Below are 144,179 nucleotides of genomic sequence, written 5' to 3'. Positions count from 1 at the left end.
CCATCATTTCCCCATTTATCTGCCATGAAGTGGCAGCTTCATTAGATTCTTCTTAAGATCTGAATGCTCTGGAGTTGACAGATATCTGTATATGCTACTACATATAAAATGGACTTCCCTGGTGGCTCAGACAGTAAAGAATCTTCCCGCAGTGTGGGAGACCTGGGTTTAATTCGTGGGTTGGGAAGATCCCCTGGAGAAGGGCATGGCAACCCACTCCAGTATCTTGCCTGGAGAATCCCCATGGACAGAGAAGCCTGGTGGGCTACAATCTATGGGATCACAAAGAGTCAGAAAAGACTGAGCAACTAGGCACAGCACATATAAAATAGACGGCGAATGAGAATCTACTGCACAGCCCAGAGGACTTTACTCGGTGCTCTGTGGTGACCTAAATGGGAAGGTAATCCGAAAAAAGAGGGGATATATGTATCCATATAGCTGATTCACTTTGCTGTACACCAGAGACTAACACAAGACTGTCAAGCAACTATACTCCAATATGTTTTTTAAAACTAATAAAAACAAAATAAAATCTTACCAATATAAAAAAAATGATTTAAAAAAAATCTGAATACTTCCAAGAAAGGTCAATCATCTGTCTGTGGGAGGAAGCATGCATGCTGTTGTTCCACCCTCAGCTCCTTCTCTTATATCTGACCAGATACCCGCCCTCCAGGGGGCCCAGCCCAACCACAGGCCGACTGTCAAGGCCCATTGCTCAGCTACTAGGTTCTCTCAGGCACAGAGCATGCGTACCGAGGCCTGTGCAGCCTCAGCAGACGTGGAGGGCAGAGGCAATGCACAGGCTTAGCTATCCACCATCTGTGCTGGTCTAAGAAAGGAAAATTGTTCACTCAACCCCCATTTGCTTCAAATGTTATTAAAAGTCTTCAAGAGGAGAAATTGGTGTAGCAAAACTGGACCATTGTAGAGACAGAATGTTGCTATAAACATCTGCAGAAAAGAAGTAACATACCAGTCTCCCTAGGCAAGACACAGCCGTGAAAATGGCTTTAGCAGGAGGTGAATCTATGAAGTCACATCCTCAGAAAGTGGCAGCTCAGCTTCCAGATATCCTAAAGGGAGGAGGATGATTTGTGCCTCTCCTGGCCATGCTCAAACCTGGGCATTTCCAGTGAATCAACTCTACTTGTGTTCTGTCTCCTCAGTATCTTGGAAAATTAAAAATTAACATCGGGATCTAGGAAACTCATTCTCTCAGAGAAGTTCAAAGTATTCCTTGAAGTCCCCTGGATTAATCATCATTTCTGAACCTAGCTTGCGTCTCCAGAGTTTTGCAGAGCAGTGGAGCCATTCAGTATTCCTGCCCTCGGGGTGCTATTTCCTCCTTATTAACCAGTTAGGGTTCCTGAGCATAGTCTTCAAAATCTGGTTTGGTCTCTACTGAGTTCAAGTCATTCTCCATTTTCTCAATTAAAGTGGGCCAAGAGCTTCTTTTCCTCACAGAGGTATTATGACTTTTAATTGCTCTCCCAAGGGACCCCAACGTCCCTTTAGAGCCACCTCTATCAGCTGTCGCTCTGCGTCCCACAGCCTGCTCTGCTCTGCATGGGACGTGGACCAAAACTGACTTTGTCTGAGGAGCCCATGGGGCATCTTTCCAGGTGTCAGACTGTTTACCCCCTCGTTTAAATCTGTGAACTTCCCAGAATAAGCTGACCTCACCAGCCCTTCTTGAAAAGTCTTAATGACAGCTTCTCTAAACTGGTTCAACAGGAATAAATCCTCCCGCTCCTCCTGAATATCACTTTATTACTACCTGAGCCTCTGCTCTGAGCTCTGAGAGGAAGATTTTGACCATCAGGCTTGTTTGGCAAGTGTTTCTCAGAGTGGGTTCTGTGGAACACTCCTTTCACAGAATATTAATAGGTGTCACGGGCTACGAACCTCTCCTCCTTCACGTGTACATACCTACACCTATACACTGTGCTGTGCTTAGTCGATCAGTCATGTCCAACTCTTTGCAACCCCATGGACTATAGACCCCCGGCCTCCTCTCTCCATGGAATTCCCCAGGCAAGAATACTGGGGAGGGTTGCAATGCACTCCTCCAGACACATACACTATACACATGTAAGCATCATGCAGCTGTGCAGGCTGCATGCAATACACGAACACATCCCTTATTGTTCACACTTATACCCCATACACTGCCTGTGTGGTGATCGATTTAGTATAGAAAACCCAAATCAACATAAACCAATACAATGCATCAACTCATCAGATCCTTCATATAACAAGGTGCATTGTAAACATTTAACATAGTGTTTCAGTATTATTTCCCAACTTATTCAAACAGTTGTTTCTTTGTGGAGAACACCTAAAATGGATGAGTGTACCATGGAAAGCAGTTTGCAAAAAATTCTATTAGAAGAATAAGAAGACCACTAACACATCTAAAACTGGAATGGTAGCAACGATCAGTATTAATAATATTAAAAGCAAAGATTTTCAAAAACACTGAGAGATTAGGTCAGAGGTGGGCAAACTATGGACCACAAGCTAAATATATCCTGTGATCTGCTTTGTACAACCATCCAGTTAAGAATGCTTTAGATTTTTAAAGGGTTGTGAAAAGAAAGGAAATTAAAACAAGTCAAAATAAAACAAACCAGAAAAAAAAAACCCAAAGAACACACAAAAAGGATCATATGTGGCCCACAGAAAAAATTTGCCGTAGCTGTTAGCTACCTGTTATTTAAATTTAATTAAAATTATGGAAAATTAAAAACTAAGTTTCTCAGTTCCATTAGCAGCTATATTTCAAGTGTTCAGTTTCTACATGTAGTTGAAAGCTGCCACGTTGAAAAATGCAGATAGAGAACATTCTTACTGCAGAAAGATCTACAGCATTGTACTGTCAAGGTTTGAGGGACCATTGTGCTTATTTCTAGAGTAAAGTTTCTTTTGTGTTGCTTTGGTTAAGGAATTTGACTAAAGTGGTGTGGAGTATGAGTCTTGCAAAAACGAGTCAGCTGATTTCTGATGGGATTTCCAATTAAGTGATTTTGCCACTTGTATATTGATTACCTTCAGCTCCCAGAAACTATATCTGTGGCAAGCTCACCATGATCCCAGGCCCAAAGGCAAGCTAGTGGTTGATAGGAAGATTCTCCCCAGCCACTCTTTGCATGGTGTCCAGCCTGGATTTTATTTTGGCTTGCCTCCTGTTAGCCTCTCTATGTTCCTTTGTTTCTTGGATTTCCCTTCCTTCTTTCTTTCCGCTAAAATATAGTACTTTTCACTTTTTTATTCAGACCAATTTTGCTCCTCACATCTTCCTTGGCTGCGGGCCTGTATTTACATATCTGCTGCTGCTGCTAAGTCGCTTCATTTGTGTCCGACTCTGTGCGACCCCATAGATGGCAGCCCGCCAGGCTCCCCCGTCCCTGGGATTCTCCAGGCAAGAACACTGGAGTGGGTTGCCATTTCCTTCTCCAATGTACATATCTAAAGACTCATAAATATACTCTGTTAAACAAAGTGTCATCTACTGAATTACTCTTTAGCAATATGGAAGAATAGGCAAAAGCCTTGAAATCTCCTTTCTTTTCCTTTTTCCAACCAATATCTGTAACTGGATGGGGTAGTACCACCATTTAGTTCCTTATAGATATATGTTATGTTTCACTCACTAGAAGGTTAAGGGCAGAGTTTTTGTTTAAATGGCATTTCTCCTTGCTATACTACAAGAGTGTGTGCTTAGCAGGGGCAAGGAAAGCATGAGGAGAGGGAAGATGGTCAGCACCACCAAATGCCATGGAAATAAAAGACAAAGACTATATCAGACCATATTATGGGGCCACTGAGAATTTCTTTAATAAGCTATTTTAGTACAGTGCTGACTGTTGAAAAATGGGTAGGTGTGAGTATAAACTATAATTTTAAGGGACTTTAAGGATGAAAGAAGATAAAAGGGCAGAATACTCAAGTAAATCTTATTGTTTTAAGATAAGAACAGATTGAAATATGTAGACTTCAGGGGAGAAATCAGTTGTATGAAGGAGAAAAAAACTACACTGTGAGAAGTCAAATATGGGCAGATGTAGGGTCAGAATTTATACCACATACATGATTCGGTGAACACTAACCAGGTCACTAAGACAAAAATCCTATCCCAAAACCAAGGAATACCTGGGGATTCTGCAGAAGAAATATAAAATTGTCCTATAGGGACACATCTATATAGATGTGTATGTAGATGTGTATATCTATAACTATATAGACACTTCTATAACCATAGATAGCAACTCTTCCAATTTGCAAAGGACAAAATTAGAAAAAATAAAAAATACAGACTAATAGTCAAAATAAAAAATTAAAGCACGTGAAGGCATAAATAACCACAAGAGATAATTTACAGATACAATTATGGTGAGTATTGGTACTCTACAATCTAGAAATGATAGAAAACCTTTCTGAAAATCTTTATAATATTAATAAAATAGGTCTGTTTAAAATGAATTTAAAAAAAAGATTATAATAGAAGCAATAGAAACCATGAAAAATAAAGGATACCTAAAAATGAAATATATAGCTATTGAACCCAAAATTCATTGAAGAGATTAAATAGACAAATAAGCATAGCTTTTTAAAAAAAGAATTTTAAACTGAAAGATCAATTTGAAAAGCGCAGGCAGAATATAAAATGGAGTCATAAAAAGTGAGGAATATCAAAAAGAGAGGTTAAAAGACATTGAAGTGATTTCTGCTTCCAGCCAAGATGGGATACCAGGAACCAGAGTGACTCTCCCAACTGAAAAAGTTTTTTAAAAAAAAGGACAAAATATAGAAAATCTGAAATACATGAAATGACAGATTTCAACACACTTGATTGACATCAGGCAACGAAGAAGAGGGATTCCTAAAATTATGAAAACAAATGAAGTGAGTTCTTCTTTGATCCAACTGACTGCTTTCAGAGAGTCCCCAGATCACGGCACAAGCAAGGGAACCTGTGTATAGCATAGTGGAATCCCTTACTGGGGAAAAAAAGTGGACAGAATATAGAGGACAGAGTACTAAGAGAAGAGGGTATCATGGAGAGAGGATTTTGGAGATATGTAAAGGGTACCCCCACCTCCCCACAAGTATTCGTCTGAGTGCTGATCAACTTGTGCATGTAAGAGAAATACCCAAGGCCAGGGAAAGAACACCTGGAAAGAGCAGAGGTAACAATTACCTGACCAGGGAAAATGCTTAGTCTAGTCTAGACTGACTAGCTAATTTCATTATTCATGGCACATTGGATAGAGTGCCTGAAAGACCTTGCATCACTAATGGGAAAAAAACTGGACTTAAATGAAGGGCTCCTCTGATCCTGCCTAAGAAATCTTAAAAGCAAGACCCCAAAGAAGTTGTTTTCCAATAAATTGCTTTCCACCCTCCCAAAAGCTCAAGAATATATATTTCTAGAAATACAAAGACAACCTACATCCATCAAGATAAAATTCATAATTTCTGGAATCTAATAAAAATAACCAAACATACAAAGAAACAGGAAAATCCAGTACTTAATGAGGTGATAAGTCAATCAGTTAAAACCAACCCAGAATTGGCAGAAATGTGAAAATTAGCACACACAAAAAAGACATTGAAATAACTGTAATTCACATGTTCAAAAGATAAGTGGAGAAGTAGAAGGTATATAAAAAGTTAACTTCTATAGATGAAAATAGCAATGAGATAAAAATACATGATAGGGATTATTGACAACTAGACATTGCAGAATAAAGTGATTGAAAACATAAAAAAAGTAAAATTGAAAACATAGTAATAAAAACTATTCAAATCAAATACAGAGAAAACGAGAATTTAAAAAATTTACAGAACTTTAATGGTAGTGGAAGTAGAAAAACTTCAAGCAGGTAACTGAAGTCCTGGTAGAAGAAGGAAATGTGAAGGAAAAAGAACATTTGGCTCAAGTTTTTCAAAAATGATGAAAACTATAAACCCATAGTTCCGAGAAGTTTAAAAGCCTAAGCTTAAGAAAAATGAAGAAAACTATACCAAGGCACATCATAATTAATTTGCTCAAAAGCAGTGAAAAAAAGAGAAAAATCTTTAAAGCGGGCAGAGGAAATAATGATGGATTGAATACACAAGGAACAGAAACAGATGACAGCTGATTTCTTGTTAGGAACAACGCAAACAAGTAGTCATAACAGATACATCTTTAAAACACTAAAAAATAGAGTTTCCAACTGAGAACCATATAAATAATGGAACAACCAGAAAGAAGGTAAGAAGGAAACAGAGAAATTAATACAATAAGCCAATTAGATCTAACAGTTATATAGAAGTCTGCCTAACAACAATAGCACATACATTCTTCTCAAATGTACATGGGACATTATCCAGGATAGATCATCTGAGAGGCCATCATTTAAAACTCAGTAGATTTTGAAACTGAAATAGCATATAAAGGATCTTCTTTGACCACAGCATAATAAAGTTAGGAATCAACAACAGAAGTAAAACTGGAAAATTAACTAATTTGTTGAAAAGGAAACAACAGACTCTTAACAGCCAATTAATCAAACAAGAAATCACAAGGAAAATTAGAAATACTTAAAGGTAAATGGAAACAAAATCACAGCATATCAGGACTTAGAAATTTATAGCTATAAATGCTTACTACAAAAAATAAGATCTCAAACCAACAATCAAACTTTACAACTGAGGACCTAGAAAAAGAAAAACAAACTAAACTCAAGGCTAGATTATTCTTCTAGTTGAAATAATAAAGGAAATAATAAAAATTAGAGCAGAAGTAAATGAAATAGAATAGAAAGTAATAGAGAAAATCAATAAAAACAAAAGCTGTTTCCTTGAAAAGAAAAACAAAATTTACAAACCTTTAGCTAGATAGGCTAATTAAAAAAGAGTCTACTCAAATTACTAAAATTAAAGAAAACTGAAATGCGGGCATGGTTACTAATTTTTCAGAAATAAAAAGGATTATAACAGAGATTGAATCAGTAATCAAAAATCTTCTGACAAAGAAAAGCTCTGGACCTGATCACTTCACTGTTAAATGCTACAAGACATTTAAAGCAGAACTAACAACAAAATTTCTCAAACTTCTGCAAAAAAATTGAAGAGGAGGGAGCTCTTCATAACTTCTTTCGTGAGACCAGCATTACCCTGGTTCCAAAGCTAGACAGAGACACTACAGGAAAGAAAAGCACAGAATAATTTCACTAATAACCACTGATGCCACAAATCCACAACAAACTACTCACAGACCAAATTTAGCAGCATGGCTTATATACCATGAACAAATGGGATTTATTTCTGGAATGCAAAAGTGTTTAACCATTCAAAAAAAGGTTATCAATGCAATACACCACATTAACAAAACAAAGGGGGGGAAATATGGTCATCTTAATTGATGCAAAAAAGGCATTTAACAAAATTTAACAGCCTTTTGTGATTAAAAACACTCAGCAAACTAGGAATAGAAGGAAAATACCTCAACATAATAAAAGTCATATATGAAAGCCCCACAATGAACATCATACTCAAAGGTCAAATACTGAAAGCTTTCCTTCTAAGATCAAGAACAAGACAGGGTGCCTACTTTCACCACTCAGAAGTAAAACTGTCTGCAAATGACATAATATTGTATATAGAAAACAGTAAAGATTATACACACACACAACTGTTAGAACCAATAAATGAGTTCAGCAAAATAGCAGGATACGAAGTCAACACTCAAAAATCAGTTGCATTTATACACAGGAAAACTGAACATTCTGAAAGGAAATTAGAAAAACAACTGACAATTTCATCAAAAGAATAATATACTTAAGAATTAATTTAACCAAGAACATGAATACTTGTATAAAGAAAATTACAAAACACTGCTGAAAGAAATTTTAAAAGGCATACATAATTGGAAACACAACACATTGGAAGACTTTAGTATTGTTAAGTTGTTAACACGGCCCAAAATAATCTGTAGATTCAATGCAATCTCTATCAAAACCCCAATGATGTTTTGGCAAAAATACCAAAACCCATTCCAAAATTCACATGTAATTTCAAGGGACCACCTCCCAACAAAAAGCCAAAACAACCTTGGAAAAGAATAAACCTGGAGATCTCACTATTCTTGTCAAACTTACTATAAACCTGCAGTACTCAAAACAGTGTAGTACTGGCTTACAGGCAGATGTATGGACCAATTAAATAGAACACAAAGCCCAGAAATAAGGCCTTACACATGTAGCCCAATGGTTTTTGACAAGCGTGCCAAGACCTTTCAGTGGAGAAAGGAGAGTTTTTAAACAAACAGTGCTGGGAAAATATACTCGTGTGTGAAAGAATGGATTTGGACCCACTTACTGAACACCATATATAAAAATTAACTTAGAAGTAGACTTAAAAAAAAAACATACATGTAAAACCTACCATTATAAAATTCTTAGAAGAAAACACAGAGTAAATCCTTTATGACACTGGATTTGGCAGTGGTTTTTTTAAACAAGACATCAAAAGCATAGGCAATAAATCAGATTTCAGGAAAATTGTTAAGTTTTGTGTATCATAAGATAATGTCAATAAAGTAAAAGTGTGACATTCTGTGATGGGAGATGTTTGCAAATCACATATTTGATAAAGGATTAACGTTCAGAATATTTAGAGAACTCCTAAACTCAGCAACAAAAAAATCAAACAAGCCAATTCAAAGTTGAGCAAAGGGCTTGAATACACTCTTCTTCAAAGAAGATATAGAAATGATTGATAAGTAAATATCAGTAAAAAGATGCCCAACTTCACTAATCATTAGGGAAATGGAAATAAAAGCTATAATGAGATATCCCCTCACAGCCATTAGGATGGCTATTGTCAAAAAACAAGCAGAAATAGCAATAACAAGGAAGTAGAGAAATTAGAACCTTTGTGCACTGTTGGTGGGAATGTAAAATAGTCCAGTTGCTGTGGAAAAGAGTATTGTGGTTCCTCAAAAAATTAATAATTAGCATATGATACAGCAATTTCACTTCTGTGTATGTATCCAAAGAATTGAAAGCAGAGTCTCTAAGAGATATTTTCATAAAGGTGTGTCATAGTAGCATTATTCTCAATAGCGAAAACACAGAAGCAATTCAAATGTCTATTGAAGGATGAATGGATAAGCAAAAGGTGGTATATATCTATAATATAATATTAGTTAGCCTTAAAAAATAAGGAAATTCTGCAAAATAGACAAACCTGAGGACATTTTGCTAAGTGAAATAAGCCAGGCACAAAAAGACAAATATTAAAAGATTCCACTTACATGAGCTACTTACAGTAGGTCAAATCATGGAGACAGAAAGTGCCAAAGAATGGTGGTTGCCAGAGGTCAGTGAAGGGGTATGAAAGGGGCCAGGAGGTTATTGCTTAATAAATATAGAGTTTCAGATTTATAAAATGACAAGAGTTGTGTAGATGGGTAGTGGTGATGGTTGCATACTATTAATGTATTTAATACCATGAACACTTAAAAATCATTAAGATAGTACATTTTATTTTCTCTGAACTTTACCACAATTTTATTTGCTTGCACTCCAAAATCACTGCAGATGATGACTGCAACCATGAAATTAAAAGACGCTTACTCCTCAGAAGAAAAGCTATGACAAACATAGACAGTATATTATAAAGCAGAGACATTACTTTGCCAACAAAGGTCTGTCTAGTCAAAGCTATTGTTTTTCCAGTAGTCATGTATGAATGTGAGAGTTGGACCATAAAGAAGGCTGAACACTGAAGAATTGATGCATTTGAACTGTGGTGTTGGAGAAGACTCTTGTGAGTCCCTTGGACTGCAAGGAGATCCATCCAGTCAATCCTAAAGGAAATCAGTCCTGAATATTCATTGGAAGAACTGAGGCTGAAGCTGAAGCTCCAATACTTTGACCATCTGATGTGTAGAACTGACTCATTGGAAAAGACCCTGATACTGGGAAAGATTGAAGAGAGGAGGAGAAGAGGACGACAGAGGATGAGATGATTGGATGGCATCACTGACTCGATGAACATGAGTTTGAGCAGGCTCCAGGAGTTGGTGAAGGACAGGGAAGGCTGGCATGCTGCAGTCTATGGGGTCACAAAGAGTCAGGCATGACTGAGTAGCTGAACAACAACTTTACCACAATTTAAAAGAAAAAAAATGAAAGGAAAATGAAAGTTCCAGTGGCTTCTTGTTACCTTCAAACTAATCTCCCAAATGTATAGCAAGGCTTTTCCTAATCTTGTCCCAAATTATCCTTTCCTGGCTCATATTCCACCACATCTGCCCACACACCAAAACCTCAATCAACAATTCACTGTAAGCATATTAAAACCCGCTGAGAATGTTCAAGTTCACATAGACTGTGCTTGTGCATTCGCCAATGGTAAAGGGCCTAGCCGCACATGCATGCATCTTTGCACATGCAATTTTTCCACCTGGGTTTCCTACCTTTGAGTTATCACTCTAACATTTACTGGTAGTTAAATTTGCTTTGATTCTTGGTAGTTACCAGATATCTGCCTGCAAAGAGAAAAACTTTGGGTTTTTCTTTCAAATATCTGCCACCACTTTCCAGAAAAACTTACTTAGAACTCTTTGACTATACTTTTACTTTAAGAGAGAGAAAATAAGTGAATTCACTATTTGTAGAAGTTTTGAGTTGGCAGTCCTGGAAGCTGTGGTCCTTATGCTTTCTTCTTCACTAAAGATGGAAGACTTCCCCCAAGGAGGGCTACCACCTCACTGCAGTGTGTCCAAACCTTGGCTGAGAACACAATCTAGCTAGCAGCTCCTTTATTCAGACAGTGTGGTTAAATGTTTTAAAACAAAACAAAACAAAATTGGTAATCATATCATGTAATCACTGAATGTGAATCTTGAATTGATTTTCATAAATGGCCTTAATTTGAAGCATTAGCTGAGAGTTATAAAGGGAACAGTTTTTTGATTCAGAGATGTAAGTTCAAACCCCAACTCTCCAATTTACTGAGTGATCTTGGCAATTTGCTTAACCCCACTTTACTTCTACTTTCTGAGAAATGAGGATGATTATAGTACTATCATATGGCTCTGCAGGAATTTTAAATTTTCTAACATATGTAAAATAAAATATTTGAACAAATAGAAAACTGCTGCTCATGCATTGAATACTCAAGAAATATTTCCCTCTTTTGCATTTATATTGACTAACTCACATACTGTTTAATCCACCTGGTTAAAGTATATACAATTAAATAGTTTTTAGTAAACTTAAATGAGCATCACAATAAATATTTCTAGTAGAATAATAATTACCTTGCAGAAATGCTGGTGATCAGTGGCTGCTCTGAATTATTAGTAGAGAGAAGGAGACAAAATGAGGCAGGGAATTAAGAATAGGAAATAGAAAGAATTAACAAAACTGAGGGGTATGCTACTGCTCTGTAAGCAGTTGACAAAAAAGGAAATCATGATACAAAGATATTATATAATTACTGACTTTATTCCCCACATTGTACATTTCACACCTGTGACTCCTTTATTTTGCAGTTGGACGTCTACCTTTTAATCTCCCCCACCTATTTATTGCCTTGCCCTACATCACTCCACCCTGGGCAATGACCAACGTTTGTTCTCTGTATCTATGATTCTATTACCGTTTAGTTATTCTCATTTTCTTCAGATAAATATCCGGAAGTGGAATTGCTGGATCATACAGTATTTCTATTTTTAGTTTTTTGAGGAATCCATAAGATTTTCTATAATTTGATAATTATATATCTTTATATCTTTGTAAGGTAACATAACTAAAATTATGGTGATCATTTTGAAATGCATAGAAATATCAAATTGCTATACTATATAACAGGAATTAATATAATATTATAGTTCAATTATACTTCAAAAACAAACAGAACACAAACTCACAGAAAAAGAGATCAGATTGTAGATACCAGAGGTGGGGTGAAAGAAGTGAAAACGTTACTCACTCAATCGTGTCTGACTCTTTGTGACCCCATTGGAGCCCGCCAGACTCCTCTGTCCATACGATTCTCCAGCCAAGAATACTGGAGTGGGTTGCCATTCTCTTCTCCAGGAGATCTTTCCAACCCAGGGATCGAACCCAGGTCTCCCACATTACAGGCAGATTCTTTACCATCTGAGCCACTCGGGAGGTGAGGGAGGGAAAATTGGATGAAGGCTGTCAAAAGGTACAAACTTTCAGTTATAAGATAAATAAGTACTAGGGGTGTAATGTACAACATGATAAATACAGTTAACACCTTTGCACATTATATATGTGAATATTGTTAAAAGAGTAAATCTTAAGAGTTATCATTACAAGGAAAATCTTTTTAATTTCTTTAATTTTGTATGAAAGGTATTCAATAAGCTTTATGTGTGTTCATCATTTCATGATGTAAGTCAGGCCTTATGATGTATACCTTATACTTAACCCTGCTTTATGTCAATCATATCTCAAGAAAATTAGAAGACAAAATAAAAAAGAAAATCACATTTGAGATCCTGAATTACCCAAATTAGCCAGTGGTGCTGATTCAAATCACTTCCCAGGTTTCCCCCTCAAACTGAACTGAGTCACGTAGAATTAATTGAGAATTAAAAGCAGCAATATATATGGGACTTCCCTGGTAATCCAGTGGTTAACAGTCCATACTTCCAGTGCAGGGGCCCAGGAACTAGATCGTAAATGCTACAACTAAGAGTTCACATGCCACAGCTAAAGGTACCATGTGCCAGGATTAAGACCTAGAACAGCCAAATAAATAAATAAAATTGTTTTTAAGGATATCTCTTATAAAAAACAAGGCAGGGATATACAAAACTTTTTGTATTTTCCATGGTGGGGAAATATGAACCTTTCAGAACTACTGCTCCCAAAAGTGACAGGAATTTGTAGCTCTGGGGAAAAAAATTTAAAAACCCAAACAAACAACATTAATAGTATTACCATATGGCAAATCCTCTTCTCAACTGGGTGCCCATTTCTCCAATCAAAGGAAGACTCTTTTTTTACTTCACCTCCTAGAATTTCCCTTCTGCTTACTTTCTTTTATTCTAATCATTTTCCTTCTCATTTCTGTTATTCATATTAAATGCTTTTCTCATGTCATTTAGGATATGAAATAGCCCTATTTCAGTAGCTGAAATTCATGGCCCCTAATACCCTTATATTCACCCTTCTCCCACATCTAAAGACTCAGGATCAATGATTTTAGAAGGCAAACTCAGAAGAAAGAGAAAGTATCTGGGGGTCCAGAAAAAACTCTCTCTTCAGCATGTCACTCTGATGCACAGCCAAGATCCAGAGCTTTCCCATTCCCAAAGCTGGGACTGGGGGATGCTATCTGGAGACCCAGCTGGGCCAGTACTGATGCCCTGACTTCAAAATGAGGCAGTGTGTCTTTTTTGAGGTTATTTTTCAATACCTCCTATTCTCTTAATTTTTTCCCTTGCTAAAATACAGTTTGGAGACATCGAGCTGCATCTGGAGTGGCGGGGAGGGCTGTTCACTAATTTGCTCCTAGTCTATCTCATCTTGAGTTCACCATTTAGCACTGAAATTACTGTGGTCTGGCTAACCCTGAGAAACCTACCACCAGAACTTTGCCTGTCAGCGAAAGAGGAGACAGTTCAACATGAAAACCATAGACACTTTTGTCTCTTGAGGGAAGTCAAGACCATCTCTCTCCTCTAATTCATTTTGCTTCAGCCTCAAGGCGGGGAGTTGATGATCTGGTTTGGTCAAGTTCAAAGACCTGACATCAGGCCATGTTTCTAGCGGTGGAGCTAACAGTGGTTTCCGACCAAATGTTGGGTGGGGGCTTTCTTCTTCAGTTAGAAAAGCTCAGTTTCTCTGAGGGCTGCCCCTGCTGCACACAAGACCTGCCCCAGGACCAGAGGCACAAGAGGGCTCCACCCAGAGGTTGCTTGGTGATTCCTCATCCGAAGTGTGGCAGGAAGAGGAAGGAAATATTCACACGCTTCCCTGTTTCTTGTATCTCAGACCAATGACTGGAGAGAATCATAAGGTATGTCAGGCAGGATGCCATCAGAGAAACAAGAGCCTTGCCTGGTAAACCTATCTTATAATTTATCAGTCAATCTGGAACATTTTGAGAGCAAAGTGGGCTGTTATTACCAACTAATTGGGAAAAACAGGTATAAATGGGACCATCCCAGGTAAGCCAGATGTCTGAGCACTACAACTATAGATATTTCAGGTGGGGAGGGCTTTTGGACAAGGAAGGATGGCTTTACCTCCACCAGAGTCACTGGGGGAGCAACGGTCAGAGATAGGGCTCCTGGAGCCAGACCCAAAGCTGCAGTGAATCTTAGAAATTGCAGGACCAACAGCTACCAGTGATCTCAGCTGCCAAAGAAGGTGGCTGCCAAGATCTTCCTCTGGCCATGCAACTACTGCATCTCCTCCAGAATGATGGCTTCTTCTGGCTTGCCTTCCAGATCTTACATGAGAAACAGTCGCTGGCAAACTAAGCTGGACCTTGCAAAGTGGCCACGGAAGATCCAGACAGAGATGCCAGGCTGACGTCAGCTGAGCCAGCACTGATGAAGAGATGTTAAATTTCTGAAGGAATTTACATGGGGAAGAGCCAAATAGTCCATCTGGAGAGATACAAGAGAAGGATAAAGAACTTTAAGCCATTGTAGGTTGGCTTTGAGGTTCTGAGGGAAAGCAAAACTAAATGGGAAGAAAAGAGAGATTAGGGTGGCTAACCCTCTGGGAACTCTGCATTCAAATGGGAATATATTTTCTTTTCTCCTTTGCTTCTCACTTCTCTTCTTTTCACAGCTATTTGCAAGGTCTCCTCAGAAAACCATATTGCCTTTTTGCATTTCTTTTCCATGGGGATGATCCCTGTCTCCTGTACAATGTCACAAACTGCCATCCACAGTGCATCAGGCACACTGTATATCAGATGTAGTCCCTTAAATCTATTTCTTACTTCCACTATATAGTCATAAGGGGTTTGATTTAGGTCATACCTGAATGGTCTAGTGGTTTTTCCCACTTTCTTGAATTTAAGTCTGAATTTGGCAATAAGGAGTTCATGATCTGAGCCACAGTCAGCTCCTGGTCTTGTTTTTGCTGACTGTATAGGGCTTCTCCATCTTTGGCTGCAAAGAATAGAATCAATCTGATTTCGGTGTTGACCATCTATCTGGTGTTGTCCACGTGTAGAGTCTTCTCTTGTGTTGTTAGAAGAGGGTCTTTGTTATGACCAATGCGTTCTCTTGGCAAAACTCTATTAGCCTTTGTCCTGCTTCATTCCGTACTCCAAGGCCAAATTTGCCTGTTACTCCAGGTGTTTCTTGACTTGCTACTTTTGCATTCCAGTCCCCTATAATGAAAAGGACGTCTTTATTGGGTGTTAGTTCTAAAAGGTCTTGTGAATGCAGAGTTCCAGAGAATAGCAAGGAGAGATAAGAAAGCCTTCCTCAGTGATCAATGCAAAGAAATAGAGGAATACAACAGAATGGGAAAGACTAGAGATCTCTTCAAGAAAATTAGAGACACCAAGGGAACATTCCATGCAAAGATGGGTTCAATAAAGGACAGAAAAGGTATGGACCTAACAGAAGCAGAAGATATTAAGAAGAGGTGGCAAGAATACACAGAAGAACTGTACAAAAAAGATCTTCACGACCCAGATAATCACAATGGTGTGATCACTCACCTAGAGCCAGACATCCTGGAATGTGAAATCAAGTGGGCCTTAGAAAGCATCACTACGAACAAAGCTAGTGGAGGTGATGGAATTCCAGTTGAGCTATTTTAAATCCTGAAAGATGATGCTGTCAAGGTGCTGCACTCAATATGCCAGCAAATTTGGAAAACTCAGCAGTGGCCACAGGAGGAAAATGTCAGTTTTCATTCCAATCCCAAAGAAACGCAATCCCAAAGAATGCTCAAGTTCATTTTGGTTCAGTCACTCAGTCGTGTCCGACTCTGCAACCCCGTGATTCGCAGCACGCCAGGCCTCCGTGTCCATCACCAACTCCCAGGGTTTACTCAAACTCATGTCCATCGAGTCGGTGATGCCATCCAGCCATCTCAGCCCCTGTCAACCCGTTCTCCTCCTACCCTCAATCTCATCAGGGTCTTTCCCAATGAGTCACCTCTTGCATCAGGTGGCCAAAGTATTGGAGTTTCAGCCTCAGCATCAGTCCTTCCAATGAACACCCAGGACTGATCTCCTTTAGGATGGATTGGTTGGATCTCCTTGCAGTCCAAGGGACTCTCAAGAGTCTTATCCAACACCACACTTCAAAAGCATCAATTTTTCGGCGCTCAGCTTTCTTCACAGACCAACTCTCACATCTACACATGACCACTGGAAAAACCATAGCCTTGACTAGATGGACCTTTGTTGGCAAAGTAATGTCTCTGTGTTTTAGTAGACTATCTAGGTTGGGCATAAGAATGCTCAAACTACTGCACAATTGCACTCATCTCACACCCTAGTAAACTAATGTTCAAAATTCTCCCACCCAGGCTTCAGCAATACGTGAACCGTGAACTTCCAGATGTTCAAGCTGGTTTTAGGAAAGGCAGAGGAACCAGAGATCAAATGGCCAACATCCAATGGATCATCAAAAAAGCAAGAGAGTTCCAGAAAAAACATCTATTTCTGCTTTATTGACTATGCCAAAGCCTTTGACTGTGTGGATCACAATAAACTGTTGAAAATTCTGAAGGAGATGGGAATACCAGACCTCCTGACCTGCCTCTTGAGAAACCTATATGCAGGTCAGGAAGCAACAGTTAGAACTGGACATGGAACAACAGACTGGTTCCAAATAGGAAAAGCAGTGCATCAAGGCTGTATATTGTCACCTTGCTTGTTTAGCTTATATGCAGAGTACATCATGAGAAACACTGGGCTGGAGGAAGCACAAGCTGGGATCAAGATTGCCGGGAGAAATATCAATAACCTCAGATATGCAGATGACACCACCCTTATGGCAGAGAGTGACAAAGAACTAAAGAGCCTCTTGATGAAAGTGAAAGAGGAGAGGGGGAAAGTTGGCTTAAAGCTCAACATTCAGAAAAGTAAGATCATGGCATCTGGTCCCATCACTTCATGGCAAATAGATGGGGAAACAGTGGAAACAGTGTCAGACTTCATTTGGGGGGGCTTCAAAGTCACTGCACATGGTGATTGCAGCCATGAAATTAAAAGAAACTTACTCCTTGGAAGGAAAGTTATGACCAACCTACATAGCATTTTAAAAAGCAGAGACATTACGTTGCCAAAAAAGGTCCATCTAGTCAAGGCTATGGTTTTTCCAGTGGTCATGTATGGATGTGAGAGTTGGACTGTGAAGAAAGCTGAGCACCGAAAAATTGATACTTTTGAACTGTGATGTTGGAGAAGACTCTTGAGAGTCCCTTGGACTGCAAGGAGATCCAACCAGTCCATCCTAAAGGAGATCAGTCCTGGGTGTTCATTGGAAGGACTGATGCTGAGGCTGAAACTCCAATACTTTGGCCACCTGATGCAAAGAGTTGACTCATTGGAAAAGACCCTAATGCTGGGAGGGATTGGGGGCAGAGGGAGAAGGGGACAACAGAGGATGAGATGGCTGGATGGCGTCACCGACTCGATGGACATGAGTTTGAGTAAACGCCGGGAGTTGGTGATGGACAGGGAGGCCTGGTGTGCTGCGGTTCATGGGGTTGCAGAGTCAGACATGACAGAGCGATGGAACTGAACTGAACCCTCCGGGAAGACTTGAGGGAGATAGAAATGTGAAGAAGTATTTAAACTTCCAACATTTTTACCAAGTTTAAAAAAAAAAAAGAGTTTTAAGACACTATACATGTTGAAGTAATTCAGTCTTTTACTATGTCTTCTAGAACATCAGTAAAGGTTTACATTACTTTCAAGAGTTTTTGAATCAGTGTTTTTTTAATGTGATGCAAAACCCAGTCATCCCCCAGCTCACGCAGGTTTAAGCACGGGAGGGTGACTCGTGGTTTAGGCAAGTAGAGCTCTACACTATGGTTTGGGGTCAGAGTGTCCCAGCTGAAAAGTAAAGTTTCTCCTTGTGCTACTTGCTGGTCATTTTGCCTCAAGGTCACAGGGATGGACATTTTTGGTATGGGGCAGGATTGGAGTAATACTTGGCACACATACCTGCACTAAACATGACCCTCAGTTTAACAACACTGTTGTGCAAACTGGGAAGAAAAACCCCACATGAGACTGAAAAAGAGTTTGATAAACAAATGAAAAGCTGAAGAATTTAGAAAGATACAGGAGAGGAAAAGAAGGTGACATTTCTTCCTAGCACTTAAACTGCTGTCTCAATGTAGTGGTTTGTTTGTTTGTCTTACTAACCAGGGTACAATCTCTGCTTTCCTCACTTTTCATACCTCAGTTGCCTAACAAGGTGTTGAGACTGGCCAGGATATGTCTGATAGCTATTTGTTAAATAATTGTTCAAAGTGCAAAGACCACTAATTTCCTCCCAGTATCAATCCCCACATTCCAGTATAGACTCACATGAAAGGAAGATGATATTTCCCAGCTTTCTTCCCCTAATTTTTGCTTATAGGTATGGACACTCACTAAGTCCCATTTGGAATGTGAATTAACTTATCCAGCTTTGCAGTGCTACACCAGTCAGCTCTCCAACAATCTCCTAAATGACATGTTGGTTAACATATGTTTATGGGAAAGAGATCCTATGGGAAGGGTCTGACTCAGTTCAATCTCCTGACTCCAAGAAATGTGAGCACTCACCTGAGCTTCCGTGGCATCTTATGACATGCCTGCCAGGAAGGAGAGGGATTCCTGGAGTGAGGGATCACAGTCACATCTGCAGGAGGGCATTGGTGAGTCCTCCTATGCTACATGGACAGAGAACAATCTATATCCCAACCTCCTTTTTGAAAAGGAAAACCAGGGACCACAAAAAATACAAAATTGGATTACAAATATTTCAGAATGCCTCTATATTTACTGAGTTTTTTTTTTCCCTCCTGCATTAAAAAAGATAAGCCTACCTTCAGAGGCAGGGATGAAAAGGAGTGCCTGAGGAATTTTCCACTCCAGAGCCAATCTTGGGGAGGGAGACCTATGACTCCCATCCACAGGATAGAGTAGGAGTGACTGCCATCGAGTCAAGACATGTGGGTGAGTGCATGGGGTCTGCTCTGAAGCAGAAGGAACAGAGTGGGGGTGGTCTGGGCCTGACAGTAGAAAGGCCTATATCTGACTCCCCTGTGAGGCTGTTCCAATCTAGCGAGCTGTGGAAGCAGTACTAGCAGAATCAGAATTATCAAACATGTAAATATTGCCTCCTCTATTTTAAATTTCTTTGATATAAGTTGATTTTGGGTTTCTTAACTGGTTTCCTACTATCCAGCTCCAAAACAGCTTCCTGAAGATTGCAGGTGTAGACTGATATATTCCTCCTAGCTCCCAGTTAAATCCTCTAGCATTACCATACAATTCTACTCCATAAAAAATGTATCACACTAGGACTGAACATATAACTTAATTTTATGGTATGCAAACGTTGAACTAAGTGAATGCCAATTACTCCAACACCACACTATAGATAACCATAGAGCAATGCCTGGGTCTTCATTAACTTAAGTTAGAGGCCTGCTACTGGTCTCAAATGTTTTTGTCATTGGCTACTTGGAAATATACTTTTTTGAACTGCTTCTGGAAATAATACCAACTAGTTGTTTTCAAAAGTGCCCCTAACACTGGATAAATTACCATGAACATATTTTTAAAGTAATTGTGGAGCTACCAAGGCGATAAGGGAAATCCCCAAAGCTTTCTCTTAATCCCCAGTCCCCAAAGAGAAAAAGTAGTGAATGGAGAAACAAAGTCATAAGTAATAAATGACTATAAAAATAAAGAGCTCCCTGAGCCAAATACTGATATTAAGAACATTGAATTTAGGAAATTAACATTTATGTGCCACAGATAGATTAAGCTATAGGATTCTACAAGGTTGTGCTAAGTCACTTCAGCCATGTCTGACTCTTTGCAACCCTATGGATGGTAATGCCCCCAGGCTCCTCTGTCCCTGGGGATTCTCCAGGCAAGAATATTGGAGTGGTTTTTCATGTCCTCCTCCAAAGGATTTTCCTGACCCAGGGATCAAATCTTGTATCTCTTACATCCCCTGCATTGACAGGCAGGTTCTTTATCCCTGGTGCCACCTGGGAATATTCTACAAGTTTAGGGAGCTAAATCTGAGTCTCCTGCATTAAGCTAGGACAATGTAAATAGATGAAAAAGAATTCAATGCCAATTAAAAGAGAGAGTGGTAGATATTAATAGTACGTGAAAGTGACACGTGTCATTTCATGTAGAACTCTTGGTGCTTAACTCCCCCAAGCTCTTTTCTACTGCTGTGGTAAATTCTGATGTATCATGCTAAGTTGGAAAAATCACAGAGTTAAACTAGTGTATGTGCTTTGTTTGTTTGTTTTTTAGTAGTATGTGTTCTAAACCACTTCATGGAAGACAACTTCCCTAAAGAGCTTTTTGGACCCAATCAGACTTTGTATAAGAAATTAACTCTTTTAGTCTAAGTCACTGAGAGTGTGGTGTAAATCACTTGGAATTATTTGTTACCCAGCATTATATAGCCCATTCTGACTGATATATAGTTGCCCACAAAGAAACATGTCTTTTTTCCCCCTGTTGCAAATGGGAAAAATAATAATGGTTATCATTAATAATTTGCAACCTTAAGTCTGTTCTCCTGAAGATTTAGAGTTCAAACACACACTGCCTGCATTTAGAAAGATCCAAGGTCACAAACTTCAATTAAAATGTTAACAGGTTACAAATATAAAATAATATTTTTCCTGAAAAAATTATCACCATTGCTTCCACAGCTCATGTTCAACCAGATACTGGCTTACAGTAATATATTTCCTTACCTTTAAGGAAATAGCCCTCCACAAGAAAAGTCAGCAGCTAAGACCAAAGATAAGAGACCCTAAAGGACTGTTAATATAAAAATGACAAAATACAGAATATAGTCAGTATATATAAATATTTCAAAATAAATACAGACTGTAAAACATTAGTAAGAAACATAAAATGAACAAAATGGTTGGGCATATCTGTTTAAAATCTTTTAGAAACAGAGACAGTTATTTTGTTAAAGGAAAATACCATCAATGGATTAAACAAATGAAACAATGGTAAACTGGAAGGTGGAACTGAATAAATTTACCTGATATGTGGCAGAGATGGAAAATATTAACAAAGAAGAGTAAGACATAGAAGATAGCAAGTTAAAAGTTATTCTTTGTAGAATCTTACCCAACTAAGAGAAAGAAACTGAAAAGACTGACTTCCAGGGAAATAGCAAGCTGGTACTATAGGTGATATTCTGTTGCTTAAGTTCACTTGTTTATTTGATCAACTAAATTGTTAAAAAACAAATACCTCATTATAATTTGGAAAATTTTCAAAGTCATTGCCACAGTCTTCAAGGATTTATTTATTTATTTCAGCCTTCTTCTACCTCTACAGTTTCATTTCCCGATTCTCTAACATTTATTTATCATTTTCCGAATACCTTGGCTTTCTTTTGTTTTCTCAAATGCTCCACATATTTCCCCACCTTAATATTTTTTCTGCTGTTTTTTCTGCCCAGAAATCTTAGTGATACAGGTTTGAGAAAAATGTGTCCCTGGAAAGTATAAAATGGCTCCTAAGAACAAGGTCAAACTCAGACAGTGAGCACACCGACCTTCAATGCTTAATCATCATGTGCCATCCGATTTAATGAGTTCAAGGGCCATACAAGTCCTGGGTATCTGCACAGGTACAAATTGGAGTCAAGTATAAGGTAGAGTCTCATGCCATGTTTTCTAGGAGATTCTTGGAAACCTTAGAACAGGAGGGTTTAATATAGAAAACCAAATCTCGATAGGTAAATAGAGTTCAACATATTATCTCTTTGGATGTTTCTTTCCTGTTTAGCTGCTAAGTTCAAGATGCAAGTCATGTGGATGACCAACCTTCCGCAAATGCACTGGGAGCTGTGCTGCACAAAAACCCCAGCTGTGGCTGGGTCAGAGGCTTCTAAGAGAAGCACTGTACTAATTAGGATGGAAAAGTTAAACAAAATGAAACTTGTGTATAGTGTTAACTGTGTGACCATGAACAGGTGAGAATGGGAAGTTTATCAAAGGAACTGAGCATGTACTGAGTGCCAATGCATACTAAGTGATTTACATGTTGCTTACTGGCTATTGGTTGGAGGCTGCCCTCAGCTCCCACAGGCTATCTGCAAATCCCACCACATGGTGCTTGCTTCATCCAGCCAGCAATGCAAGTCTCTAGACTCTCGTTTACCTTCCCTCTTACTCAATATGTAAATGAGCAACTGCTTTTGCTTTGTACCAGGTGTTTGATGTGTAGTCCTTGCTCTCAAGAGTTTACATAAGAGATTGGATACAGAAACACATACAAGTTAGACACTAAATCTATAAGGAAAGTGTTCTGGAATTGGTGACAATGGTTGACAGCTTTGTGAATATACTAAAAACCACTGAAGTGAATATCTTAAAAGGATGAATTTTATGTTATGTGAATTGTATTGAACAAGAGTCAAGAAGACAAACTATTCATGAAGTGTACATGCATAATATAAACAATTCAGACATGCAAGGATTTAGAAAATGTACCATTCAGGCACCCATTCTTAAAAATCTACTAAAGAACAAACACTGGGAAAATAAGAGATTTAACCAAAAAGAGGAGAACATGGAATCCAGGAAATACAGTAATCAGGTCCCAAGAATAAGAGCTGTGCAGCAGGCTCTGAGGCAGAAACACAAGTACAAATGCTGCCAAAAAAATTCCCCCAAAGGATGACTTGAATACTCTAGAGACACCCGGCCATAAATCTCAAGCAGTGGTGCGTATGGCATCTCTAATGCCTGGCCCTTCCCTGGCAAAAGCAACATCACTGAAAAGGACTGACATTATTTAGAAGCCTTCATAAAGTTAAACTGGGAAATAAAACACAGTAATTTGGCCTTCTGCCTATAACCTTGGGTCACTTGGGGATTCCAGTAAAAAAAAAATCCAAAACTTTACTCAATCATTATGTGGTAGTTTGGTAAATAAGCTGGTTTTATAACTCTCCTTTTACCTTTAGAAAATGAGGCATATTTGACTTTCAAAGGGACAATGAGAGAGATGCTTCCTACCATTTACAGTAAAGAGATGGTTGTTTAAATGTTAAGCTCCTAAAGTAATAAACAGAGTTAGAGTCACATTTGAAATACTTACATAGTTATTTGGGTTGAAGAAGAAGGAGGAGATAGCAAATAAGTAAACTGAATGCATGTATTTTAGGAGAAAGTAGAAAAGAAATATCTTCAGGTGATAGACAAAACCAGCATTTTATGAAGAAACTCCTGTTATATGGAGGCAACCATAAAAATCATGAAACAGAATTGGTTATACAATTGAGAATGTGAATGTCCTGAATGTCACTGAACTGTGCATGTAAAAATAGTTAAGATGGTGGCTATGATGTTTTGGGCATTTTGCCACCATCAAAAGTGTTTTTAAACAGAGAGAGAACAGGTTGCAATTGGTTGGCTCCAGGTTAGAAAGAAGTGGAATTTGAGACTATCACGTTTTATTAAAAGTTTCTCTGTACTATTTAGGTTTGTTAGCCATGAGCAGGAGAGAAATAACATTTGAGAAAGACTCAACTGAGGAAGGGAAGAGAGATGCATGAGAATGTGAAAAATCTGGAGACAGGAAGACCCACTAAATATATCTGTTTACAGGAAATCAGAACACATGGTTGAAAAGTACCTGACCATGGTTATGCAGGTGGCTGTGTTAGGAGAAGGATGTAAGGGACAAGTTTGGGGACTGATTAAGTACCAGAAATGCTTACAACAGGATGTAGAAGGGCTTTGCTCCCTGCTAAAATCAAGGCACGGTGGGTTTAAGAAGACACACCTGAGGGCTACCCTTCTTTTCCAATAGCAGCTCTTCAGTCATATTACCCGAGCAGTGCCCTCCAAAATGTTTCTCCATGGACTCAGCAGCGTTGGGCACATAGAATCATCAGACGATAACAGACAAGGTCAGGTGTCTGTTGAATATGCCTTATGATTAGATAGAAAGAGAATAAACAAATGAAGAAGTGGTAACTGAGCTCTCTTGCCCTGCCCAAAGGGCAGTCCTCCTTCAACAACCAGCACTATATTCAATTTTGGAACACAGGACGGCAGCACCAGCTTCCAGAGTAAATTGTCTTTTTAGTCTCCTGGAGCAGAACAAACACCTGAATGCTCCTGCCTGGCAAGAGGCTCCCACTCTCCCAAATCCTGACTCACCCTGGACCACTTCCAAATGTGGAGTCAGAGGCAATTAAAGGATATTCCAGTGGAGCAGTGGCACCAGACTGACATATTTCTGGGGAGCCTAAGCCAGGCTTTCCAACCGTCCTCCATCGTGCTCCAGAAAGCTCCCTTGTGGTTCCCAGCCTGACTGCTTCCAAGCGGTACCAGGCAAGGCCCCTGGAACTTTTCTCAGCTATTCTCTACAGCTGTGAAGACAGCTCCTTGGGTGAAATCCAGCCTGCTGAATCACTCATTTCCTGTTCTTGATCTCAGAAATTTCTGTTTGATGTTCCTCTCTCAAAAAAATCCATAATTTTTAGAGGAAAAAAATTAAATATATATATAGTTTTATGAGCTTGAATACTAAACCAGTTAATTTTGAAGAAGTCTTACCAGATGATCATCTTCCTACAAAAAGTTATGGCTGTTGAGTAAAATTCTAGGATGGTTCTCCTGGGACATGAGTATGTTGAATGTGGTAGGCAGGACTCCTGACCATGTTTACACCCTAAAGTTGAAGACATCAGTCAATTGGTTCAGCAGAAAGTCAGGAGAAGCTGCCATTTCTAAAATCATTAGATGAATTACTAGCGCAACCCAAGAATCAGCTGTACGGGTGTTTCCAAGTCCTCCATCCTATGAAAGCACCCTTCTCTTCGACATTGAAATAAAAACTAAAAAGGCGTTTCACCACCAACCCTCTGTTAGCTGTATTTCCCAGGAATCCTAGGGACTTTCCACTTCTCATAGTGGCTCCCTCTCCTAATATCTTCCTTCTGTTCAATTATCTGTTTCATTTAGATTCTCAACTTTTGCATCTGCTTCCTCAGTCTACTCCGCATCAAACCAAATGTGGAAATGTGCGTGTTTTTCCATAATTTTTCCACACAAGGTATTACCCACAATAAGATAGTGGGTATCTGACTCAGAAAGAGTCAGAATTAAGACAGAACTCACATAGTCATATAGCAGATGGCTGGAGCCTGCCTGTATAGGAGATGTTTCTGTTCCTGGAAGTTTCCTGGCCATTTCCCCCACAGGAAGCAGCTCTGTGGCTGAACCTCACCTTTGACTTCTTTCCACGCCACTGGCCCCCATCTTTCCTTATTCCTCATTCATCCATAAGCCCTCACTCTGCCTTCCTTTTAAGTTGCCATGACAATTTTGAGTTCTGCTTATTTTATTAGGCATGCAAGTGCTTGTGGGTGCTCACTCAGTCGTGTCCAACTCTGCAACCCCACGGACTGTAGCCCACCAGGCTTCTCTGCCCATGGGATTTCCCAGGCAAGAATACTGAGTTGGTTGCCATTTCCTTCTCCAGGGGATCTACTCATCTCTTGCATCTCCTGCCTTGGCAGGCAGATTCTTTACCACTGAGTCACTTGGGAAGCCCATTTTTTACTGGACAAACCAATTTAATTTTGTCTCACTCCTCCTCCTCCAGACTAAGGTTTGGGGTCTATTTCCCTTGAAAATCAGCAACCATCAATCACACTGCCAGCTACACTTTGTTTCTCAGCTCCCATCCACAATATTAACTTTTAAATCAGTAAAAAAAAAAAGTTACCTAAATACTGTAATGTATCTATTAACATTAGAAATCAGAATTAGAAAACAGAATTAGAAAACAGAATACAGTAGGACTCAGTTGCAAAACTTGTCATTCCCATATTTGTTCTAAAAAATCCACTTGACTTGAAAAAAAATTATTTCTAATCTCAACAACAATGTTTAGGCTGAGTTTCTGGCTCCCCATGGAGGGTGATGACTGAAGGTAAGGGGCCATTGTCTGTGTACAAGAGTACACACACAAAAGAACAGTTCCCAGTGAAAACCAGTCCATCCTGCGTTTTTGCAGAAGCATGGAGAGCCTGAAAGGCTCCCTGCCCTCCCAATAGGTATGAGAGGAAGACAGGACAGTGCAATAAAGCATGTGACATATTAAAATATGCCCAATATAATACCGTCTGAGAAAGAAATGATTGCATCTTTCTCAGGAATTCAGTAATGTGAAAGTATTACTACAAGTGTATATGAAAAGGCTGTCAGTTTTTATCTTGGAGTCTTCCCTACTGTAATTGCAAAATGCTGATCCATGCACCAGTGCCAATTTGTGACAAAATTTTAACTGGTTTAAGACAAAATGCTAAAAATAGATAGTATTGTGTTTTGAAACTCATGTGTGTTAGGTTTTCAACTCCTGTGGTAAAGTTGCTCTGTGATATAAGGCCCTCTCTCCAGTTTATGTGCTTTGTGTTATAATGTCCTATTTTAAAGGAGATGATGATAATCTTAAATAGTTTTGTGGGGTTTTTAAAAATTGTCGGTGGTACTAGAGAAAACTATGTTCTCAATTTAAAAAAAAAAAAAATTATTCACAAATGTCTGGGAACCAGTCCGCTAGAACCATATTTGAGGGATTAAGAAACTAAACCAAACAAAAACATTAACTTCTCAATCCCCTAACACTTATTTTAAAAAATCACTCAGAGTATTGCTAAAGTCAGGGACCAGGATTGCCAACGAAGAGGCTGCAGATGGTGCTGACCTCTCCTGTGAGATGGAGGGTCTGGAAAGAGGTCACCAGAGCCACCTGGAGCCACCCGGAGACCTGGGCTTAAGATCACTTCTGGACCGTGCCTCGTACACTCTGCCTCTCACCCCACACTGCCATGTCGTCATCTCTGCTTCCAGACTTCCCTTCACCCGCTTTAGAGCAACAGAAGAGTCTATGTGAAATTTTAGATGCATAGGATACAATTGTTCCTGGTGAATTTAAGGTTCTTACTTCTTCAAGAAAGAACTCAGAGACAAAGTGACAGGTTAGAAGTGGATTTATTTAGAGAGAAACACAAAAAGTCAGCCACAACTGAGCACATATGCACTCATGTGACACTCCACAGAGCGTGGGCCATCTCAGAAGGTGAAAGAGAGCTTTGAAATATGGTGTGGTTAGTTTTTATGGGCTGGGTAATTTCATGGAATAATGAGTGGGAGGATTATTCCAAGTATTGGGGGAAAGGGCAGGGATTTCCAGGAATTGGGCCACCACCCAGTTTTTGACCTTTTATGGTTGACCTCAAAACTGCGCTGGTGGGTGCTGGTGGGTGTGACGCTTCGATGCTAAGGTATTACAGCAAGTGTTTAACAGTGCTCAAGGTCTGCTGGAGTCTACTCATCCGCCATCTTGGACCTAGCTGGTTCTAATCAGTTTATGTCTTGTGCTCTGGCTATCCTATTCTTTTAAAGATAGTGCCCTGCCCTCTTCCCTCCTGTTTCACTATCAGAAGGTCTTAAATACTTGTTTGAAAAGATGGTGCTAACTGCAGAATCAGAGAGCCCTGCAGACTGTCTGTTCTCCCGGTGGGTCAGAGTGGTCTCACACTCACAATCCAATTTTGCTGCCAGGGCACTTTGGTGAAATATTGGATTATGAATTGACTTCTCAGGCAAACTAGTTTTCTAACAAATTTTTCTCATTCATTGAGTTTATCTGACCTTTGAGGAAATCTCAAAATTTTATTATATATAAATCTAAAATGCGGATGGAATTAAAAGTTAGGCAATTAAAATTAAAAGTTGCAGGCAAGTGCTGTCTAAGTTCCTGCTCCTGCACCCACCAAGAGGAACACAGGTCACTCAGAATTTAGGTCTTGCAGCTGACATAGCCTGAGACTCTTTCAATATAGATCAGAAACTGTAGCATTTGGAGGTTACATAATAAACCAGGGTGTCCAGCTCAGATGAGAACTCTTTGTCTCCAAGGCTCCTTCAAGCAAAGCACACCATTTTCCCTATTTGCCAAACTCGTATTTCTCCAAGAGATAAACTTAAGGACATATTTCTTTTATCTTTCTTTTTGTTTTTTTGACAAAGTATAAAGGGCATGTGTTTATGCTCTGAAATTTCTCTGTTTTTAATTCTACCTTATATATACACAGAAAATAAGACTAATAAACACAATAGTACCCATATCTGGTGTCTAATTTGGGATTTTTTATGTTTCTTTCTTTATTCATATTTTTATTTTTCCTGCCCCCTTTCCCTGCCAGTAAGCCAACTGTGTTGCATTCACATGGAATGAACTCACCCCATGATGAACTAATTAAATGTCTGAGTAGATCACCAATGTAGACTCTGTTCTGAAAGTTAGAATGAAGAAAGAAGAAAGGATTTAAAGGGAAGAGAGCATTTTTTGTTGTTTTTTAAAAATATTATTTTATTTTGGAGCATATTTGATTTACAAAAGTATGTTAGTTTCAGGTATATAGCAAAGTGATTCAGTTATACATATACATATCTGCTTTTTTCAGATTATTTTCCCTTTTAGGTGATTACAGAATATTGACTACAGTTTCCTGTGCTAAGATAGTAGGTCCTTATTGATTATCTATTTTGTATATAGTAGTGTGTATATATTAATTCCAAATTCCTAGTTTATCCCTTCCCCCCACCACTTTCCCCTTTGGTAACCATTAAGTTTGTTTTCTGTGTCTGTGGGTCTGAATGAAGACACAAAACAGTATCCAAAGAAAGGAGAGAATTTTCAAGATGCAAGTGCAAGAATCTTCCATTCTTTCTTAATTTGGGAGAGGGGAAGCTCAAAGGCCTGTACCTGTCAGTTCCCAGGATTTCTACACTTTAGACAGATCCCCAGCACCTGAGGTTTCCATACTTAGAACTAAAGCATGGATTCTAGAAGTAGTGTCTTGAAACAATACAAGATGAGTACAAAAGCAAATGTCTGAAAGCAGTCAACAACCTAAGAGAACATCATGAAGAACCAGACACAGTGATCCTAGAGCTGGAGGTGGAGGGATTCTGGAGTGGTGCTGGACATAAGGTCCCTCCAGGCATGGCTGGCCTGCTTGCTAGGTTCATTGAAGAGGCAGAGGCAGAGTGAAGAAGTCATTCGGTGTGGCCAAATGCCAAGAGGAAAAAGAAGGAAGAATGGAAGGAGGTCTGATTAAAAGGAGACGTGAAGGAGGTTGTCCTTAGGCAGCAGAGAGGACATCAGTCTGTGGGATTTAGGCAGGCAACAGAATGGATGTGGTTACACACAGACTTGAAGATGGAAGGACAATGAATGATGAAATCCTTCCCATTACTTCTCTGTCATTTCCTTGATAGAGTTGGAGACCACAGCATCTTTGTGGAGTGTTGGTGAGAGTTGGGGAGGAAGAAAGAGAAACTTTCTGTCACAGGGTGCTGTCAAGGACAGGAGTCAGACATTCTAAACAGAACTGTGGGCTCAACTGCCACTCCAGACCACCAAGGTACCAGGGCACTCACTTGCACGGGTGAGTTGAGCTTCATTAAAGCTCAGGGACAGGAAGAGAGTCGGTGTATGTTGGGCTTAATGCAAAGTTGGGGATTTTCAGGGCCAAGTTTCCGGAAACATGAGAGTCTGAAGAGAGAGTACAGGGTGCTGACAAATAGAAACTGAGGAAATATGAAGAAGGAAGTTTGTATGGTTGTAGATTGGTTGCATTAGGAGCGAGTGAGAGATGGAAGGAGATGTAGGTGAGGATGCAGGTGGAAGCTGGTTTGAGGTGGAGGGGTTCTAGGAGTGCCCATTGTTGTGGTGGGTGAGGGAGCTATTAGAACAGAGCTTGGTAAGAATTAGTTCAAGGACACTGAAATCCCCCAGATAACAGAAGAAACTGAGTCAGAGAGGAAAACAATGAGCCAGGTACCTACATTGTCAAAGAAAGTGATGCAGTAACAAGGAGGAAAAAAAAATAATTGAAGTCAATTATGAGCTTGGAGAAGGAAATGGAAACCCACTCTAGTACCCTTGCCTGGAAAATTCCATGGACAGAGAAGCCTGGTAGGCTACAGTCCATGGGGTCACAAAAAGTCGGACACGACGAAGCGACTTCATTTTCACTTTCTATGAGCTTCGAAGGAAGGAGTTTTTTCATAAAAATGTAGGAAGGATGCAATTATGATGAGAACAGGTTGTTGAAGTGGAGGGACTATGAAATACTTTGGAGAGAGAAAGGATGCTGGGACTAACAGAAGCCTTAAGTAAAACATAGCCTATTGAACACAGGTTCTAAATAATCCCAGCCCTCTCACTGCTAACTAATGCATTCATGCAGTCACTTTCAACAATGGAAAATGGGGCTTAAATTAGTGGGTCTAGAATTCCTGAAAACAAGAACGTAGCCTCTTGAGAGCAAAAGAGTTTATGTGGCAAGTGCTTCTTCCCCTGGGAATGCTGGCTCCCAGGATAATACAAGTCCCAAGTTAAGGCCAGTCGGGTTGGTCTTTCTATTCAGCATCCATCCATCTATTCATTCCCTATATGTATTGAATGCCTTTTTTGCATCAGGCTTTGTTCTACATGCTGGGAGGAAAGCCAGTAGGCAAATTAAAGATGGCCCCGCCCTCATGATACATCCAGTCTAGCAGAAGGAAACAAAGGGTCACCCTCAAAAAGCACAACTACAACTCTGATAAGGACAACAAGAGAAATACAGGTGTGGTGAGAGTGGGATATGGGACCTGGTTTAACTTGGGGAGTCAGGATATTCTGGGGACATGGCACTTCAGCTGAGATCTGAGAAATATGCGGCATTCACTACAAGCAGAGGGACAGGGTTCAGCATGGGCAATGGCCCTGAGGCAGGAAGCGCCTGTGCATCAGATTAATCAAAAGGGCAACAGCCCGAAATCCCCCAAAGATGGAGACCACAGTGTTGGCAAGGCAGAGTGTCTGGAGACCAGCAGCACTCACTGTTGCTTAGTCACTAAGTCATGTCCAACTCTGCAACCCCACCGACTCTATGTAGCCTGCCAGTTTCCTCTGTCCACGGGATTTCCTAGGCATGGGTACTGGAGTGGGTATCCCAATCCAGGGGTTGAACCCATGTATTTTGCATTGCTCAGTTGGTAAAGAATCCACTTGCAGTGCAGAAGACCCCAGTTCAATTTCTGGGTGAGGAAGACCTGCTAGAGAAGGGATAAGCTATCCACTCCAGTATCCTTGGGCTTCCCTTGTGGCTTAGCTAGTAAAGAATCTGCCTGCAATGCGGGAGACTTGGGTTTGATCCCTGGGTTGGGGAGATCCCCTGGAAAAGAAAAAGGCTACCTACTCCAGTATCCTGGCCTGGAAAATTCCATGGACTGTTGTCAGACACAACTGAGCGACTTTCACTTTTCATTTCTCTTGCATTGCAGGCTGATTCTTAAACATTGAGCCACCTGGTACCGGTAGGGCAGATCAAAACTTTGGGATATTTTCCTGAGTCATGAGGAGTGATTGAGAGAAGGACAATTAGATTTGTTTTGAGAAGATCATTTCAACTGTTTAGGGGTGAGAGAGTAGGGGAAGTAAAAGAAAACATGGTCCCAGTAGAGACTAACGGACAGAAAATTAGCACAGGACACACACAGCAAGCACTCAACAAGGGCTAGCCAGTAGAATTGTTTAGATTTCAGAAGAAGGGTAACCCCAGACTTGGTGGGAAAACTTTGGGCCACTTAGGTTACATATTCATTATCCTTATTTGTGTAACAGATCTATTCTTCCATTGGTTTCTAGAGTCAGTTTATGGAAACCTCTTTCGTTAAAGCATGAGGGTTTTTCAATACTATGTAACAGCCTAAATGGGAAAAGAATGTGAAAGAGAACAGATACATGCATAGTATCACTGAATCACTTTGCTGTATACCTGAGACTAACAGCATTGTTAATCAACTATACACCAATACAAGATAAAAATTATGTTTTTGTTTATTTTTTTTAAATAATGAAACTGGAACAAAGGAAGATGAGATACAAAAAAGTACTTTATCCACCATGTGCGTATTCTGTCAATTTTTTTTTTTTAACTTAAAATACTTTTACCAGACCAGGGTCGGGATCATAAGTAGATATGTGTCCCCATGGCTGCCTCCCTCAGATCCCTGAGCCCCTGCCTGGGTTGCAGGATTCCACAGCCTTCTTAACCACCACCCCCCTCTGTTTCTCCCCATGAGGCCTTCTTTAATGCTGATGAGTTTCATTTCAATTACTGTCCCTTTCATCTCAAACACCAGTGAGGCAGAAGCAATGTAGAAAGTCAAATTGTTTCTTTGAAAACTAAAATTTATTGTGTCCTAGTGCCACTTTTATTAATTGTTTAAAGTTAATGGTATCCAGACCTGCAAAATTTCTTATAAACATTCAACTTTTTTTTTTTTTCATCAAAGGGAAATCTCTCTTACACTCTATATACGGTGATGTGCCTTCTGTCGTAGACAAGTTACACATAGCCGATTTATTTACACCAGGGAAGCTAGGAATTTGACCCTGGACTAACATCATGAAGAAAAAAATACGTTCCAATCAGAAGAAAGCTGAACCAGCCAGGCAGGTAACTGGGAGAATTTTTGCACAGGCTCAGGCTGTGATGGCCATTATAGACTCCTAGGAAGAGAGGGACACTCTTTCTGAGGTTCTGAGCCAAGACCACTGGAGAGAAACATAGAAAATTATCCTCTATCTCCTAATTTATCTCCCTCAGCTTTCTCCCCTGATAACCGTTAAGTTTGTTTTCTACATCTGTGGCTGTTTCTGTATGTACCATTTTTTTAGATTCTACATATAAGTGATTAGGGAGAAGGAAATGGCAACTCACTCCAGTATTCTTGCCTAGAGAATCACATGGACAGAGGAGCCTGGTGGGCTGCTGGCCATAGGATCGCACAGAATCAGACACGACTGAAGCGACTCAGCATGCATGCATGCGTAAGTGATTAAGTATGCTGTACCGCAGAAACTCACACACACTGTAAACCAACTATATTCTATTAAAAGATAAAATATCGGGGTTTCCTGGAGGCCCAGTGGTGAAGACTTTGGGCTTCCACTTCAGGGGTACATGTTCAATGCCTGGTCAGGGAACTAAGATCCAGCATGCTGTGCAGTGTGACCAAAAGAACAAAAGAAAAGGAAAGAAAAGAAAATTATCCTCTAGATAACATAAGTAGGAGAAAAGCAAAATGCCTTTTGCTTCATTTTTGTCCTACATTATTTGAAGAAAAAAAATCTGGGGGGCAGAGATCACAGGAATCCTAATTTCAATGTTAAGGATACTTTAACAAAATACGATCCACTAGGAAATGGGAAGTGATCTGGCAACACGATTTCCCCTCTGCATAGACAGAGTCCTTACAATTATTGCCCGCAAGAGGGTTTTGTACCTTGAGGCTTGAGGACAGATTAAGAACAAATATTAGAAGTTAGAATGGATGCCAAAATTCAGCTTTAAGGAGGAGCAGGCAGAGATTCACCAGGCACTCAAATCGTAAACCTGCCTGCAAGCATCCTAGGAGAAATGCTTCATTTTCCTTTTTTGTTTGTTCTCATTACTGATGGAGTTCTGTCCATTCAGCTCTGCTCTCGAAATTGGATTATGAACATAATTCTTAGCAATGCTGCTTTAATTTATCAGCACAAAGTTCATAAAAAGCCATTTCATTACGTGAGCTGGAATCATAGTCACATGTGAGGTGTCGCACTTGGTAAGCAGCATGATTTATATCCTGGTGAGCGCTCTGCCATAGTCAGGCATTTCAATGCTATGCCGATTATTCAGATGTATTCAGAAGCTCACCCTTTCTGCCAATGGATACTAGGCTTTCTCCAAGAGCTCTATGTACATGTCAAGATATTCTTTTCCTCAGAGAGATGCCAAAACCAGATTTATTCTCTTTCCCCCAAGGTTAAAACAACGAATGAGATGTCCTTTGCTTTTTCTCCACTTCTTACTCCTAGAAAATAATTCATCTACATCCACACAGTGACAGCTCTTGGCATGAACAAAGGTGTCCCAAGAATAGCCAGTAGGCATCGTGTAGTTGTTCATGATTGTATCATTGTGTATTTAGCATATTTGTAGGCTTTTAGGTTTAAACAAAAAATAAGACAAAAGAAAATAAAACAAAATGTATAAATATTCAGTATCTTTTATCATACTTTACTGTATACTGGCAAAATGTCAATGGGGTCCAGCAGGTGAAGAAATCCAATACCAGAGATTTCCAAGAAAAGTAAGTCAGAAATTTGATTTTCTAGTTAAGTTTCTCTATTTTCTTCTTCGATTCTTGAAGTAGCTTGAATATAAAATCTATCGTCAATCATATAAGCAATCAGTGTTTTGTTTGTTAGCTTGGGGGATGTATTATGACTTTTCTCTTTTTGCTACCTGGACAGCAGATACTCCTCATGTTGACATTTATTTCCATACTTCTCCAGGTGTGAAAGAGCTGCAAGTAGGTAGGAGCAGGAAAGCTAGAATTAACAATGTAAAGACTTTTCCAGAGCAAATGTTTCCAAAATATTTATTATATTTGTTCTTTTGCTCTATTTCTTCATTTTATGTCTTCCTTAAGAAAAATTTTCTGAGATCAATGATGATTCCACTATAAGTATCTCATATATGTAATTCTCAGGGTGAATTGTCCCATTCAGTTTACAATATTTTAAGTGCAGCAGACTTTATTCCCATTTCATAGGCAGAGGAAGAAAAGATAGAGGTAATAATATCCTAAACAGATCTATTAGGCAGAAACAACCTGGAATATAGCCCAGTCTTGCCTCAAATCCTCTGCCCTCCCCCTTAAAGTTGGGCTTCTGCTGTGACTCAGTCTGATGGGGAATAATGAATAAGGAGAGATAGATCAGGACCTCAGGGAGGGTTATTTTTAAAAATAAAACACAGGAAAAAACATTAATGAAAGTCAGTAAGAAATTTGGGATTCGCCAGCTGTGCAATATACCATAAAAATGAACATGAATTTGGCCACCCTAATGTGGGAAAAGCATTTGACAAATTTAATTAGTGAGTTTAGTAAAGTGACAAATACAAATTAATTTAAAAATAAATTAAAATTGATTTTATTTGTATATACTAAGCAATAAACAAGCAAAAGTTAAAATAAAAATATCACTTAATGGTAATATCAAAAAATATGAAATGAGCATAAATTTAGCAGAAAGGATGCACAGTAAAATTTACAAAATATTGCCAAGAGAAATTCAACAAGACCTAGGTATATGGAGACTCATGCCATGTTCATAGATTGAAAGACTCAGTATTGTTAAGATGTAGATTCTTCCCAAATTGATCTATAAACTTAATACAATTCCAATCAAAATTATAGCAGATTAGCTGTATAAATCAACAAGTTAATTTTAAAATTCAAATGCTGGTTCAAATAATAGGGAAAAGTCAAAGCAATTTGGAAAAAAAAGTACAAAGTTGAAGGACTTACACTACTGTTTTCAGGATTCAATATATAATTAGCAAAGGAACAGATATTCTAGACGAATGGAATGAAATCAAGACTCCTAAAACAGATGCACACATACATGATCAATTGATTTTCAGAAAAGTTACCAAGTAACTAACTAGAAAATGAGAGACTTTTAAGAAATGATGTGGGAACTGTTGTTTTTGTTGTCTATCAGCTAAGTCATGTTTGACTCTTTTGCAACCCCAAGAACTGTAGCCCGTGGGGTTCCTCTGTCCTTGGGATTTCTCAGGCAAGAATACTGGAGTGGGTTGCCATTTCCTTCTCTAGAGGATCTTCCCGACCAAGGGATTGAACCCTAGTCTCCTGCATTGCAGGTAGATTTTTTTTTTTTACCACTGAACCACCAGAGAAAGAAAGTGTTAGTCATTCAGTCATGTCTGACTCTCTGCGACTCCATGGACTGTAGCCATCCAGGCTCCTCATTCCGTGGGATTCTCCAGGCAAGAATACTTGAGTGCGTGCCATTCCCTTCTACAGGGGATCTTCCCGACCCAGGGATCAAACCCAGGTCTCCTGCATTGCAGGCAGATTCTTCACTGTCTGAGCCATCAGGGAAGCCCGAGCCACCAGAGACCAATTTATCATTTTTTAATAGTTGTGCCTTCTCTGTTTATTGAAACATTTGACCATGCTGCAGTGATGAAGATTTTCTTTATAATTTCCTTCAGTGTCTTCATTGTTTTAGATTTTGTATTTAAATTTATGATCTATTTAGAGTTAAATTTTGTGTATGACGTGAAGTAAGATTCTTTTTAACTCTAAGTAGATCATCAATTTAAATATAATATCTAAAACAATGGAAGCACTGAAGGAAAATATTTTTAAAAATCTTCATCATTTCAGCATGGTCAAATATTTCACATAAACACAAAAGGCACAACTATTAAAAAATGATAAACTGGATTTCATCAAAATTCAGCACTCCTGCTGTTAAGGAAAGGCAAGTCAAAATATATTTTTGAAAACTAATACAACTTAATAAGATGACAATCAACATAAAAAATGAGAACATTTGAATGGACATTACCCAAAAGAAGATATTCAAATATTAATAAGCTCACAATGAGATGTTCAACATCAGTCAGCATAATTCAGTACTTCACACCTCCTAGAATAGCCAAATAAAAAAGACTGAGAATACTAAGTGTTGACAAAGATATGGAGCAACTGGAATTCATGTACTATTGATCAGAAAGTAAATTGGTATAACCAATTGGAAAGCTATTTGATGGTTTCTGATAAAGTTGAACATAACTGTTTCCATATAGCCAAAATCCCATATCTAGTTATTTACCCAAGAGAAATGAAAACACTAGTCTATACAGAGACTTATAAATGAACGTTCACAGCAGCTTTACTTACAATAGTCAAAAACCAGAAGCAATCTACTGTCTACTTACATATAAACAGATACTTTGTGATACATTCAAATAATGGCATTCTAGCTAGAAATTAAAAGGAATGAGACACACTAACACACACACATGGATGAAACTTAAAAACACCCTGAGTGAAGGACGATACAAGAGTACATGCTAGATGACTTCAGTTATGTGGAACAGCAAAACAGTCCAGTGACAGAAGCAGATCCGTGGGGTTGGGAGTTAGCAGAGACCAACTAGGAAGGAGCACAGGGGAGCTTTCTGGTATGATGGGGAAATGTTCTGCATCTTGATAGTGAAGAGTGTTGTATGTGTGCATAATTTTACCAAAATTCATTGAAATGTATGTATTTAAAAATTAGTTTGTTGTTGCTGTTGTTTTTCTTAAAGAACTGGCTATTGAAAAAAGCATTCCCCAGTCTGTCAGTCTGTCATGCTCTGCTCCCCATTCTCCTTTGGAGGATGTTGGGAACTTCCTGCCACTTGCTCGGGCTGGGAAGAGAATTCCTAGGCCCACATAGTCTGCCGGCAACTAAACCGATGGGAAAAGACAGCTTCACCAGCCAGCATCATTCTAGGAGACAGGGACCAGAGGATAAATTGCATCATGTGGAAACTGGGTAGAACTATTCTCACTCTGGACCTCCTAAGCCCAGGGTTGACCCTGAAGAGATGTGCCAAAACTGGAGTCCACTTTTACTGAGAGTCACTCAGTCATATTTAGGTGAACTGGTATTGCTTTATTGCCTCTAGTTCCTAGTTTTCAGTCTATGAGTCCCTGTGGGGTGGTCTACTTTCCCTCCCACAGACATGGTCTACTGTCTCCTCGGGGACTGGGGTCTCTGTCACAGAAATAGAAGGAGTCCCTTCCTGTCCCACTCTCTCACCTGTGAGTGACAGTAGGGGCTAGCTCACCCGCTCTCAGTATTTTGCATTGGAAAGGCACAAAACTCCAAGTCCAGGAAGAATTTCTCTTTCAATCCAGGGGCTGTAACTAGACAGATGACTTGTACCCACATGGGTGCATGTGTGTCAGTACCCAGCAGCTGGACCTGAAACTGGGACTTAGAACTGTTTCCTTATCCTGGTTTTTGCCCTCCCAGCATGCTCCCCTTTCCCATATGGTGTGATCACCCCCTAGGGGTCAAACTCCTCTTAGCAGCCATTCATGCATTCAGACTTGTCACACCAAAGCAACATCTCTGGAGCTCTAAGAAGATGTTTGTTTACCTTTCAGCAGCAGAAGCATTTAGGAGGATAATAGAGCAAGGTGGTAACTACAAGAAATATTCTTGAGAGTCAAAAGAAGTCACCTGAGTGAGTGTAGGAGTAACCCTAATGTTTCCCTCCCCACCCCCCACAAGTGCACCCGCATTTTCTGATACCACTTTCAAATACATCTGGGAAACAAGCTGTGCTCCATTTCCAACTTTCATTGCAGCCTGCTCATCCCATCCCTCTGGGTTTTTGGATTTGATGACCTCTTCCTTCCGTTCTTAGTTCCTCCTCCTTCATTCCTCACAAAGCTTAATACCAGGGTATTGAATTGTAAAGATTTGGGGTAGCTGAGAATAATTACAGCACCAGACAAGAAAGAACTCTAAATTCAGTTCTAGGCATCATCTTACAGGAACTCCCTGAGGTCATTTAGCACCACAGGGAGTTGCCTCCTGACCCGTCCTTCCTGTCTGCCCAGCTTACCCCTACTCCAAGAAGCTTCTCCTACTGTACTGGCCAAATTCCTGTGATTTTCTTCCTTATCTAAGCTATGCCCAAGTGGCCTCATTGTTTATTTTACTACCTTAAGGTATTTTCCTCAATAAAAGGTAAGCTTGACTTCTTTCTAAACAGTTTTAAAGTATTAACACACTTTTGAAATAACTCTTCCCTCAGAGTCTGCCCTTCATGTATGTGGGTGTGTGTTGGCTTTCTTTCATCCTTGCTTTTGGAATAGAGGGAAAATTATTGTAAACCTATCAGTCCCAATAATGTTTTAAAAGTTTATTCAATCTTTTCAATAACAAAAATGTCTGGTTACTGCGTTGCTGTATATAGTATGCACACTGGCATAGAACTGGCATAGTTTTCACACTGGCATAGAACTCTGTCATTGCTGATTATTGGACTTTTCCCCAAATGTTTGTTCCTGTTTACACTGACTACTACCTGGGGAAAATAATTCCTGTGATGGTTTTCTTCCTAATTTGCCCTTCTCAGTCATGGACCTAAAGGTCTTCTGTGAGTCTCTGAAGGCAGCTCAAAATGAGGTTCTCAGAGATACCAAAAATCAGATAACTTCTTCAAACTTCCCTCCCTGATGAGGAAGTGGATCCACTCTCCACAAATCGAAGCCAGCCTCTCTGGGGAGGCTTGGAAGGTGTTGCACTAACTCTGATGCTGGGTAAGCAGTCTCAGTAGCTCTGTGTCTTTGTTCCTTCCAGAAGCCAATTAACCCTTTGGGTGGGAAATAAATTTTCTGACCTAACTGAAGTTTTTTATTTCCCAGTCTCCCTTCAACACCAGACATAGGAAGCACGGGGGCTTAGCATCAGGGTGGAAAATATGACTCAAACTCGACACTTGCTCATTCCAGACGGCAACATGTTACCTGAATGTAAAGCAAGCTGTAACAGGAAACCTGGTTTTCATTACAAGAGGAGTCTGTGTGTAGCTAAAAGGAATCTGACCAGAAAGGAATCAGTCAGTAATTCTACAGGTTCAAGAACCAAATGATCCCACAGCAGAGAAGAAATATGAATCAGAGGGAGAACTAAGCCCTGGCAGTAATGTGTTAGGACTCTTCAGTGGTGATGAAACCTCAGAACATTTATTATCTTACTTATGTCAGCACTTCTTCTTCAGTGCCTGGGCTCTTGGCCCTGTTGCTCATTACATACACCTGGAAAGCAGGTGAACTTTTTCTCTAGCCCTCTCTTAGCTCCCCTTTTAATCTCTTTCCCTTTCCCTAGCCTCTCCCCTCATGTAATCATATGCCCCAATGGCCCACAGCAAGTATATTTTTTCAGTGCTTGGTACTGTACCTGGGATGCTCTAGGCACTCAAATATTTGAGGGAAGCCAGAATGAGTGATCTTCCCCTTGTTACCAAGTCCAAGCTTGCTCTGCTTGCCATATGATAGACCAATGAATCCGAAGGAAAAGGTGTTGAGGCTAGGATTACGAGTTTATTTGGAAAGCCTGACTTAGAAGATGGCAGACTAATATCTCAAAATAACCATGTTGTCAGGGTCTGGTTTCCAGGTTCTTTTATGGATCAGAAATGGGGGAGGTGAGGAAACAAAGTAAAAAGGCCTTTAATATTGCAAGTATCTCCTAGAATGGCAAGCCTCAGGCAGGGAGATGTGTTAAATTCTTCCTTCCTGCCATCTACAGGTGGACAGGGTTCTGAACAAAGACACTTTAGCTTAACAGTCAGGCAAAGGGGCAGGATTCACTGAAGCAGGTCATTATGTGTGATTATAATAACAAAATCAGCCTAAGAAACAGATCTAGCATGGAAGAGTCAAAATCAACTCTTCCTGGTTATACTCTCCTGATACACGGCTCTCCTAGTTTCTCTTCTGGTCTCACTCCAGGGAGAATAAACCTACACAGAGTGCTCATCAATGAATAAAAGCCTAGTATGTTACCAGGATCTAGGATAGTCACAGAGATAATGCTACCACTCCAAAGGGAAAACTCTACTTGTGACGGCAAGAGCCTCAGGTATCACAAAGTCCCCAGGGAGAAAATGTATTAGGATCACTCCTTTCTATTCTTGATGGATAGCCCTGACCTATCCTATAGCACTTTCTTCCCCAAGATTTTAAATATTAGTGAATAACAAACTCTGAAAAATAGTTGAAATAAAAACCACATGATCATAGTTCACTGGAGGACTGGGCTTCTTTGCCTAAATAGGGAACCTGACGGACTTGTTTTATTTTTACATTTGACCCCATCCTGACTTCCACTCCACTGATGATCCTGTGTTGATTCACAGTGGTTTGTAGTCCATTGGCCCCTTCCCCACCCACACAGCTCCCTGAAGCAACCGAAACTCAGAAATTAGCCCCCACATTTCCTTACATCTCAACAGAGGTGGCTGGGCAGGAGATTTTTTGGGGTGGCCCCCAAAGACTCCATGCCTGGGTGCACCCACGTGTTCTTCACATGTGCCTAAGTAACTGTGTGCTTCACTCCTTCCCACCCTCTGTGTAATTTCTGGAGAATCAAAACACCTGAACTAAATGCCTTTAGTTGGTCTGCAATCTTTGGATATATCTCTTCTCCACCTAGAACATTCTTTTCCAAGCTCATCATTAGGCTAACTCTACCCATCCTTCAGTTTCCAGTTGGTCTTTAAGACTGGAACCTCATTATGACCTACCTTGGTACCTGATCAGTTCCTTGCTATAGCATCCAACTATAACAATTTGCTGAGAGCCTGTGTCCCCACAAGACTGTGGTCAGGAGGACCTAGCTCAGTGGCAGGCTTTGGTAAGACACTTGGCAGATACTTGTTGAATTAATGACCAAACTCACCCAACCTCCACACCTCGAGTTGAAGATGGCTATCTACTGCCAGGTTTTATCTGAAGTAGAACCATTGCTTTAACATTGATTAGAAAAGCCATAACCTGGAAAGGTGATCCAAGGAGAAGGAACAGTATGAAATCTTGATAAAAGCATAGGCACATCACCATGGTTCAATTCCCAACTCTGCCTCTTATCAGCTATATGACCATAGAAAAATTATGATTGCTTTGTGTATATTTCTTTTATTAGTAACATGAGGATAAGATTATTACAAAACTAATAAGGCCATGTGACAACAATATGAACACAGTTAAGAAATATTAGACTACTATCATTATTCAAAAACTTCCTTAATCAAGGATACTGCCCTGTTGATATGCCCAGATCCCAATCCACATGACAGAAGTCATTGACTTGACTTCTCTCATAACTCATGAACTGGAAGCAAGACCAGTTTCTGGGGACTGCTATATTATGAAGTGACACAAGGTGCTAAACAGTTTAGAAAAGTTTTTGATCACACATTACACTTGGTTGTTTTTCCCCAACTCAAGTCTGGTAAACTTTGCCAAAACGCACTTGGCCATGACTAAGAAGAAAGAAAACAAGTCTGTGCTGTACTCAGTCATGTCTGACTCTTTGCTATCCTATGGACTGTAGCCCTCCAGGCTCCTCTGCCACAGAATTCTCCAGGCAAGAATACTGGAGTGGGATACCATTTCTACTCCAGGGGATCTTCCCTAACCCAGGGATTGAACCTGTGTTTCTTGTGTCTCCTGCATTGGCAGGTGGATTTTTTTTTTTTTTTTCTCCCCCTGGTGGCTCAGACAGTGAAGCATCTGCCTACAATGTGGGAGACCCAGGTTCAACCCCTGGGTCAGGAAGATCTCCTAGAGAAGGAAAAGGCACCCCACTCCAGTACTCTTGCCTGGAAAATCCCATGGATGGAGGAATCTGGTAGGCTACAGTCCATGGGGTCACAAAGAGTTGGACACGACTGAGCGAATTCACTCACTCACTCATTCACTCCACCTGGGAAGCTCAGCACAGCACACACACAAGAAGAAAGGAAACAAATCAGTCATGGTTAAACTCAAACCAGACTCACTGGTTTGCCTGTCCTCGGTGTGAAAGATACCTGGGGACAATGCAGACCCAGGACAAAAAAGTCATAGGAGCAGCAGTATTCAAGCTGGCTACCAGGACTCCATCATCAGTCTTCAAGAAGCATCATGATATTCCCTAGGAAAATTAAGGACCACAGTGCTCTGCTCCTGTCAGTTGAATCAAAAAGAAACTTCTAGGGCAGCATAAGCTGTCTTGAACCAAGGCAGCCGTTGGCTCTTGGCACTGGAGCTGGAAACAAAAGTTGGCTCTACGTCAAGCCATTAAAGTGGTTGTGTATGGAATATGTGTAGCTAAGTAGCTGCTGACACTGCAAAGTTCTACACAAAGTCTCCAGGTCACTCTCAGACATTACAACTAGTACATTTCTTTATAGCTTTCCCAGGCAATTTCAATAAGATCTCCTTAGGGAACAGAAGATTCCAGGTTGAAACAGCTAAACATTCCAAGCCTTCAAGCCCTCTTCTCCTTCATGTCAGTCATGTTTCGTCAAAACAGAGAGTTGTGAGCATGACAGGGCACAGAGAGAAGCAGAGAGAGGCAAAAACCCCAGCAAGCTTAGTTAAGGAGGGGGGACTAGCTGAAAGTTGTCAAAGAAAGCAGTGGACCATTTGCAGTGACATGGATGGACCTATAGATTGTCATACTGACTGAAATAAGTCAGACAGAGAAAGACAAATATATGATATTACTTGTATGTGGACTCTTAAAAAAAAAAGTACAAACAAACTTGTCTACAAAACAGAAGTAGAGTTCCAGATGTAGAAAACAAACCTATGGTTGCCAGAGCAGGGGGGCGGGGAGGGAAAACTGGGAGATTGGAATTAACATATACACACTACTACATATGGGCTTCCCCCGTGCCTCAGTGGTTAAGAATCCGCTGCAATGCAGGACATGGGGGTTTATTCCCTGAGTTGGGAAGATCCCCTGGGGGAGATCAAGGCAACCCACTCCAGTATTCTTGCCAGGAAAATCTCATGGACAGAGGAACCTGGTGGGCTATGGCCTATGGGATCACAAAGAATCAGACATGACTGAAGCAACCGAGCATGCACTATTATATATAGAATTGACAACTAATGAAAACCTACTGTATAGCACAGGGAACTCTACTCAATACTCTGTGATGACCTATGTGGGAAATGAATCTAAAAAACAGTGGATATATGTGTGCTGCATAACTGATTCACTGTGAAGCATATTGAAACTAATACAACATTGTAAATCAACCATACTCCAATAAAAATTTAAAATAAAATAAAAAACAAAAGAATGCATTGAAGTTGAATACAGAGGTGAATGCTGGGGTAAGGAGATCATGATTTATGCAGATCCAACATTTGTTATTTAAAAAAAGAAACTTAGAAGAAGCCTAGTAATTTTCCAGCTAACTTATCGTGGTCAGTCTGAAGAGGTGGAGGGATAATGAATCTGAGAAATCTCTTCTAATCCACAGTTCAGCCTCTCCCATCATGCATTTTATGAAAGCTGCCATGTTAGCATTGCCTCTCCTTTCTGTCTCCCTGCGTGGGGGAGTTTATGAATAGTAAAAATGACTACAGGGCACGCAGTGGAGGGGAGGAAGGGGATGAAAAGGAGGAACTGAGACTCCAGATAATCTTTAAATTGTATAATCAGGTTCCAGAAATTTGACTTCATCTGTGTTAAGGAGTTTCACCAAAATAAATCTTATAATCAAAGAATATTAGAGCTGGGAGAGACCTTTTAAAAGGTCCTTAGAACCCTACATATTTAAGGGAATAGATAAGGCCACATTCATCCCAGAATAAGGGCTGATAAGAATGTTTCAGAAAATAAATTTCAGTTGAATAATAACTCATGCAATTGACAAGATGCTCAATATGTTTGCAACAAGAGACAGGAAAGCACTAGGTTCAAGAAAGAGGGGCAATTTGGGGGAGGTTAACCTTTTCATTTTTGTAATTTATTTACTTTTAATTGGAGGATAATTGTTTTACACTGTTGTATTGCTTTCTGCCATATATCAACATAAATCAGTCATAGGTATATATAGGTATTCCCCCCGCTTCTGAACCTCCCTCCCACCTCCCACCTCATCCTACCCCTCTAGGTTGTAGGAATAATTTTTTGAAGAAACCCTGAAAGACAGCCCAGGAGCAGGCTAGGTAATAGTTGTTCTTCACCACTGTAAAAGAATGAGCGTTTACTGAGAGATCATTGTGTATTGCATGTTGTCATTTGCTTTAACCTTTTTCATCTGTATTATGAACCTTTCTTCAGATCCTATATGAGGGGAACCTTATTGGTAGATAGGAAGTATATTGGGTCAGAGAAGAATTCCTGGGGTAAGGAGACCCTGTGTTGACTCTTGAATGAGGAGCAGCAATGGTTGGCCACGTGGCAGGGAGAAGAGGAGAGTCTAGGAGTCCAGGGCATGGCAGCAGTATGGGCAAAGAGACCAAAGGAAGAGGGAGCTTGACCGGATGAAGGGCCTCCAGGAGCCCAGTGATGGAGAAACCAAGTCAAGAAGCAGGCAAGAGCTAGATTGTAAAGGGTGGTATAAGCTGTACAAAGATGCTTGACCTTCATCTAGAAGGACATGGAGAACCATTGAGATATTGGGTTGGCCAAAAAGTTCATTCAGGTTTTTTATAAGACTGTACAGAAAAAGCTGAACAAAGTGTTTGGCCTACCCGATATTTAAAGGAGGAAGGATGAAAACAGAGATCATAATTTGTCTCTAGAAAAGGGACTCCTGCTCTAGCTCGAAGGAAGGCAAGATCAGAGGCAAGGAGCCCAGAGAAGAGTTTCCAGCAAACAAATTATAAGTGAAGGATTTACCCTCTTTTCAATCAAGAACATTTCCAAAGTGTGAGTGATAGTTTGACCATGTGATAATTACAAAAGTGTTAAAGAAGTAGAATGTTAAATACACAGTATACAGAAGAAATCAGAGAGAGAAAATCATACAGCTTGTATAAGAGAAAGAGTAAGAATTTCTGAACAAGATTCAGAGAATACAGGATTAACTTCAGTTCAGTTCAGTTGCTCAGTCATGTCCAACTCTTTGCAATTCCATGGACTGCAGCACACCAGGCCTCCCTGTCCATCACCAACTCCCAGAGCTTGCTCAAATTCATGTCCACTGAGTCAGTGATGCCATCCAATCATCTCATCCTCTGTTGTCCCCTTTTCGTCCTGCCTTCAATCTTTACCAGCATCAGGATCTTTCCCAATGAGTCAGTTCTTCGCATCAGGTGGCCAAAGTCTTGGAACTTCAGCTTCAGCATCAATCCCTCCAATAAATATTCAGGACTGATTTCCTTTAGGATTGATTGGCTTGATCTCCTTGCAGTCCAAGGGACTCACAAGAGTCTTCTCCAACACCACATTTCAAAAGCATTAATTCTTCGGCACTCAGGCTTCAGTTCAGTTCAGTTCAGTTCAGTTCAGTCGCTCAGTCATGTCCAACTCTTTGTGACCCCATTGAACTGCAGCACACCAGGCCTCCCTGTCCATTAACAACTCCTGGAACCTACCCAAACTCATGTTCATCGAGTCAGTGATGCCATCCAACTGTCTCATACTCTGTATTCCCCTTCTTAATTTGGGTCTAATAGGAGCCATCATTGCTTTAGACCATAACTGCTGCCCCTAGAGGAGCCACAGAATAACAGGTCACAAACAAAGAACCACAGGACATTGTTTTGAAGGGTCAATATTTATTCCACCCTCCCCCCCCCCCAGGCTGATTTTTATCTGAAGAGCTATAATAGAAGTATTTTCTGAATAAATAAATAAATAAATAAATAAATAAAACTTTTCTTTAGTAGTTGGCAAATAGACTAGAGAAGTGGAGGCAGATTTCATTCTATAAGACTTGTGTTGGGCAATCCAGAAATTCGACTGTGATTAGATAATGTACTATTTTTTTAACCAACATTCTTTCCGGTAAAACTAGGAAACTGGGTCTTAAAGAGGGTGAATGGCCAGCCTAAGGTCATATGTCCAGTAAAGGATGGGGCTGGGGTTCATATCTACACCAGACTCATTTCAAAGCCTGAGCTCTTAACCACTACACTGCTTTTATTAGATCAGAATTCTCGTGGTAATTTATATTCTCTAGATAACTACTATAAAAGTATTTATCAGAAGACCCCATGAATAATTGTTTTAAACTAATGTCTATTTAGTTGTTTTATTAAGTAACTATCAACATGGCTCTGATTCAAATAACGAACAAAATAGCATTTCTCTGTTTTTTCCCTACCCCTCACTCTACTATTGAGAAGTTTCAACCATTTAGTGAAGCAGCACTTTTAATTTTCTTTTTTCACGTCTTTGTATATTTATTTGCGATCTTTTTTCTTATGAATTATTTAAAGCATAGTTGCAATAAATAATAGCAACAGTTTTTATTTTAATTGCACTCTTCTATTCCTACTTGGCAGACACATATAAGTGACAGACACTTTGAGGAATCTCTCCCTTCCAACAAGCTTGTCCTTAGACCAGCTTGAGTACATAGGCTTCCAAAGAGTCTTACTCTTTTGGTGTCCATCTCTCTCAATGTAAATGGAACCATGGCAGGTCCTCTCTTGTGTAAATAGACTCCATGGCAGTTCTCCTCTAGGGGATTCTGGGCTTTTCCAAATTGGCTCAACATGGGACCTCTGTGGCGTAGGTCATCATACATCTACAGGCAATAATCAATCAATTGATTGACTACCAATAAATCAGGTAGTTAATGGCTAGGTGAACTTATTTTTAATAAACCTATTTAAAACCCACAAATAGATTCAGTTTTGAGAACATAGTCAGTTATAGTAGACCTTCATCTTTGCTGCTGCTACTAAGTCACATCAGTCGTGTCTGACTCTGTGCGACCCCATAAACGGCAACCCACCAAGCTTCCATCCCTGGGATTCCCCAGGCAAGAATACTGGAGTGGGTTGCCACTTCCTTCTCCAGTACTTGAAAGTGAAAAGTGAAAGTGAAGTCGCTCAGTCGTGTCCGACTCCTTGAGACCCCATGGACTGTAGCCTACCAGGTTCCTCTGTCCACATGATTTCCCAGGCAAGAGTACTGGAGTAGGTTGCCATTGCCTTCTCCTTTCATCCTTGGGAGTGGATTCGATTATCATAATGTGATAAGCATACTTTTTTGTATGACTGAAACTTACTCAAAAGAGAAGTGAAGTGGCTTCTTGACTGTGTCTATCTTGCATGTTGTGTTCTTTGAGCTCGTTTGTAACATTAAAATGCTGATTGGTCTAATAAAATGGGATTTATTTGCAAGAAAAAAAAAAGAGAGAAAAGAAAAATGAAGGAACTGGGTACAGTCAATGGAATGTGTATATGGTGGTTCAAGTCATTTTTTCAATGGACAATATTTACCTAGATGTTTGATTTTGTTTTAAAGTTTCTCTCTCTACCAGGAGTCACATCCAGTGCATCACTTTACTTAGAATGTATGGTAGAATGGGGGAACAAAATTTGATGACTTTAATCAAGCTGGAATGACTATTCACATTTACAACAGCTGTTGGCATATGTTAAATTTTACATTATTTCCTTCTCCTGGGACTCATTCATTAATGGGGGTAAAGAATCGTCCTAAACATTTTTTTTGGCAATTTTACTTAGGCAGCTGCCAAACACTGAGCTATTATATTTGCAGTTGGCCTGTGCAGGGTGTAGATTCTGACCAGTAATGTTCGGCTTTAAGTCTGCTTCTGTCCTAATCCATAGAAGAGTAAAAACTTAAGCCAAAAAAAAAAAAATTGGATGATTGCCACATATCTCTGCAACTATGGGTTGGATATGAAATAATTTAAAATGCAGTAAAGCTCAGTAATTTAGCACATAGGTTAGTGAAAAGGCACATGTTTTGCCAAGATGCTGCACACAGATGGAAAACCTATTTCTAGACACCAATTCATTGGGTTCTAAATAAAAGTCCCCAGTTGACTTCACTCATTATGGAATCTATTTTTATTTTTAGTTTTTGTGTCAAAGTAGTTGGTATAACAACTCTAAAGCTTAGGGGAAAAGTCTTAAGAATGATTCTTTGCTACCCACATTTATATCAGCAATCAGTGATGGGAAGAACATGGATAAAGCAGTGAAATATAGACCTGCCAAGTGATTGCAAAAATTAGGAAACAATTCTTGAAAGAAAGAAGTGGGTGATATATGGATGTCCCAATCGCTCATGTGTTGGATGTACCCCAGAAGTTATATATCTCTGTTGTCAGCAGCCACATGGAGGTAGATAAGGGGAGAGATCCCAGTCTCTTTCAGCTTTCTGTGTATCATTTTCATGTACAAATATCTACTTCGGTGTCAGAAGTTTTGTACAGAGAAAAAGCATGTGGAAGGGAAAAAGAACAGGGCAGCTGGGCCCTGAGTAGATAACGTTGTCACCTTTTCAAGACTGACCTCAAGCAGTCAGGAAGTCTCAGTAACAATGTGAAATTAATGAATTCCAGCAGAGAAAGTCTAAGTTGGGTGTTTTCAGCATCCTGGATTTTCCAAACCAGGAAATGCAGTGCTGGTTGTGATGGAGAACTACAGTTGGCAATGCCTCTGCCTCCACTGGTCACCCCCTCTGTGCCCACAGCACTTGGCAAGGCAGGAAGCGCGCTCTCACAAAGTAGAAGGAATCACTCGCACTTTTCTTTGAAGCAGACTGTTTGAACAAAATCTCTTTCACTTTCAGTCAGTTCAGTTCAGCGGCTCAGTGGTGTCCAACTCTGTGCAACCCCATGAACTGCAGCTTTTACTTTATTTATTTTAAAATTGCCAACAAAAAAAAGAAACTCTAATAATCAAACAAACAGAAACAAACAGTAAAACTACCAAAGACAGTTACTCTGGATGGTGGTGAGGTGGTTTAATCAGCTAGTGCTACTAAAGAAACCTTTGTATACTTTTTACTTTTTTGTGATTTCCAGATTTTCTGTAATAACTTTATTTCTCTTAATCCATATACATTTAAATTTTAGGTGGATTTATTTATAAATTTGCGTTTTAACTCTGCCAATGTTTTGATGCAGTGAGGTTCTTTCTGTTAAACTGAAATGAGAAATATTATATTCTAAAACATTTATTCTGAGTCAAAAGAAAGATGAGTAAAACCAAGTTTATGATTTGAAACTCCAGGGACATTTAAATAAATAAACATAATCATTGCATTGAAGATAATGAAACACCATCTGGCAGGAATCAATTCCTGAAATGGAGATGCATAGAGCCAAGTGAGTACAGCAGGAGAGAGATTTCTTCTGGTCAGGAAAAGTATATAAAAAGTTGTGGTCCAGGGGGCACTGCATTTGTGAATTTCTCTCTTGGCATCTGTAGTTAGCAAACCTGTCTTTGCCTTGCTCCCTCACACAGGGAATCATTTGGAAGTTCAGAGGTGAGCATGGGGCACTCTGCCCATCAGGAATCTCTAGAAATTAAAAGCTTCACCACCCATTCCCAAGGAAGTTAAAGTCATTGGAAGCAGTAGGAGAAATGATGTAAGTGCTACATCACAGACAGCTTATTCACAGTTAACAAGGTTTATTGTACACCTACTGTGCACCAGGTGTGGTGCTGGAGGCCCTCAGGTCATGTCCTTGGAAACACTCTTGGCTTCTAGCATCATGTTTTGGTGGAAGTTAAAAGATTCTCCAGTGTAAGCCTTGGCAGAACTCCAAAGTTAAATTAAGCAAAATTGATAAGAGTTGGGGATTCATTTCTGTCTTGACTCACACAACTGATCAGCTTGGAAAGTTCTTCCTCACTGTTTCTCCTCCTCCATCCTGGCTCAGATAACCCTGATTGCCCTCATCCCTCCCCTAGGCAGTGCAGCGCTGTACAGAGTAAGAACTGTGCGGTCCAAGTCATGGACCCAAAGGGAGTCACAGTCAGACCTCATAGGAGTCTCAGCTTTTAAACCTACAGACCGGGGTTCTAGGCCCTCTTCTTCCATTTATGTGGCCATACTAATCAGGTTCTCCAGAGAAACAGAACTAATAGAAGATATGTATGTGTGTATATATATATATATGCATATATACATATATATATACACACACATATATATAATTAATATTGAGTTGGCCAAAAAGTTTGTTGAGTTTTTTTATAAAATGGTACAGAAAACATGAATGAACTTTTGACAAACCTGAAAGAAATAAAGGTAGATGTGTCTTCTAGTTCTGTAATACAGAGGTCTAAAAGCAATGATACCCCAGTAACAAGGAGCACATTTAGAGCTTATAGCTTGGTTACTAAATACCATTCTCTACTAAAAGGAATCAAAACTCCTTGAAGAAAAGACTGATTTCAGAGGAAGTACACAAAGTGCCTGAAATACCTTTTTGTGCCAGAACATAATAAAGTACTCAAAGAATAAGAGAAACATCTCACAAGGACATAGGAAAGAAACAGATGGGAAGTAACTTTGAAAGGACTCCTAGTATGGAATGCTTTGAGTGGCAAAAAGAATAATGCTAGTAACTGATAATAAAACATGGAAAAAATAAGAATTCATAATTCCATCACACTATGAATAACAAAGATTACATTTAAACCAATGTTGGAATGAGAAGAAGCCACTGAATGAGGAGTTGTGAGAATTCTGGGCAGTGGAAGCTACTAGTATAAGGGTTCCTTGGTTAAAACAACCCAGCGTGTTTGAGAAACAGAGAAGGGTAGTGTAGCTGAAGTATTGATAGTAGGCACAGGAAGAGTTATAATGGGATAGATATACAGAAAGAGAGGGGAAAAAAAGAGATTATTACAAGAAACTGGTTTATTTGATCATGGAAGTTGATAAGTCTCAAAATCAACTGCAGTTCTGAAGGTGAGAACCCAGGAGAGCCAGTTATGAGAACCAGGAGAGCCGATGGTGTGAGTTTGAGTCTCAAGACAGGATGAGACCAGTGTCCCAACTCAAAGGAAGTAAGGCAGAGAGAAAGAAAAAATTCTCTTCCACTCAGCCTTTTTGTTCAACTCAGACTTTCAACAGATTAGATGACATCATTGGGGAGAGCAATCTACTTTATTCAGTCTACCAATTCAAATATTAGATTCCCTGGAGAAAGAAATGGCCACCCACTCCAATATTTTTGCCTGGAGAATCCCATGGACAGAGGAGCTTGGCAGGCTACAGTCTATGGGTCATAAGAGTCAGACATGACTTAGCGACTAAACCACCGCCAATTCAAATATTAATCTCATCCAGAAACATCTTCACAGACACACCCAAAATAATGTTTAACCAGAAATCTGGACACCCTGTGGTCCAGTCAAGTTTACATATTTCTATGTGACTTTAAACAAAATTGATTCATCTCAGAGACCCTCAAGTACTACATCTCCTCACTGGACTATAGTTAATTGCAATTTAATTATTATACAACTAAAATCCTTGACACAGTTTCTTTCCAGTGGGTAGGGCTTGAAAATCAACAGGTATTAATCATATCCACCACATGATAACCTGAGAACTTTGTGTTAAACTCCAGAACACTAGTACTTTAAACATACTATCTCATTTAATCGCCACATCAAACTTACAAAGTGTTTTCAACCCCCATTTTACAGTTAAGTACAGAGGCTCTGTGAATTGTACCTTGAGCCATGGTCATCTTAGTTCATGTAGCTAATATTTGAACCAGACATTCTAATCCCAGGGTGAGCTCTTGACTCATACTACACTGGATTTCCTGTACAGGTAATATAAATTATACATAAAAGTTAATGAGCTCACTATTAATACTTATTTTAATTGCTAGCATTGCAATATCAGTATTCTCTATTATTTTTATTAGGAATACAAAATATTTCAGCAATGTTGTGGGTTAAGTTAGACTTTTATAAGGTGGCCTGGAGACCAAATTGCCATTTTTAATATTATTTCTGAAAATGTGTTCTGAATTTTAAACATCGTTAGGATGTTTAAGTAAAAATGTTTTGAGTGGTAACGTTTCCAAACTGGTGGCTGTCTGCTGAAATTAGCAATAGTGGGTAACTTCGATTCTTGGTTCTTTAACCAAAGAAGGGCTTTTCTGTTTGTTTGGTTATTATTTTTGAAGACAGTTATAGAAAAGGTCACACCAGGTTCTCTGAGAATTATCCCTATTGCTGGAAAGGTTGCTCATAGGATATGCAGTCAAAAGCACTTACCCCAAATGCTCACTCCGGTCTGCTGACACCCCAAGTGTATTCAAGCTCTTGAAAAGGGGAAACTAAACGCAGTTATAAGGACAAGATAGAAACACAAGAGACCTTTACCCCCAATTTCCACACATGTTCACACACTCATGGCAAGGAGTCTCCTCCTCCCCCTGGTGGCCCCCACTCACCCTGCCACCTACTGCAACATCACAAGCCCTGGGGCTCTGGTAACAGAAACGCCAGCGTTTGACTCCCAAGTTCATAACTTACTAACTCTCCAACTTTGGCAAATTAATATTACTTCATATTCATTTTTGGAGAAGGAAATGGCAACCTACTCCATTGTTCTTGCCTGGAGAATCCCAGGGACAGCGGAGCCTGGTGGGCTGCCATCTATGGGGTCACATAGAGTCGGACATGACTGAAGCGACTTAGCAGCAGCAGCATATTTGCTTATCTACAAAATGAGGCTTATAGTAACTATTTGTGGGATTCTCTCTGGGGATTAAATAATATTTATGTTAAATTTTATATTAAATATAAATATCAAGAATTTGGTATATAGCCATTACTAATTGTTATTCTTATCTTTTCTGTTGTAGTTTATGGTCAGCTGGAAGATAGATGTCCTACAAATAGAAGCGATAGAGAGGTGGATTGTCACCAAAGCCCCGACAAGGGGAAGTTGTGGAAGAGGCAGAGGAGAGGGGAGACTGCAACGGGACCCCCACACACTTGCTCATGACAAATCAAGTCTCAACCGAATGTGGGATTCCCATTAGTGAGGATTCCCAGATTCAGGTTTCATTAATAATTTCTGCTCTGAGGATGTGCTGATGGGAAACAGAAATATCTTTATTCCACCTGGATTTTACACAACATGTTTATTAGCTGCTGCTGGCGCTGTATTCTTCCATTATGAGCATTGAAAGCCCAGGCCCAGGTGGGGAGACCAGGGAGGTCAGCAGTGTCATTCATGTCTCACTCCTTCTCCATCTACATCAACCTTGGAGAAAGCCCTCTAGTGCTAAAACTCATCCTGTATTCACTTTCTGGAAGATTAATTCAAATTTAATAGGTAATATCTTTAACTGCCCCCAAAGAGCCCAGCCTTACAAATTACACTACTATTTTAAAATAAACTTTAAAAACCACATGGTAATAACACAACTGAAAGATCCATAAATTAGAAGAGTCATACATTCTCCTGAGCAAACTGAAACTCTGTTCTGGAAGACACTTCAGTCAGATCAGGAATTACTGCGTATGCTCAGTTTGTTCAATGATACAATGGAGAAAGTAGAAATAAAAGTAATAGAGATCTTTGGCACCTAGCTGTTCTGTTGACTGAAAGCAAAAATATAGCCTGTATTAAGTCAATCAATAGCAAAACCTTCTGTTGCATTTTGTTCAGTTGATTTGTGTTTAGGTCATATTTCCACTCTTTCTTTCGTCCTTGTAAAATATATTTTGAGAAATAAATCAATAACATGAAGGAGATTCTAATTTTTTTTCATTTCCTTCAACCTACTGTATCTCTGGTATTTGACTTGGAAAATTTAATTTTTTTAAACATGTCATATCGTGTTTCTACAACATGGCTGTGCTAATAGTATTGAAAGCTCTAGAAACTAAGAGAATTAGTCTATAAGACATAAAATTATTTACAGAGAGTCAATCGCCTATTGAATGACAGTGTCAGGATTCAATCTCCAGTCCTTTGACATCAAGATCCATACTTTTCCAATATGTATTGACTGGTCAGGTATTCCCAATGTATATTGATATTGAAAAATGTCTTAGATCAATATTTCAATTGGCATTAGAACATTCTTCTGGTAAATCCAAAATAAGCCAAGTATTATTTGGATCTTACTAATACATCAATTCTTAGTAATTCTCAAGTGGATTGAGGCATGATGTCTGTCTGTTTCTGCAGGAAGACTCCAGAGCTAAAACAACCGTTCTTATAAAACTTCTTTGGTAGATAGGTACAATGACTCCAAACTTGGACCATTGGTTTCATCTTTGAAGGTTAATTGGACTCCACTAAGCAACTTACTTAAACAAATGATTCATACAAGGAAAAGAAAGTATGTATAAACAGGTCAGCTTCACTCCCTACCCACAGAGGACCAGTTAGATTGCCTCTTAGGGAAATTTAAAAATGAGACTCAGCCATCCATTTATAGTTTAAACAGAAGATAAAATCATGGGGAGAAGGAAAACTGTCAGGGGCATAAAATAAATTCATTATGCATAAACTCAGGATACTAGTAGGCAGAAACTTTGAGACAGCAATAATAAACAAAAACAATGTTTGTAAAATGCCAGGTTCTGTTTAAAGGATTTTACATCTAGTGACTCATTTAATTTAGTAATAGGCCCATCATCCTCAATAGTGAGACAGGTGACTTGTGGTGTCATGTGGCAACAATCACAGAAGGCAATAGAAGGTGAGAGGGTAGCCTGGTCCCTCCAGCTACCTGGCTACTATAAAGACCCTCCAGATCTCAGCTCAGCAATTCCTTGTTCAAATACATCTCCTCCTCCTCCCCTGAGATTCCTTCTCCTTTGATGTCATCTGTACACCTAAAATAGATTTCCACTAGGCAACATGAATGAGTTTCTACTCTGTGTACCCCCCAAATCTGAACCGACACTGATATATTTTGATACACCATGTTACACCATGGTGTATTGCGATAAACTGTGATGTATTGTGACATACTGCGCTTTGCACTACCAAGACATGTTCCAAGGTGGTGGGATAGTTTTCACTCTCACCAGCAGGGAAGTTGAATCTTGTTGATTCCACATCCTCATCAACACTCAGCCAAATTCCTTGATTTTTGCCAATAAAATAGGTGCAAAATGGCATCTCATTCTGGTCTTGATTTTAATTCCCATGGTTACTAATGAGGTGGAATTATTTCTTTATATGTTTAGTGGCCATCTGTGTTTTCTACAAAGCACTTGTTTGTGCATTTTGCACATCTTCTATTGGATTGTTGGTCTATTGTTCCATAAATTTTTAATGTGAATGAAAAACTACAGGTAAAGTTAATGCTGTTTTGTAACATTCCCTTCTTCCCTCCTTAAAGGAAGGTTCTCCACCATTAATTAGTGCTTATCTTTCTCAGACTTTTTTTTTAATTTACCACATATTTCTGCTTCTATGAAATAGTGCTATTTTGTTATTTTTTAATATTAGATAAATGGTAATCTATTTATCTATCTTTGTAAAACTTATTTTCTCAGTATTATGTTTGTGAGATTTACCCACATTGACAGTTGAAGCTTTCCCCTTGACTTTCAATATAATTTTATTGTATATGAAAGCAGAAGTCGCTTAGTTGTATCCGACTCTTTGCAACCCCATGGACTATACAGTTCATGGAGTTCTCCAGGCTGGACTACCAGAGTCGGTAGCCATGCCCTCCTCCAGGGGATCTTCCCAGCTCAGGGATCGAAGCCAGGTCTCCCATATTGCAGGCGGATTCTTTACCAGCTGAGACATTCTAAAATGTATGAATGTATGTTCCCATTGAGTGACTTTTAAGTTTTATCCAATCCATTTACATGTTCACATATGCTAACATTTCCTCAGAGTATATGCCTAAAAGTGGAATTGCTGAGTCATAAGATGAGCACATCTTCAAATCTGGTAATCATCAAGCATAGAATTGTACCAAATTTCACCAGCAGTATATGATGATTCTTTCTCCTTCCTATTTTTTCTAACAATTAGCATACTTACTTAGTAGACTTTTTGTCCAATCAGATATAAATGACATCGCATATCACCATAACTTACTGTGCATTTTCATTACCACATTAATGAGTCTGAACATTTTTTCAGATGTTTGGATTCCTCTTCCAAAAATCTCTTGTTTATCCATTCCCCATTTCACTTGTCTATTGAAGTTTGCCCTTCTTATTAATTTGCATACTATCTACTAAACTATTCACTATATTTGATTCATTGCATAGTATTGACATTTATCTGCATTGGGTAAGTTTTGAAAATATTTTCTCCTAGTCTGTAGCATGCCTGTTCCTTCTTTCCTTCCTTTCTTCAAAAAAATTTTATACAAAAGTTTGTAATTTAATGCAGTTGCATTTTTATGTTTCCCTTTTTTCTGTCTTTGTCTGACGCGCCCTGTCCTAGACTGATACCATAAGGATATTCTTCTTATCACTTTTTCCTAAGTATTATCCAGTTCTTTCCATCATCTTTAAGTCAACATTCTCTCTGGAATTGATTAGGAGGCATTGTACGAGAGAGAATGGATTCTGTTTTATTTGTTACAGATGGATAGTCAGGTCTACCCTTATCCTCTACTAAACAGCTCATCTTTCCCCACCATTTTTAAAGGCCAGCTCTGTCATAGATCAGGTTTCCACGCACATGTATGTCAGTTTGTTGACTCGATGTAGTCTGCTTCTGGACCTACACCAATTCCGTGCTGCTCAAGGTGCTCTGGCTTCTAATACCTTATATCCAAGAGGATAAAACTTCCCTCCTGATGTTCCTCTTCTTCTTCAAAAAAGTTGCTTTTTGTGGCCTTTTTTGCTTTTCTAAGTGTCTTTCAGATTCAGCTTGTTAAATTCTATGAAATCCTCTTTAGATTTTAAGTAAAACTATAGTGAGTTGCATTGAAATTACATAATTTATTGCCAGGACCTATTTTTTCTACCTTATTTTCTCTTTACCTGAATTTAAATTTTATTCTAAATATTTCTCATTATTTGTCTCATTATAATTCCTTTAAACCACCACCATAACTCCTTTAAATCCTTTTGGAATGGCACAGGGTATAAATACATAAAATGGGTAAATAAGTGCTTGTCTGTCTCCTGTGTAATGTATGTAAGCAATGTACCCTGGAGATACAATATTTTTGATAGATTTAAAGTCCTATGCATCTCTAAACATAAATTTCCATTGTACAGCTGAATAAATATAAAAATCAATAAATGTACAAAGTGTACAAAAAGATGGACTAAACACATGGGGCATTTTTGGGCTGGGATGCAGGGATAACTAAACCAAGTCCTCAATATCCATTTATTTTCCTAAATGCTCAATACTGAAATTGTAGAGACATTCTGATTTCTCATGAACTAAATTCTTACTATTGCTGAATTTTAATAGATAATATGAGCATAGGCATGGAGTTTTTCAGCCCCACTGGGAGAATTATTTTACTTCCTCTATACCCTCTTCACTCTAGCTTCAAGCTAAATTCATATAACATGCGCCCTGTGTGAACCTTGTTCAAAACGGCATCACTTTCCTTTGCATTAAATGTGCTTCACCTCCTTTGTGGTACTAAGAGCAGTCATTACTGCTAAGAGTTGTACTCAGCACCAACATAATGCTTCATGGGCTGGAGATTTCAGAGCACCTTTCACCTCATCTTCACTATCTCTAAGAAGCACAAAGACAGGGCCCATTTCATAGATGATGAATTTTAGTTACCAAAAATCAAAGGACTTATTCTATCTCCACCATTAAATCCCTATGGCATTAAAAGTTTGCACATACTTGGCAGTTGTCTGGTTAATGTAATCCATGGGGACAGCACAACTGGATAATGCACGCAGAACAGCTCAGAATGATGCAATTGAGTCTGTGAATCAGGCCACCTATGTGATTGCCAAGGTCTGCTTTTTTGGTCTGTCTTGGACCCAGCCAAGACCAGCAGGTAGTGGTTTGGCTTTGGTCTCAGGCAATGTCCCTTGATTTGCTTATTTCCCAGGATTTCCCAAAGCAGGTGCTGGAGAACAGAGATTTTAAGGGGTGTTGATAGATATTATACACAATGGAATTTCTAGATGGAACAAGTTTGAAACCATGAACAAACTTTATTGCAGAATGTATATGTCACTCTTAATCTTCTGTAGAATACAGAAGATTTTAGACACTCACTTTTTTGATCAGAGTATTCTTTTTATTACACAGCAGAAGTCACATAACTAGTGTGATACAAGACTAACTCTTGGGACCATCATACAGTGTATTTTAAACAAATAAGTTATTTGAGAACATTTTTTTTTCCCCTGAATATATGGAAGATCTGCTACCAATGCCTGCTTGGGTGCTTCAGTACTTAAGGAAACTCTTGTATATTTTGCTTAATATTTAAATACCCAGGTTAGAAACAGCAGATACTTTCCTCCTGATTGGGGGCCTTTGAGAAGTTTCGGACCACCTCAAATTGCAGCTACTTCTATATAGAAGGCTAGACTTCAGCCTGGAGACAGTCAGCCTGTTGCTCATCAAATGGCAAGAGACTTGAATCAATGTCCCAAAAAGAATGTTAGAATCTTCCCCCTGCCCTAACCCTTTCAGACCATCTCCCAGCCACTCCCCTGCACTGACTTACTGGCAAAGCATACATTTCCTTGAACCATCACAGCTGCTCTCCTCAGACACTACTGCGTGGAAAGCTCTCAACCCAAGTTAAAGGATGGGAACAAGATGGTAGGATGCATATTAGCAACTACAGCTGCCTCTTCTGGGATCTGAACTAATGTAACATGTGAGTCATCTGTTCTGCCCCAGGACTATCAAATCATCCAACCTAAAATTTCTTCTGGAGGAGCAACAGGAAAATGATGTTCCAGTCCCCAAAGCCACAGTTGAGGGTGGCATTGACTATGCTTCCCCATATTAGAATATTCTTGGGTATCCTTGAAAAGTTCCAAGGCAAAATCACCCTCTCAGGGACTTCTTCAGAATGACAGAGTGCAAACGTCATCCTGCCTGGAGAGTGTCTGAGTGTGGGTCACCCTCCTGGGGGACAGCAGGTAACGGGTGATCTTCCTGTGAATGGTGCTGTGGAATGACTAGAAGCTTTCAAATTGACCAGATTCAAATTCTAGATCTATCTCCCACTGGCTTTGTAGACTTTGTCAAGTTATTTCAAATCCAAAACTCAGTTATCTTATCTTAAAAGGAGTGACTACTACTTCTTCATGGGATTGTTGAAAAGATTAAATAAGGTAACAGAGTGAGGCACCAAACACAGTGCCCGATATGTCAGAACTCAATCATCTGCCTGAAAAGTTCAGATCCTCTTCATCCTGACTAAATATTCATAAGCTCTAGTACCTTAACTATTAAAAAGATTTTTATTTTATATTTTCAATATAAATATTTTATATTTATAAATAAATATTCTACATAGATATAAAATATAATTTGCTTTATTTATATAAATAAATGTTACAGTATATTTATTATAATAATATAAATATTATTAAAACACAAAGTATCCATAAACATAAGCATTGATTTACATTTATAGACATAAATATTTATTTACAAATATTTAGGGCTTCCCAGAGGACTTCCCTGGTGGCTCAGGTGGTAAACAATCTGCCTGCACTGCAGAGGACTTGGGTTTGATCTCTGGGTTGGGAGAATCCCCTGGAGAAGGAAATGGCAACCCACTCCAGTATTCTTGCCTGGAGAATCCCATGGACAAGGGAGCCTGAGGGGCTATAATCCATGGGGTAGCAAACAGTGGGACACAACTGAAGTGACCTAGCCTGCATGGATAAATATTTATATTTAAAAGCACAAATATTTATTTATGTTTATAACTATTACAATAAATTTAAACTATATTCATTATATATGCTATATATTATATGTATTAGTATATACATATATATTTAGTTCTTACAGCAGGACTGACTTCAACTAGATGAAAAAGGAATGAGAATCATATAGAGCATAAAACTATCAAGATGGACAGTCTGAACCAAACATTGAGGCCTTGTTTGCAAACTGCCAAAGTACTTATTGGCTTACTAACAAAAAGACAAGGGAATCTATTGCATTCCTTTTTTTCTCCTAGCCTAGAAAAAAATGCATGACATCCTCTTTTCACAGCTGTGTGCCAGCCACAGAGCAAACTTGGTGAATGTATTGGACCAAACAAGCATCATTCTGTGCAGTCAAGATAGGGAAGAAGTCTGACACAAATTACAAGTCTCAGCTATTCCTGTCCAATATAACTTTTTTCTGTTTTATTACTTTTATTTTTTATTGAAATGACTGACATATAAGATTGTATAAGTGTTAGGTATACAGTGTGTTTATTTGATACATTTATATATTTCAATATGATTATCACCATAGCATTAACTAAAACCTCTGTAGCATCACCAACTCAATGGACATGAATTAGAGCAAACTTGGGAAGATAGTGGAGGACAGAGGAGGCTGGCAAGTGCTGCAGTTCATGGGTCGCAAAGAATCAGATACAACTTAGCGACTGAACAGTAACTATCAGTTCATGTAAGTATCATTTTGCTTTTTTAGTGAGAACATTTAAGATCTAATCTCTTAGCAGTTTTAAAGTATGTGATACAGTTTTGCTGACCATAATCACTATGCCATGCATTAGATCTCCAGAACTTATTCATCTTCTAGTTGCAAGTTTGTGAACCTATGGCATTTGTTTTCTCTCTTTGTCTCACATGAGAGATGCTAGTAAATAGTGAATGCTTCAAAGTCAAACAGAGAAGGAAAGGATCAATGGCAAGACCTAGTATCTCCCATGGGGAGGATGACCGATTCTGACAAAGGTGAGGGAGCTGTCCTCTAAAACCATGGATTTGGGGCCGGGAGAGGGGGATGGAAGTCAAGATGACGGATTAGGAAGATGCTGAGCTCACCTACACTCATGAACACATGAACGTAACCTGGTGTGGTCCTGGAAACAGACATCTAGCAAGAAGGTAAGGACTGGGTGTGGAAGGGGTACTGCCCAGTTCTCAGCTGAGTACCACTCCACAGACTCAGAGGTGTTCTGGTGGTGGGGTGTCTAAGGTTCCTTTGGGAAAAGAGAAGGGACCCAATTTCTGGAGGCTGATAGGTATCTTCACATTAGGAGTATGAGTATAGATTAGAGCTGAGTGGTGAAGCAAGAACCAAAAAGCTCAAGCAGGGGCTCAAATGAGTTGCCAAAGATAGATATTAAAGCTGGGACCATGAGATCAAGAATCTGAAAGCCAAGGAGGTGAAAACAAAAGCCATGAGGTGTGCTGAAACATGCCCCAGGTTTTCTAACTGGAATGCTGTTTGAAAACTTCCCTCTTGACCACCAACTTCCTTTTCTAGATGAGGAAACTAGGGCCAGAGTGCCAGCTGACTTTGCTAGTAATGACAGTAGCAGACGATGTGCCAGGCTTAAGTGGATCACTGCTTTCTCTCTATTCATCAGTCAGTGGAATCATACATTCCCTGGAGAGATGAGCCTGCAGCCCTAAAAACCAGACCCTTCAGAGAAAGCAGATTGTGTCTGTCAATCGCCTCACCTCTTCTCCAAAGCTACTAGGGGATCTTTCATATGTCTCAGTCACTTACTGACAGGCTGTCCAGGCCTCTGGGGACTATCTGATTAATCTGAAGATATTTTGACCTACATCCCAAATAGTTTTTCCCTTAAGATTTTTATCATCCTCAAGTAAGTTTGCTAAGTTTGCAAAGTTCTTTTACTTTCCCATCTGCAAGCAAGTAACTAAAAGGCATTTGCAGTTTCACTGCAGATCTTCATGAAACTACCCACACCCAACACACAAGGTTTGTGGTCCAGGGTCACTGATGGGAAACTGATAGACAAAAAGAAGGACAAAGGACAAAAGTCTGGTTCACAGATGACCTTCCAGCTCCATCCTTCCTTATTTCTGTTACCTAAAAACCCCTTCCCTACTGCCACGGTCATCAAGACATGAAAACTGAATCTTTCTCTCTAGTACATGGTGTAAAGTCATTCCAAGGACACCAGTGGTCAGAACAACCACCACCTAAGGCTCCTTGTCATTTCTATTGCTATCAGCTACCTACTTCCCTGCTCACTCCAGGAACCTAGCCATCACTGGAAACAACTCCACCTGTGAAAGTTTAAACTCCAATCTTCACATCTCTGAACCACATCCTTCTGTTCCTTGATGCTTCCCATAACCACAGCCTCTTGGCATAATTTCTCACCTGTTCAGTCTACATCCAGGGTTCATCCTCTAAATCCTCTCACCAACTCCTAGGTGTGTTTGCTCTCCCAACCTTCCACTATATACCTGACTATCTGATATCCCCAAGGAGCTTTTCATAAACCACCTTCTCTTCCAATTGAGCTGCTGAGGGCCTTGAGACAGCCTCTCCCATGATTTCCATCTTCGGCTGAATTCCCAGGTCCATCACTGACCTTTCCACTTGTCCTTCACCATTTTTTCCCTTTCTGCTTCTCTTCAGCAACTAACCTTACTACTCCCCTCAACCACCTCTCCTCCCATTTCATCAAGGCGAGGTTATCAGGAGACAGTTGGTCTAAATTTCTAATTTCTCACTTACAAACCCTTACAGCAATCTTTTAATCCTCTCCAAAAGATGAGTATCTCTTTTTTCCTCCTTCTCTATAATTACCCTCTTTATTCCTTGTTGGTCCCATTTCATACCCTCTTGTATTCCTTGTTGGTCCCATTTCATCCCATTTTATGAAGGATCTTGTTATAATTATACTCTGATAGCTTCAACCTCTTCGTAGCTGATGTTAATTTTCTCACCTACTACAATTACCTCCCACCTAACATAAAATCAAAGATAAAGTGCATTTTTGCATTATTTTTCACCTAAAAAACATTTACTGGGAGCATCCTAGGTGCCAACCACTATGACAGGTATAAGAAAATTTACTGGAAAACAAGGCAGACATGACCCCACCCCCCTTCATGGAGCTTAGGATCTAGTGAATGAGACAGATGATATATGATGTTTACAGAATGAGTATATTATGACAAATACTAGAAGAACTACAAAAAAGAAGCACAAACTACCAAGTGAGCTTGTATCTGGGGAGATCTCCCAGGTCCAGAGGTGGGGAGGTTTCACTCTGAGAGGATAGATATGGGTGGACAAGGATCAGGAGGGCCTGACTTCCACATAGCTGGTCATTTCTCAATCTTGGGCACCACCTCTCCCTCACCCCCAGCTGCCCATATATTGTTTCTTATTTGAACCATTTTTCAGAATACTCTCTGTTTCTACATCTTTGGCTCCCTTTACCACCTCAGCCCATGGTCATGTGGCTTCTGTTTCAACTCTGCTTCCAACTCTGCTCTAACCATCCATAGCCTCCTGTCTCTGAACACAAGGGACACTTACTAGTCTGTGTTAGACGGAAATTCACTAAGATTTGTGTAAAAAGTCTTTAAAAGACTTGTGCATATTCTCTAGAGAACTGTGTACCTTTCAAGGTTAGACAGGTATAACATCTCTTTATTGTAGGAAATCAGGACTGCAATGTAGGATACAGCATCGTAGAATACAACAATGTAGATCTATAAAGCATAGGAGATTTGTTTAAGATCAAAAGATAATAGGTTAAACAATTAGTACTGAATTTTAAAACTTCGGTGGGATAAACTAATATCTAGAAAAATATAAATCATGAACATTGACTCAGAAAGAAACAAAAATTTGAATGAAAAAAAATAACGTGAAATCCTCAAAGAATTTGCTTTAATGGTTTTACACATTTTTTCCAAATGCCAAGGTATGTTTAACCCCCATGTTATAGATTATAGAACCTATGCCTGCTCCATCCTATAGCAGAACCACTAGCTGTATACCTTAGGACTTGAAATGGGGCTCGTCTGAACTGAGATGATCTGTACATGTAAGTACACATGGATTCCAAAGACTTAAGATGGAAAAAATGTAAAACATCTCAATAATTTTTATACTGATTTCACGTTGAAATGATAATAGTCTTTTATTTGAACAAGTTAAATATTATAACAAAAATTGTTACCATTTCCTTTTACTTTTTTTAATGTGGCTACTAGAGAACTTGAAGTTACATATGTGGTTTGCATTATATTTTTATTAGACAGTTCTGGTCTAGTAACCGACAGGGCATGTGACAAGTCACCATGGATAGCTACCATGAACGTACAAGCAATATGGAAAACAGTATTAGTGACATCTGGCATTTACTGCAATTTTACTGCATACTAGTACTACATCCAATATTTTACATAAACGATCTCATCTCTGATCTCAAAATGACAACCAGGCAGGTAACTGCTGCATCTTTTAAGAAGCATTACTGTGACCTCACCCAGGTGACACAGCCAGCACGTGACAGAGCGCATACTCTTCATCTTAATACCCATCCTCACCTTCATCCACCAGATGAGGGTTAGGAAGGATCGTGTGTAGTGTCATTTTCTTGAAGACAGAAGATTTCTTAAACTCTCTGCCATCGAACTTCAGGCCAGTTTTCTCACGGTCTGGGGTCAGTTTCTGGCCATGGCCAAGGAAGGGGCTGGGTACCACTGCATCACCAACTACTCGCAACATACCCCATGACATGTAACTCAGGCTGAAGAGAGAGGCAGGCAGGTCCACACTCAGGCTGCTGGGGGTTTGACCATTTGGATTTTATTTGCATTTCTCTGTCCTCCTAGACAGGAACAGGCCTTTTCAAATGGGCTTAGCTCTCCAAATCCACTCAAAATGTCACAAAATTAAATGAATGGTTTCTTAGACACCATGGGGAGTAGAAACCCGATAGCAAAACACTAATGGTTTCCTTTGCAGGAAGCCCCTTTGAGGATAAAAGAATTCATCTAAGAGTCAGACCCCTTCCTGGCTGATGTGTCCGTCTGTCAGATGACAAGCCGTAGGGAGTCAATAGCACCCTCACCCCACTCCATCTGTGATCCCAGAGAACAAGAGAAGAGCCAGCCAGAGGGAAGCAAATCCCGATCCTGTGATTTCAATTACAGGGAGGTGAAAAATTATTTGATATCTGAGCTTGCTAAAGGCGCCCATTCCTTCTGCTCCAAAGATCTTTCCTGCTAAACTGAACAAAAGAGGAGAAAGAAGTTTCGATGCATATTGAGGGGAAGGTTAGTGGAAAGAAAGCCAGCACAGCAGGCAGAGAGTTGATGACAATGCAGACAAAAGAATGAACTTCTTAAGATTCTTTCTAAGAAATGAAATTCACACGGCACCGGTTCTTTTATTGGAACATTTCTTGCCCTCTCCTTTGCTCTGTCTCTCACACCAAGAATGAGATTTGGGTTTTTGAATCCACATTGGTAGCACAGATTTGGTTGTTACTCTCAAAGATAAAGTCGCTTGACTCTCCACATCTGGGCAGTGCCAGATAACTTGTGGCAGGCCCTGGCAGGCATCCACCTTGGTTTTCCTGGAAATGAAATCCAGCAGGGCTTTCAGCATAGCTCTCTTTTATACTCCAATGAAGAAGCAAGCTCCTATTAATTGCATCCCTTGCTTAGAGAGACTTTTCACTGGATAGAGGCAACAGGTCTATGGTTTTGATTATGGAGTCCCATGGACCAGCATTCACTCCTGCCTTGACTTCTACGTGTGTGATACAGACCAGGGTATCTCAGCACTCTGAGCCATAGTTTCCTCATAGGGTAAATGAAGGAAAGCAAAATGGATCTAATAGGGTTGTGTTGTGTGAGGCTAAAATACCTAGAAATTCCTTGGCTCACCGTAGGTACTTACTACTTTGTATCTCTAGAAATCAACTCTCCCCTGTTAAAGAGAAAATCATCCTCAATTAGGCTTTTTGAAGTTAAAAAAAATCTCTTGTTCTAAATATTTTATATTATCGCATACATGTGGAATCTAGAAAAATAGTGTATATGATCTTATTTACAAAACAAATAGAGACACAGAAGTAGACAGCAAACATATAGACACCAAGGGGTGTGGGAGGAACAAGGGTTTGAGATGAATTGGGAGATCGGGATTGACATATACACACTGTTAATACTATGCCTAAAATAGATAACTAATGAGAATCTACTGTCTAGATCAGGGAACTCTATTCAGTGCTCTGTGGTGACCTAAATAGGAAGGAAATCCAAAAAGGGGGGAATAAATGTAAGTAACAACATTGTGAAGAGCTATGCTCCAATAAAAATTAATTTTAAAAAATCATTTGTTCTATACAAGTTCAAATTTCGGCATCCAACAATGGTGAAAGAGATGTGCCTCCATGCCCTGCTGCTGGTTTGGCACTTGTTAGCACTTTCTCTTAATGGCATCTCCAAGCCTTGTGCACATACACTAAAAGAGTTATATCACTGTCTAGTGATCAAGGGGAAGAACCTCAGGTTACGTTTTAGCTGAGAAAAATCGTCACTTTCACATCCCTGCCATGCACATGTAGTTACCACAGACATGTTGCTGTGCAAAGCTGACTAATGATAATAATAAGCACGACATAAATGGAAATCATAATATATTAATGCAGGAACACGTGAGGGAGAATTAGCCATGTAAAAATTCTGGTATGTTTCTTCTAAAAATCAAGTCACAGCAGCTTAGAGTCACACATTGTCGATGTGGTCTCTTCATCTAGACTGTAAACTTGCCAAAGGCGAGAGCTCTTTCCAACACCTGTGTGTTTCCTTAGGCATCAGCTACTTTGGCCAACAGTGGTTTCCTGATGATCATTTGTTGCTTGGCTGATTTATGGATTAATTAAAAACAACAACAAATTTTTGACTTGAGAATAAAGAGGCTGAAATAAAAAGGCCATGGTTCTCCTTATTTCCTGCAGATTGGAAATGCACCCTCATGTTAAGACTTTGGGTACCATCTTTGTGTGACAGTCTCATCAAAGGAGCCTCTTGCTCAGCACCCAAGGAGACCTGTTGGGAGCTGCAGACTGGAAACTAGGCAACTCAGTCCAACCTCTTGCAAGTACAGATTCACCTCCTTGCCTGATTTCTCTACCAATGTCCATGAGCCTCTCATTTCAAGACTGCTGAGCAAAGCTCAGACTCACATGAATCACTTGTAGGCTGACAACAGAGAAGCCCCGGGGTGAGAAGGGGAGTGCTGGTCTCAGAAGTTGCCAGAAACATCAACAGATATATAGAAAGTTGCTCAGTTGTGTCCGACTCTTTGTGACCCCATCGACTATACAGTCCATGGAATTCTCCAGGCCAGAATACTGGAGTAGATAGTCTTTCCCTTCTCCAGGGGATCTTCCCAATGCAGGGATGGACCCAAGTCTCCCACATTGCAGGTGGATTCTTTACCAGCTGAACCACAAGGGAAGCTCAAGAATACTGGAGTGGGTAGCCTGTGCCTTCTCCAGCAGATCTTCCTGACCCAGAAATCGAATCAGGGTCTCCTGACATTGCAAGATGGATTGTTTACCAGCTGAGCTACCAGGGAAGCCCAGGATAGGAAGGGGCGTGCTGGTCTCAGAGGTTGCCAGAAACATCAAAGAAGTTCCCAAATCTGGGTTGGTATGAGGAGGAGGAAGTAGTGGCAGATTTTTTTTTTTTTAATCATTCATTGATTTATTGTCTCTACAAAATACACTAGTCATTCATCATTTAAATCTGACTTCATTAGAAACCGTTTTAACACTTTTTCTCCCTCCTGCCATAAAAATACAGTAATTTGCTTAAAAAAAAAAAAAAAACACCTAAGAACAAGTGTTCTGGTTTCCTCTCACTCTCCTAGTATGTCCCTCAGTGACAGCAGTTTGTATATCAGTAACACAGTAAGCTGAAGACTGAGGTTCATTCATTCAACTGCTCCTCCACTTAAAAGTGCTAATAAGCTATGGAAACTGCTCTCTCTATCCTTTTATCTCTGCACCCTAACATATGTACAACTGAAACCACCAATTAAAAAATCATTATACGTGTCTCTTTCAGATCTGGATTCCTCAGTGTGTATGCCTAGAAGTGGTATTGCTGGGTCATATGGCAGTTCTATTTCCAGTTTTTTAAGAAATCTCCACACTGTTTTCCATAGTGGCTGTACTAGTTTGCATTCCCACCAACAGTGCAAGAGGGTTCCCTTTTCTCCACACCCTCTCCAGCATTTATTGCTTGTAGACTTTTGGATAGCAGCCATCCTGACTGGCGTGTAATGGTACCTCATTGTGGTTTTGATTTGCATTTCTCTGATGATGAGTGATGTTGAGCATCTTTTCATGTGTTTGTTAGCCATCTGTATGTCTTCTTTGGAGAAATGTCTGTTTAGTTCTTTGGCCCATTTTTTGATTGGGTCGTTTATTTTTCTGGAATTGAGCTTCAGGAGTTGCTTGTATATTTTTGAGATTAATCCTTTGTCTGTTTCCTCATTTGTTATTATTTTCTCCCAATCTGAGGGCTGTCTTTTCACCTTACTTATAGTTTCCTTTGTTGTGCAAAAGCTTTTAATTTTCATTAGGTCCCATTTGTTTATTTTTGCTTTTATTTCCAATATTCTGGGAGGTGGGTCATAGAAGATCTTGCTGTGATTTACATTGCAGCACTGTTTATAATAGCCAGGACATGGAAGCAACCCAGATGCCCATCAGCAGATGAATGGATAAGGAAGCTGTGGTACATATACACCATGGAATATTACTCAGCCGTTAAAAAGAATTCATTTGAATCAGTTCTAATGAGATGGATGAAACTGGAGCCCATTATACAGAGTGAAGTAAGCCAGAAAGATAAAGATCATTACAGTATACTAACACATATATACGGAATTTAGATAGATGGTGGCGATAACCCTATATGCAAAACAGAAAAAGAGACACAGAAGTACAGAACAGACTTTTGAACTCTGGGGGAGAACGTGAGGGTGGGATGTTTTGAAAGAACAGCATGTATATTATCTATGGTGAAACGGACCACCAGCCCAGGTGGGATACATGAGTCAGGTGCTCGGGCCTGGTGCACTGGGAGGACCCTGAGGAGTCGGGTGGGGAGGGAGGTGGGAGGGGGGATCGGGATGGGGAATACGTGTAACTATATGGCTGATCCATGTCAATGTATGACAAAACCCACTGAAATGTTGTAAAGTGATTGGCCTCCAACTAATAAAATAATATTTAAAAAAAAAAAAATCATTATAGTGTTGAACTTTGCTTACTTCATTAGTTTAAATGAATGCAACTTACCTTCAGCATTATATTCAAAAAAATACGTAAGCTTCAAGGTCCCCAATAATTTGGAGTACTGAACTAGATAACCACCTCAAAGACACTCCTGACAGAAGTAATGCATCACGTAAAGAGAGGTTTCCAGAACGTGCGGTTAGAAGCTAAGCACACACGAACAACATCGACGTCAGTAGTGGCAGATTTTGAGTTTCAAGAATATGGGTTTGGTTATAGGGCAGAGGCTCCCCCCATTAAAATTGTAACAGAAACACTTGGCCTATAAAGTAACCACCGCTATTGAGCTGACTAGGCCTGGGTTCCATGAGCAGCATAGCAAGCCCTGCACAGGGCTAAGTACATCTGAGGCAGCAGCAGGTCTATCTTTCCCTGTCATAAGGCCTGACGTGCCTGAAGTGAGTCCAGTGCTGCCCAGTTATTGAAGCGAGGCTCCCTAGAGACTACGATGGATGAAGATGGGTGGGAATGGAGCTCAGAGGACCTATAGACATGTCGGGCCCATCTGCACTCCTCCCCATAGCTCATAAGTGCACACCAGCCCGATTCCAACTACCAGTGTCTGCCTGTCGGTGCCTAAGCTGCCAGAATTCATGTTGCCCTCCCTGGAAGTAGGTTGGAAAAAGAAAAGTGAAGTGGCTCAGTTGTGTCTGACTCTTTGAGACTCCATGGACTGTAACCTACCAGGCTCCTCTGTCCATGGGATTTCCCAGGCAAGAATACTGGAGTGGGTTGCCATTTCCTTCTCCAGGAGATCTTCCTGACCCAGGGATTGAAGACATGGGTCTCCCGCCTTGTAGGCAAATGCTTTACCGTCTGAGCCACCAGGGGAGTCCATTGACAGGTTAGTATAAACCTCCTACAGGGTTTCTGCCATAAGTCATATGAGGTTACCGCGGAACCGCAGAGCAGGTAGGTTGGAAAGCCAGAGGTTAATTAACCCCCCTCACCCAGCAGCACTCCACCAACGCCTGAGAGGAGCTGATGCAGAAGTGCCCTAACTCTCTCCCTCAGGTGGGATAACTCTGAATTACATTATCTGGATCAGCTTCCAGAGTTCCCCAGCAGGGTTAAGCCTGATGTCTCCTGGGGTCACCTCCCAGGTGTGAGCTACTTGCACTCAAGTCCTTGATGTCAGTTCTGCTCCCGCAGCTCAGCAGAGTTCACCTTCATGGCTGACAAAGGTCACACGGCCATGTGGAACACAGAGAGGAACAAGTAGAGCCCTGCCTGTCTGTCACAGACCCTCCAAGATGACTAGGTACAACACATGAGGATGCTCAGAGCCAAGCAGTGGTGGGTCAGAAGCTCCCGGCCTTCCTTCCCATGTTTCATGGGCAGAAAATATATAAGCGCATAATGTATGCTTAGTTGCTTCAGTCATGTCCAACTCTCTGCGACCCCATGGACCATGGCCTGCCAGGCTCCTCTGTCCATGGGATTCTCCAGGCAAGAATACTGGAGTGGGTTGCCATTTTCTTCTCCAAAGACCACGTAATACCTTGTGAAAGACACTAGACCTTGGTAGTCCTCTAAAACTCATCACAGTCTCACATGCTCATCCTTCCCCTGTTTCTAGTTCCTTACAAGAGAAGGAGAGTCCCATGGAAACTGTCTCCTTGACAAGGATGTACAGACAAAAATTATGGTCAGCACAACAGTCCTAAGGAAGACTCCATATTGGCACACAGGGCAGTGATACACCGAAAGATCAGTTCCCTCGGGCAGCTGGAAAGGGCAGTGAGGTCCCAGCTGGGCTGCACAGAAGGAAGTCCTCAAACAAAGGATCGGCATGGAGCAGTGAACCCGTGGACCTTAGGCATGCAAGCTAGCATGACAGAGTGTCTGGGTGGCTTACTGGCTCTCAAGGGACTGTCACTAGCCTGCTTGGTGGTGTGGAGATTCTGGAGGCCTTCAGAGTAGGTGGGGTAGTCAAACTCTGACCAGAACTAACTCTGGGCTTCATAAGTGACCTAAAAATGGGATCAATTGCCCAGGAGATATTTTTCATGCCCACCTGTCACTTTTTGGTGCTTATCTGACATGACTTTTCAACTTCCTTCCTTGTAAAAATTGACTACCTTTTGAATTCTCTCTTGGGCCTCACCACTCATGTTCATGTACACCAGACGTTTTTCTGTCAACATTTTCTGTGGGAAGTGGAGGAGTTAAAGCTCCCTTATTTCTTAGGTGTGCCAGGATTTTTCTTCATAAGGAGAATATGTTTTACCTGATGCTTATATATTCCGGGCCTCCTCATTATAAGACATATAATAATCCTAATTCCACAGTGTATTCCAATCAACTAAGTTACAGTTTCTTTTTCATAAAGTCTTGAATTAAACAATTTCTGCAGGTATTGTGATTTTTCAATCTCTGCATGGAGTGTCTTCTCCCTGCTACCGGGTCCCAACTTCTGCTGCCCAGCCTGACCAGACCAGGTAATTGATAAAATCTAAAGAAGGATCTCCACATAGTTGCATTTCTTTTTTTTTTTTTTTTAATATTTATTAACTTTATTTTTAATTCATTTTTGAAATTTTTATTGGAGTATAGTTGCTTTACAATGTGGTGTTAGCTTCTAGTGTACAGCAAAGTGAATCAACTATATGTATACGTATTTCCCACACAAGCAAAATAACAAATGAAGTAGTTGTTCGGAGGAAATGATTTATATTATAAATGCAATGGTATTAATACATATTTGTGGAATCTAAAAAACAAATTGGTATAGAGATCTTATATACAGAGCAGAAATAGAGAACAAATGTCTGGATCCTAAGGGGGGAACATATCCCCTCTTCTCTGTATTTCCTTCCCATTTCCATATGTGTGTGTGTTCAGTCACTCAGTCATGTCTGACTCTTTGCCACCCCATGGGCTGTAGCCTGCCAGGATCCTCTGTCCATGGGATTTTTCAGACAAGAATACTGGAGTAGGTTGCCATTTCCTACTCCAAGGGATCTTCCCGACCCAGGGATCAAACCCGCATCTCCTGCATCTCCTGCATTGCAGGCAGATTCTTTACCATTGAGCCACCTGAGAAGTCCCTTCCTTCATTTAGGTCAGCACAGAGCACTGTGGTGTTCACTGTGCTATACAGTAGGTTCTCCCAGCTATCTATTTTATACATAGAGTCAATAATGTATATATGTTAATCCCTCTCCCAATTCACCCCACCCCTCCTTCCCTGCTTGGTATCCATACATTTATTCTCTATTTCTGCTTTGTGCTGGGAAAGATTGAGGACAAGAGGAGAAGGGGGCGGCTGAGGATGAGATGGTTAGATATCACTGACTCAGTGGACATGTTTGAGCAGACTCCAGGAGATTGTGAAGGACAGGGAAGCCTGGAGTACTGCAGTTCATGGGGTTGCAGAGTTGGACACAACTTAGCAAATGAAAAACAACAGCATATCAATTTTTTCAGATTCCACATATACGCGTTAATATCATTGCATTTCTAATATAAGTCATTTCCTTCCAACAACTATTTCATTTGTCATTTTGTTTGTGTGGAGTTAGAAATTTTCATACCAACTGGGGGAAATAAACAAAACAGTGTAGAAATTATTAGCACAGTCATTCAAAACCCAGGAATTAGGAGGTGGGCTTCTCTAAATAGCTGGCAAGTGCTGTAGTGGCAGAGGAGGGAAGGATGAAAAAGTCAGGGCTTGAGTCCCCAGATCACGCAGAGGGAGAGAGTTTCAAAGAGCAGGCCAATTGGTTGATGTCCCCTGGAGATCTTTTATCATTCTTTCTATCTCATCAGCTCTTATAACCAATGAATACTTCTTCCTGGACTTATGATGCTGGAGATCTATCTGTCTTCCAGCGAGAAGGTTTAAACTGGAGTTGTGTGTGTTTAAAACCCCACTGACAAGCCTTCATTCATTTAAGTCCACCTGAAAGAGAAGTTCTCTATTACCTCAAAGATATGAAGTCCCTGGGTTGATTGTGACTTCGACAGATGTATGACAAGTCAATGGCCATGACTGAGAGATGTGTCAGCAGCCCCTTTATCCTCATTCATATCATCACGTTAGAACCCAAATCAACAGTGTGTGCGGCTGGGCCTGATTTCTCTTTCTATTTCTCAAAGCAAATTCTGGGCACAGCTTTTGGAGAAAGTGAAGGGGACGTTATTCAATTGCTGTCCCAGTTCGTTTCCTGGGACAGCAATTTCATTCTCTGACTGCTACTGAGTTGAAGGCGAGTGCGTGCTATTCTTGTAGACTACATTAAGAGCAGCCGCAACCAGACAAGTCAGATAAGTCTGAGGATCACTGGGGCTTGGGGTTCTATTGCTCTTTTTCTCATACTCTGGAAGATAAATAAAGTAGCACACTAATTTAAAAGTCACTAATTTTGGGGACTTCCCTAGTGGTCCAGTGATTGAGAATCTGCCTTTCTACTGCAAGGGGCACGGGTTCAATCCTTGGTTGGAGCACTAAGATCCCACCAGCCTTACAGAGTGGCCTAAGTAAATAAATAAGCAATCACTTAATTCTTAAAACAGTAATAAATTACGCAATTCTAGGATCGGCAAAGTGAACTAAGCTCTGCCTAAATAGCCTAAGAAAGGAGGCAAATTCACTTCTCAAGTTATTATTTTAGGACAAAAAGTTCCAATTGGATCCACAGCATTTTACAAAGCTTAGAGTAATATTCTGCATTTTCATTCATAAACCTTTTGAAAGCACTCACCTACTTTCCAATAGCTTGTGGAAGAACAACTGTAACTGCCAGTTCTGTGCACAGGTGTGGACAACAAAGTGAATCAGTCATACATACACATATATCCTTTCGTTTTTAGGTTCTTCCTCCATACATGTCATTACAGAGTGTTGAGTAGAGTTCCCTGTGCTGTACAGTGGGTACTTACTAGCTACCTACTTTATATATAGTAGTTCATATATCTCAACCAATCTAAATTTATTCCTTTCCTTCTTTCCCCCAGTAACCATAAAATTGTTTGCTACATCTGCACAGATGTGATTTGAAATTAGTTTTTACCTGGATCTAGATGATATATAATTCTACCCTCTATACAAAGTGCATGAATTGAAATAGGCATATGTTTTCTGCAAACACTTTGGCAAAAATGAATCAGTGACTCTGCACCTCAAATCTCCGTTGTAAAATTCCTGAAGAATTTCTGGTGGCCTTGCCTCCATCCATGAAAGATATAGAGGTTATTGCTTAAATTGGGACTATTTTATTTATAAAATAAATGAATTTATTTATGATTATATCTAAAGTTACTTCATTGAATGTTGCCTGTCTAGAATCTCCACAGTTTCAAAGATACATGCACCCCAGTGTTCATAGCAGCATTATTTACAATAGCCAAAGTGTGGAAGCAACCTAAGTGTCCATCTACAGACAAATGAATAAAGAAGGTGTGATAAATAAACATACACACTGGAATATTACTTAGCTATAAAAAAATACATGAAGTCTTGCAATTTGCAACAACATAGATGGACCTAGATGATAACAAGGCAGACAGAAAAAGACAAACACTGGTTTTCTTCAATTATATCTGGAATCTAAAAAAATAAAAATAAATAAACAAATATAACAAAATAGAAGAAGGCTCATGGATAGAGAGAACAAACTAGTGGTTGCCAGAGTAGATGGGGGTGTAGAGATGGTAAAATAAGTGAAAGGGAACAAATATTATAAACCTAATCTTGACCTGCATTTAGAAATAAGAGGTAGGCAGAAAGTGACCTTATCACTTTTGAATGCCAGGAAAATGCTGTTGAGATCATCTGTATTAAGGAAAATGAGACTGAAAATATTCAAGCCATGATTCCATGGTATGAGACTCTAAAATTTAAGTAGAAGCTGCTTAATACTTTGGAGTAGAATGTTACTCTAAAAAGCAATTATAAATAATCCAGATAAGAAGGAAAAACACTCTGAAAAAAACTTAAAACTATAATAACTACATAAGGAAATCTCCCATGAGCTCAGATTTTTAGGTATTATGTTATAATGATAGGTTTACCTTATAGAAAATATTCAAGCATCCCTTGAATGTACTTTGAGGTCTGGGACTCATGTTATGACTTTGCAATTATATATTTTCATAATTGGAGTTTCAAGTTGAAACAACAGCCAGAGTTTCAAAAACTCTCTTGTCTTAAATGATAATCCTGACCAAATTTCCTTGTCTTAAGAGTGTCCCTCCAGACTGCTCACTGACTCCTCATCCAATCCACACTGGATAAAAACTCAGCTCATACAATATGAAAAACTTGGATACCTGGCTGATCTGTCAGCAAACCAAGCTCATGTTAGAAGTTTGAATGCTAAATAAAAGAAAAATGGAAAATGTTTCCATGGTATTTCAGTAATGAGAGCATCTATTCTTACAATCTATTTGTGACACTGTACAGGAGACAGGGATCAAGACCATCCCCATGGAAAAGAAATGCAAAAAGGAAAAATGGTTGTCTGAGAAGGCCTTACAAATAGCTGTGAAAAGAAGAGAAGCGAAAAGCAAAGGAGAAAACGAAAGATGTTCCCATTTGAATGCAGAGTTCCAAAGAATAGCAAGGAGAGATGAGAAAGCCTTCCTCAGTGATCAGTGCAAAGAAATAGAGGAAAACAACAGAATGGGAAAGACTAGAAATCTCTTCAAGAAAATTACAGATACCAAGGGAACATTTCATGCAAAGATGGGTTCGATAAAGGACAGAAATGGTATGGACCTAACAGAAGCAGAAGATATTAAGAAGAGGTGGCAAGAATACACAGAAGAACTGTACAAAAAAGATCTTTACAACCCAGATAAGCATGATGCTGTGATCACTCACCTAGAGCCAGACATCCTGGATTGTGATGTCAGATGGGCCTTAGAAAGCATCCCTATGAACAAAGCTAGTGGAGCTATTTCAAATCCTAAAAGATGATGCTATGGAAGTGCTGCACTCAATATGCCAGCAAATTTGGAAAACTCAGCAGTGGCCACAGAACTGGAAAAGGTCAGTTTTCATTCCAATCCCAAAGAAAGGCAATCCCAAAGAATGCTCAAACTACTGCACAGTTGCATTCATCTCACACGCTAGTAAAGTAATGTTCTAAATTCTCCAAGCCAGGCTTCAGCAACATGTGAACCTTGAACTTCCAGATGTTCAAGCTGGTTTTAGAAAAGGCAGAGGAACCAGAGATCAAATTGCCAATATCCACTGGATCATCGAAAAAGCAAGAGAGTTCCAGAAAAACATCTATTTCTGCTTTATTGGCTATGCCAAAGCCTTTGACTGTGTGGATCACAATAAACTGTGGAAAATTCTGAAAGAGATGGGAATACTAGACCACCTGACCTACTTCTTGAGAAACCTATATGCAGGTCAGGAAGCAACAGTTAGAACTGGACATGGAACAACAGACTGGTTCCAAATAGGAAAAGGTTTACGTCAAGGCTGTGTATTGTCACCCTGTTTAGTTAACTTACATGCAGAGTACATTATAAGAAACACTGGGCTGGAAGAAGCACTAGCCGGAATCAAGATTGCCGGGAGAAATATCAATAACCTCAGATATGCAGATGACACCACCTTTATGGCAGAAAGTGAAGAGGAACTAAAAAGCCGCTTGAAGAAAGTGACAGAGGAGAGTGAAAAAGTTGGCTTAAAGCTCAACATTCAGAAAACTAAAATCATGGCATCTGGTCCCATCACTTCATGGCAAATAGATGGGGAAACAGTGGAAGCAATGTCAGACTTTATTTTTGGGGGCTCCAAAATCACTGCAAATGGTGATTGCAGCCATGAAATTAAAAGACGCTTACTCCTTAGAAGGAAAGTTATGACCAACATAGATAGCATATTAAAAAACAGAGACATTACTCTACCAACAAAGGTCCATCTAGTCAAGGCTATGGTTTTTTCTGTGGTCATGTATGTATGTGAGAGTTGGACTGTGAAGAAAGCTGAGCACCGAAAAATTGATGCTTTTGAAGTGTGGTGTTGGTTAAGACTCTTGACAGTCCCTTGGACTGCAAGGAGATCCAACCACTCCACCAAAAGGAGGTCAGTCCTGGGTGTTCATTGTAAGGACTGATGCTGAAGCTGAAACTCCAATACTGTGGCCACCTCGTGTGAAGAGTTGACTCATTGGCAAAGACCCTGATGCTGGGATGGATTGGAGGCAGGAGGAGGAGGGGAAAACATAGGATGAGATGGCTGGATGGCCATCACTGACTTGATGGGCATGAGTTTGAGTAAACTCTGGGAGTTGGTGATGGACAGGGAGGCCTGGCATGCTGCTATTCATGGGGTCGCAGAGTCAGACACGACTGAGCGACTGAACTGAACTAAACTGATGCCTCAATAAGTGGCTTTAAAAAACAAAAAGAGCATTTTGCTTAGACATTGCCCCTTTGCTTGTAGTCTTATTGGAGCCTTCAAGGTAAATGGCATGAAAAGATGAACACAAATGGAAATATTTTCCCTACAGTGTAGAATTGAGATAGTCTATGCTATCTGCTCCCACCCTCAGGTGGCCTTCTAAAGTTGGGAAACAGAAGGTCAGGACCAAGACGGTCTCTCTGGAAGAGAGAAAGCCCAGCCTTCTCATCACAACAGTCCCATGGAGGGGAAATAGAGACTCAATCTAAAGAGAAAACATGATCCAAAAGATCCACCAGAACATGATTTTAAACTGAGTTTCTGAGTTTATTATTGTACATCTGGAAATTTCCCATAAAATCTGTTTCCTTAATGTTATATCATCTATGACCTAAATTTTATATCATCTGTTACCTAAAATAAATGTACTTGCTAATCATTTTGTAACTGAGTATTGCCACTATATTTCAGTGCCTACATTCCTTCTTCTATGTACAAAATTTATTGACACAGAGTCATCACTTAAGTGATGTTATTTAAAAGGCAATGCGATTGTTTTTAACTGCGTCTTGCTGAGTCCCAGGAGCAAATGAGACCTACAATCTGTCCAGTGTGAGGAACATCACAACTGTCCCTTTTCCCTAGTCTGACTCTATTAGCTATCTCCTGATTCCTACTCTAAAAAATCTATACTTGTAACTAGTGGCCTCATTATGTCTTTGGAGCATAGGTTTCCCCTGACTCATATCAGGGGCCCTCTTTCTTAATGGTGTTGATCAGAAATGAGAATGAGATGAGAAGGGAAATAAAGGCAGTGGTTCCTATCAGACTTTAGAGTGTCTAGCCAATTAATGGTTAGCCCAAGATCATAACAAATAAAACAGTATAATTTGAGTATCACATTTGGACTATTCCAGATAGGTCTAACATCACTTTGAAACTCATTTCAAAGTACTAGATGTTCTACTTTACATGGATAGAAGGAGTGTATGTTGTTAAAAACCAAAAGACAAAAAGGATGCATCACCTTTTTAACTGAACAAAAATGATGAGCAAGGTAATGGCAATATACAATATATGTTTTGCTTCCAAGATCCCTTGTTACTCTGAACTTGTTTATAAAACAGAAACACAGTCACAGATGTAGAAAACAAAGTTACGGTTACGGGGGGAGAAAAAGGAGGACGAACAAATTGGGAGGTTGGATTTGGCATACGAAAGTGAGAGTCATTCAGTTGTGTCCAACTCTTTGCGACCCCGTGGGTTATAGGCTGCCAGGCTCCCCTGTCCATGGAATTCTCCAAGCAAGAATACTGGAGTGGGGAATTGTCCCCTTTTCCAGGGAATCGTCCCAACCCAGGCACTGAACCCAGGTCTCCTGCATTGCAGGCAGATTCTTTACCATCTGAGCCACCAGGGAAGCCCAGGGATTGACATATACACATTACTATACATAAAATGGGCTTCTGTGATGATTCAGTGGTAAAGAATCCTCCTACCAATGCAGGAGACATGGGTTTGATCCCTGGGTCGGGAAGATCCCCTAGAATAGGAAATGGCAATCCACTCCAGTATTCTTGCCTGAGAAATTCCATGGACAGAGGAACCTGGCAGGCTACAGCCCATGAAATAGCAAAGAGTTGGACACGACTTAGCAACTGAACAACAGCAACAATATATAAAATAGATAAGTAGTAAGGACGTATCATATAGCACAGAGAACTGTACTTATCTATAATGACTTACATGGGAAAAGAATCTAAAAGAGTGTGTACACTTTGCTGTACAACAGAAACCAACACAACATTGTAAATCACCTATATTCCAATAAAATGTTTTTTAAAAAAGTATGTATGTGTTAACATCTCTATACTAAATGTATGGCACAATGAGCTTACTTTATAGTCTCACTAAAATAGTCACATCAAAATATTTACCTAAGGATAAAGAAGGAAGAACAGAACTAATATATCATTATGTCAATTCTAGAAAAGTGATTTTGATGTGCCACTGCCTACAGAAGTATGCAAACGTGCTAGGTCAAGGATATACTCAAAGTGTGGTCCAAGGACCAACAGCATCTGCAGCACCTAGGAACTTGCTAGCAACAGAAATTCTCTTTCTGAGACATCCTGAATCCACATCTCTTTAAGTGTGAGGCTAACTCTCCATGCATTAGTGTGGGAAGCAATGTTCTACACGGATGATAGTTGATACACATTAGCAGGTTAATAGAATTTGCATGTGGTGGAGACCAAGCTCACGTGGTCACAATTCTGAATTTTAACTCAATGCACCAAGCAACTTGTATAAGTCCATACTGCTTCTTTGCTGTTCCCTCTTTCCTCCCTGTTTGCTCACAGGATAGCATATGACAGCAGCTTCTTTCCCTAGACTTTTGAAGGTTTAGAAGTCAAATTGAAGGGGAAGGAGAGAGTGGGACAAATAGAGAAAGTAGCATTGAAACATATATTACCACATGTAAAACAGATAGCCAGAGGGAATTTGCTGTATGATGCAGGGAACTCAAACCTAGTGCTCCATGACCACCTAAAGGGACGGGATGGAGTGGGAGGTGAAAGGTAAGTTGAAGAGGGATTGGACATACCTATGCCTATGACTGATTCGTGTTGATGTATGGCAGAAACTAACACAATGTTGTAAAGCAATTGTCTTCCAATTAAAAATAAATAATTGTTTTTTAAGAAGTCACATTGAGGGCTGAGATGGAATAATGCTTATATTTCTCAGATTTCCCAACAGGATACATGACACATCAATAGATTTTTCCATGAATATCAATCAATTGTATAAACTAAAATCTACCTCTGCAAAAAGAAATGGCAGATCTGCTATGTAATCAACCATTTTGGAAGAAGTGAATCCAGGCCATGTTGGTTCTAAGATTTTTACACATTGTCATCTTTTCAGAAGCTACTGGACTCTGAACTGAAAAACACAAATAGATGGGAATTTTTAAATGAATATATGTAAATCTTCAAGGCTTTATTTTGCCGTGCTGCAGATGCATTACCAAGAATATTTCTAGTTTTCTTTCTAATGCCATTGATTGGTCTGGACTGGCTTAGAATTCAAGTTTGCATTTTAACAAATGCAAACACATGTAGACCCTGTTCTTTGTCCAGACTCCCTAATTCCTGGTACCAGGGGCGTGTGCACTCCTCCAACTGCTTTGCGCCTTGATGCTAACAACTGACATCCTTGATGTGGAGGAAACTCTCCTTAAGCCATCAGATCTGCTGTCTCTGTAGCTGGAAGTATTGATATAGTCTAGGACTTCGTGGTACCGGTAACTGATTGATGAATAAACAGGAAAGCCCTTCACATTCAGGGCAGGACTCCCCCGTGTGCAATTTAGGGAATTTCCCTGTGGAAGCACACTAAGGATCAGGCTGAAATTGCACCCTGGCCTGGCACCCTCCAATCCCTTGTCCTGCTTCACCCACTTTCTTACCAGTGTCTCTTGGAAGTTAGTCCTTGATAAATTGGCATCATTGACTTAGGACTGACTTCTGGGAAACCCAGTCTAAGATACTCAGGATGCCAAGTCTCATCCAAATCCAACCATCTGGAGAGATGAAAGAAAATAATTCAAATAGTATGTTATATCCCTTTATCATCAAGACTTTTCTTTCCACACTACAGTTCCTTTTCTAAATACACAAAATTCTTAATGTTCTATAATATAGCTGGTGGTATTTTCCTTTAGCTATAATTCTTCCCTGAAATGGGCAGTGCTCCCAGAATCCACTGACCTGTTGACTTTGGACAATTAACTAGAAATTTGAAATATCTTCCTATACTACATCAAAACGTTAGAAGCTGCATAACATGTATCTTTTATTGCACAAACATAATTGGACATTTTTAAGTCTAGTATTAATCTTAGTATGTAGGAATGTATAAGCAAACATTATACTAAATCTTCACGTTTCTTCATATTTAGTGTTTTCTTCAAATTAATCAAAATCAGAAATATATATGACCTAAAGAAAGTCAACTATAAACAATTTTAACACTAGAACAACTATTAACCAAGAAAAATAATGCTGATAAAATTTAAATAAAATGGCATTTATCCTTTAAATAATCAATAAAAATGGGCATAGTCAGCATACCATAAAGAATCAGACATTTTAAATAGAAGGAATTTGTGTCCTCCTGCATTTCTCTGTCATTGTTAGAATCAGAAATGTTTTTCTTTCTTATCAAAAGCTGAAGTTTTTAGGCTCAAGCAATAACTGTAGCTTCTGACGCACATTCTGTAAGCAATTGAGAAGCCCAGGAACCATTGCTGATACTGTAGAAGACTATAAAAGATCCTCATGTGTAAGGCAATCTATTCCTAAGAGAACTGAAAGAAACTAACACTTCTCTAGGAGTGCCTACCACATGCTACCACATGCTTTTACAGGTCCTATTTCATTAACTGAGTCCTCACACTTTGAGGGAGAACTCGGAGCAGACCCATTTTCACTGATACCTAAGAGGTCCAAGATGCCATGGTTTTCACAGAGTCAGTATGCACCACAAGTACAATCTAGATTCTGCCATATTTTACACCATGGGCCATTCTCTCTCATTCATGCAAACCTTACAAGTTTGGCACTATTGCATTTTAACTTTTAAGATAAAGAAAATGAAGTACAGAGGGCCCAAGGTTGCACAACCAACCAGGAGGTGACAGAGCAAGAATTAGAATTCAGACTCCCTGCAGGGTTCACAGTATTAGCCAAGGCGTTTTCCTTCCCAGTCAGGCTTTGGGTTCAGGATGGTGAATCAAGAACGTGTACATACCTTTGCTCCACCCAATGAGTCCATTAAAATAATGTCTTTGTTGCATTAGAAGTCTTTATTGCTGTTTCCTTTTTTAGCTATGGTAACTATTTTTTATAAAAACTTTAATAAGAAATAAAAATATTTTAACACAAAATTATAATGGAAACCACAAAAGGAAGAAAAATTAAGAACCATTAAAAGTTGCAGACTCCTGGAGATGGGGTTTGCACACATTGGCACAGAATGTTAACGTCTACGCTTCGTTTTACATACTTTGAATTTTTGTTCCTGTGTGCAATTTCTATAAATTTTTTCATTTATAGAAAAAGTAAAGGACAAAAATAAGGCAAGGAAATAGAAGGATGGGAAGAAGAAACCTGCATAAATTTCCACACAATAGAGTATTTATGCACTGTCTAAAAGGTGGAGGCCGATTCATTGTCCTGGCATGGGACAATCTTTAAAAAATATCAGTAAACAAAGAATAAGGTGCAAAATAGTATACTCAATGTAGAGTTACTTGTGTGTTACAAAATTGTCTATATGGGCACGTGCTTAGATAAATGTGAAGGTTTCCAAATCTAAGGTTTCCATGAGCTGTAGAAGTGGAACTGGAGAGAATCAAAGAGGAGGATTTAACTCACTGCTTGTTAGATGTAACTATCTCTATACTGTTTACCTCTGTCCTTCTAGACTACCTTTTACAATAAATTTCATTTATATGGATAGTTTTTTATAATGCTTAAAAATGAGTTAAGACACTTGAGTGAGTTAGGTCTTCCTGGGAAGCAGACACTTCCTAAGATGCTAGTGGTCTGCTGGAGGATTACCAGTGCGACATTAAAGGAGGGGCCAGGAAAACCGGTAGTAGGCCATGGGACACCAGGTCTTCCCAGTGACAGAGGAGGAGGGGGAAGAGGATTTGGGCAACGGTGCTTCAGTCCCACTGTAGATCTGATGAAGTCATGGCCAACTCAGTGAGAATTTTGGAGCCTAACCTGTCTGTGAGGCTACCTGGAAAGAGGAGGACTTGCCTGGGAAGCCAAGGTAGGTCCCAAAGGTGCTAGCAACTGGAGGCTATCACCTATCTTGCAGCTGAACAGAAAGTTCGTTCTTTCTTTTTCTCTTTTCTTTTTTTAAAATTGGAGTATAAGTGTGTTACAATGTTGTCTTAGTTTCCGCTGTACAATGAAGTGAAACAGCTGCCGCTGCTGCTGCTAAGTTGCTTCAGTCGTGTCCGACTCTACACGACCCCTTAGACGGCAGCCCACCAGGCTCCCCTGTCCCTGGGATTCTCCAAGCAAGAACACTGGAGTAGGCTGCCATTTCCTTCTCCAATGCATGAAAGTGAAAAGTAAAAGTGAAGTCGTTCAGTTGTGTCTGACTCAGCGACCCCATGGACTGCAGCCTACCAGGCTCCTCCGTCCATGGGATTTTCCAGGCAAGAGTACTGGAGTGGGGTGCCATTGCCTTCTCCGGTGAATCAGCTATATGTGTATAAATATCCCCTCTCTCTTGGACCCACCCCCAACCCACCCATCTAGGTCGCGGTGGAGCGCTGAGCTGAGCTTGCTGCGCCATTCTGCAGGTTCCCACCAGCTATCTGTTTTACACACGGCAGTGCACATAGATCAAACCCAACCTCTCAGTTGGTCTCACTCTCCCTCCCTTATTCACACATCCGTTCCCTACATCTGCATCGCTATTCCTGCCCTGCAAAGAGGTTAGGGGACCCAAGCTGTGCGCCATAAACACAAGTATTCCCTTGAAGCCCATGTCAGAAGCCGCCTCCCACACAAGCGGGCCGCCCAGGGCCAGCATCTAAGGAGGCCAGGCTCTCACGTGTGTGCTATCCAGGTCAGCTCACCCCGGACTGCTCCCAGCTTGAGCCACGTTCTCTACAATGACAAAAGTGAAACTGTTCATGAAAGAAAATTCTCTTTTCATGGTCTTACTTCCCAGGACTCCATGTGTCTGTCCATAAATGGACTTGGGAGGTGGGGAAAAGCCAAAGACTTTTCGTACCTGAGGCAAAGGAATCTTTCCCTTTAAAAAAAATCTTAAAGATTTAAAGCTAAAACTCTAGCAGCAGTGTGCTGCCATATACTCCGAGTTTTCAAAATAAAGATGATAAAAACTCATCAGGCTGCTTCTTGTCACCTCTCCCTCCCTCTTACTCTAAAAGATTATACCTGCATTTCTCTTTCTTCATATCTTAGTCAATAATAACAAGTTTTGGGACATTTCCTCACTTCTATTACTCTCCACCTGTATCATTGACTTTTAGCCATCTACACATATTTATGCATCAGCTTTTTTTTTTCAGTTATTGTTTCATCATGTCAAACTTTATTGAAATATTTTCTCCCAGGAAAATAAAAGGAGAAATAAAGAAGGGGGGGGAGAAAGAAAGAGAGAGAGAGCAAAAGAAAAGAAAGAAGGAAGGAGGGAAGGAAGGTAGGAAGAAAAACCATTTTCTTGCATTTAGTAGATAGGGCCTCAATCCTTGGTGGGATATGTTTTCTTGACTCTGCTTAGCAGTTCACGTCCACAAGGAATACTTCTTTAAGAGAAACAGAAGCATACTCATTTTGGCCCACCAAAAAAAGAGCTTTCTCTTTCATAAAGACAAGTCCATGATTTAGTTTTACGTGCATGCACGCATGCTAAGTCACTTCAGTCGTGTCTGACTCTTTGCAAACCTATGGTCTGTAGCCCGCCAGGCTCCTCTGTCCAAGGGATGCTCCAGACAAGAATACTGGAGTGGGTTGCCCCCGACCCAGGAATCGAACCCGAGTCTCCTGCAGCTCCTGCACTGCAGGTGGATTCTTTACTGCTGAGCCACCAGGGAAGACCTTAGTTTTATTTAAAACTCAGTCTATTAAGTGTCATCATAAATTCTAATGTTATTATTTCTTTTCTACCTTAACTTGGAAGCGAATTAGAACCCACATTAACCAAAAGTGCTCAGATGATAGGGGAAAGCAAACCCTTCTCATCCTGAAGAAAACATACACACTCTAAACTGTTGCCATTCATTTCATGCAGGTAGATGATATTCACATCTACATTATGGATCTTCTGGGTGAGATGGATGGGTTTTGAGCTAGAGTTCCTTCTTAAGGGTGATGTAACAAATGAATATTTCCCTTGAAAAAAATCAAAAAGGAAAGCATATAATTTCCCAAAGTAACAGCACTTGGTCATTCAACAAATATTTATTGGGTCCTTACTATGTGTCAAGAAATATTTTATGAGCTACGGATAAAGCAATAAAAAAAAAAAACAGGTGAAAAATTCTATTCTCATACCAAAGACACAAATCCATGAAAGCAAAAATTGAATGAAGTTGGACTTCATTAAAATTTAAAACTTCTGCTCTGTGAAAGACATTGTTAAGAATGATAAGGAAAGCCACAGATCGGCAGAAAAATTTTGCAAAAATAAAATATCTTCTAAAAGACTGTTATCCAAAATACACAAAGAACTCTTAAAATTCAACAAGAAGAAAACAAAAATCCAACTTAAAAAAATGGAAAAAAGATGTGAACTGGCACCTCCCCAAAGAAAATATACAGATGGTAAATAAGCACATGAAAAGATGCCCCACGTCATATGTCATCAGGAAAATGCAAATTAAAACAACAATGAGATACCACTACACATCCATCAGAATGTACAAAGTCCAAAAACCTGCCAACACCAAATGCTGGCAAGGGTGTCGAGTAGCAGGAGCTCTCATTAATTGCTTGTGGAAAGGCAAAATGGTACAGTCACTTTGGAAGACACTTTGGCCGTGTCTTACAAAACTAAACATACTCTTACCATATGATCCAACAACTGCACCCCTTGGTGTTTACCCAAGTGAATTGAAAACATATGTCCGTACAAAACCTATACATGAATATTTATAGCAGCATTATACATAATTGCCAAAACTTGGAAGCAACCAAGATGTCTTTCAATAGGTGAATGGATAAACAAACTACATAAAAAGAAATGAGCTATCAAGTCAGGCTAAGATATGGAGGAAACATAAACGCATATCCCTAAGTGAAAGAAGCCAACTGTAAAATCTATGTACTATAAAATTCCAACTATATGACATTCCACAAAAGGCAAAACTATAAACAATAAAATGATCAGTGGTTATAGGGGTTGGATTAGAGGGACGGAAGGAGAGAAAAAGGAAGAGAAGGAGTGAGAGGAAAGGGGAGGGAAGCAGGTTAAGGAGACTATGAGAACTCTGTACTTGCCACTCAATATTTTTGTAAATCTAAAACCACTCTAAAAAATAAACTCTATTGATTTTTTTAAAAGTCCTACTCTCTTGAAACTTATAGTCCAGTGGGGAAGGGGAAAGTGCAGGGTGTGTGGAACCAGTGAGGAAACAAAATAATGTAAATGAATGATACGATATGGTAGAAGATGATAAGCACTGTCAAAAAGATAAGAAACGGAAGAGATAAAGGAAGTTCTGGGTTGGGGAGGGGCTGTATAGTGTAAAGCAGAGTGGTGAGAGAAGAGTTCACTTGGTCGATGATATTTGAATACATTGAAGTGAGGAAGTAAAGCATAGGATATCAGAAAAATTAAAATTAGAATTTGGTCATTGTGACTGGAGTGAACTAGAATGGAGTGAAGGTCAGAGGAAGGGGAAGAGAAGCATGAGGCAAGATTTGCAAGGTGTTGGGATTTCCCTGGAAGTCCAGTGGTGAGGATTTCACACTTCCAATGCGAGGGATGCAGGTTCAATTCCTGGTCAGAGAACTAAGATCTTGCATGCTGTGCAGTACAGCCAAAAAATAAAAACTGTAAGGTGTTGAAGCTGCTACTCTAACTATGGTTTGACTCCAAGGGAAATGACTAGCCATAATGCCTTGAATGAAGGAGTGACATGTTCTGACTTTTAACAGAATCACCCACTGCCACGTTGAGAATAAGCATATGGAGTAAAAGATAGAAGGACAATCCCAGTTAGGAGGCTTTATAATAATCCAGGAAAAAGGTATTGAAGGCTTGAAGTACGTTACAGCAGCAGAATGTCAGGGAGTGCTCACAGTCCAAATAGACAGAAATGAATAGCCCAGAGTCACAGCACAGGTCAACTTCAAAAGGCAGTTCCAGCTCTGGTAGAGAGTCCTCTAAGTATACCCAAATTTTCTCACCAGAGTTACTTATTCCATGCTGCTGAGAGATCACAGGTATCCCAAAGGGAGCTTGGGCGATGGAATCAGATAGGTCTGGACTAGGTGCTGTTTCCTCTGCTAACCAGCTCTGTGGTCATGATCAGCTGACCTCTAGAACTTGGCTTCCTTATCTAAAAACTGTAATGATATTTTACTCATAGAAATGATAAGGGGATAAGACAAATAGTATTTTGTAGGTACTTAAACAATGATTGTTTTCTCTAATGGAAAGATTCCTGCTGCCAGTGTCTACTCCTGCCCCCAGGAGTAAGCTGTGATATCCTTGAAGCTGCAAGTCCAAACACAAAGGTTATGAAGGGGCCAACAAGCAGGACTCTCCCAATCAAGGTTTACTTGGCTACAACCACTGCATGGCATCCATGTGACAAGAACCAGGGACAACCTTAGCGCTGAGGTATGTCATCCATGCGATTCCAGAGAGCCTCCTCTTCAGTGAGTGCTTTCTGTTGAGGCATTGACAAGGAACACAAATGTCCTCAGTGCCTGCACCCAATCCAAGATGTCCATTCATTTGTCTTTTCAGAAGACTTCCTTATTACCCTCCTCAACTTTGCTTTTTCTCCCAGATCACTTAGACAAGCCAGCATGAATTATATAATCAATCACAAGCAGAGAAGATCTATGTATTTCCCATATTTATAGTAACCATGTGTTGTGCTTCAATCATATCAGAGTCTTTTCAACCCTATGGACTGTAGCTCACCAGGCTCCTCTGTCCAGGGATTCTACAGGCAAGAATACTGGAGTAGAAAGGCAGGCCCTCCTCCAGAGGATCTTCTTGACCCAGAGATCGAACCTGAGTCTCTTACGTCTCCTGTATTGGAAGGTCGGTTCTTTACCATTAGTGCCACCTGGGAAGCCGGTAGTAACCATAGTAGAGGCCTATTTAAGTTAGGTGATGCTGAGGAATAACCTCAAAATCTCAGTGGTTTGACACATAAGTGGCTTATTTCTTTTTGAGGTGAAGCCCACTGCAAACCCAGCTTAACCTTCAGGGCAACTGTCCTCCATCCTGTCCAAGTGGAATGTGGTTCCATATCCTTCAGAAGCTGCAACATCTGAAACACACAGCTTCCTTAATTATCATGCAAAACAAAGTGAGGGGAGGATATCACACTGGCAATGAAATGTTTCATTTCATTGTTTCCAGAGGATGACACTGACCCAGAACTAATCACATAGCCCCATTCTACCATTAGAGATTGGGAAGTGCCATCTTCTCTGAGGTTTGAAGGGGAGAAGCAGAGCAACTCTGTGACCTGTGCTATAGCTATAATCTGATAGCTCTACCAACATTACTTCTAAATTTTACAGGAATTTTGGTTTCAAATAAAAGCAAGACTATTTAGTCACATATTTCCACTAAAAGAAAAATGACTGAGTGCTTATTGATTCAAACAAATGTGTGAATTAAAACACAATGTTGATGATGGAGGTTTAAGGTAATCACAATAGTTCTTACTCTGCAATTAAGAACAAGTTGCCTCTTTGGTTGGAGAGATATGACTCAGGACTAGAAAACTCTTAATAGTGAAATGATCTGAAGAGAAAGGCAATTGCCATTACTAGGATATTTGAGGTGGAATCTCTCTCAATCCACTTCCGCCCTGGCACATGACTACATACTATGTTGCTGAACTTAATAGATGTTTTTATTCTTTCATTTGAGTCAACACATATTTGTGGAGTATTTGCATAGTGCTAGGCATGACACTAAGAGGCACACTATGAAACACAAAGATCTAATTCCTGACTGCAGAACACAGATATACAAAGAATAGATAGCAATGGAAGCTTCCATAGTGTACCTTGCAAAGTGTATAGCCCCAAGAAACTGAGCTAGAAAAAGAGGTTTGAATGTAAGAGGTTTATTTCAGAGGTAATTCTAGAATGAGTAGAGAAATGAGTTATCTTTCTATTACTGCCATAAAAAGTTATCATAAATGTAGTGTCTTAAAGCAACACAAATTTGTTATTTTATAGTTATATAGGTAAGTCTGACATGATTCTCACTGGATTAAAATCAAGATGTCCGTAACTATTGTCTTCTCCAGATTCTAGAGGCCACCAATATTTCTTGGCTCATGACTCCCTTCTTCCACCTGAAGGAGACCATCTTCAAAGCCAAAAATTCTGCATCTCTCTGACCCTTCACCTATCATCATGTCTCTCTCACCACAACTGAGACAGTTCCTCAACTTTCAAAGACCCAGGCCATTAGACTGAACCCATGTAAATAACTCAGAATAATTTCCCCATCTCAAATTCCATAACCTTAATTCCACCTGCAAAGTCCCCTTTGCCACGTAAGGTAACATGTTCATAGGTTTCAGAGATTAGAGTATGAATGAATGTCTTTGAACTTTGCGGCCATTATTCTGTATACTCATGGAGTGTGGGAGGGAGATAGATATCAAAGAGGTGGAATTCCAAAGAGTGTGCATATACAATAGAATATTACACAGTCATAAAAATGAAATTTTGCCATTTGCAGTAACATGGATGGACTTGGAGGGCATGATGTTAAAGTGAAATAAGTTAGAGAAAGATAAATACTATGTGATGTCACTTACATGTGGATTCAAAAAATACAACAAACTAGTGAATATCACAAGAAAGAAGTAGACTCACAGGTATAGAGAACCAACTTGCAGTTACCAGTGGGGAGAGGGAAGGGGAGGGGCAATTTGGGGACCAAAGAGTAATGGGTACAAACTATTAGGTAGGAAGTATGCTACAAAGACATATTACACAACATTATGAATATAGTCAATATTTTATAACTATGAATGAAGCATAATCTTTAAAAATTGTGAATCACTACATTGCATACCATTAACATATAATATTGCCAAAATTGGACAGCAAGGAGATCAAACCAGTCAATCTTAAAGGAAATCAACCCTGAATATTCATTGGAAGGAAGGAATGCTGATGCTGAAGCTGAAGCTCCAATATTTTGGCCATCTGATGTGAAGAGCCGACTCATTGGAAAAGACCCTTATGATGGGAAAGATTTAGGGCATGAGAAGGGGGAGACTGAGGATGAGATGACTGGATGGCACCATCAGTTCAGTGGACATGAATCTGAGCAAACTCCAGGAGAGAATAAAGGACAAGGAAGCTTGGTATATTGCAGTCCAGGGGGTCACAAAGAGTCAGACCCTACTGAGTGACTGAACAAGAACAACATATAATATTTCCCAGCAACTATACTTCAATAAAAAGAGATGGAGGGATAAACTGGAAGATTGGGATTGACATATAGATACTACTACATATAAAATAGACAGCTAATAAGGACCCACCTGTATAGCACAGGGAACTCTACTCAATACTCTGTTATAACCTATATGGAAAAGGAATCTAAACAAGAGTAGATCGATGTATAACTGGTTCACTTTGCTATACACCTGAAACTAACACAACCTTGTAAATCAACTATATTCCAATAAAACTTTTTTAAACAGAAATGCAAGTCCATAGAATGCATGTGAACGAGCAAGTCACTACTCTAAGTATCTGGGGCTCAGTCCTACTGGGGGCGTCCAGAAGATGGTGTAGAACTCACCTCAGAGTTCTCTCACTCTAAAGGGACAACTTAACTGCCTTTGGGCTACTCTGAGGGCATCTCCCAAAAGCCCTTGGGAGATACAGATGCTTCCAGGAGGAAGCTGTCGGCATGGTATGCACAGGAACCGCGACTGCTGAAGAAATATGGTGAGGTGCCAAATAGCATCCCCAGAGAGAGAATTTAGCATTTGAGAGACAAGTAAAACAATAGAGAAAGCCTTTATAATCACTCTATTTCTTCACCGACTAGGAGTGGTTTAATGGAATCACATGACCAAGCACAGGAAATCTGTGTTCATGTCTTTTATCTACCACACAACATTGAATTATGGATTCAAACACTTGTCTGGGCTCCATTTCCAGTCTGACAAGTTGGACCAGAGAAACTCTATAAAATTCCTTCCTGCTAGACATACTGCTTTCTATGAGTTTTCAGGCCAGTCACACTGGTGATGGCTATGGCTTTCCTTAAACATTTCATAAATGAAATCCACACCAAAGGAGGGCGCAGCTGCAAATAGGCAGTTTTTCCCAACTCAAATCTTAAATGTCAACACACAATTTACTTATTAAGAGTCACAGGAAACAAAAAAGAATGATTTAATGGAAGGGTGTAATTATAATGAATGTTGCCTGCAATTGACTTAGCATGCTAACCAGGGAAAACCAAGAACTGACTAGCAGAGTTTAACCAACCACAGGGAAGTTGGGAAATTGATCAAGTATGTCAGACTACAAATGTTCTTGACCTTGGGAATAAGTTCTTAACCTTGGGAAAGCTTATGAGTCAACACAAAATTTCCTGGGAATTCTTGAGTGAATTTGAAAATGCTCAGACAGACTCTGAGTTTGCAAATTACTCTAGTTCAAGACTGAAGTTCACTCTCGGGCAAACAGAACTGTTTTGAATCAGTATGACAGGGGTTGTGGGGAGAAACATGTGGGAGAGCTGGCCTTCAGTCACTTGAATTGCTCTCAGTATATATGTTGCTAAACAACCAGATCCCATATCCATCGTCATTCATACTCAAGTCCCTGTAGTTCTCTGTATAAGGTTGTCTTCTGCCTGTGTAAGTATTGATCTGGACATAGAATGTGGCATAATTTGCCTTTGACTCTGCTAAGCACATCTATGCTATCCAGAGGAGAATACACTGCAGGATTTGGGGAAGTTACCAGTCTGTACAGGTGACAGCTTAGTGTGTGTCCTCTAAGGATCTAGGCAAATGCTTTGTATTCAGGGTCAAGTCTTTTCTATATTTTTCACCTTTATAGGAAGAAAAGTTCATCCAAGTTGAACAAATGCCATGAAATGAATATGTGGTATGCCTGAACAGCTTGTTTTTAAATTTGATGGCCATCACATTAATGTGGGTAGACACACACAGCACTGTAACTACATTTAGTTATAATGAGTGAGTGAGTGAGTGAGTGAGTGAAAGTCGCTCAGTTGTGTCTGACTCTTTGCAACCCCATGGACTACACAGTCCATGGAATTCTCCAGGCCAGAATACTGGAGTGGGTAGCCTTTCCCTTCTTCAGGGAATCTTCCCAACAAAGGGATCGAACCCAGGTCTCCTGCATTGCAGGCAGATTCTTTACAAGCTGAGCCACAAGGAAAGCCCCTTAGTTGTAATAGTTTTAAAGTAATGACCTCATTTTTCACTTACCACATTTTCACATTTCTGAGTGAGCCTTCAGATGTTCCCTTATATTGCTTTTATACATTAAAATTGGATCGGCATTGATTTTAAATTATTTTAAATTATTCAATGTCTATTTAAAATAACAAAAAAGAAAAGCATTTGTAACTAATTGCTGAAATAGGAGACAGCCAAACCATTTATAGTGTGTTCGATTTATTTTAACCTTTCAAAATAATAAATTCTGGGACTTCCCTGGAGGTCCAGTAGTTAAGAATTCGCCTTGCAGTGCAGGGGACGCAAGTTTGATCCTTGGCTCTTCCCAGGTGATGCTCGTGGTAAAGAACCTGCCTGCCAATGCAGGAGTCATAAGAGATGCAGGTTTAATCTCTGGGTTGGGAAGATGCCCTGGAGGAGGGCATGCAACCCACTCCAGTATTCTTGCCTGGAGAATCCCATGGACATGGTTACAGTCCATAGGGTCACAAAGAGTTGGACATGACTGAAGCAACTTAGCATGCTTGCATGCAGGGAACTAAGATCCCACATGCTGTGGAGCACCTAAGCACATGTGCTGCAACTACTGAGTCTGCTGGTCACAGCTAGAGAGTCCGTGCACCACAATGAAAGCTCCCCAATTATGCAACAGAGATGGCACGGGCCACAGCTAAGACCTGACACAGCCAAACAAATGAATATATTCTGATTATACAGTGAAGAGAATAAGATTGCGTGTAAGCTTATCCTTATAAATGAATTGCACCGGATAGTTTATTAAGCAGACTTGTGTCTATTATCACACCCAGGACTCCTAACAATGCTCTCAAGTAGGAGGCAGGTGTAGGTTCATTTTGTATAGAAGGAAACTGAAGCTCAGAGAAGCTAAGTCATTTGCTCAGGGCTCTTCAGTCAGAGTTCAGAGGGTCCAGTTTCTAGCCCTATTCCCACCTCATCCTTACCATAAGAAGGACAGGCGTCTGCTGGCTGCATTAGCCCCATAGGGCATGATGAAATGGACAAAATGTTTCCACATCCCCAAACTCTCTGTCATATGACATTTCCTTTTGACTCTTGGAGTGTCCAAATGCTCTCATGATAATCTGATAGCAAAAACTACTGCTAAGGAAGATTTAAAATTTGTTAATATGACGACACAGCCTTGTGTTTTCTCTTCCACCAAAATCTCAATTTTAGTAGAGTTCTGGGGACTTGCCTGGCAGCCCAGTGGTTAAGACACTGTACTTCCAATGCAAGGGGTGAAGGTTCAACCCTGGTTAGGGAACTAAGATCCTATATGCCCCACAGCCCAAAAAAAAGTGCCATTTTTTAACAATGTAGTTGAGCAATAATATGTATGTATGTATATATTTAAATAGAGTCAAATAGAGTTATATGTGTGTATATATTTTAATATATATATATATTTAAATAGAGTTCTGGAGCTTAGGCTTTAGAAACTAAATTTTTGGGAGTTTTGAACTGAAAAAACTGTGGCAGAGGATTGAAGTTTTATGAAAAGAGGTTGCGAGGTAGGAAAGAGGGAAGAAGACTCCTTTGTAACACCCATTCTGTTTGTTGGGCAATCAAGTCTTTCATGATTAAACTAGGCTTTTATTTTCTTTTTTCAAGGCTTCTCTACTCATGCTCCCCTCAGTATTCCTTGTAATTTTAGAAGATTTCTTTGGAAGACTTTGTTATGAAATGGAAAATTGAGGCTTTCTTCCAAAACATGGTTTTTCAAAATTTGTTCTTTTAGAAATGAGGTGGTTTGTGTGGTTTACGTTTTCATCACTGTCTGAAACATATTTTCCAAAGTCAAGAGCCACACAGGCCTGCTGGTGCCCCTGCTGGCTTTGGCAGCCTGTGAAAGCATTTCTTTGGTGATTTTGGTCACCTAACACTTAGTTAACCTTGCAGACATGATATAATTATTCACAGGACTCCGCATATGGATTTTCAAAGTAATGATGATGGTCAGAACTGTAGATTTTTATTTTTTATTTGATTGTTATTAAAGTACTCTTTACTTGACTCCTTCATGTGACCGTTCCATTTATTCCTTGCACAAATGGAAAAATAACAACAAAAATTCCACTATGAAACAAAAACAGACTTATAGACATAGAGAACAGACTTGTGGTTGCCAAAGGGAGAGGTAGAGAAGGGGAGGAGTAGGAATTGGAATTAACAGATGCAAACTATTATACATAGGATGGATAAAGAACAAGGTCCTATTGTGCAGCAGAGAACTATATTTGATATCCTATGATGAACCATAATGGAAAAGAACGCGAAAAATGGTGTGTATATATATATGTATGTGTGTGTGTGTGTGTATACATATAACTGAGGCATTAATTAACATTAAACACAACCTTGTAATCAACTATACTTCAATAAAATTATTTTTAAAATTCCAAAGATAAAATAGAAATTTAGTTACTCAGAGAATATCTTTGCTGTGCAGATATAGAGTAAATTCTTTGTGATGAAGACTCTACTCATGCTAGGAAAGAAATGCAGTAAATGGAAAATGAAGTTTTGTTTGTGTGTGTTGAGCGAGGATTGGGGGTGAGCAACCCCAAAGAAGACGAATAGAAGAGAAAAGACTCTGAGCGCTGAGTGTGTGATTCAGGCAGAACAAAGTAATTTTAGACAAGTCGTTGAACTCCACAAAGTCTCTGTTTTCTCAGCTGTAAAATGAGGGGTTGGGACAACAGTGTTTTAAGCACCCACCCAACACACTGTGCTTCCAGGAAACCCAGCCTACCAGCCACAGGAAGCAGGGAAAAACAGTTAAGAAACTCCTGAAATTTCCACCCCAAAGTCTCAGGCTGAAAGCCAGCCCTCTACTGAGGCCCCTGGGGAAGAGAATTCAATGGCTGGACTATCGACTTAATCTATAGCAGGGTCCAGAGTGGGGACCACAGACTTTTCCTATAACATACACTCTTTTGAGGAAAATCTAAACCTAAACAAGTTTAGGCTCCTTCCCCAAACTAATCAATAAACACCATTACTTAGGGTTAGTAGATTCATTTTGAATTGCTATCTGGGAAACAGACATGAAATAAATTTTTAGAGTTTCTTCCCAGAAATGACTCAGAAAGGAGAAATATCCAACAGTACTTTACTTCAACCACTCTGTACTCAATCTGTACTTGACTACTTGGGCCAGAATTCACATACCAAATCCAATGGGACTCATGGTATGAGGCTTGATCAATACATACTAGCACTGAACTTCATCAGATACCAGCGTTCACTGTGTTTGTAGAAGACTAGTTGGCTCCAAGTCGCAAGTTAAAAAAGATACCCAAGTATCCCAGCAAGAAAGAAAAATTAGCAAGTTCATGAATGAAGACTCCACAGATGCCAGAACCTTTGTACTGAGTCTAAAACCTTGCTGAGAGTAATCAGCATAAGAAAATCTACTTGAACCTGGCTTCCATTACAATCACATGTTTGAAATTTCAACCTATAGAAATGTACCTACATTTTCATTTACTCACTTTACTAAACACCTTGTTCAAGGCAACCTCATTTATGCCAAATAGTTACTACTGGCTACAATTGAATCATTAAGATAATCCAAGGTATCAACTTGATCATTTTTCTTCCTTTTCACTGACATTTGGCCCAGGGGTATTTTGTTGACCCAGTGAATGTATAGGAGGGTCAATTCCAGCACCTACTGCTGTTCCTGAATGAGTAGTGATTTTGTAGGCAAGCAGTAGAGACAGCTAATTTAAACCCTAAATCCTAAAGAGGACCCAGTTCAGGGGTCATTAACCTGTGGAGCAAGAAAAGATTTCAGAGATTTGTAAAAACAAATGCAATTGTATGTGAATATGGGCATATGTGCATTTTTTCTGAGATCATTCATAATTCTTAAAGGATTTTATGAGTTGAAGCAAATCTATGAAATCCATGTTAAAAAAAAAATCTTAGTCTAGTGGACTAAGGGGATAGGGAACTAACCTGGGGATAGGGAAAAAACTTCCAAACATAAGACTCATTTGAAGTGCCTGGCAGAGGTTAAATCAACTGTAACGTGCTGAAGTAACACTATAGTCTTGTCAATTTGAGTAGAAATAATGTGGGATGGTAACTGGGAAGTATGGCTTCCCCAGGGGAGGGACACGTTGGTCTCAAGTTAAAATCCCAAGTACGTCCCTAACATCAAGGTTGAGGTAAGTGATTTTTCATCTAGCTGAGCAATCTTTAGAAAACCAGGAGCTCAGAGGTAGAATGAAGAAATCTGTGACAGCATCTGGTTCAGAGTTAAGAGGGTTGTTTTGTTTTCTGAATGACAAAAGAACTATTTGACAAAATACACATAGGCAGTATTCAGGGGCAGCCACGGATTCATGGTCCAGGTAGCTGCCTTAATAAAAGACAAAGAAAGAAAAATACTCTGCTTTCCAGGGAAGAATGAAACTAACTTTGATCATAGACTGGGGATAGAATTAGAAAGAACTAACAGAAAATTTCACATAAGGATTTAGAGCTAGGGAAAGCATCAGTTGCTTTGATGATGAAGCATGAAACACTGAAATAGCCATGGAGACAGCTATGCTTATGTAGAGGTCAAGTTTGTGGGTCCAGGGTCAACCCTCACCCCACCACCCTCACTCCCCCAGGCCTCTACACATGGGTTGATGTGTACAATGGATTTTTTTTCCCCTGAAGTCCACGGGAAGAGGTCTGTACATGGATGCAAGAAAGGCAGGAGGGGGAAAGGATAATGTGAGATGACATTATATCTGTCCCTACTTTGAACTATTTTGAGCACCTTGGAAAGGTGGGTATCTGTCCATTTTCTTGAGAGAGATTTTGTGAGTTTTTGAGCATAAGTGGGGCCTTTTTTCCTCCCCTCCCCACAACTTGGCTGTATCAGGCAGTATGGCACCCCAAGAGCTGTAAGGAAACAGTGGGACAGCTGCATGCCTGTGGAGAGTAAGTTGGTGGCAACAGGCAGGCCATTACCCTCATATTGAGACGTGGTCAACCTTGCTGCTGCTTCCAATAATTGGCAGAAGCAATCCCACAAACCACCTAGAGTTTCTAGAAGCTCATGAGAACATTTATGTCTGAGCCCAAGTGACTGTTTCTCTAAAATTCTGAGAAATAGCAGGTGAAGATTTTGAGGAGGAGACAAAAAGAACTTGCATTAAGAAGAAGGGGCTAACAATCTGAAAATTCCAATATCAATGTATAAAATGAACCCCCAGACACCAAAAGGAGAGGAGGCCCTGGCTGAGATCTGCATGCACTTCCTTTCCACCCTCTTGTTCTCTTTTTTTGCTACCTCAACTACCCTTCTGCAGCATATTCCCTGCTTTTCCAGGTTCTAGATGTTCCTATGACCCACTGCTCTGAGCAGGACGGGCTGCACTAGCCACTCCTGGACTCCTGCAACTCTCTTTGCTTTGACAGCTGAGATGATCTGCTTTCCTCCCACTTACTTACAACAGGCTTCCCAGCTCCTGCCCAAATCTTCCAACTCTTTCTCTGGACAACCACAAAATGTCCCACAAGATCATTCGCAGCTTTTTAATTAGATATTTTGGCAAAAACTCTGTTTGTGTAAGATGACACCTCTCTGTGGAGGAGTTTCATCCTTGGTAAAGACTTGAGAAGGTCCTTTATTTTAGCTGTAGCCATTGACTATGGTTATATTTTCTTCTAAATCATTTTACTGCATTTAATTTTGTCAAATGTTATTTCAGCTGTTGCCATCAGAAATAATTAGATCTCTGTGAGATTAATTCCTTCGTCGTCCAGCTGCTGCCAGGAATTATGTCAATCATTTGTGCTTATGATGTCATGGTTTGTTTCCATGGTAACAAATATGCAGTCACAAATGCCTCATTATCATTTCATTAGAGTGATGACATATTTATAGTATTCAGGAACACCATATTGCCTTTTTAAATAATGTGTTCCTATGGCATACACAAATACCCTTCTTCCTGAATGTACATTTTTCCCCTGTGGTTTGCATCATTTCCTATATATATACTGCATACTGTTTGCTGGTTTAAGAAGAAAATAAGTAAAAGATTTCTTAAAAGAAGTAAGACAACTTAAAAGTATTAAAACCAGTCAATCCAAGGGAGAAGAAGCATTTGCAATAAGAAATTCAAAGGACTATCAAATTATTATCAAAAAAAAAACCAAGCTGTTTAAAGCTTCCTACCTACCAGGATTTACCAACATGTTTATTGAAAATATTAACTCAAAAGTTGAGAGAATCAAATAATATTTTAAGTAATTTAGACTAGTCACCCCTCATATTATAGCACTACTAATTATGAACCTGTAAAGAGACACTTGAAATGTCAGCACACTAGTGACTTCAAACAAGTATAAAATTTTATTTCATTGAAGATGCAAGGACCGATAAACAATATTGAGTGAGACATTTCAGATTGTTCTGTAAATGTGGTCTTTCTTCTTGCCACCACTATCCCCTTGCCTTTTCATAAATCCTATTCAGAAGTGAAACATTTATTCGGTTCAGGGAGATTCTCTCTGGAGGGGAAATAATTTTATCAGTAAGACTCCCTGGTGATGAGGCTGACTGGGGACTGCCGTTAATCAGCCTTTCTGACATGGTGCCTTGAATAGCCCTTCCCATGATGCTCCATGATTCCACCTTAATGCTTTCCCTTTGAACTCACCATGACTCATACGTGTCTTTTTGTCCTTTTGTGTGTCTGAAGTTATCCCATTATTAACTTTAATTGGAAAGGTGCCTTTTGTTCCCTTAGTGGAGTCATACACTAACCACTGAACTCTTTAGGCTAAATTTCATGGGTAGGAAAAACTTAATTTTTTTAAATTACTGAGGGGGATAAATAATGATACCTCAGATAACTTCATAGTGATTAACAGGAAGTTACTGAAAAGGAGCATATATTTGTATACATTTCACTTTGTAAAAGTGTTTCCATTCAGAAGCTCTTCTGAAAAGATGAGAAAAAGAGAGCAGGTTGGGGAAGTGGGTTCCACAGGGATGTTTGCATGAGGGTTCAAGGAGCTTCTTGGCAGACAAATGAACATGGAGAAAGAGGGGGTGTAAATAGGAGCAAGGTTTCCTCATCAGTGAGGAGGAGTGATTAGAGCATGGGTGGATCTCCCCTGGGAGGAGCCTATGAGTGAAAACAGAAAGAACTATGTCCATTGAGTGTCTAGAAGACTTTGGAAGCATCAGGAAACCCTGCTTTAGACTTTGGTAGCACAAAGTTCATAAGTTCAGGGAAACGCTCTCAGCCACTATGGTCTTGTATTCTTTGGAGCTCTCGCCAGCCCCCATGGGTGTACAGACACCAGTGACCTGGAGAGCAAGCATGAGTCACCAAAACTCAAACGTCCACAAGCAGCACCAAGAGCTGTGACACCTTTGCCAAGCATCCAAACTCTAGTGCCCGTGGTGGACATTAGCTTCTTCTTCTGCAGAAGGCTCAGAGAGTCAAATAGCCGATCTCAAAAAAACAGGAAGTAAATGGTGGCTTCAGTGTGAGAGCTTAGAGGATGCATCTGTGGGGACATCAACAGTATTATCAAAACTATAAAAATAGAAGACTGGGGTCTTTTAGGATTATGTTAAAATTCTACAATAGCAGTAGATGAGAGGCACAGAAATGCACTACTTGGCCCTATTATTTTGGCCTCTATTTAACTTCCAGAGTCCTGTGTTCTAAAAAAAATGGCTGATCACTATACAGGAAGCAAACAGTTGGACTAGTACCCAGATCACACACACACACACACCAAAAAAAGCCTATGTTTACATTTGTCCCCTTCATTATTCCAGAGATCACAGTGTTCATAATAAAATCAATAAATCAAATCATATTGACATGTTGAGCTTCAAGACTAAAAACAAGGTTCATATATTTATTTTTGTCCTTTTCAAAGGTACTTTTAGCCTTATTTGGGGATTTGTTAATCTTACAAAGCATAGAAAGGAGCAAGTCTCTTTCAAACAAGAGGAGAAATGGGTCACTCAAAAGAGAAGGCCAAATAGACTCACCACATATTTTAAAATCTTATTAAAGTGACACTAAATCATTTCATTGCTCTGTATGTAAATATTCTTCTCTGTGAGGAAATATCTGCTGGAGGGAGCAGGACATATAAATTCCAGCCCCAGATTTGCCTCCTTTGGGACCATTGGCTAAGTTACCTGATGTCTCTAAACTTTAGCCCCCTTTGTATGCAAAATTACATTAATAACATTTGTCTCATCTCCTTCAGAGATGTATGGACAGCAATGATTCATGCAAAAATGCTTTGTAAACTGTAAGGCATGTAGCAAAGATAAAATACTGCAATCTCAATCTCATTCCATCTGGCTTCCACCTCCACATGCCTTCTGAGAACTCTGTCATCTGAAATTTTCATGCCTCTCCCTCCCACTCTTGCTCCATCTCTGATATGGTCTTCAGAGGAGTGATGTCTCCTCTGAGACTTATGTGATGAAGCAATCTAGAAGTTTACAGACTTCAAATGGGATTGACTTAATATGTGACCACATCAACAAATAATGCAGCTGCAACCCCACCTCTTCCACAGAGTTCCCTTTCCTGGCATAATTAAGAAGTTCAGATGTAGAAAAGGACAATTATCTCCTGATTCATTTTATCTGTGTTGTTCTCTTGAAAATTCTTGTTCCTTTTCATCCGGTCCCTTTTTTTCTCCTTTCTCTGCACTCCCAGGACTCTCTTCCTAACTTTCATTCAGCATTTTTCCTGAGCTCCAAAGACAGCCTTTTAAGAATGAAAGGATGTGCAGTTTGGGGTCAGAGAGACCTGAACTCAAACTCCAGCTCTATTACTTCCTGTGTGACCTACTTGCTGTGTGACCAAGAGGAAATTATTCACCCCTCTTTAGCCGTGATTCCTTCTCTATTAACTGTGATAGTAACACCTACAATATAGAATCAAAGATAATGTATATCTGCTCATATAGTAATATAATATTATAAATAATACATATAATAAATACCTGCTGCACTTTAATTCATCAAAATTTAGTAAACATCCATCAAGGACCAGACCTTGCTCAAACTTGGAAATGTGGTTCAGTTCAGTCGCTCAGTCGTGTCTGACTCTTTGCAACCCCATGAATTGCAGAACGCCAGGCCTCCCTGTCCATCACCAACTCCCAGAGGTCACTCAAACTCATGTCCATTGAATCGGTGATGCCATCCAGCCATCTCATCCTCTGTTGTCCCCTCCTCCTCCTGCCTCCAATCCCTCGCAGCATCAAGGTCTTTTCCAATGAGTCAACTCTTCACACGAGGTGGCCACAGTATTGGAGTTTCAGCTTCAGCATCAGTCCTTCCAATGAATACCCAGGACTGATCTCCTTTAGGATAGACTAGTTGGATCTCCTCGCAGTCCAAGGGACTCTCAAGAGTCTTCTCCAACACCACAGTTCAAAAGCATCAATTTTTTGGTGCTCAGTTTTCCTCACAGTCCAACTCTCACATCCATACATGACCACAGGAAAAACCATAGCCTTGACCAGACGGACCTTTGTTGGCAGAGTAATGTCTCTGCTTTCTAATATGCTACCTAGGTTGGTCATAACTTTCTTTCCAAGGAGTAAGCGTCTTTTAATTTCATGGCTGCAATCACCATCTGCAGTGATTTTGGAGCCCCAAAAAATAAAGTCTGACACTGTTTCCCCATTTATTTGCCATGAAGTGATGGGACCAGATGCCATGATCTTAGTTTTATAAATGTTGAGCTTTAAACCAACTTTTCACTCTCCTCTTTCACTTTCATCACAAGGCTTTTTAGTTCCTCTTCACTTTCTGCCATAAGGGTGGTGTCCTCTGCATATCTGAGGTTATTGACATTTCTCCCGGCAATCTTGATTCCAGCTTGTGCTTCTTCCAGCCCAGCGTTTCTCATGATGTACTCTGCATATAAGTTAAACAAGCAGGGTGACAATATACAGCCTTGACGTACTCCTTTTCCTATTTGGAACCAGTCTGTTGTTCCATGTCCAGTTCTAAATGTTGCTTCCTGACCTGCATACAGGTTTCTCAAGAGGTAGGTCAGGTGGTCTGGTATTCCCATCTCTTTCAGAATTTTCCACAGTTTATTGTGATCCACAAGTCGAAGGCTTTGGCATAGTCAATAAAACAGAGATAGATGTTTTTTCAGGAACTCTCTTGCTTTTTTGACGATCTAGTGGATATTGGCAATTTGATCTCTGGTTCCTCTGCCTTTTCTAAAACCAGCTTGAACATCTGGAAGTTCAAGGTTCACGTATTGTTGAAGCCTGGATTGGAGAATTTTGAGCATTACTTTACTAGCGTGTGAGATGAGTGCAATTGTGCTGTAGTTTGAGCATTCTTTGGCATTGCCTTTCTTTGGGATTGGAGTGAAAACTGACCTTTTCCAGTTCTGTGGCCACTGCTGAGTTTTCCAAATTTGCTGGCATATTGAATGCAGCACTTCCACAGCATCAACTTTCAGGATTTGAAATAGCTCAACTGGAATTCCATCACCCCCACTAACTTTGTTCGTAGTGATGCTTTCTAAGGCCCACCTGACTTCACAATCCAGGATGTCTGGCTCTAGGTGAGTGATCACACCATCGTGATTATCTGGGTCATGAAGATCTTTTTTGTACAGTTCTTCTGTGTATTCTTGCCATCTCTTCTTAATATCTTCTGCTTCTGTTAGGTCCATACCATTTCTGTCCTTTATCGAACCCATCTTTGCGTGAAATGTTCCCTTGGTATCTGTAATTTTCTTGAAGAGATCTCTAGTCTTTCCCATTCTGTTGTTTTGCTCTATTTTTTTGCATTGATCACTGAGGAAGGCTTTCTCATCTCTCCTTGCTATTCTTTGGAACGCTGCATTCAAATGGGAATATCTATCCTTTTCTCCTTTGCTTTTCGCTTCTCTTCTTTGCACAGCTATTTGTAAGGCCTTCTCAGACAACAATTTTTCCTCTTTGCATTTCTTTTCCATGAGGATGGTCTTGATCCCTGTCTCCTGTGCAACATTACGAACCTCTAGAAATGTGGTAACAAATGACAAATATAATAGGGATTAAATACTAGTATCCATTTCTCTATTACTTCTCCTTTTTATTACTAATAAAAGTTTCCAAAACCAAGGCCATGCTTGGGTTGTCAAGCTCTCATGGGATAATGGAATCTCCCTAAAGCCAAGCCCTTACAACACTACAAAATCATAGGCATCAAAAAGGAGACAAATCAACGTACCAATCCTTACTCCTTTGCCTGTACTTACATAAGACCAAGACTACTACAAATGTTTCTTTTATGAAAATAGGGAAATAAACATTCTAGACCATGTGAACTAGTTTCTGAAGCCCATGCTGGAAAGGAGATTCGGGCAGGAACAGACTGCCAAAACTGAGAAAGAGAATGTTTTAATCCATTCAGGCTACTGTAACAAAATATCATAGACTGGGTGGTTTATGAAAGATAGAAATTTGTTTCCCATGGTTCCAGAGCCTGAGAAGTCCAAGATCAAGATATCAACAAATTAAGTGTCTAGTGGGGGCCTGCTTCATGTTCACAAATGGCTATCTGCTCCTGTGACCCTACACGACTGAAGGAGTAAGGGAGCTCTCTACCACCACTTTTAATAGAGCACTAATCCCATTCATGAGGGCCACAGCCTCATGACGTATGTACCTCCCAGAGCCTCTAAAACCAACACATTGTGGCTTAGGATTTCAATATATGCATTTCGGAAGGATATAAGCATTCAGTGCACAACAGGGAGATAAGAGTCTGTCAATGGCAGAATATAGACATGATCACCCCCAAAAGAGTCCACCCCGAGTGGAGTAATAGGAAAAGTACTTTTGATCATTGTTGGTAAGGCAGAGTCATGGCCACTAAAGATCTGAAAGAAAGGTGCTTGCAGGTGTCTCTGACCAGATGCAACAGTCTTAAAAAGGCACAGCTTCTGGGAGAGAAGATTTGGAAGTTATGGTAGCCAATGGAGACATGGTGTTGAAGGATAAGAAAAAGGCAACCACTTGAAAAGTAAAATCAAAGTAAAAACAAGAAAACACACAAAATCTCACACCTTCTCACCCACAAAAACCAATATTTACTAAAGAAATATCATTTGACTGTACCAACAGATTTTTAGACTAAGAAACTTAATAAACCATCAGTTCCCTCTCCCTTGCCTACTATAAACACCTATAATTGCTGACCCAAGAAAACTCATAAGAAATTTAACATGCATCCCAACAGGAATCAAATTTTATTATATCATTATATGTTTAATGATCTATTTAATGATCATTAATAGAGATTAATGAACCTCTATTGATTTGAATCAAGTCAGAAATTCAAAAATCAGTGATGAAATGAATAACAACAACAACAAAACTCAAAAATGAAAAACAAGAGTTGATCAAGCTCAGTAAAGGAATTGAATTTTTTTAATCATCTCAGAAACGAGCACTAAATTACAAGATGCCTAAAGGAAAAGAGATCTGGATAAAAATGTGGTCCAGGACATTGATGAGGGGGATGGCTAAGAAAACACATAATGAAGTGGGTTTTTTTTAAGATTAGAAAGAAAATTACAAAGATGATCCAGCATATATTTAATTTGAATATACTTAATGCTGCAATCCAAAACAACTTTCTAAAAATGAAAGAACTGAATCTTCATACTGAATACCTACAGTGTATTCATTGTTGTCAACTATAAAATGTATTGTTTGTAGCAAAGTGTTTAAGCTTTATTTTTTATTAAAATTAAGATTTTTTAAAAAAAATAATCTTCAAACACAAAAGGTCACTCACAAAGGGAAGAAATTAGGTGAGTCTCAGACTTCTTGGCAGCAGCAAGACAGCACTGCAGAAAACTTTTTGAAAAATTCAAGATGGAAGCATAAACTCAATGATCTTACATCCACTCAAGCTTTCCTTCAAGTGCCAAGGGTATGGAAAATCAGTTTTAATCTGAAGGAACTCAGAGAATACTGCATTCATAGGCCCTTCCTGGCAAATCTACTAAGGAATTTAAATCAAGAGATGACTGGAGAAATTGGGGGAAAGTCTGGTAATAAGGACAAAATATATTGAATAGAGCTGAGAATAAAACAAAGATGGATGAAGAGTAGAAGATTTTTATGTAAACATTTATTTTGAAAAGGTAGAAATAATTCAACTGAAAACTTGGAGAAGCAGGGAGACAGAGGCATATAGAAACAGTTTATTGACTGTGCTGCAAATAATAAGTAAAAGTCAGAGAACTGAAAGATTGCCTTCCTAAAAACCTAAGGATGACTCTGTATACCAAGATAAGACTTTTTCAGAAGGAATAATTAATATTTGTCACTGATGTGTAATATTTTATTATTGTATTCTATGTTAACAATATAATAATAAAATATTACATTCTACGCTAGCAATATTGGAGAAGGAAATGGCAACCCAATCCAGTGTCCTTGCCTGGAGAATCCTAGGAACGGCGGAGCCTAGTGGGCTGCCGTCAATGGGGTCACACAGAGTTGGACACGACTGAAACGACTTAGCAGCAGCAGCGGCAGCAGCATGCTAACAATAGCTAATATTTTATTATTTCTCATTTTTTATATTTCTATTCACTTTGTATTACTTTATTATTTTTAAAAATGCCTCCACTGCCTAAAACTGAGCCCCATTTGAGGCCATAGAGATTATATTCCATCCACCTGACCCTAGGAGTAATGGGTTAGACTCTGGAATCCTGGCAAATCAGTAGTCATGAAAATGCCTCAATCCAAAGGATCTGGGGTAGAGAAGCTAGATCAGGCAGGTATCAATGGTAGCTTCAGGAAATGAAAGAGGCCGACCAGCTGTGTTCCTTAGCAATCTGTGATTTACTGCATAACTCTACTCTGGTCAAGAGGAAAGATTTCAGAGAAAATGGAGAATATTATCCAGAGACAGATGCTACTTATACAATAGCAAATACGAACACTTTAAACAGTTTAACTCTCTCAAGTGCCTTTCTTTTCCTGGTACACCAATGTCATTCTAATCATTTCACTCTTCTCTGCTGAGTTCTTATGAAGAATCTCTTAAAGCCTGGAAAGACTCCCCCCCAGAAAGGAGTGATTTTCTCATGAAAATGACATCATGATCTCTATGACAGATCATAGGCTAAGAAGTTCAGAAGACATTCTGTTCCATGTGCTTATACTTATAAGACAAGGTAGATCACCTTGCAAACCAAGTTCTAGACTTTAGGGATAATCCCTGACAGCTGACCATTTTGAGGATCACAGAAAGACTAGGTTAAAATTCCAGTCATAAATTGGACTCTGTACCTATGGCTAATGAATGGTATCAGGTGGCTTCTTAACTATCTTATCACTGATGATTGATGATGATTGCTGTGTAAATGTGGTAGCATCAAACCCAGATACACCCCCTGCAGAGTTTATAAGGTCTTGTCTCTCCCCGAGGACATGTCTGTCATATCAGCCAGTGCCAATGGAATAGGTACTTAGAACAAGGCTCTAATTTTATTTGTGAGGAAACAACTCTGGAGCAGTAAGTTGTAGCCCAACAAGTAATAACTAACAGTAAGTACTCTAAGAGCTCTAGCAGAACAGGTCAGTTAGGAATTTCCTTGAGATTAAGAAAATAATAAAAGGAAAGGATACTGCAGAGTTATATATGGAATTGAGAAGGATCAAAACCTCAGTGAGAACTCAAGGAACCTCATTATAGCCAAGCACTTGAACCTTATAAGGGCTGAAGCAGAATTCAGAGCAAAGTCCACCCAATATCCGGTTATGATCTACTCATCAATCACAGGGCAATTAGCATAGGAATTAACTGATCAACACTCTTGTGCTAGTTCTCACTACTACAACTTGCCCATCAAAGGTTCCGTGGGGCAGCTCCCACATCAGTGCTTCCAGGCTTCAGTACATGCAAAATGACAATAATGATGAAAAAGATGATAATAATAATACCTGTAATTTTTTGATCTTGTACCACAGACTACATAATGTATTAAGTATTAGACCCTTCCCCTGGTGGCTCAGATGGTAAAGAATCTGCCTGCAATGCAGGAGATTTGGGTTCAGTTCCTTGGAGAGGAACTGGAGAATTCCATGGACAAAGGAGCGTGGTAGGAGGCTACAGATCCATGAGATTACAGAGTCAGACTCAACTGAGAAAATTCCACTTTCACTTACAGAAAGTGAAGGGTTTCCTAGGTAGTGCTTGTGAAAAAGAATCCACCTGCCAGTGCAGGACATGTAAGAGACACGGGTTAGATCTCTGGGTAGGGAAGATCCCCTTGAGGACAGCATGGAAAACCACTCCAGTATTCTTGCTGGAGAATGGAAACCCACTCCAGTCCTGGGCATCCCATGGACAGAGGAGCCTGGCAAGCCACAGTCCGCAGGGTCACAAAGAGTCAGACACAACTGAAGTGATGTAACACACACAGAAAATAAAACCAAGATTTTAAGCTAGTCGATTACCCGTGATAGGATTCCAAAGCTCGTACTGTTTGTGCTTTAACACCTTTAGATCATGAGACTCTTTCATGGACCCTTCCATGCGCTTTGGAACTGTGGAGCTCTGTGGAGCCTATATGATGATTTATGCTTAAGTACTCACCTATGGCCACTGTCCTGCATTGGTAGGTCCGAGCTGGTAGACTCAGGGTTTAAGCCATTCAGTTCAGTTCAGTTCAGTCGCTCAGTCATGTCTGTCTCTTTGTGATCCCATGGACTGCAGCACGCCATGCTTTCCTGTCCACCACCAATTCCCAGAGCTTACTTAAATTCATGTCCATCAAGTTGGTGATGCCATCCAACCATTTCATCCTCTGTTGTCCCCTTCTCCTCCTGCCTTCAATCTTTCCCAGCATCAGGGTCTTTTTCAATGAGTCAGTTCTTTGCATCAGACAACCAAAGTGTTGGAGTTTCAGCTTCAGCGTCAGTCCTTCCAATGAACACCCAGGACTGATCTCCTTTAGGATGGACTGGTTGGATCTCCTTACAGTTCAAGGGACTCTCAAGAGCCTTCTCCAACACCACAGTTCAAAAGCATAAATTCTTTCAGTGCTCAGCTTTCTTTATAGTCCAACTCTCACATATCCAAGCCATTCAGATGCTTCCATTTCTTGGGGCATCTAACATACTTACTCAGAGGTTACTAATACCTCCCTCCCTACCTGTGCTCAAGCGCAGTGCTCTGCTCCTTCTCAATACTGATCCTACACCTACATGTTACAATTTCCAGACTTAGAAAAAATTTTACCTCGAAAAGGTTGAGTTCTTTAGGTCAATCTTAAATTGTATAACCTTAAGGGAATTATAAAATATCTTTGCTCTTTTGATTTCAATGTTTGCTGTTTCATTCCCTCTAGGATACAATCAGGAAGCATGTGTGGGACACCAGATTACTAGGATCAAAGTTATTTTTCCTTATTATTTATTAATATGAACAACTGAACTAGGGTTATGGAAATATACATATATATATATACACACATATGTTTGTATTTTCTCCTTATTAGATTGTGTTCATTTTTTCTTCAGATCTGGACTATATTACTAAGGAAGATGTTCATAAGACATTTATGCAACAAATCATATATCCCTAAATTTAAGCGGCTTACTAGTAAACATTTATTTCTTGTTCACATCAGAATCTGACATGGATCTGGTAGCTTTTGACACTGCTTACATCCAAGGGGTGATTCAGCAGCTTAGGCTGGTTGTATTTTATAATTCTACCATCTTAGAGTCCTCCACTCCCAACTCCACAGCCAAGAGAGGGTGTGTTATGTACACAGTTACTCAACTGCCTCAGACTGGAAGTAGTGCATCACTTCCCTTCACACTCCCATTGGTTATAACACAGTCACTTAGTCCAACATAACTGCAAGGAAGGTTGAGAAATGAAGTCCTGTATACTCAAGAGGGAAAGTTGGATGCATGAGCTCCATGCCTGTCTCTGCCTTCAAACTGCATAGTTTCTGGCACTTTAAATCCTAGATTCAATTTTGCTAATTCCACCCATCCATTCACACAGGAATTTCTCATGTCTCTGCCTTCAAAATATTGAGAATATAATTCTTGATCACCACCTCTACTGTGTTCATCATGGTCCCAGCTATCATCATTGATCCCACTGATGACTGCAATAGATTCTGTACTGACTTTGTTGCTTCCACCCTTGCCCCATACAATCTGTCCTCAAAACCAACCAGGGTAATGTTAAATATGAGTCAAATCATGGATACCCCATTTCACGCAGAGTCAACATCACTTCAGGGTCAGCATCATTACCATGACCTACCAAGCTCTTCATAATCTTCCCTCCCTTCATCTCTCCAACCTTATCACCTACACTTCTTCCCTTTATGCTCCTCTAGCAATCCAGTATGCTCCCACTGGAAGGTTTTGCATTGGCTGTTCCTCCCATCCAAAATGCCTTATTCCTGGTATCAGCATAGCTAATTTCCTCTCCTCCTCCAATTCTTTGTCCAACTGTCACCCTCTCAATGGCAGCTCCCCTGGCACACTCTGCCCCCAATGCTGCTGCACTCCCCATTCCCATTTCCTCACTTTATTTTTTCATGGTTTTTATCCTGTTTCAACATACTACATAACATATATTTATTTTGTCAATCGGCCCACAGTATTCACTAGAACAAGTGCCATGAGAATAGGGAATTTTGTTTGTTCGCTTCACAAGTCCCTGGAACAGCACCTGGCACATAGCAAGAGCTCAATCAATATTATCAAATAAACAAGTGAATGAATCCTGGTATCCAATGGACCTAGTGTTGGATCCCAGAATCTTCTTCAATATTTCTGCTAGAGGATGTGATGGAGGTAAATAAATCTCTTTGCTTGATATCCACGAATTCCCAAACTAAATATGTCAGTTAGAATTTTACTATCACTTTCATAAAATTCACTAAAATTTCTAAAATTCTCACTAAAATTCACCAAAATTTCATGAATTCACTAAAATTCATCTGTCATCCATGATTGTCACATTGCAGAAGTCATTTTGTAGGTTTCTGGTGTTTTCTCTTAATTTTTTTTCAGGTTTGTCTTTGCCTGCCAGTATAGCATAATTAGGTATTAAGATGTTCAAGGCCAAGATTATGGCTTTCAACTTGACTGGTATATAAAAGGATTTAATATCATTCATTGCACACTAGTGTTGATTTTTCTTTTTTTACATAAACATTTTAACAATTCTCTTAGCCATTATTTCTAGGCAAATTCTCCTCTGCATTTAGACCCCGGCCAACTAAACATAAGAGGTAAGCTCAAGAAACTGGAATATTTTCTTGCTCACCCAAGATCCCTTAAGGACCAGACTTGGAGAATAGCTCTAGCCATACTGGGCTGCCAGAACCTAATAAATGAGCCTCCTTTTATCTGGAAGAAAGTCTGGAAAACAGACCAAAAGTTTTCAAGACCATTTCTGTCTCTTTTCCCAAGAGGCTGGGTCCCTGGTGTCTGGACACAAGCTGAGCGTTACAGTCATTGTTTTACATAAGGAGTCCCTTTGATCTGGTTTAAAAACACAAACAGAAATGCCTTTGCCCAATCTGAATTTGACATGTGTCCTTTGATTCTGTAAATAATCAAATTTGAACACAGTGTTATAACCACAACTGCAAAGTGTGGAATGAAGCAAGTTTTTATTATAAGAAGACAATTTGCATTTACTCAGCAGTATTTTTCAACAATACATTCTTCTTTTCTGAGATTCTTAACATGTTTCTTCATCAGTACGATTTATTTCTTTTTCTTTTTCATTCCCATAATTCTCAACAATAAAGGAAAATCTATTTAAAAGAGTTCATTCCACAAAGAGACAAAAAAAAAAAATATTTTCAAAAGAAACCAAAAAACCAAAGTTATTCAGATCAGTTCAATCTGTGTCTTCTGGACAACTTGACTATTGAGGGTGGAATGATTAGTTAAAAGGTTTTTCATGGAGTCCGGAGGTTAGCACTGTCTGGATATCATCAGGTATGTGAGACATTCGGCCCAGGGAAAGAAAAGCATTGCTTCTGTAGGAAGTTAAGAAAGTGTTTACTTTCAACCCTCTCAGTAAAGGAAATGCAAGCCAGCGAACCTACTTTATGGGGGCTTTTGGTCTCTGGATTTGTAAGCCCCAGGGCCCAAGAGAGGTTACAACCTTGAGCCCAAGTTCCCCAGAGCACCAAGGTCATTTCTAAACTTGCAGGGTGAAATGTATTTAAAGCCCTTCCCCAAAGGGAGTTGCAAAAGTTAGAAGTTGTTTCACTGTCAGGGTCAATTTGGATTCGAAAGAGTGCAGGAGATGGGGGTCTTTACCCAGGGGACTTCCTAGGAAAAATAGAATTGACCTATTTTTAAGGAGAATGAATTCCAGAACTCCTCCGTCCTTGGGACCCACTCCACAACCACATCCGTTCTCTATTCTTCCAATGGAGGAGAGATTTTTCTGCAAATCGCTTCTGCTAATAACAATTGTCACCCTCTGTACAAGAAACTGCCAGGGCCCCTGGCACCCTTCACCCACATCATTAACTCCAACCAGGCAAATACTCTCACTGCATTCCAATGCCAAGAGTTTAAATCTCAAACATAATTATCCATGGGGCCTTGGCTTATTCATGTGTCAATGTTAGCTCCTACTAGTTATATTTTAATATTAAACTTTAAAATGTTTATGCCTTTCTAAAATGAGTATTAGTCAGAATAGTCATCTGACATAGCTTAGATGGAGACATTGCAGCTTTTTTTTTTAGCACCAGAAGTTCTGAAACATAAAGAATTAGGCTTCCCCATAAAGGCTACAAAGTGTGAACCATGAAAGTTCAGTTAATAAGGAAACAGGAGTTACATGTTTCACCACAAAAAGCCAAATCATAATTACAGAAAATAAGATCCCAAATAACACAATAAATGATTATTGATCAGAGAAATAACCTAGAACCACATGGGCCTGCTACAAGTTAAATCATGCAGGAGACTTTATGAAGACGTTCAGTTCAGTTCAGTTCAGTTCAGTCGCTCAGTCATGTATGACTGTTTGCAACCCCATGAACCACAGCACGCCAGGCCTCCCTGTCCATCACCAGCTCCCGGAGCCCACCCGAACCCATGTCCATCGAATCGGTGATGCCATACAACCATCTCATTCTCTGTTGTCCCCTTCTCCTCCTGCCCTCAATCTTTCCCAACATCAGGGTCTTTTCCAATGAGTCAGCTCTTCGAATCAGGTGGCCAAAGTATTGGAGTTTCAGCTTCAACATCAGTCCTTCCAATGTACACCCAGGAATGATCTCCTTTAGGATGGACTGGTTGGATCTCCTTGCAGTCCAAGGGGCTCTTAAGAGTCTTCTCCAACACCACAGTTCAAAAGCATGAATTCTCCTGCACTCGGCTTTCTTTATAGTACAACTCTGATATCTACACATGACTACTAGAAAAACCATAGCTTTGACTAAATGGACCTTTTTGACAAAGCAGTGTCTCTGCTTTTCAATATGCTATCTAGGTTAGTCATAACTTTCCTTCCAAGGAGTAAGCGTCTTTTAATTTCATGGCTGCAATCACCATCTGCAGTGATTTTGGAACGCAAGAAAATAAAGTCAGCCACTGTTTCCCCATCTATTTGCCATGAAGTGATGGGATCGGATGCCATGATCTTAGTTTTATGAATGTTGAGCTTTAAGCCAACTTTTCACTCTCCTGCTTCACTTTCATCAAGAGGCTCTTTAGTTCTTCTTCACTTTCTGCCATAAGGATGGTGTCATCTGCATATCTGAGGTTATTGACATTTCTCCCGGCAATCTTGATTCCAGCTTGTGCTTCTTCCAGCCCAGTGTTTCTCATGATGTACTCTGCATATAAGTTAAATAAGCAGGGTGACAATATACAGCCTTGACGCATTCCTTTTCCTATTTGGAACCAGTCTGTTGTTCCATGTCCAGTTTTAACTGTTGCTTCCTGGCCTGCATACAAGTTTCTCAAGAGGCAGGTCAGGTGGTCTGGTATTCCCATCTCTTTCAGAATTTTCCACAGTTTATTGTGATCCACACAGTCGAAGGCTTTGGCATTGTCAAAAAGCAGAAGTAAATGTTTCTCTGGAACTCTCCTGATTTTTCAATGATCTAGAGGATGTTAGCAATCTGATCTCTGGTTCCTCTGTCTTTCCTTAAACCAGCTTGAACATCTGGAATTTCATGGTTCACGTATTGTTGAAGCCTAGATTGGAGAATTTTGAGCATTACTTTACTAGAGTGTGAGACAAGTGCAATTGTGTGGTAGTTTGAGCTTTCTTTGGGATTGCCTTTCTTTGGGATTGGAATGAAAACTGACCTTTTCCAGTCCTGTGGCCACTGCTGAATTTTCCAAATTTGCTGGCATATTGAGTGCAGCACTTTCACAGCATCATCCTTTAAGATTTGAAATAGCTCAACTGGAATTCCATCACCCCCACTAGCTTTGTTCATAGTGATGCTTTATAAGGCCCACCTGACTTCACAATCCAGGATGTCTGACTCTAGGTGAGTGATCACAGCATTGTGCTTATCTGGGTAGTGAAGATCTTTTTTATACAGTTATTCTGTGTATTCTTGCCACCTCTTCTTAATATCTTCTGCTTCTGTTAGGTCCATACCATTTCTCTCCTTTATTGTGCCCATCTTTGTATGAAATGTTTCCTTGGTATCTGTAATTTTCTTGAAGAGATCTCTAGTCTTTCCCATTCTGTTGTTTTCCTCTATTTCTTTGCATTGATTGCTGAGGAAGGCTTTCTTATCTCTCCTTGCTATTCTCTGAAACTCCACATTCAAATGGGAATATCTTTCCTTTTCTCCTTTGCTTTTCGCTTCTCTTCTTTTCACAGCTATTTGTAAGGCCTCTTCACACAATCATTTTGCTTTTTTGCATTTTTTTTTCTTGGGGATGGTCTTGATCCCTGTCTCCTCTACAATGTCATGAAACTCCGTCCATAGTTCATCAGGCACTCTGTCTATCAGACCTAGTCCCTTAAATCTATTTCTCACTTCCACTGTATAATCATAATGGATTTGATTTAGGTCATACCTGAATGGTCTAGTGGTTTTCTCACTTTCTTCAAATTAAGTCTGAATTTGACAGTAAGGATTTCATGATCTGAGCCAAGGTCAGCTCCTGGTCTGGTTGTTGCTGAGTGTATAGAGCTTCTCCATCTTTGGCTGCAAAGAATAGAATCAATCTGATTTTGGTATTGACCATCTGGTGATGCCCATGTGTAGAGTCTTCTCTTGTGCTGTTGGAAGAGGGTATTTGCTATGACCAGTGTGTTCTTTTGGCAAAACTTATTATCCTTTACCCTGCTTCATTCTGTACTCCAAGGCCAAATTTTCCTGTTACTCCAGGTGTTTCTTGACTTCCTACTTTTGCATTGCAGTCCCCTATAATGAAAAGGACATCTTTTTTGGGTGTTAGTTCTAAAAGGTCTTATAGGTCTTCATAGAACCGTTCAACTTCAGCTTCTTCAGCATTACTGGTCGGGGCATAGACTTGGATTACCGTGGTATTGAATGGTTTGCCTTGGAAACTAACAGAGATCATTCTCTCGTTTTTGAGATTGCATCCAAGTAATGCATTTCGAACTCTTTTGTTGACTATGATGGCTACTCCTTTTTTTCCTAAGGGATTTTTGCCCACAGTAGTATATATAATGGTCATGTGAGTTAAATTCCCCCATTCCAATCCATCTTAGTTCGCTGATTCCTAGAATGTAGACGTTGATTCTTGCCATCACCTGTTCAACCACGTTCAATTTGCCTTGATTCATGGACTTAACATTCCAGTTTCCTATGCAATATTGCTCTTTACAGCATCGGACCTTACTTCTATCATCAGTCACATCGACAACTGGGTGTTGTTTTTGCTTTGGCTCCATCCCTTCATTCTTTCTGGAGTCTTCTATGAAGAGGTAGAGGTCTTAATTCTTTACCCCATCTTGGAGTAAAAAACTCATCTGAACAGCTTCAGTAGGTGTTGTTTTCTTTAATAAGTCAAACAAGAAAGTATGTGACAATACTTCCCAAATAGTAAAGACCAGTCTAAATAAAAGTGAAAGAAGTCTACCCACCTCTGTTCTTTTAAGAGTCACCAAAATTTTAAGCCAGTAAAAGGAATATTTCTTGCAAAGAAGGTAAATTACTATGTGCTTCTAGAAATTTTCATCGAGTTTCTGTTAAATCCTAGGGACCCAAAATCAGCTTTGTGTTCCTGGGGATTTACTTTTATTTGCATTAGAAAAACACAGTGGTCATCTGTGATGCTCACCTTTTGGGGCAGAAAAAGAAAACACAGCATCACTGATCCTTTGAACATTTGATGGAACCCAGTACAACCCAAGTCCTAAATATATGCCTCATTTCCTCTTTTTAAATATTACATGTTCAGTACCAGAGAGTGTCTTCTATGAAGGATCCAGAGTAATCTCTTGAACTGTTGAAGGCAGCAACCTCCCCTCTGGAATCTAGCTCTCCCCTGTGGCCCCTTAGGTGTATATACATGGAGACTCCTTCGCTGTGACCTAAGGAGAGACTGGCGTAATCTGTCTCCTTATTTTAGTTGTTGATTGGCCAACCTGGGTTCTAATCCCTGTTTGTCCGCTAACCAACTGCATACTGGGGTCTGTCAAGTTTGCTTTTGTGGATGTCAGTTTCTTCCTCTCTGAGATAAGGGGATAGAGTCAGATGATCCTGAATAACTCCTCGGGAGCTGATGGTCTGTGGTTATTTAGAAAACTGTGTGTGTGTGTGTAATTAAGTAGTTCCTAATAAGGACGTGGACCAAATTAATGGAATCCATGGTCAGTGAAGTCATCTCAGAGCTGAGGTAAAAGCATTTTTTCAGTAGTCTCCTATGTAAGAAAGTAAGTAGAATGTTCATATCATTTTTCACATAGAAACTGATAATATGGAAATACATATAATTCACAAATGATTACCTAAAAACTAATTCCGTTTTATAAATGTGGCTCAAATATCAAGTCACAGATTAGAAATATATCCATTTGGCTAAAGGATTTATCCCGTCATGAAATAAAGATATCATCATGAGAAATAGTTATGTATCCCTTAGAATTAATAAGTTTATTAGTTCATTTTCTAAGAGATAGTTTGGTAGGAAGGAGGACGATAGACCTTTTTAGGTAAGAGAAAATCCACAGAAGCATAAAATAGAATGACCTGGGACCAGCCTGACCTCTGCACAGTTTTTCTGAAGTTGGTTTTAATCATAAGAAAAAATCATAATTTCCTTTTATTTCACTTTTCCTAAACTAAATGACTGTCCTGTCATTTTGTCACCAGCACAGGGATATTAATATGCAGCTTCTGATTCAAATACAGTCAAACTGACCCCAGGTTAAGGCTTGCATGAGATTTTTAGCAAAATAACCTCTTACCTAATTAGCTGGCACACGTGAACTAATTAGAGCTTTATCCCTGCCACTAGGAAATTTGAAGACTTTGGTCCAAACATGGAAAATCTGATTTCATTTGCAGGACCTGAGATGCTGGCAATGAATGGAGGGAAAGAGATGGATTGATTCAAGTCAAATGAGAAGGCAGGTGTGCCATGCTTCCGTTACATCATCCATCAAGAGGGCTGAGCTGCAGACTTGACAGGTCCCCTTCTCAACATGATGAAATGGAAGAAGTGATTGGACAAGAATTAATTGGTGCACATGTGCTTGGATATAGCCTTAAATGTTTATGGAGTGTTTAGATGACATCAAGGTAGAAGCAAAGTTTGTAGTCACATGGCTAAGCCATAGCAGAACTTGGTTGGTGGAAAAGTAATTGTGCTTTCAGACCATGAATTTTAAATCATTATGACTAGGCTCAAACACATCTTTATTAATCAAAATAGGAACCATTACAGTCAACACATTTTTGCCAATGGAAAATATGTTTGTTTATTCCAGTAGCATAAAAATCCAGGCTTTGGGATTTGACGAACTCTTGGAAAGCATTTTCTGCCTTCTGCTGGTTGTAGAAGCACTTACCCTGCAAAATGTTGAAATGCTTGAAGACATGGTGGTAGTCAGTTGGTGAGAGATCAAGTGAACTGGGCGGGTGAGGCAAAACTTCATAGACCAATTCATTCAACTTTTGAAGCACTAGTAGTGTGATGTGGGGTAGAGCATTATCATGGAGAAGAATTGGGCCCTTTCTGACAACTAATGCCAGGTGAAGGAATTGCAGTTTTCAGTACATCTCATTGGATTTGCTGAGCATAATTCTCAGATGTAATGGCTTTGCTGGAATTCAAAAAGCTGTAGTGGGTCAGATGGGCAGCAGACCACCAAACAGTGACCATGATCTCTCTTGGTGCAAGTTGGGCTCTGGGAAGTGCTTTGGAGCTTCTTCTTGGTCCAGTCACTGAGTTTATCATTGCCAGTTGTCATCTAAAATCCACTTCTCATTGCATGTCACAATCCAATTGAGAAATGGTTCACTGTTGTTACGTAAAATAAGAGGAGACAACACTTCAAAATCACAATTTTTTAAAAAATTTTTTTGGTCAGCTCATGAGGCACCTACTTATTGAGCTTTTTTACCTTTCCAATTTGCTTCACAAACCTAATGACCATAGAATGATCAATGCTGAGTTATTTGGCAACTTCTTGTGTAGTTGTAAGAGGATCTGCTTTGATGATGGCTCTCAGTTGGTCATTATCATCTTCCAATGGCCTGCCACTACACTCCTCACCTTCAAGGCTCTCATCTCCTTTGCAAGATTCCTTTGCAAGAACCACAACTGCACTGTATGTTCATTAACAGTTCTTGGGACAAATTCTTTGTTGATGTTTTGAGTTGTCTCAGCTGCTTTACAATTCATTTTAAACTTGAATAAGAAAATTGCTCAAATTTGCTTTTTGTCTAACATCATTTCCCTAGTCTAAAATAAATACAAAATAAACAGAAAGCAACAAATCATTAGCAAAGAAAAATAAAGTGAGAAATGAGCATTAAAACAATCCATAACATAACCACATTTATTTAAGAAGTTATTCCAATATCAAATGGCAAATTTCAACAGTGAAAGAACTGCAATTACTTTTGCACCATCTTTTGACCTTTGGGGATGGAAAGACTCTGAGCTTGTCATGAATAAAGATTATGGACAGTGCATCAAGCTACACACTATAGGCACCAGAGTCCAGATATCTGGCCAAAGAAGTTCCAGATCTGCCCTCTAATTCTGCCAGTCTAATGTCTGACTTTGGGCAAGTTAACTTATCTAGTTTAAGTTTCATGTGACTATCCTGACTCCATTGAGGCAATGAGTAAAAAGGCTTCTTCTTAGTTGATTTTACTAATTTCCTAACATGCATGTGTGTTACATACATTTCAAGCAATACAGAAGATGTCAAAAGTAAAGCAAACATTACCCAAAACCTTATCATAAAGAAATGGTCAGTGTTAAATTTTGGTGAACATTCTGGGCCTATATGAACAGCTTCATTTTCTTATACTTTTTTAAATACTTATTTATCTATCTTTGGCTGCCCTGGGTCTTCATTGCTGTACATGAAATTTCTCTAGTTGCTCTGCATGAGCTCCAGGACACATAGGCTTCAGTAGTTGTGGCTTGCTGGCTCTAGTGTGCGGGCTCGGGAGTGGTGGCACATGGGCTTAGCTGGTTCATGGCATGTGGGATTTTCCTGGGCCAAACCCTTGTCCCCTGTATTAACAAGCAGATTCTTAACCACTGGCCCACCAAGGAAACCAGCAGCTTCATTTTTTACTAAGTGATTTAAGTTGTTAATTGCTAATTAGTTTCCCAGAGAAAAATACAGCATTTGCCTTAATCTAAATTGTCTGGCTTTGTTGATCAACTTCAGAAAAGTGTTGCTAAATTGCTATCTTATATTTAGAGTAAAATCTGTTGCAATGCCTGGTATGGTAGTTTTCAAGTGGCATCCCTGCCAACCATGAGATTTCACAGAAGTGCTTCCACAAATACCTGATCCAAATTTGACTTTTTAAACATTCTTCAATTACTTTTTTAGAACCTTCATTTTAAAAACCCAGCTTGGAGATTTACCTACCTGTTAACATTCAGGTAAGTGAATTGGATTTTCCTAAGACTGATGAATGATGTTACTTCTGTCATCACTGTTTAACTGAATGAAGAATATCCCAAGATTGAAGGTTAACAGTTGAAACTTACAATTTTCATTACTAGTTTGTGTGAATCTAAATTCTCTCAACACTTTTCAGCCCCCCAAAATGTGACTATTTAAAGTCCTTTATGACTGCAACTTACAATCATAACACCCAAATATTAACTTTTTGTTTATTGCTGTCTTTTTTTAAAAGATTTTATTTATTTTTTGATGTGGGCCATTTTTAAAGTGACAATATACAGTCTTGACATACTCCTTTTCCTATTTGGAACCAGTGTGTTGTTCCATGTCCAGTTCTAACCGTTGCTTCCTGACCTGCAGGAAAAGGAGTACGTCAAGGCTATATATTGTCACCCTGCTTATTTAACTTACATGCAGAGTACATCATGAGAAACGCTGGGCTGGAAGAAGCACAAGCTGGAATCAAGATTGCCGGGAGAAATGTCAATAACCTCAGATATGCAGATGACACCACCTTTATGGCAGAAAGTGAAGAAGAACTAAAGAGCCTCTTGATGAAAGTGAAAGAGGAGAGTGAAAAAGTTGATTTAAAGCTCAACATTCAGAAAACTAAAATCATGGCGTCCGATCCCATCACTTCATGGTAAATAGATGGGGAAGCAGTGGAAACAGTGGCTGACTTTTTTTGGAGGCTCCAAAATCATTGCAGATGGTGATTGCAGCCATGAAATTAAAAGACGCTTACTCCTTGGAAGGAAAGTTATGACCAATGTAGATAGCATATTGAAAAGCAGAGACATTTCTTTGTCAACAAAGGTCCGTCTGGTCAAGGCTATGGTTTTTCCAATAGTCATGTATGGATGTGAGAGTTGAACTATAAAGAAAGCTGAGCACTGAAGAACTGATGCTTTTGAACTGTGTAGTTAGAGAAGACTCTTGAGAGTCACTTGGACTGCAAGGAGATCCAACCAGTTCATCCCAAAGGAGATCAATCCTGGGTGTTGGAAGGACCGATGTTGAAACTGAAACTCCAATACTTTGGCCACCTGATGCAAAGAGCTGACTCATTGGAAATGACCCTGATGATGGGAAAGATTGAGGGCAGGAGGAGAAGGGGATGACAGAGGATGAGATGGTTGGACGGCATCACCGACTCAATGGACATGAATTAGGGTAAACTCCGGGAGCTGGTGATGGACAGGGAGGCCTGGTGTGCTGCAGTTCATGGGGTCTGAAAAAGTCAGAGATTGGGTGACTGAACTGAACTGAACTGATTTTTAAAGTCTTTATTCAATTTGTTACAATATAGCTTCTGCTTTTTTATGTTTTGATGTTTTGGCCACGAGACATGTGAGATCTTAGTTCTCCAAACTGGGATCGAACCTGCACCCCCTGCAATAGAAGGTGAACTCTCAACCACTGGACTGCCAGGGAAGGTCCTGTTTATTGCTATCCTTGATAAATGTAATAATTTGGAAATGTTTTTAACTGTACTAGAATAACTTTATGCTAATAAAAATTTGGTAAACATCCTTCTATATATGGCTCAAAGATAAAATGTTGGATAGATGGATGAGGGAAAGATAATCCCATCATAGGCTATTTTTATGTATATGTAATATTTAATTCCCTCAAATTTAACACAAAAAAGGGGGGTCTAAAATAATTCTAAAGAAACCTAAAAGGATTCTTTCTAGAGGAACCTCAGATAAATTTTTGAAAATGAAATGCATATATTAATCTGTATATCTTAAAGAATTATACTTATGTCAATACCCAGGATAAGAAATTAAAAACTCTGTGGGGCTTCCTAGATCACTTTCCCATCACTGCCATTAATTTGCAATAATCATTTCCTTGTTTTACTTGGTAGTTTTACTATATAAAGAAGCATCTCTAAAAAATATTTGTGTAAGTTTACCTGGTTTATTCTAGGTGTGAAACTCATTCATATGTAAGGGGCTTACTGAATTACCTTCTTCATTTCTCAGGTCTCCCATACCTATTTAATCAGTTCTCTACATTAAACAATTTCTATTAAAGCATCTAGTGTGGTTTCTGACTGATACCCTGCTATCTTCACCCACTTTGAAAGATTTGAAACAGAATTAAAAGTGCCTCTTTTCTTCAAAGACTCAAAACTTAGTGAGGAAATAATACATATGCACAAACATCTATAATACAAATAGAAACTGATTGGTGCCATAAAAAAATCTATAAATAAAGAGTTTTAGAGATTTAGAGGAAGGAAAAAAGTACTTCTGGCTAGGAGAAGCAGATAGTCTTCATAAAGAAGGAAGGATTTTAAATCCTAAAGGGCAGTAAGTCCTTAAAAGGAACAGAAAGAGGAGGGAGCAGCAAGAGAAAAGCAAAAATGAAAACACAACAGGAAATAAGGTTTGGAAGTTAAGCATGGAGAAGAAAGAGTTTGGTCTCAACACCAGTGCTGTCCAATGGAAATATACTGTGAGCCACAAATCCAAGCCGCAAAAGTAGTTTTTAAATTCTCTAGTAGCCAAACTTTAAAAGTAAAATAAATAAAGGAATCATAATGTGTTATTTAAATTAATATTTCTAAAATATTACCTCAATTGATAATTAACATAACAAATACTAATGAACTCTGTACATTCTTTCCCTGATAAATAAGTTTTCTATGTCCAGTGTGTTTTTACATTTACACACATCTCAGTCTAGACTAGCCACATTTCAAGTACTCATAACCACGTGTGGCTTTTGGCTGCCATATTGGACAAGGTCGCTCTAAACAACAGGGAACCATGGAATATTTCTGAGCAAGGAACCACTGTAATCAGGGAAGTGCTTGGAATTTTTAGTGTGGAAAAACTGTTTATTCAGTAAGCAGACATTTATTGAGTACCTGATATCCAATAATACCAACATTAAGAGACTTACCATTTACTGCGCACATAGCTGTGTTTAACAATCACTAAAAGCCTTTGGAATTTTTTTATAGAGAGAAAATTAGATGCCCTGCTCTAACAATGTCTTCCGTTATTTTTTTTAAAAAACGTTCATTGAATTTTATAAATGTAGTGAGAAGCTTGTCAAATTCCTCAAAATAATTAAATATGAAACCTTGAGTTTTCCAAAAACTATTCTCCTTAGCATTAAGGTTATAAAGCTGCATTTTGGATTTATGCTTCCTGAATATTGTAGGATCTCTCTATCCTCCTACTAATCCTCTCCCCTAGGGATCTTTAATATGGTGATTACTGACATTCCTACTACAATGATAAAAATACAGGAAATGTCATTTTAATGATTGTGGGTTTTAGTCTTTCCAAGTTACAAGATTTAAATGAGAATTATTTACAAGTGGAGTGCATTTCCCCCTAGGAATTCATTTGGTTCACCTGGATTTATGGACTTAGTCTGTTTTCCATTTCATTTTATAAACCTTAAGCTAGCTATTAAGATAGGAAACACATACTGGTAATGCATGGAGTGGGGGGAAAATCAGCTTTGTCCATAACCAGCAATGTTCATGTCACTGATTTCATTTCATATTGGGAAATCAGTCACAAGATTCCGTGTCTTATCTTTTCATATTTGCTGTTAATTATTCTCCTACAAAAGGAATAGTTTGATGATTTTCCTCAAATCCTTTTTGGAATCAAGACAGGAATAAGCAATCCTCAGGTTTCCCTGGTGGCTCAGAGGTAAAGATACCTCCTGCCAATTCAGGAGACCCAGGTTCGATCTCTGGCTAGTATTCTTGCCTAGGAAATCCCATGGAGGGAGGAGCCTGGTAGGCTATAGTCCATGGGGTCACAAAAGGGTTAGCCATAACTTAGCAACTAAACTAAAAAAAAAAAAAAAACAATCTCCAAACTTCTGTAAATATTAACAACAGAGTCATCCTCATGCTTTCAGTCTGTTTGAGGATTTGATAAATGTGCTTTTTCCAAGTTTGGGGTCAGGTCACCTGGGATTGAAATAGGACTATGGAATCTGAGTTCTGGGTGCAATTTCACCAACATAAGCTTTGCTAAATAACTCTGAACCTGGCCTTTATCCTTGGTGGCACAGAGAAAGAGAAGAGGAAAAGATAATCGAAAATATTCCTAGATTGCTGAATGGTCCATATACATAAGTATCAGTTAATATAAAGCCTCTACTTTTAAGTACATTACAATCTGCCTCGGAGAAAATCATATTTATGTGGGAGTGAGTAAGACACAGGAGGAAGACCTATTGGGGAGGGAGTATTATTGATAAGAGCTTGAACAAATGCCCATGAGGGAGAACAAGCGAGATCAGGTTAAGGATAGTTGACCTTGATACAAACTCAGCAATGGATATGGTGCTGATAGAGTGTGGTGGCTTCAAGGGTGATCTCTCTCTAGGTTTTCTCACTTTGGCAACTGGGTACCCATTCTCCAAGAAAGAATCATGGAGTAGGAGTGAATTTTGAGTCAAGAGGGAGCATCCCATTGACATGATGGATTCAACCTTGTGCAAGATGAGATGCCCAGGGGACTCACAAGAGGAGACTGTCACAGCCTACTGGATACTATGCCTGGAACTCTAGGAACACGTCTGGGTAGAAAATATACACTTTAGAATCAAGAGGTGATAGAAGGGATGGAAATAGCTAAGCACTCCTGGGAGGTACACGTAGAGTCAGGAGAAATGGAGCAAGTGAAATGTAGCAGGACCCTATGGTCCTTTCTGCCCACCCCCATCCCAACCCCCAGTGTCCTCTGCCTGCCTTTTGTCTGTGGAAAACTTTAGTCGATGAATAAGTTTAATCAGAGAAATCAGAAAGGCAGAAACAAAGGAAAACGGTCAGAGAAGACCAAATAATAATAATGTAGTTTTTAAGCATAGTCAAAGACTTTTAGTTCTTTCTCAAGGGCTATAAATAATATTCTGAGCCACAGTCTGTGACCTGTCTCATAAATACTAAAACACCAGTGTGCAGGAGTTAACTACATGATGACCAGACTGTGTCCACGACATCAGTTCAGTTTAGTCGCTCGGTCATGTCTGACTCTTTGTGACCCCATGAATTGCCACACATCAGGCTTCCCAGTCCATCACCAACTCCCAGAGCTTGCTAAAACTCATGTCCATTGAGTCGGTGATGCCATCCAACCATCTCAACCTCTGTTGTCCCCTTCTCCTCCTGCCTTCAATCTTTCCCAGCATCAGGATCTTTTCCATTGAATCCGTTCTTTGCACCAGATGGCCAAAGCATTGGAGTTTCAGCTTCAGCATCAGTCCTTCCAATGAATATTCAGAACTGATTTCCTTTAGGATGGACTGGTTGGATATCCTTGCAGTCCAAGGGACTCTCAACAGTCTTCTCCAACACCACAGTTCAGAAGTATCAATTCTTCAGTGTTTAGATTTCTTTATGGTCCAACTCTCACATCCATACTGGAAAAGCCATAACTTTGACTATATGGACTTTAGTTGGCAAAGTAATGTCTCCTTTTTAATATGCTGTCTAGGTTAGTCATAGCTTTTCTTCCAAGGAGCAAGCATCTTTTAATTTCATGGCTGCAGTCACCATCTGCAGTGATTTTGGAGCCCAAGAAAATAAAGTTTGTCATTGTTTCCATTGTTTCCCCATCTATTTGCCATGAAATGATGGGACTGGATGTCATGATCTTAGTTTTTTGAATGTTGAGTTTTAGGCCAGCTTTTACACTCTCCTCCTTCACCTTCATCAAGAGGCTCTTTAGTTCCTCTTCACTTTCTGCCGTAAGGGTGCTGTCATCTGCATATCTGAGGTTACTGATATTTCTCCCAGAAATCTTGATTCCAGCTTGTGCTTAATCCACCCCAGCATCTTGTATGATGTATCCTTCATATAAGCTAAATAAGCAGGGTGACAATATACAGCCTTGACATACTCCTTTCCCAGTTTAGAACTAGTGTGTTGTTCCATGTTCGGTTCTAACTGTTGCTTCTTGACCTGCATACAGATTTCTCAAGAAGCAGGTAAAGTGGTGTGGTATTCCCATCTCTTTAAGAATTTTCCACAGTTTGTTGTGATCCACATAATCAAAGGCTTTAGCGTAGTCAATGAAGCAAAAGTAGATGTTTTTCTGGAAGTCTCTTGTTTTTTCTATGACACAAAAGACATTGGCAATTTGATCTCTGGTCCCTCTGCCTTTTCTAAATACAGCTTGAACATCTGGAAGTTCTCGGCTCATGTACTGTTGAAGCCTAGCTTGGAGAATTTTGGGCATTACATTGCTAGCATGTGAAATGAGTACAATTGTGCTGTAGTTTGAATGCTCTTTGTCATTACCTTTCTTTGGAATTGGAATGAAAACTGACCTTTTCCAGTCCTGTGGCCACTGCTGAGTTTTCCAAATGTGCTGACATATTGAGTGCAGCACCTTCACAGCATCATCTGTCAGGATTTGAAATAGCTCAACTGGAATTCCATCACCTCCAATAGCTTTGTTTGTAGTGATGCTTCCTTAGGCCCACGTGTCTTCACACTCTAGGTTGTCTGACTCTAGGTGAGTGATCACACCACCGTGGTTATCCGGGTCATTAAGATCTGTTTTGTATAGTACTTCTGTGTATTCTTGCCATGTCTTCTTAATATCTTCTGCTCCTGTTAGGTCCTTACTGTTTCTGTCTTTTATTGTGCCCATTTCTGCATGAAATGTTTCTTTGGTATCTCTAATTTTCTTGAAAAGATCTCTGATCTTTCCCATTCTATTGTTTTCCTCTATTTCTTTGCATTGATCACTTAGGAAGGCTGTCTTATCTCTCCTTGCTATTCTTTGGAACTCTGCATTAAGATGGATATATCTTTCCTTTTCTCACATACCCATGACATAAGCTGTCACAATTCTGAAAACTGACTCAAAGAAATGGGAATAAAGGGACCCTAGATCTGAAGATTAACTGTACCTAAAACAACCAAGATGATACTGGTCAGAGGCTACTGATGATCAATTTGAAGACAACTGTCAGAGCTGACTGTGCAGTTTCTGCATATAACCTCCTCCTTCTGTCTATAAAAGCTCTTGCCCCACTCACTGGTTGCCAGTGGGTGTTGGGGGGAGGGAAATCGGCCTTTGGACAGACATCCAACCTCCACCAAGCCCCCCAGTTGCCAGCATCTTAAGTAAAGCAAACTTTCCTTTTCACCAACTGGCCTGCTTATTGGATGCTGAGCCACCAGAACCCACACAACTTTCAGTAACACGAGGACAAAACGCTGGGAAACCAGGACTTGAAAAGGAAAGGAAGAGAAAGAAGAGCTCTCAAAAGAATCTGAGAAACTCGGTGCTGCCTCTTCCCCTGCCCACCCAGGTCTGGTTTATCTTCTTGCTGAGCTGACTTCTTGCCTCTCAGCCTCATTGTCTGAGGACCCTCTCTGGTGTCAGGAAAACTGACTTGACAAGCATAGATCATCTCACAGGTGCTAAGAACTTAAGGAACTCAAAGAAATAATTCAGCTTCCTATCCTTGGTGGATCAGCTCTGGCCTGTGTCCCACCGGGTTCATCCAAGGCTCACAGTACCCACTGCCCCAACCTGACCACAAACACATCTTTGGTTAGCTTGTATCCGTTTTCTGTTTCACTTTTCCCATGACCTTGTTTGCACCTCCCAGGATCGCTTCCCAAATAAACATCTTGCGACTTCCATCCTCATTTTTCTGTCTTAGAGTCTTGGAAGGGAAAACTAAACTAAGAGAGAAGGAGAGATCAGATAGGTAGGGGAGAATCAATAGGGTCTTGTGTCCTAGGGAGGGAAGAGGAAGGATGGGGTTTCCTGAAGAAACTGACCAATAGTGCAAAATAGTGCAGAGACACTGAGTCAGAGAAGGATGAAAAATATGCTCTGAATTTAGCAGCTGGAAAGTAACTTTGACAAGAGCATTTTCAGTAAAGTGGTGGGAGTAGTAGGCAAACTGGGGCACCTTTATGTGACTATGAATTCAAAAGGGGAGGAATCCATAAGAGGAGAATAAATGGTAGTGGCTAAAGGGGAACATGGGTGGGGGTAGTTTTGTTAATTTGTTTAGGATGGTGTGGATGGAGTATGCCCAAGAAGAATAGGTCAGTAGAAATGGTGCCAGTAGAGGACCGTGGGTCATTAATAGAGTACAGAAGCCTCTTTGAGGAAGAGTGAAAGGATGGAATCCAAAGTGGAAATCATCCATCTTGAACATACCTTGTCTGCAAATACTGGACCAAATGATAGATGTACATGGAGAAACCTTATGGTAGGTAAGAAATAGAGAAAGTTCCTAACTTGACTTCTATTTTCTCAGTTAAGTAGGAAACCAGTCATCAGTCAATATCTATAGCAGAAATGATTAGAAATGGAGCTTTGAAAACAGTAGTAAGGTTTGAAAAAGCACATGTGGGAACTCTGTGCTACAGAATGTATAGATACACAGAAGAAAATACTAGGAAATACCAAGATCCTTGCAGGGCTGAAGAGTGTGAGAGCCTGGTAGCCTCAATCCCTGAGGTTTGGTTCAGCAGCTCAGAAACAGAAGCCTAGAATCTTAAAGAATGTACTTATTGAAATGAGCATAGAAGTATATGGTCCTATTAGGCTTCTCCAGAGAAACAGAGCCAATAGCATATGCGTGTGTGTGTGTGTGTGTGTGTGTGTGTGTGTGTGTGTATTTCTGTGTGTATCAAAGGAGAGGAACCAAATTTTGCAGGGCAGGCAAATAGGCTAGAGAGCCAGAGAAGAGTTGTTGCAGCTCCAATCTACAGGCAATCTAGAAGCAGAATTCTTTCTTCTTCTGGAGTCCTCGGTCTTTTTCTTATAAGTCCTTCAACTGATTGGTGAGGCCCACCCACATTTTGCAGGGTCAGCTGCTCTACTCAGAGTCTGCTACTGTTTAATTGCTAAGTGCATCTAAAAAATAACTTCATAGTCAAAGGTAAATATCATATTATATTGCTAATATGTGAAATCTAAAAAGAAACAAAATACAAATGAATTAGACTCACAGACATAGAAAATAAATCTATGGTTACCAAAGAAGAAAGTGGGAAGGGGTAAATTAATTACATGTAGTACCATGTATGAAATAGATGACCGACAAGGACCTACTATATAGCACAGGGCATTATAATCAATAATAACCTATCATGGAAAAATCTAAAAATGAAAAAAATATATATAAAGTTGCTGTTGCTATTCATTCAGTAAGTTGTGTCTGACTCTTTGCAAGTCCATGAACTGCCGCACAAATGTCTTCCCCGACCTTCACTATCCCCCGGAGCTTGCTCAAATTGATGTCCATTGAATCAGTGATACCATCCAACCATCTCATCCTCTGTTGCCCCCTTCTCCTTTTGCCTTCAATCCTTCCCAACATCAAGGTCTTCTCCAGTGAGCTGGCTGTTCACATCAGGTGGCCAAAGTATTGGTGCTTCAGCTTCAGCATCAATCCTTTCAATGAATATTCAGGGTTGATTTTCTTTAGGATCGACTGGCTTGCTATCCTTGCTGTCCAAGGGACTCTCAAGAGTCTTCTCCAGCATTACAATTCAAAAGCATCAATTCTTCGGTGCTCAACTTTCTTTATGGGTTTCCCTGATGGCTCAGCTGGTAAAGAATCCACCTGCAATGTGGGAGACCTGGGTTCCATCCCTGGGTTGGGAAGATTCCCTGGAGAAAGGAATCACTACCCACGCCAGTATTCTGACCTGGAGAATTCCATGAACTATATAGTCCATGGGGTCACAAAGAGTCATATACAGCTGAGCAACTTCGCTGTCACTTTCAGCTTTCTTTATGGTCCATTTCTCACATCCATACATGACTACCGGAAAAATTTTAGTTTTGATTATATGGACCTTTGTTGGCAAAGAGATATTTCTACTCTTTAATACATTGCCTAGGTTTGTCATAGCTTTTCTTTCAAGGAGCAAGCATCTTTTAATTTCATGGCTGCAGTCACTGTCCACAGTGATTTTGAAGCCCAAGAAAATAAAATCTGCCACTGTTTCCACTATTTCCCCATCCATTTGCCATGAAGCGATGGGACCAGCTGCCATGACCTTAGTTTTTTGAATGTTGAGTTTTAAGCCAGCTTTTTCACTCTCCTCTTTCACCCTCATCAAGAGATTCTTTAGTTCCTCTTGGCTTTCTGCCATTAGAGTTGTATCATCTGGATATCTGAGGTGGTTGATATATATACACACATGTATGTAGACGTGTGTATAACTGAAGGCTTTCCCTTTGACTCAGCAGTAAAGAAACTGCCTGCAAAGCAGGAGCAACAGGAGATGCAGTTTCGATCCCTGGGTCAGGAAGATCCCTTCACGGAGGGCATGCCGACTCTCTCCAGTATTCTTGCCTGGAGAATCCTATGGACAGAGGAACCAGGTGGGTTACAGTCCATGGGGTTGCAAAGAGTCGGACATGACTAAAGCAACTTAGCACACTCAGGGGCACGTGTATAACTGAATCACTTTGCTGAAACTAACACCACATTGTAAATCAATTTTATTTCAATAACAGTTTTTAAAAAGAGATAACAGAAAACATTTTTAAGTGATTAGAAAAAATACCTTCACAACAACATCTGGATTCATGTTTAACCAAATATCTGATTCTGTAGTGTAACCAAGTTGACACATAAAATTCACCATCACAGTGATGGTAGTAAGAGAGTGATTGAAAAAGTGAAAGTGAAGTTACTTAGTTGTATCTGACTCTTTGCAACCTCATGGATTGTAGCCCACAGAATTTTCCAGGCAAGAGTACTGGAGTGGGTTGCCATTTCCTTCTCCAGGGGATCTTCCTGACCCAGGGATCAAACCCGTGTCTTCCACATTGCAGGCAGAGGCTTTACTTCTGAGCCACCGGGAGAGACCCAGAGTAATTGAAATGACAGGTAAAAGCCTACACTGGCTCTAGATGAAAGTGCAGCAGGAGAAGACTGACACCCTGAGGGAAATAACAAAAGATTGAAGCAGTTTCTGAGAGTGGTCTGTGGGACCTCCACCAGAATCACCTAGGAGGTCTATGAGGTGCAGATTTCTAGGCACTGGTCCCATACCTAGGGGCAGGCTTTAGAGAACTGAATTTTTACATGCTCCTTGGTTGACTGTTACCATCATTAAAGTGTGAGAACTTCAGGATTAAAAGGGAACTGCTAAAAATAAATAAATAAAAGGGAATTGCTCCTGAAGTTGCCTGATATGTGTGTTTGCAATAAAGGAATTAGGAGCGCTTTTAAAATGAGACCGTGTGTCCAAACTGCAGGATGTTACTATTAAAGGTTGATATGTGGTCCAGTTCCAGGATGGGGCAGTGGCTATGGGTGAAGTGAGGGCTGAGTTCAATGTGGCTGCCTCGGTCACAGAAATCTGCTGCTGGGTGGTTGCTTAGGTCACGCACTGGCCACTGGAGTTGCCCTGGTGGACGACAGGATTGAAGCTGGAGGATGGATGACCAATGCATTAGTAAAGAGAGAAGAGGAATCTAAAGGGATGTGCTATAGCTACAAGTGCAGAAACTGAGCTATGCCATCTTCTCTCCTGCACTCTTACTGTGCTCGATATGGGAAGGTGGGCACCCCTGAAAAATTCCCTTGGGGAGAACCTGATGCAATGAAGAGTCAGCAGACAGAAAGGGAGTTTGTATCTCTTGGAACAGGGAGTGACAGAAGGCACCAAGGAGAGTTTGGAAGGGAGGAGGGAGTAGGAGGAGGGGCTGGAAAAGGGGGAGTTTCGAGCATTAAGAGAAACTAAAAGGTCAGTAGGTCTTTGAGGCTGAGTATGACAGGATTAGGGGCCTGCAGGATTAACTGCAGTTGAAATTCCAAATGGAATTTGGGATTAAGAAAAGTCGGTGTCCTTGTAAACCCTCAGATTATTTTATTAAATGATGGTTATATCAAATTGGTCTTTGTTCTGGGTTCCAACCAGAGGAAGCTATTTTGGTCCCCAGGGAAAGCCCTCTCCCAGATGTGCAAGCGAAGGTGCTGGTTAGTCCCCAGGACTGATGGAAGGAGCATCGCAAGCTGGCTCCAGGAGGAAGCATAAAAGGAGAATTTCAGGGACTTCCCTGGTGATCCAGGGGTTAGGATTCCACACTTCCAATGCAGGGGTAGGCAAGCAGGTTAGATCCCTGGTCAGAGAACTAAGATCCCACATGCTGTGCGGTAAGGCCAAAAAATAAACAATAATAATAAAATTTTATTCTCTTTTTTTTTAAAAAGAAGAGAATTTCAGATGGATAAGCAAAAAAAAAAAAAAAAGGCATAAAAGTGAGAAAGAGGAAAGTACATTTAGACCACGGGGCCAGATATCTGATTGTTGGCCCAGAGCCTGCCACGCTTTGTCCTCATTAAATCTCCTTGTCCTCTTGGCTGGTGACTGCTGCCTGGCATAGGTGAGGCGATTCCCCCAGGACCGCACGTGTACACAGAGTGCTTCAGGGCTGCCCTCGGTGTTCTGGGAAAGGGGAGTAAAAGGGAGACCCCCTTTCTCTGCTGGTTTCACCTCCAAAGAATGATGAGCCCAGAGAAGCTGAATGTGACTCTGGGGAGGCCATGCTGCCGGGACACGGCCGCATCCCCAGCAGGGACGTCTGATGGCTTTCCCAAAAGTGTTGGCTGTTTCTCAAAGCATGAGAATATCAGCGTGAGCTCATTTGAACCTGGCTGAAGGGAAATGATGTGGAAAAGAATTTAGGAAAGTTTTCACTTCCCTTCTGCCCAAGAGACAGCGATGCTGGTGTCATCGACTGCGAAAAAGAGAAATCCATTCGGGAGTTATTATTCATATTCATCTCAACCAAAAGGACAGTGGAAAGGACTCATGTTGTTTTGACACTTAATATAAAAAACTCAAAAATAGCTTTTAAAGAGTTTTCATAAATTCCTTAAATAATATATTACTATTTATTTTTTTTCGGTTTTCCTGTGAAGTAAAATCTAAGGCACTGAATTTTAGTTCATTATACATCATCCTTTAGCTAGATTCACTTGGAACCCAGGAAAATGTTTTTAGTTTTCTCATACTGTGAAATCTGTGTTATAGGCACCTATTCAACATGCCTAAGAAACTTAGAAATGTGTGTATGTGTGTGGGCATGCACATGTGCACACATTTACACTTAGACAATTAGAGAAAATGTATTTCAACAATATTTATCAAACAATTGAATGATACATTTCTTTCCAGGGACCTAAACCATATAAAGACATAGGAATGTCACAATACATCTGTGGCCCAGCTCTTCACAAGGGCTGATGATGCTGACAACAGCAATCTATGTATCAGTCAAGGTTTGTTAAATCAGAGCATACACACGAAAGGAAGGTAATAAAGAAAGAATGTGTAAATAAATGGAAGCAGAATCAAGTGAAGATATGAGACAAGTATCTACATAATTCTTTCCTCAAAAATAACTTTTGAAGTAGAGGGAATTTGTGAACTCAATCTGCATTAGTGGGATTATTCCAAATATAATTGCCCAGGCACTGTCTTAAGGGCCCCTTATTAAACACCCAGCCCCATGAATGTAAAGGGAGCACTGAATTTTAATTTAAAAATGGGCTATGTGGACAAGGAGTCAGAGATGTGAGTTGTTACTAGCTATGCCAGCAACCATCCTGCAGGGCCTTGTAAATTCTCATCTATAAAAGAGACACAATGGTGTCCATTTGCCTCTGCTACAGGGTTGGTCTCAGAAACAAGAGGGATCTCTTTTAACTGCTGAAGCTCTCTGCAAGTGGAAGGGATTGCTATTATCCCATTATTGTTTGGAGCTGCAGTTAACTGTTTGCAGAAAAAGGCAGTGCACTTGAACTGAAAGGTGAAGTGGCAACCCTCCCAAGGATCTGAGCCATTCTCTGCTTGGCCACCCTTTACCACTCCAGCAGCTAAATATAGAAGAAAAGACTCCAGTGCAGAAGGTGGAAGCAAATTGTTAGGCTCCTCTTCCAACTTCATCAAGATTCTTGGCTTCCTTCTTCATACCCATAGTTTGAATTATTAGGTAGCAGACATGCTGTCAAAAGACGGGGTAATTATCTGTCATTTTCCATGTCTGAAGGCAGCCTTCCACCTCTGCAGCTAGATGGATAATCTGTGCTTGCATTCCAAAAATTATTATATTTGGATTTTATGTGGGTGTGCATGATCCCTCAAGGGGGAAACCTCAAGAAACCTCTCTTTTCCCCACCACCTCCTCGCAACCCAGCCCCCTATGCACACACACAGAGTCCCACATTCACTTCCCATACACACATACAAACACACACAGACACACACACTCCAAAGCAAGATTCTGTGGACCAACAACTGACCTCAAAACTTTGGATATTTGTCCGTTTATCTTTCAACTATGCATGTATGCTTATAGCCTCATTTTCACATCATTCTCCAGCTCAATCAGTGTTTGATCATATGCAATCAGGTAGAAGAAAAAAAGCCCAAATAATAATGGATCTTTTCCTTAAGCCACCATTGCTCTTTGCAAAAGATTATGTTATTCCATAGAAAATATGATAGTAAAGCTTTAGAGTCAAAGATGTCCTTTAAAGAACTGTTCATTAAAGGCAAAAGTCAAAATGCTGATTCAATAGAGAATATGTTTTGACTTGCTTTTCCAGCTGTAGAAATAGATCCACAGTGATTTCTCTCTGCCTCTAGCCTGGTTCTCTTTGGGACCAGCAGCGTACATTTTTAAGACAATTAGTAGGGGCTGGAAGGAAAACTCCCTCACCCATTCTGAAATTCTATTCAGATAATAGGAATCAGGAAGAACAATCATACATTTACTTAGAACAAATAATGAATGTGTCCTCTCAACTGACTATTGAAGACTCACAGTGTGCTAGGCCCTGAAAAAACACAGATGAAAGACAAAGTCCCATACTGTCCAAGATGCATCACGGCGACTGCAGATAAACAGCAGAGTGTGGGCATGTCTCTGCTTGAGAGGCGAGGAGAGGATGGGGATGGGGGAAAGGAATCTTGAAAGGAAATCAGAAATTTTCCTGCAGAGGCAAGAACTGCAGCTCTTACATGAAGGCATACAGAAGAGCATGAGAAACTTGAGAAGTGGTGAAGAGTTCCACACGACTTGAGTATAACACTCCATTCTCTGGAGGTAGACAGAAGTCATATCGTAAAGACAGTGCATGTCACACAAGGACTTGAAACTTCCTTCTTTAAGACAATTGGTTCTCAAAGCGTGGTTCCCAGAGCAGCAGCATCACCTGGGATGTTGCTAGAAATGCAGTTTAAAGGCCCATCTCAGAAGCACTGACTCAGAAACTCTAAAGGCAGGACTCAGCAATCTGTGTTTTAACAACCTTTCCAGGGAGTTCCCTGGTATCCTAATGGTTAGGATTCTGGGCTTTCACTGCTGTGGCCTCAGTTCAATTCCTGGTAGGGGAGCTGAGATCCTGCTAGTCACCTGGTACTAATAGGGAGAAAAAAAAAAACCTCTCCAGTTGATTCTGATGTAATAATTTTAAGAATCACAGAGTCTGTAACACTGGCTACACATTAGAGCTACTTGAAAAGATTTTTAAAACTGAAAAATTCCATATTTCACCTTCAACCAATTATTAACTGAGTAGGCAATGCTGGAATGGGGTCAGCTTCATGACTGGTGCAGGCATAAGGGGCCCCAGGCTCAGAAGGGCCAGTGCTTATTTTAATGTTCTATTACCCCAATTTTGAAATTCTTAATTTTTGAACTAGAAGACCCACATTTTCAAACTGTGTAGCCAGTCCTGGGATGGACCTTCAGTGTACTTTCAAGATTTCCCAGGTGTTCTTTTCTTTTTTTTTTTTAATTTTTGTTAGTTCTCTGACCTCGTTAGTTCTCTGACCAGGAGTCAAACCAGCATCCTCCCCAGCATTGGAAGGGTGGAGTCTTAACCACTGGACCACCAGAGAAGTCCCTCCTAGGTGATTCTAACAGTGGCCCAAACTCCTGAGAACCACCAGGTTAGGGAACACAGTAGAAATAATGCAATTCAACTTCAACTAGATACTTAACAAAATCGCAAGATGGCTTCACTGTCGAGATGGACAAGTGTTGGGTGAATCACATTGCAGTTACACTGATTAAAAGTGAATTGATAATGAATTCAAAAAGTGACGAAAATAAACTAGTGATAACTCAAGGAAGTCTTTCTGGGAAAGTTACAGATCTTTTCCCTATTCTGATAGAAATGTTTATTGTGATTTAGATAAAGATATTAAAGTATTGCTTATTTGTTTATGGATGACACTATTGCAGTACTGTGGTTGATAGAAACAAAATACAACTCCCATCAGTAGAGTGCTGGAGCCAGCTCTCCTGAGCTCATAGATTGGATTATGCACGTCTCTTCCCAACAGTACTTTTAGTGACATCACAGTCTAGCCTGAGATCCACCACGATGGGAGTATGTATACTACAGAGTTTGACAAACACTCAACAGAGCCCACTGTTAACCACTTACCTGGACACCACTGACTACCACTACTTTTTGCTCAGTCCTCATTTAATTCACAGTTGCATCATTATATGAGTTGCTTATCAAGATCTATGTAGACGAATACTGATGGCAATTCAGGCTGAATGACTTTCCTAAGGTGGCTAAGTAAAGAGAACAAATGTCAACATAAACACTGTCTGCAAACATGATTTTTCCACAATATGTTCTATTGGTGAGGAAATCAGAAAACAAAAGGCCTTTAACAGGCTTAAATATAGTCCCTATACAGTGAATCTTTTAAAAGGCTACCAATGAACTTATCTACAGAACGGAAATAGAGTTACAGATGTAGAAAATAAATTTATGGTTACTGGGGGGTATAGGGGATGTGGGATGAATAGGGAGACTGGGATTGACATATACACCCTAATATATATAAAACAGGTAACTAATAAGGGCCTATTGCACAGCACAGGCCATCTAGTCAATGCTCTGTGATGGCCTATATGGGAAAAAAAATCTAAAACAGAGTGGATACGTGTATACAGTTACACATGTACAACTGATTCACTTTGCTGTGCCGCAGAAACTAACACAACACTAATTCAACTATATGCCAATGAAAATTTTAAAATATATATAGTTCATATTCAACAAGATAAACACAATCCACAAGTATAAGGCTCTTGACTTGGAATAAAAAAAAAAAAACTGCACCAGTTGGTTTAAATATAAACTTATAAAAGGAGACTAGAGGGGTTAGTTGAGAATATACCTAGACTTGATAAAAAAAATGTGATGGTCATTTCCAGTGTGGCTTTCAACCTGGCTGACTCCCTCATGAAACCATCATGTCCCAAGTGCCGTGTAGCACCCAGGCATTAGCAGTGGCCCCTCTCATATGTGATCATCTGTCCTCAACACTTCACACACAGCCAGCTGTTTTTATTTATCCTCTGTGCTGTGTTCATTCCTTTGGCTTTTAAGTAGTCTGTTTCAAGTGACTGTTTGGTCAATTCAAAGTTCAGACTCTCTTTTAGGAATGCCTCTTCTCCAGTGGGATTCTCCTCTACGTTTTCCTTTCACACAACCTCAGAGAGCAAAGGAGAAGATTCTGGCCTTCATGCTGCTCCTGGTCACAATGGTCTCACTGATTCCCCAGGTCACTGGTCTCCTTTAACTGAAGTTTCCCAAGATGCGTCTGGTCTTTCAGATGTCATGCTGATACCAACTGCTGGAGCCTGCAGCTCCCACCATGCCCTTTAGCAATTCAGTTCCTCCCTCAGCCTCCTCTTCCTGGGCCTTCCAGCTTATAGCTCTATCAGCACTTCTGCGGTCTCCCTGTCCTAAACTGAACACACAAATCTCCTACCTCCCTAATCTTCTATGCTCTGGCTGTGAGTCATAAGAAAAACTGTCACATTACCAGTCATTAGAAAAAATGCAAATTAAAATCACAGCATGATACTACTACACATCTAGTAGAATGGTTATGATTTAAAAAACACCATGCCACGAGTTGGTGGGTATGCAGACTAACCAGAACTCTCCTACATGGCTAGCAGGAATGTACAATCATCACTTCCAAACATGAGCCAGGCTTTCCACTGCTAGATATTTATCAAAGAGAGATGAAAGCATAAGTCCATGCAAAGGACTGAACAGAGTGATGTCTCATCCAAGTCGCCAAACTCTCAAAGATTGGATGTGGCCTCCGGAAAATGACTGTGGGCCTGAGGTCATTTTTCACATGGACCCTGCCCAAGAGGACCCCTGTCACAGGATGAGGAAAAAGGGAGAGGCTGGATGAGATGCAGCATGGCAAAAGGGTGCTGCCATGTCATGGGAGTAGTTCAAAGGTCCATCAGGGAGAACTCTGAAGAAGCCAGGAAGTCCTCCTGGAGAAAATCCTCAGTTTTTAACAGCAACCAGGCCCAAAATGTACAATGAGGAGAAGCCATCCTCACTTTCCACACTAAAGCTTCTTCCCTGCAACCATCTAGTTGAAATCCAGTTCATAGGTATTAAATACACACCAGACTGGGCACTCTAATTTTCAAATGGAAAGTCTCAGGACCTTCTATGACCTAGGACATAACAGAGAAGCCACAGGTCCTGCCGTAGGATGGGGAAAACCTTGGGACACAAAAAAACAAGTAAATATGTACTGGGAACATATCCCAGAATAGCACCTCTTTAGTGAGTTGATTGTGCTTTAAAATGCTTCAGAATATAGAAAATACTTGAAAAAATCATAGTGCATCCATATGATAGACCAGTATAATTTTTTATTATTTTGAAAATCATGACATAGCCTGGAAACAATTCTAATAGTGTGTGAAAACAAGTAGAACTCAAAACTCTTTATTCCACAGTATATGATCCCAACCTATAAAAATTGTTATAAATATATAAAGAAATATATATAATATTATACATTAAAGTATATTTTTTAAAAATATTATAAATATATAAAGAAACACATACAAAATATTTTATATAAATACACATTTCACCAGTGGTTTTCTTTTAGTAGTGAGCTTGCTGATTACTTTTAATTCCTTATTTTTACTTTTCTACACTTTGAACATTTTCTACAATTAACCCCACAGTGAATTTTGGGTTTTATTTTTAAAGATGTAATGAAAGACTTCAGTGTGGCAGCCGAGTCTTTCCTCTGGGTCGGCTATGGTCCCCTGGTGACCCTTAGGGAGGGAATTTGGGGGATCCTTGAATCTGCTGACCTCTCACCCACGGAAGAATGTCAGTGAAGCAACATGAGGTCACCCACGATCCAGTGATCAGGTGGCCTTCTGTGATGTGGAGTCAAGAGAAAGTAGTGGAGATTTGGGAAATTCATGCAGTTCAGTACCGGGATCAAAAGAGCAAGAAAAGTTTTGGAAGCATTTTCAATGTTTATCTGAAGCCCAAATGTCTGTGATTTTCTAGGAGCTGGGAGATGTGACTTCCTGGAGGGAAATAAATTTGGAACATATGTTAAGTGATGCCCAGTGAAACATCTTTCCTTACAAAAGGATGTGATATTTTTTCTGAAAATTCTGTAGGGTTATAGGAGACTAAAAAATACAACAAAACATGCATCATCATTCTGGTAGAAAAGGAGATTAAAAAAAGATGATTAGTAAGGAAATAACAAAACTTCTTTATATTTGTAAATCACTTTACAATTCTATGAAGTACTTATCCTTATAAGTCATTATTTAGTTCTCGAAGCAGTTAGAGATGAATGAACTGGGGACTCAAACAAGTTAAGCAAATTTGAAGTTTAAGAACACCCAAATAGAAAGAGGGTGGGGCCGAGCTGGCTTAATTTGGTCAGAATTATGAGATTTTGAAGTAACAAATATATTTTAAGGCCTAAGAAATATTATCAGAAGGTAGCCCACCTTTCCTCTGAAAACACTACACTGTCCTCAATGTAGGGGAGAGCTCTAGTTAAAAATGTTTCCCACTTTTATAAGGAATAAGTAGTCTATTTACACTATAAATAATTGCTATATTTCAGTTTGAATTTATCAAGTTTCAGGATTTCTCCAATATATCGAGTTTAATTTTTTATTTAATCTATGTTAATTTCTTTTTACAAAACTTGTAAAAATAATAGTGACCTATTGTATAGCAAGGGAACTCTATTCTATACTCTGTAATGGCCTATACGGGACAAGGATCTGAAAGGAGTGGACGCTTGTATGTGTATAACTGATTCACTGTGCTGTGTGCCTGCAATTAACACAACATTATAAATCAACTCTACTCCAATAAAAAGTGCTTTAAAAATAAGAAAAAGAAATTTCCCACCTCATAGATTACTACCCTCTGTGTCACAACCTCTACAGATAAGACTACCAGATACTATCTAATCTCTAGAGGTAAGAGGAATCCCAGTTATACTTGAATTTGAGCTAAACAATGAATTTTTTAACTGATGGTATATCCCACCCAATATTTGAAATCTTCTATTTTTATATGCTAAGTCCTGTAATTTGTTTTACCTAGAGACAGCGCCTGAATTTCAGCCAGATAGTCTTATGCTATATTAAATTTTGGCAGCATTTAAATTCTGTCTCCGTTCTTTCAACTCATCGTTCCTTTGGAAGCAAAGCTGGAGTCTTCATGTTGCAGTCTGCTATCCTATTTCCTACTGGAGTTTCTTCCAGGAGAGTCCTGCAGTCCAGTCTTCCTGACAGGAGCACTTTGGGATACTATCCACACCTCTTGACTGGGATAATTGGTAGACAGGAAAAAAATGTAAAAACAAATTAGAAACCTTACATTAATAAAATAATGCATGGAAGGAGCCAGAGCGGGAGTGTCAGAGTGAAAAGATTACTGCTGAAAGGATGTCAAGATGGTGGAGTAGCTGGAACTCCTCTGGTGGTTCAGCAGTTAAGACTCGGAGCTTCCAGTGCAGGGGGCCTGGGTTCCATCACTGCTCGGGGAACTAAGGTTCTACATGCTATGGGGTGTGGCCAACATTTTTAAAAATAAAAATAAACAAATAGGTTTTCTCTACTCCAATATTCTTTTTAAAAGCAATTTTTAAAAAAAAAGATTGTGAAGTAGGAGGATGCAGAATTCAGAATTCACGTCTCCCCATAAACTCATCAAAAATATATCTACAAATGGAATAATTTTCACTGAAAACTAATTGGAGACTGGGAAAAAGACTCCTATACTATCAAGGATGTAAGAAAGTAAAATCAGGTAGAAAAGAAAGAGAAGGAATCAGGTCAGGATCTGTACCTCTGGGAGGGGTCTCAGCAGAGGTAGATTACACAAGCAGAAATCTTCACTGGGAAGTGAGGTTCGAGCCACATATCGGGCACCCCAGCTGGGATTCAACAATGGGACGACAGGCTCCCCAGGCTGGTTGGAGGGCTGGTAGAACTAACAGGAGGGCCGTGGAAAGCCTGGACTACACTTGCAACGAGTATGCACTCCTGCTTGCTTACTCCCAAACAGGCAGAGAGAAAGGCCCGAAACTGAATGGGTCACTGGCAAGTTTCCCAGCACTGCAGGAGGAACGTGCACTAGCCTGAACTGAACCACCTCTCTGACCCTGGTTGCTCCACAGCACAGCTCCACACTGGGGTGAGACCTGCTGAGCCCTAGAAGAGAACTCAGCTGTAAGGTACAGAGGTGGCTCAGACCTGGAGTGGCATCGGGGCAGGGCAGAGGCAGCAGTTACTGGACTTGAACCGGCAGAGCATCGGAAGCATCCGGCCCCTGACTGCAGCTGAACTGCCACAGCCCGTAACCAGCCCCACGCCGAGTGCCTGCAGCAGTCTTTCTCGCTCCACCCAGCACTGCTCCCCTCTGAGGCAAGGGTGCCGGTGCTGGGAAGGGGAAGGACACACTCTTAGCTAGCTTAGACCCAACCCTGAGGGCTTCCACTCGAGAACCTTAGAACCCACTCCCGACCCAAATGAGGCAGCGATGGCCAATGGGCAGAGAAGCAGCCCCGGCTCACACGTGGCTTTGGCCCCAGCCCCTTCTTCTCCAGGCCCAGAGGCCCCTTCTCACGCTACCAAAGGTGATCGCTGCCAGCATGCCCTGGAGAAAGGCATGACCTGTGTTCACGTCAAATCCAGCTCTCGCTCCAAAGGCACTGGGCTCACACAGACTGTACGGGATGCTCTTATGTAAGGACACCCCTTCAAGACCACAACAGGTAACTCTTTCACCTGATTTCACACAACAAAGAAATTTAAGAAAGTGAGAAGGCAGAGGAGTTTGTTCATTGAAAAAACAAGAGAAAATGCCTGAAAAAACAACTAATGAAATCAGAAAAAAAAAAAAAAAAAACAATTTTAACACATAAAAAATTCAAAGCAGTAGTAATAAGAATGTTAACTGAATTAGGGAAAAGAATACATGAACACAGAATCTTAACCAAGAACTAGAACATATAAAAAAGAAACAGTCAGAACTAAAGAATACACTGTGCGCTCTGTGTGGGCTCAGTCATGTCCGACTCTTTGAGATCCCATGGACTGTAGCCCACCAGGCTCCTCTGTCCATGGAATTTTTCAGGCAAGAATACTGGAGCGTGCTTTCATTTCCTACTCCAGGGGATCTTTCCAACCCTGGATCAAACCCACATCTCTTATGTCTCCTGCACTGGTAGGCAGATTCTTTTACCACTGCACCACCTGGGAAGCCCAAGGATACAATACCTAAAGTGAAAAACACTAGAAGGTATTAATAGCAGACTAGGTGATGCAGAAGAAGGCACAAGGAATCTGGAAGATGGAGTAACAGAAATCATCCAATCAGAACAAAGAAGAAAATTAATGAGAATGGTGTAAAAGTTCCCTAATATAACATGAAGTGTACCAACATTCAGATTATAAGAGTCCCAGAAGAAGAAGAAAGAGAAAAGGAGGTCGAAAGTGTATTTAATGCAATTATGGCTGTAAACTTCCCAAACCTGAAGAAGGAAACGTATCCAGGGACTGGAAGCACGGAGGGTCCCAAACAAGAGGAACCCAAACAGGCCCACACCAGGACATTCCAGGAAAGTAAACTGAACTGGAAAAAAGCAAATGCAGAGGAGACAGATGGAATCTCAGGTTTTCTTCATGGGCTGTATGTGAAGACACAGGTAAACTTGAATCAGTGATTCTACAGTTCATGTCAAGTGAGTCAATGAGACAGACATGGGGTCTCTATGTCTGTTCTCCAGAAAACTGCAGGCTCTGGTGAAAGGGGCGGGGGTGGACAATTGACAAGGCTCTGGATGTCAGGCCCTCAAAAATGTTTGCTCCATTTGAAAACAAATCTGGTTTCCCAGGCACATTCATACCAAAAAGGGAGGCAGGGACACCACCAGGAAAACACTGTCTCTCTGAGTTACAAACCTGGGATTAGCATGAATCACTTCCTCTTTTTCCTGCTATTGTGTATATAATTTTTTTTTTTTTTTTTATTGGAGTATAGTTGTTTTGGCTTTCCCAGTGGTTCAGTAGTAAAGAATCCACCTGCAATGCAGGAGACACAGGACATGTGGGTTCGATCCCTGGGTTGGGAAGATCCCCTGGAGGAGGGAATGGCAACCTACTCCAGTATTTTTGCCTGGAGAATCCCATGGACAGAGGAGCCT

This window comes from Muntiacus reevesi, chromosome 6, assembly GCF_963930625.1.
Source record: "Muntiacus reevesi chromosome 6, mMunRee1.1, whole genome shotgun sequence".
Lineage (NCBI taxonomy): Eukaryota > Metazoa > Chordata > Mammalia > Artiodactyla > Cervidae > Muntiacus > Muntiacus reevesi.
The sequence above is the reverse complement of the archived record's forward strand: the minus strand, read 5'-3'. Positions refer to the sequence as shown.